We start from the raw sequence: 144,179 nt of genomic DNA, 5'->3' as shown, positions 1-144,179 counted from the left end.
ACTATTTATTATAGTGGTGCCCACCATAAATACTATTTTATTTAAATCCAAATTTTTCGACGGCAATAACTACGCTTTCACTGGATGGAATTGAACCAAATTTGGTGAACATCGTTTCTATAGACAACCTAACACTTTCATGGGGTGAACAGAAAATTTTTTCTTAGTTATGTTTATATAATAAATAGAAACTTTTTTCTCCTGTAGCAATGCGGCTACTGGTTGGAATTGAACAAAATTTGGTGTGTAGGCTTAAATTAGGTAACCTAACAATTTTATCAAGTAGCCAGTGCGATTTGAGAAAAAAAGTCATTTTTGAAGAGCCCTAGACTGCATGCACTAAGTATTCGAGTGGGTTATTAAAACTGCCTCTACTTTAACTTGAAAAGGGTTTTGAGCAAAACTAATTAGCCTACTACTTAAGTAGTATTTGGGTAAGTTTGCATCGTTTTTACCAGTGATATCGACATAAGAACGGTGTGAAATAGTATCTTGGCACCACAGCTGGTCAGTAATATGTAATTCTGTTTTTGGAGGCCCTTTTGCTGTAATAAGTAACGGGCGCTCTCCGACTTGTAAGGCCTAGGTTATGTATTTTGATTCGAGTGTTCAAACTGCGTTAAGATGTTTGGATGCGTGTTTTTATGAAATCTTCTATCGTTCTTTCCTCAAAACCACCTACATCAGAGATAGGCCCCTTTTATAGTCAGCAAACAGAACTTATGTGCGGGAGTTTGGACTTATTTTTCCGAATCTTGCTCGCTAAGCGAATAAATCGTGGGGTTGCCTAAAAAAATGATGCACACCAATTTTTAACCCATTCCACCTGGTAATCGCGAAGTTTTTGCGATTTTTAACTTGAATTTATTATAAAATATTGAATTTTTTCATGGTGTAGCAATAAAATTTGAAAACAAAAATTTTCAATATTTTACATTAAATTCAAAATTTTAAAACTATATGAACTTCGCAATTACTGTTCGGAATGGATATATGAATAATGTGGAAAGTTCGGATAAGTACCATTTTATGCCTGTTTTATCTATCGCATTCAACGTTATTTTGTATTTTTTCATCCATACCTATTCAATTGCACTTTGAGACAACTCTAGAGATATGTCATTTCCACTAATGTGCGTAGGCTATAATGTATATTGTATATAACTCGAATCATATATACATTCAGATCTACACGAGGTCAGTGATCGAACCGCTCGGGGTCGGCAATCTCCCGAATGCAACCACAGGCACAAGCAACGCAACAACCGCAAGGCAAGAGAAAAAACAGAAGAAAAAAGTTTCAGACGAGGAAATTTTGGCAAAACTACGTGAGTTGCTCGTTGTAGGATTTACATGTCAAAAGTAGGCTACTTAGAGTATGTTTAAAGTGAATATACTCCGTAGAGTTGTTCAAAAATGACCATTTTTTTGGTCTAAAAAACACTGCACTTTCTGCGCCCCAAAATTTGGCTCAATTCCTATCGGTAGAAGCCGACGCAGAGCCAATTGAAATTTAATATTTATTACAAAAAAATTTTAATTTTTTTAATAATTGTACTGTCAACCTCTTGAAATTGTTGTGTTTTCTATACGAAAATGAGGCAAACAAATTTGACGCAATTCCAACCAGTGGGAGCGAAGTTATTCGAGTTTTTCATTCATAATTCTGGGTTTTCCCACCATCAATGCTGTTTTTGCTAATTTAAAACTTTCAACTGCAATCACTTCGCTGTTACTGGTTTGAATTGAGCAAAACTTGCTTTTAGGCCACGTAACAATTTTGTGGGGTTGACTGTAAAATTTTGAAATTTTTATTTTTTTAATCAAAAAATTTTGGATTTTACCGTTCGGAATCGAGCTAAATTTGATGTGTAGCGTTATTTTAGGCCATCTAACAATTTAATCAGTGAATCCCGGAATTCGGACAAAAAAGGGAATTTTCAACAACCCTAATGCTCAGTTACCATCATACAAACACTTTGTTACTGACAAGTATTTGTGTTTGATCAAGCTCGAAATACATATCCGACAAATTGCTTGCGTGTGTGTGTGTTTGAAATAGACAGTCTTTACCACTGTCTGCACACTGCATGTTGAATAAGTCGTGCAGGAACTGTCCGTTCCTTATATGGCAGAATATCGATTACCGTAGTCTGTTCATGGGCTCAGCTATAGTTAAGTGTAGAATTACAGATTTGTCACGGCTGTCTTGAATCTGACAAATCGGGATTTGTAATTCTCTCATTCGAGTCGCTTCCTGTCTCTAAGAAGCACAGCGGACTTGCAATCGAGACTAGTGAAACGAAATAAATTCTGACATTGCGAGTTCGAACTGTGTTTGCAATGTCAATATTAGTTCAACCTGCTTTTAGACATATACTGATCAAACTTATCCTCTTCAAGTGTGTTCTGACATCTAATAATTTATGGCCATTTCAATTTAATGAATCTCTAGATCAGTGGTTCCCGGCATCTTTGGATGTAGAAGCCGCATTTCAAACTTCAGAGCACGCATGGAGCCATATGAAAACACTCGAATAAGCTACATATAACGAAAATTCAAAGGTAGCTAGCCTACCTGTCGATCTCGCCATCCAGCTATTTCAAAAGCATGCGCATAGACTTCTATAGATCCTATATCGGTTGATAGACGCAGATCGGCAAGAACTATACATTGAAATAAACTGAAAATGCATATCATTACTGCAACATACTGTTATGTCGTTATGTGATAGCTCGACATACATTCCAGCACTTAATGCACAAGTTAGCGGGGTATTATACGCTGAGTAATATTGGACTTATTGTAATTTATACCTAACTATGAGCCGTTGTTTTCATGTTAGTGAAATTGTGTGGAAATGTACTCTTGGCAGAGACACGATATATAAAGGTCTATGACCAGCCGAACCCAAGATATATCCATGCCGGACGGGTATTCACCCATGCTTTCGACGCTAGTCTGCGGCCTTGGACAGCTTCAGACATAACTAATATCCTTCATTTTTTGTATACAAAAATTGACTATAAATATTCTTAGAAACAAACAACAGCTGTCGTATATTTTATTTTTGTGGAATATTTAGAGGTCTATCAGAGCCGCAAGATGGCTAACTTGGAGTCTTATCTTTCGCGGATTACAGTTCCGATTCAATACCACCAAGCTGTGACGTCACAAAAATTGCGGATATCATTTTACGTGTAAAATGTCCAATGCCGATATTTTATTGAAAGTGGGATATCGAGATGATATTATTGGCGAAGGTACTGATCATAATCTTGTCATCACTGTGTCTATAATTAAAGTGAGGTGCTCTCAGACGGTCATTGATTGTAATCAATAACTATCAATTTTCGAGTAACTGTAATCGTAACCCATTACGACAGGCATAATTATGGAATAATCTGAAGAGCTTCTTGGAGGTGCAGAACTTCAATATACAATTGAATAGCATATTGATATTGATATGAACCTGAATAATCTCGGCTGACGATAACCCTGACGACTGCAGACTTTTAGACGACTTGAAAAATTTTCATCTTTTCCACATTAAATTACAATTAAAATTACGGCTGCAAACTTTTTTTTTCCAAGTCAAGAACAGGATTAAATTAGAGCTACAAGTTAGAATTACTGAATTAGAGCGAAGAAACATTTCAAAAATTGCATTAGAATTCATATGATAAATTAGATTAGAATTAGAGCAATGATACATTTCACAAATTAGATTAGAATTAGATTACCTTCATTTTGTTCAAATTAGTCTAATTAGACAACAATTATCTAGTTGTCCAAATCTGGGCGAGTATCGGCCGAAAATATCCGGTTCAATTTCAATATGAATATATCATTCTTTCCATTCAATTGTAAATGGAATAATCATCAATACTATTCAAATATGTTATCCAGTTTGATGACAACTATTTGTCTTTTTCATACGTAATGGCTATTTTGGCAGGAGTGTCCTTACATTATTGGGTGACGTGTTTAAGGTGTATTCTTTCGTTCAATTTTGTAAAATCCAGCTATACGGTTTTGTTATTTCAAGGGATATTCTTTCAAAGGATATTTAAATTAGTAAGGGCGCTTGAGCCGATGTTCCACTTCCACACTTTCTTAAATTCTATAGCGGAGGGGAATAATTGTGATGCGTTTCTCATTATTTGGGTGCCTTGGAGTAGACTTTTATCAAAATATGCCAACCAAGCCTGTGCCTACAGGAGTTTGTGTACCATCTAAAAATAGTACAGTTGGCTCTCTCCACCCAGATTATTCAAAATTTCATGCCAGTTACGTCATATTTTCTTTCCAATTTTCTACTAGTTGCTGACGTTTACCCTTGACGCGTTTCAGACGAACATATTTGGGTTTATTTCAATATGAATATATTATTCAATTGTATGTTGAAGCTCCGTACATTGAAGAGTCCCTTCATTTGTGACATTATTTCTACTTCTGATTGAGTAGCGTGAATCACGGCTTTGTACGTGTCTCACAACGAACTATGTCATCATTCGACGTTGTTTTCAGGGACTATCGTCAGCGTGGGCAATCCAGACACCAAGTACACTAAATTCGAAAAGATCGGACAGGGGTAAGTTCTTTCCGAAGATTCCGCGTTATGATGATAAACAATACTTTATGTGCATTGACATTGCGGTCGACTTTTATCAAAATTCAACCCATGCTGTGCCAACAGAGTATGTGTATAATCTAAACATACTACTACGTTGAGCTGGAGCTGTTATTTGAATTTTTTAGGCCTGAAATACAAACTTTCTACTCGGGAACTGCCAGGGTTGTAACCAAGCCACAAGACAATCTCCTTTTTATAGTTTTGACTCGAGTCAAGTCGAGTCGTTTTCAATTCAGTTAGCAAAGGGTCGTCTCCGGTTTAACCCATTTTTTTTACTTGCTAGACTGATATAGAATGGGGCGCATTCATGGTATTGTAATTTTCCTCAGTCCCAACGGTTTCTGGCCCTAATTTGCAAGTGTCAGGAGGCTAATTCCGTTATAACTCAACAAGGGCTATAATGCATACCCTCAGAATTGTCCAATATTAACAAATGTTGTTCTTTTTCGAATTCTCGGTGCATTAAAAAAAATTAAATTGAAAAATTTCCAGCAGTTCAAAAGATAATGCGATTCAAAATTCTCTTGTCACTAGGTGGCGCTGCATGCAAAAATCTTAAAACTCCATATTTATTTTGCTGTAGTGATGGTGGAGAATCAATTAAAATGTCTAATTATACAATTTTGAGGTCAAGGAATTGAAAAAAATCCACTTTTTCGCTCTAAACTCGAAGGAAAAAAAGTTACGTACGAAACAAAATCGGGTGGGAACGGACTTGAAAATCCATGTAGGATTCCGTTTACGCAAAAAAAATATTGCAAAGTGTACTTTGAAGTGGTATGATTGATAAAAAATTGGATTTTCAAATTAACCTCTATTCCAGAAGGATATCACAAAAAAATTTGTCTCTGCATTCTGTAATTGGTTATAATAGTAGTTATGGTGAGCAGCATTGCATTACAAATGTCAGAAAATTTGCTAAATTGTAATGGAATGAGTCGGGACTGATAGACGAAATACCAATCATGGTCTTGAGTCAAACGACTTGGTTCGAGTCGTGCACAATTGAGCGATTTTACGCGTTTGACGAACTCCGCAGATTTGAAAAACCGAAAACATTCACTCTTTTCAACGTGAAGAGATCATGCGAACGATCGCCGACGGTTTTTCGATTGAATTTTTAACGGGTCCCGAAATTTTCAGAGCTTCCGGCACGGTGTTTACGGCGCAAGAGGTGGCCACGGGACAGCAAGTGGCGATAAAGCAAATGAACATCACCCAGCAGCCTAAGAAAGAGCTGATTATCAACGAGATTATTGTGATGCGTGAAAACAAACATCCGAACATCGTCAACTATCTGGATTCCTATCTCAAGGTACGCGCTAGGGCTGCTCAAACATGCAAGTGAAACATAATAATGAAAACAAACGCATGCAATGTTAAAAAAAGCTTGCACATACAATCGTAGCATAATCACATCATAGTTACTATTTTCTAGTTTATAAGTGTCAAATTTTATTTTTTGAAATCTTGGCACACCTTGAGACTGTGTTACTGGTGTTGTTTATTCTAAGAATGCTGTAAATTGTGCCCTGGCTTGTTGCTGACGGGTGAAATGATTCCTTTCAGGGCGATAATCTGTGGGTCGTGATGGAGTATCTGGCCGGCGGGTCCCTGACGGACGTCGTCACGGAGACGTGCATGGACGAGGGTCAGATTGCGGCCGTGTGTAGAGAGGTGAGTGGTTTAGGGCCAGATTTTCGTTTAGCAGGGTTGGGCTGAATTGAGTGCCAGAGCGATTTGAGTCGAGTCTGGTATTAAAGTATCGCATATTGTGATAAGTCATTTCCACTGCAGGGTTGTATCCAAGTAACAAGGTTCCGAGTCGCAAGTCAATCTCACTTTTATAGTTTTGATTCGAGTCAAGTCGAGTCGTTTCCGATTCGGCTCCGAGGCAAGTCCAAGTCGGCGAGCAGAGGGTCGAATCCAAGTCATAGTATTTGACTCGAGTCCGAGACCAAATCATTGTGTTAATTGTTCAGTTTCGGGTTAATATCTTGTTAAACCCACTTTTGACAACTTTACTTGGCGATATCGAATGCTTCGCATTCATAATATACTAATTTTCCTCATTCTAACGGTTTCTGCGCATATTTTCAAGCACCAGTACCGATAGACGAAATACCAATAGTTTGGTAAATCAACTATTCTTCCAAATTACGAAGAAATGTCGGTCTTGGCCATCCGTATTTTGAGAAAACGACTCGAGTCTAGTCGATTCATTACAACCCTGGTATGCTGCGATGCGACTAATTGAAGTTTTAAGGCTTCGACAGCGGAAAATAGTATCAAATACACAATTCTCAGTCCAATTAAAATGGCTATTGTAATACTTGATTCTCTCAAGCCCTAGTATCAGGGCCATTATTAATCATTTTTCCCTAATTTCTTTCAGTGCCTCGGAGCTTTGGACTTCTTGCACAGCCGCAATGTCATTCACCGGGACATAAAGAGCGACAACATCCTTCTCGGAATGCAAGGAAGCGTCAAACTGAGTACGTTCCTTGTATTTGGCGTTTGTCGCCGAAATAAAGAAAAACAGTATTTGATATCGAACAGAAATGATCGATATGAACTTAGCTTTCGAGGCGGATCACTAGAAAATTTTAAACTTTTCCAAATTGGATTAGAATTACAATTACTTGACTCGCAAAAACTATGAAATTGAATTCGATTCCGAATTAGAAAGCAAAAATCAATCAAGCGGAGTTATTGCCGTCGAAAAATTTGGATTTGAATAAAATAGTATTTACGGTGAGCACAACTATAATAAATAAACAAAGAATCGGTCACCGTAAATACTATTTTATTCAAATCCAAATTTTTCAACGGCAATAACTCCGCTTCCACTGGTTGGAATTCAACCAAATTTGGTGAACATCGTTTCTATAGACAACCTAGCACTTTCATGGGGTGAACAGAAAATTTTCGAATTTTTTATTTATTTTACATAATAAATAGAAACTTTTTTCTCCTGTAGCAATGCGGCTACTGGTTGGAATTGAACCAAATTTGGTGTGTAGGCTTAAATTAGGCAACCTAACAAATTTATCAGTAGCCAGTGCGATTTGAGAAAAAAGTCATTTTTGAAGTGCCCTACTGTACAGCTCTCTTGTAGCATTTTCAGAAAAAACTAGAAATAGAGGAGAATTAAAATGAGAGTGTAAAAACATCACAAATTAAGTTCGATTACTGACCCACTCGGGTGGCTCGTGTGAGAAATGCGTTATCAATCTGATTGTGCTCACAGCCGACTTTGGTTTTTGCGCCCAAATCACTCCCGAACAAAGCAAGAGATCGACGATGGTCGGCACTCCGTACTGGATGGCTCCGGAAGTCGTGACGAGGAAGGCTTATGGGCCCAAGGTACCGTTGTTTGCGTTTCCGTCAATGCCGAGAGATCATGTTGTTGAAAATTTACAATGCATCCACAATTTGTTTGTGTGGCGAATTACTGGGAAAAGTTCATTGACGTTTCACAAACCTACTTTCTCAGGTCGATATCTGGAGTTTGGGAATCATGGCAATTGAAATGATCGAGGGTGAACCGCCTTACTTGAACGAGAATCCTTTGAGGGTAAGTCGGAGTTGAAGTTACAAACCTTTTGTTTTCTCGTCAGCATTTGAGTGGTCTTATGCACTTCTGTAATCTTGATACCGGCAAATACTACACTGGAAATTTTGATCATCAAGTTCTTTTGAAACCTCTATACCGTAAACCGGGGTAACTTTGGACACTAAGCAGTGAAAGATTTAAATGGTTATTGATGGAAAAGAGTTGCAGCCGGATGTCCAATTCTTTTTCATGAGGCAAAAGTACCGCGAGTAGTCTCAATAACAGGTGGATGCATTTCACTACCCAGCCGTAAAGCCATCAATTCTGCCATTGGCAAACTGTTGGATAATCCTGTGCAAAAAATTATCAAGAACGACAGATTTCGTGTCATTGGGAGGGCTCACACTTTCATCTGTTTGCCTTGGAGTCGACCTTCATCAAAACACATCAGCCCAAGCTTTGTCAACAAAAGGAGTTTGTGTAACATCTTAAAATAGTACATCGAACGCTCTGTTATTTGATATCTAATTTCATGCTGGCGACGTCATATTTCGAGACACGATTGTTGATGTACAATGTTCTCTCCAATTCTCTACTAGTTGCTAACGATTACTCCTGACGAGTGTCAGCCGAAAATATTCGGGCTCATTTCCATATGAATATACCATTCGATTGTATATTGAAGTTCTGTACCTCCAAGAAACTCTTTAAGTATAGTATTCAATTTTGTATTGAAGTTTTGTACTTCCGAAGAGACTCTTCTATGTGCGATTATTTTCAGGCTCTTTACCTGATCGCGACAAACGGGACGCCGACAATTCAGAACCCTGAAAATCTGAGCGGCGTGTTTCACGATTTCCTGAAGAACTGTCTGGAAATGGACGTGGAGAAGAGATACACAGCCAGACAACTGCTGGCCGTGAGTTATTTTTGGTGTCTCCGACGAACTGCTTGTAATCGTAGGCCGTCAAAGTCATCTGAAGGCCGGTGTTTTGATCACAGGTTAATAGTAGGGGTGGTGTGAACCTCATGACGTCACGTGGCATCATATTGCTTATTCCAACCCTACATTTCAGTGAAGTGATAGCCTGTGTTAATGTACACGATCTATGCGATGGCTCGGGCCACATAATGCCACTAGGCTGAAGTACATATTGACGTTTTAAAGGTCATTAAATGCATCAACTGGTGCGATCAAATGATATAATAATCTTCCGTCGCTTTGCCAACAATTTCGATGAGGACTTGCAAGGAAACATAAGATAACGCCTTAACGGTCTAGGTCAGACCGGACAATGTATTCGGCGTCTGAGTATTGCTACGTTGATATTCAGCAGCCAACACCCCAATCACACGGATTTTGTTTTTATGATACAATAAACATATGAAATCAAGATTGACCCCATGCGCCTGCTACATTTTTTACGTCAGACAACGATATCAATCTTAGTGATTGGCTGAATAAGCATCATTCGCTGACTACCTACATGTAGTGTATTTCGCTCTTGGTGTGGTGTGATTGTTGGTCAAGCCCACAGCAAAGAGTCACTTAATATTCGAGCAAACTTTTGTAACAAAGCAAGTAAATCATTTGAGATTGCCAAGGCGGACGTTCGTTTAATGTTGATTTTTTATGCCGCCAGCGCCATGCATAAAGTGGCCCGCAGTTGAAATGCAATAAATTTCAACCAATGATGGTATAATGAAGTGGAAATTGTAATATATGAAGAATGTTCACAGTGCAGAACCTACCAAGGTTCGTTTGTGCACGTGAACCTCTAAATTTCTGAGGTTCACACGCAGAACGCGAACCTCACGTTCACACCATCCCTAGTTAATAGTACATATATCAGTTTGGCACAAATGGTTTGCTGCGAAGGCAAGGTTTGGTATGCTGATCTGGTATGGAATCTTTTGAAATTGTGACAAGGCCTGATCATTAACAAACCCGGGTACAGCAAATTGCCCAAGCTGGACTCGTCTCAGCGGTGAATTGAAAATGACTGGACTTGACTCGAGTCGAAACTATAAAAATAAGATTGACTTGTGACTTGGTTACAACCCTGGGCAAAACCTACTTGAACACTCTTAAAAAGTAGAGGTATCAAGTTACTAATGCCGACTAGATCCGCTCGTAATTGACGCTTCTATTCCAGCACCCGTTCTTGAGACTGGCCAAGCCTCTCGCGAGCCTAAACCCGTTGATTCTAGCCGCAAAGGAAGTCGCTAAGCAGCATCAGTGAACCAACGACACGCGTATCATCGCCTCAAACGCGTGGCGACCTTATGACGTGGGGATAAAAACTATGATATTCTCCCGGCTTGGTTTGGGATGCAATCTGGACCGTGTGACTGCATTGGTTTTTACCGCATTTTCTCTTGTTGCTTTAAAAAGATTATTCTACAGTCAGATCATGTACACTTTGACTATTTAATATGAAATCGTGGTTTTAATCATGTCAACGTCGGTTGGTTTACACGGTGATTTCTTAGAAATAACGGAAGCTATTCTCCGACTGCCAAAGATGACATTATGTGATCAAAATGTACTATTGAATAATGCATTCATACATTGTAAAAAACCCGAATATTTGCGTCTGACACTCGTCAGGCGTGATTGTCAGCAACCAGTAGAGATTTGAATTGTATATCAACAATGGTGTGGTTCGAATTTTCATGGCGGTGATGTCACCCCTGACGAGTGTCAGCCTAAAATATTTTGGGTTCATTTCAATGTAAATACATTTTTCAATTGTATATTGAAATTCTGTACCTTCGAGAGTCTATTCTGATTGAAACGTGCGTGAATGATATTGATTGTCGGATTCAAAGCAATATTCGTGTACCTGGACAGGCTGATTAATATCGAACCTACAACTAGATGAGACATTAACGTGATAATTTCTTGATTTGAATATTGTGCATTATAATTTGAGGATTTTTTTTCGTCCAGTGGTCTGAATCAGGTGAACCAATGCTACGAAGTGGTGATTTTAGCGATTTTTCCTTACTTTTAATGTTTTCCTTATTGTCGGTAGTAGAGAATTTTTTATTTCAACGCCTGGTAGGTAAATACTAACCCAGTAATTACGTGTATCCTTCAGAAATCGTGTTACGGCAAGCTTTTATCGCATTAGCGTCGCAGTCATTTTGAAAGCAATTCATTTCTTGTGCATGCCATGGGCTTGTTTCGCTTTCCTTTATGGAACTGACCCTGGAAGATGTGCTTCTTTGCTGGGTATTGTATCTGCTTCTGTGTAGACTATTATGAGGAGAATTGACCTAAAAGGACTTTTCTTGCGCCTGGCAATGTGCAGAATATATGAGACATACAAGCAGTTGTGTTTTGCTGATGTCAGTGGGGTATGTTATTGGGACTAGGGCCATATATATCATATATGATATACTTATTGTACATCATATGTAACATGTATTGATGTTATAAACTTTGACCATACATATGTCGGCGCTTATATCTACATCACCAAACTATATAGTGACGTCTGGGCAGGCGCGCAAACAATCGAAAAAGGTTTATAAGACCGAAGCTATACCTGTGTGTCAAGACCGCGTCATAAGTAACAGATTTGCAAGACGTGTCAAAACCTACTTCGAATGGAAGGAAATGAAGTATTCAAGTCGGTAGTTTCAGACAGTAGATTTTGCTAAGGGCACGCATGCTCTTATACAGTTAATCGGAGGTATGACTTATTTCGAAATCGCAAAACTAATAAGTGACACTACAAATAGGCATCATCTTATAATATACTATTAGTAACCGTGAAGCGGGGGGCTGTTTCGCGTGGCTTTTATGGAAGCATTGCTTATAAAAGGGATACAGACTTATGCTAAAGCTACTCTCTACTTTTCAAAATCCGAATTGTACCTGATAAGTAGGATGACCTAAGAACTGTTGACGTTTAGTCTTAACCACTTGAGTGTGTCGGGGGAAACCTGCGTCAGTATTTCGATGAAGTAGCCTACTTCGTTACTGACAGAGGTGATCAGTAACGAAGTACTTCTACTTTTTCGAAGTACTCAAGTAGTTCTCTACTTCTGGTACTTACTCAAGTAGATCTTGCTTGCGCTACTTTTACTTCGTAATGTTTAGTTAGCTACTTACTGACTTTTCGCTATTTTCAGTTTGTCAAGTAGAAGTAGTTTAATCCCCCAATAACAAAGATAGCCGAAGGGATTTCTGGGCTGTTTTCACGTAGTACCAACATTTAATTTTCATAAAAGTCATGTAATACCCAGAACTTTCGTTGCGCTTCGCGCACAGTAGATTTGGAGTGACAAATATGTTTTAACGAAAGTATCGCTGAATATAATTTAGATACCGGGTTACGTGGTTCAGTTCGCACAGCATTGTCGCCTATATCAAATATTTCATCACAGTAAGTATGGCCCCCATGGCCCCATAACGTCTGAAACTACCGTTTCGCAATATAGCAATTACCTATTATACCTAGCAGCCCACGACGTGTCCTAATCTGGAAAACTGGACTTTGGCATTTCGTTAGACATGTTTTAGCAGACTGCCGATGAAACTTTCTGGGCAAAAGATATGAAATATACTTTCGGCTTTTTAGAAGTAGTATTTGATTTTTCTTTCAATTACGAGTATTGTACGTTGAGTTCTAATTATAGTTACAGTTCTTTTGTCTGGAGAATATACATGTTGAAGTATAAAAGCAAGTGTAGTAATGCCTTATAATTTCCGAAAATAAAGCTATATACACTATATGGCATTTTTACGATCTGCCTTATTTTTATTTAACGTATACTAATCGCGCAAAGTGTTAAAGTCGTAGCCGACCCAACTTATCCGTATTGCTCTTCGACTAAACTAGGGGCCTAATATGGGGGAGGGCGCCATGCCATGATATTCTCTAAATGGGGGATTTGACATCCCATGATGTGGACGACTGCGTGTCCTGTCAAAAATTGACACCTCCTGGGATGCATTTTATTAATATGAATCAAGCTCACTACACCTTCCGCATAGCTCCATTTGCAGCTTTTGACAGTCCATGCGAACGAATTACGAGCGTTTTCACAACTACTTACTTACTTGAGTAGATTTAAAGTCAGTCAATTCTATTTCTACTTCAAGTAGATTTAGGTTTCTTGTAAGAAGTAGGCCTACTTCTACTCGTACTTGAGTAATTTTTTTCGTCGCTACTTCTACTTCTACTTGAGTAGCTTTCTTGACTACTTTGATCACCTCTGGTTACTGACCACATCTGCATAGAACACAGATAACGCAATAACCAGTTATACACACACACACACAGGACTGTCAAAAGCACGTCATACACTGGCCAGTGTATTTCAAGGGGATGTTGCAGTTACAATCTAAACATCTCGCCGTCTATCCGACAGTCGTCGAGCATCAATCAATCGACAGATTATATTTTCATCTGCGACACACGCGATGTTACAATGCGATGTACAAGACACACAATGCGATGTAATGAACAGATAGGAGGATGCCGAATGATCAACCAGTTCGGGTCTCTTGAATTGGCATCCATCTCGCAGTGTTGGGATCAAGTCACTACCTTCGAGTCACGAGTCATTTCGAGTCATTGCACATTTTGACTCGAGTCAAGTCAAGTCAATCGATTTTCGAAGGTGACTCGAGTCAAGTCAAGTCACTCGTTTTTTGGTGGTGACTCGAGTCAAGTCGAGTCAAGTCAAGTCAAGTCACGAGTCAAGTCACATTTCAAGTCAAATTGAATTTTCAAAGTATGAATGATGATTCAAAGTCATTACATTTTGCTAGATGTGTAAAAGACAGATGTATTGGTCATATATCTTGAATCAAATAACGAGTATAAGGTCAAATATACATGCAAAAGGGCGCTGTATCGCTCACGCAGAGGTAGAGCAGCTAATCAAATACGTGAGCCAAAATAGAGGATCGAATACAAAGCGTCGAGAAGTTGAAACAAAATGATATGATATAATATACTATCCATCTACACATCCGTGAGAATATAAACGCATAAACTGTATTCGTTCGATTTAAATCATACAAGAGGGTTGGTTAAGGTGGGCACTGCGCGATATAAGCACTGAGCCATCTAAGAAACAGAGATACGTTGCTATTAGAATATGCTACTGCTAGTATACATAAACGTAACCTGTCATCAGTTCGTTTTCGGTCAATTTATTTGTGATATAACAATGGTGGATCAGTGAAATGTACAATCAGTGAATGACCGGTTGCTCTCACAAGTCACACCGGTGTATGGCGAATAATCCGAACATAAACAAGATACAGAAATATTTAATCTACACCGTTTACTTGATGACTTGAAATTGACTCGTAAATTTTGCTCCGAGTCACGAGTCAATCCACATTTCTGAACCGCCGAGTCAAGTCAAGTCAAGTCATTTTGGCAAAGTGACTCGAGTCAAGTCAAGTCATACGAAAAAGTTGACTCGAGTCTGACTCGAGTCAAGTCATGACTCGAGTCATCCCAACACTGCCATCTCGACCTAGTTCCCGATGTTACGGATTGTCCACATTCAAATCGAAATATATGCAATTTCTACTGTATCAATACTAGTCAGCCTTCAAGATTACCGGACCATTATCTACATATATCGACCCCGCCTACCGGCACATGCGGCATTCATTTTATCGCTTCCTTTTGTGTTATCCGTTCTTAAATCCGGTGTGCATGCCTCTTATTTACATGCTGTAGGCCAAGGTGGGTGTCTGATTAATAAAAGTCTGCACCAAGTTATTTCGACACCCTCCTATATTTTCATTATATCGCAATCGTGTGATGTATTGATTGTTTATTAATAAAATGATGATGATCTGGTCCGGCGAAGCCCTTCCATTGAGACCACCATCAGCGGTTGAAATATATTTGCAGAATCGACTGATATCTTGTGTAGGCAACTTACTGAAAACGATATACTTTCAAATGAATCAGCTGGAGCCTATGGGGTATTCCGAAGATAACATCGAAGTTGACATTTGTAGCGAGGTTTGGTTCTTCGCTTCAGAACCCCAGTGGGTTGAAAGTTGAAATAACTTTTGCAAATATAGTGCTTTCAATGTCCATCCACAATGATTCACCTAATCATCGTCTTGCTGCAATTGCGTCACAGACTCACAGACTCACAGTGGTTTACTATGGATTACTAATCTATCTCAGTGTTGCCAATTTAGCGATTTTCGCGCTAGATCTAGCGATTTTTCATCCGGTTTAGCGCCAAAAAATATGGATCTAGCGCCTAGCGATAAATCTAGCGATTTTTGAAGAAGTATTTAGCGATTATTTAGCGCTTTTTTACCGAAAATAACCACTACAGATCAGTTGTGGCTGACGACTGCATTGGCTATTCCGGTCACCAGAGTGCGGACTCCGATGATAGATTAATACCTGCCGATCGATAGTAGTAGATACGCAACTCCTGGCGGTTACGCATGGGCAAACAGTGTCTCTTCTTGCTGAGTAATCTAAAAGTAGCATAGTTGGCAGTGCTAAAACTGGCGACCTGAACGCTGAAGTTTAATATAATTGGCCAATGGCCATAAACGAAAGATAGTGTCGCAGTGATTTCGAAAATACAAAATAAAATCTCGTCCGGACAATGGAACCATGCACCCCGGCCGAAACAGCCCTCAAAGTCTGAAAACCGGCATTATTGCTCCAACAATGGCACCGCCGCAACACGATGAACATAACAATGACCAATTTCGTCCAGCGATTGTTCTTATCAATGCCGATTTCCAGACTTTGGGGACTGTTTTGAGGTCGCTCCAATGTCTGGTCATTCGTTTAAGGCCAGATTAATTACATTTCATACACCGGGTTGGTACTCGGATTATTTTCTTAAGGTCTCTACTTATAGTGGAAAACAAACCCGTTTCAACGTCGTGTTGTGACGGGTGAAGTCGTATGTCGTGTCCACGTGTGTCAAGTCGCATGTCGTGTTCAAGTAGGCCAACTGCAACACAGTTTAGAGAAGAAGTCAAGCGCATAACCACGGTACATCGCATCACGTATTCACGGACGCATCGAGTAAGGCACGCTGATATAGTGAGCGGTTATGCCTGCAAACCTGGTCAGTGTTCACGGTATAGCGATCGTTGCGCAAAGCGATCTGCTTTATCGAAATGCACTGCCGTTTTGTCCCGCTTAGATATGACTATTACGTATTATGAACTATAAATATGATAAGTGACTTTGGCCCAGACGAGTAAAATATAGCTGAGAAGAATATATCGATATAATGGTTCAATTTAACACCTTTAGCACCTTTTGCAGACTTAGCGCTATTTTTTAGCGCTTTTTTCTCAATATTTAGCGCTATCTAGCGATTTTTGACACCAGTTTTAGCGATTTTCTTCCATCCGGAGTTGGCAACACTGATCTATCTATATAGGTTAGTAGACGTACGTCAGTGAGCTATTATTTTCGTAATTCCGCCCAAATTTAGTCGCCAATGCGGTTGCAGAACTGAATACGAACCTGTCGGAACCCCGTAGCTTTTAATGGAGCCTCATCATTAGCATTTACATTGTCATGGTGCTGCAGCCATCGGCCATATGCGGGACGATAGGGTTATAGGTTGCATATGATTTGAGACCGCGCACAGAAGGTTGCCGGAGAACCCGGCCCTTGGAGAACCCGGCCCTACCAACCCGGCCCTTGGAGAACCCGGCCCTTGGAGATCCCGGCCCTCGGTGAATTCCTCGGGAAATTTTGAAATTAAGTGTATTCACAAGTATTAATATGAATTAATAAAGTAATAATGTTATTATCAACTGATTTGTCGGTCTTGTAAGGAGGTCAGGGCATGCGTAGGTTGGGGGAGGTGGGATATTAGGGTTGCCGGGGGTGGGATATTAGGGTTGCCGGGGGTGGGATATTAGGGTTGGTGGAGGTGGGATATTAGGGTTGCCGGGGGTGGGATATTAGGGTTGCCGGGGGTGGGATATTAGGGTTGAAGGAAGGGGATAAGGGTTGGGGTAGGATATTAGGGTTAGGGTTAGGATATTAGGGTTGCCGGGGGTGGGATATTAGGGTTGCCGGGGGTGGGATATTAGGGTTTCTGGGGGTGGGATATTAGGGTTGGTGGAGGTGGGATATTAGGGTTGCCGGGGGTGGGATATTAGGGTTGCCGGGGGTGGGATATTAGGGTTGGGGGATAAGGGTTGGGGTAGGATATTAGGGTTAGGGTTAGGATATTAGGGTTGCCGGGGGTGGGATATTAGGGTTGCCGGGGGTGGGATATTAGGGTTGGTGGAGGTGGGATATTAGGGTTGCCGGGGGTGGGATATTAGGGTTGCCGGGGGTGGGATATTAGGGTTGGGGGAGGGGGATAAGGGTTGGGGTAGGATATTAGGGTTAGGGTTAGGATATTAGGGTTGCCGGGGGTAGGATATTAGGGTTGCCGGGGGTGGGATATTAGGGTTGCCGGGGGTGGGATATTAGGGTTGGTGGAGGTGGGATATTAGGGTTGCCGGGGGTGGGATATTAGGGTTGCCGGAGGTGGGATATTAGGGTTGGGGGAGGGGGATATTAGGGTTGGGGTAGGATATTAGGGTTAGGGTTAGGATATTAGGGTTGCCGGGGGTGGGATATTAGGGTTGGTGGAGGTGGGATATTAGGGTTGCCGGAGGTGGGATATTAGGGTTACCGGAGGTGGGATATTAGGATTGCCGGTGAATACAAAATTTCCCGAGGGCCGGGTACACATTTATTGCATTTTTAATTCAAAATTGTTCGAGGGCCGCATTCACCGAGGTCCAGAGTAGTCGAAAAACACCGTGAATACCACAACAAGTAGACCACGCGTGCTTGATATGCAAAATTTCCCGAGGGCCGGGTTCTCCAAGGGCCGGGTTGGTAGGGCCGGGTTCTCCAAGGGCCGGGTTCTCTGGTAATCGCACAGAATACAGATCATGTCAGCCAAGTGGCCGGAAGCTCACACACCAGACTTGGTCAACTAAATAATTCTAGTTGTATTATTTGAGTAATTATAATAAAATGCCAGCAATCTCGTTCTAATAAATATTTTGAAATGTTCCTACCCTGATTTTAATTCTAATCTAATTAATGAAATGTTTCCGCGCTCTGATTTTAATTATAATCTGAAACTTTTCTGAAAATCTGCATTACACTGGGTGTAGAACTCTATATTGCAAAACGAACCACGCTTAGACATTTCCCATTCGAATGTCTATGAAAATTGAGTAGGATCCCTGATTTGATACCGGTATATGAACTGAAACTGATGTTTGCTGTATTTCTTTCTGAATCCCTTAGTTCTATTTCCAAGTTTTCACAAATTCAGTAATTCTAATTATAATATCAATTTAAAAAAAATGCAATTACCGTTCTAATGTAATTCGGAGAAAACTCGCTATAATTCTAATTTGGCAAAGCTGGGCACAATTTGAGTTCTCGAATGCTTATTGAATATCAATTGTGACGATTTGAGAAAAGTAATGAGAAAAATATTTTTAGACGGAAATTTTTTTCCAAAAGTGGAAGCCTTGAAACTTGGATTGATCGTTTCACAGCGTCACAATCAGTAGTTTTTTGTCCGTTTACTTGAATTTTGAGATCCGTTTTTCAAAAGTTTTTTTTTTAATTTTATTTTGATTTGAGTTCTCGAATGCTTATTGAATATCAATTGTGACGATTTGAGAAAAGTAATGAGAAAAATAGTTTTAGACGGAAATTTTTTTTCCAAAAGTGGAAGCCTTGAAACTTGGATTGATCGTTTCACAGCATCACAATCAGTAGTTTTTTGTCCATTCACTTGAGTTTTGAGATCCGTTTTTCAAAAGTTTTTTTTTAAATTTTATTTTCAGTTATAACTTTGCCATTTTTATGTTTATCACATTGTTTCAAAGTTAATCACGGCCCAAGATATGCGCGAATGAAAATGAAAACTTTGCATAAAGTTGGTTTTCTCCGAAATGTGTAAAATGAACGTAAGCTGCTTTGACTCCGCAGCGACGATAAGTAGGAGTAAGCCTAATGTCACGAATTTTCCCAAATTAGATTAGAATTACCGATAACTCGGAAATTCAGTTAGTATCCAATTAGAGTTCATACGGTACTCGCAAGCCTGAGAATAGCAAATGTCTGTACAGCTAACATGGGTACCGTAGAGCCATTGATCATTTGAAGGACCTCTCGAAATCAAGTGTCATCAATTATGGTTGACGTATATATGAATAATATATTGGTGTTTTTTACCTCTAATATAACATATATTGTATATTGAGTATCAATTTGTAGTGCTACTGGTGTGATCATATCATTGTTACAATATTTCATGTTCATTGCATCATTACTTGATGAAGTTGATTAACAATTTTTTATCAAAGGTGACAGATTCCTTTCCCTTGGCCGTAGGAATAGTAATTCCGTGTCACACATGCGAATAATGGGCATCCCTAAAAGACGGAGAAGCGGAGGCCGCGGAGACAGCGGAGGAAGCGGAGAACGGACCCTAAAACGCGGAAACAACGGAGGCGGCGGAGAGAGCCAAAAATGCCGATTCCTAAAAGACGGAGGAAGCAGAGAGCGGAGATTTCGGTCATTGACCTTTATAGACACGCGCATACGCAACTGTAAAACGTGTCGACGGCGGAATATATAAAATTTCGAGCTAAATGACAATTAAAACACAACATATGAAGCTGAGATCAGAATCTATGTAAGCGAATAGTCAGCCATTCGAGTTCGAGGGGTGACGAAGCGGACGGTTATAATATACTGAAAGCGGAGTTCGGGGCGTAGTGAAATATATTTCGAAACAGCAGAGAATAACGGAAAAGTCAGCCATACGAGTTTCAGGCCAATTTGGCGACTGATTGCCCAATGCCCATCGATGAGATTACATAGCGGACGGTTATAATATACTGAAAGCGGAGTTCGGGGCGTAACGAAATATATTTCGAAACAGCAGAGAATAACGGAGAAGTCAGCCATACGAGTTTCAGGCCAATTTGGCGACTGATTGCCCAATGCCCATCGATGAGATGACATAGCGGACGGTTACAATATACTGACAGCGGAGTTCGTGGCGTAGCGAAATATATTTCGAAACAGCAGAGAATAACGGAGAAGTCAGCCATACGAGTTTCAGGCCAATTTGGCGACTGATTGCCCAATGCCCATCGATGAGATGACATAGCGGACGGTTATAATATACTGAAAGCGGAGTTCGGGGCGTAACGAAATATATTTCGAAACAGCAGAGAATAACGGAGAAGTCAGCCATACGAGTTTCAGGCCAATTTGGCGACTGATTGCCCATAGCAGACGGTTATAATATACTGAAAGCGGAGTTCGGGGCGTAACGAAATATATTTCGAAACAGCAGAGAATAACGGAGAAGTCAGCCATACGATTTTCACGCCAGTTTGGTGACTGATTGCCCAATGCCCATCGATGAGATGACAGAGCGGACGGTTACAATATACTGAAAGCGGAGTTCGGGGCGTAGCGAAATATATTTCGAAACAGCAGAGAATAACGGAGAAGTCAGCCATACGATTTTCACGACAGTTTGGCGACTGATTGCCCATCGATGAGATGACATAGCGGACGGTTATAATATACTGAAAACGGAGTTCGGGGCGTAGCGAAATATATTTCGAAACAGCAGAGAATAACGGAGAAGTCAGCCATACGAGTTTCAGGCCAATTTGGCGACTGATTGCCCAATGCCCATCGATGTGATGACATAGCGGACGGTTACAATATACTGAAAGCGGAGTTCGAGGCGTAACGAAATATATTTCGAAACAGCAGAGAATAACGGAGAAGTCAGCCATACGAGTTTCAGGCCAATTTGGCGACTGATTGCCCAATGCCCATCGATGAGATGACATAGCGGACGGTTATAATATACTGAAAGCGCAGTTCGGGGCGTAACGAAATATATTTCGAAACAGCAGAGAATAACGGAGAAGTCAGCCATACGAGTTTCAGGCCAATTTGGCGACTGATTGCCCAATGCCCATCGATGAGATGACATAGCGGACGGTTATAATATACTGAAAGCGCAGTTCGGGGCGTAACGAAATATATTTCGAAACAGCAGAGAATAACGGAGAAGTCAGCCATACGAGTTTCAGGCCAATTTGGCGACTGATTGCCCAATGCCCATCGATGAGATGACATAGCGGATGGTTACAATATACTGAAAACGGAGTTCGGGGCGTAGCGAAATATATTTCGAAACAGCAGAGAATAACGGAGAAGTCAGCCATACGAGTTTCAGGCCAATTTGGCGACTGATTGCCCAATGCCCATCGATGTGATGACATAGCGGATGGTTACAATATACTGAAAGCGGAGTTCGAGGCGTAACGAAATATATTTCGAAACAGCAGAGAATAACGGAGAAGTCAGCCATACGATTTTTTGCTGTATTTCTTTACGCCCCGAACTCCGCTTTCAGTATATTTTAACCGTCCGCTATGTCATCTCATCGATGGGCATTGGGCAATCAGTCGCCAAATTGGCCTGAAACTCGTATGGCTGACTTCTCCGTTATTCTCTGCTGTTTCGAAATATATTTCGTTACGCCCCGAACTCCGCTTTCAGTATATTATAACCGTCCGCTATGTCATCTCATCGATGGGCATTGGGCAATCAGTCGCCAAATTGGCCTGAAACTCGTATGGCTGACTTCTCCGTTATTCTCTGCTGTTTCGAAATATATTTCGTTACGCCCCGAACTGCGCTTTCAGTATATTATAACCGTCCGCTATGTCATCTCATCGATGGGCATTGGGCAATCAGTCGCCAAATTGGCCTGAAACTCGTATGGCTGACTTCTCCGTTATTCTCTGCTGTTTCGAAATATATTTCGCTACGCCACGAACTCCGCTGTCAGTATATTGTAACCGTCCGCTATGTCATCTCATCGATGGGCATTGGGCAATCAGTCGCCAAATTGGCCTGAAACTCGTATGGCTGACTTCTCCGTTATTCTCTGCTGTTTCGAAATATATTTCGTTACGCCCCGAACTGCGCTTTCAGTATATTATAACCGTCCGCTATGTCATCTCATCGATGGGCATTGGGCAATCAGTCGCCAAATTGGCCTGAAACTCGTATGGCTGACTTTTCCGTTATTCTCTGCTGTTTCGAAATATATTTCACTACGCCCCGAACTCCGCTTTCAGTATATTATAACCGTCCGCTTCGTCACCCCTCGAACTCGAATGGCTGACTATTCGCTTACATAGATTCTGATCTCAGCTTCATATGTTGTGTTTTAATTGTCATTTAGCTCGAAATTTTATATATTCCGCCGTCGACACGTTTTAGAGTTGCGTATGCGCGTGTCTATAAAGGTCAATGACCGAAAGCTCCGCTCTGCGCTTCCTCCGTCTTTTAGGAATCGGCATTTTTGGCTCTCTCCGCCGCCTCCGTTGTTTCCGCGTTTTAGGGTCCGTTCTCCGCTTCCTCCGCTGTCTCCGCTGCCTCCGCTTCTCCGTCTTTTAGGGATGCCCCGAATAATTGTTAATCAGACTCAACACCATCTTAGTTTTGTCTCTAAACTCTTGTGCAACTGAGTTTACATAATAGCAGAATATAATTTACTGCCAGAGAATTTCGTTGATCATTACTCGAGTTATTGCGGTTCGAAAGATAATTTTGTAGACTATTTGCTCAATAGGGTTGTTTGAAAAAAATTATTCTTCCAATTTTGCTTGAACTTTCTAATAAAATGACAAGTTGGTTTTAAAAAATGTTGCACACCAAATTTGGCTCAATTCCGACCTGTGGAAGCGAAGCTTTTTGAGTAAGAAGATTTTGAATTTATTAAAAATGATTTTTTTTCTAATTTTTAATGGCTCATTTCGAACTGGCGGAAGTAGGCCCTAAAGTTATCGGAGTGGAGAATTATTGATTTGAAATAATAGAAGGTATTTACAGTGTGTATGGTTCTTGATAATTGAAGAATTCCCCGAAAATCTTGTACTCCAAACTCCAATATCTTCGCTTTTTTTGACCAACCTAACAATTTTACCAAATAGCCAGTAGAATTAAAAAAAAAATTTAACGACCTGAAATGCTCAACCATAGAATTTCATAGCTCAAAACCTGCGTAAGATTGTAACTGCTGTAATACTTGAGAAAATAACTGTGAATATCTTTATTTTACGCCAGCGACGTAAGAGTAATGTCTTCCTGGGTTACGCCAGAGTACATCCGTAAGCTCGAGGCCGCGGCCAAAGTCGTGCTCAGCAGCCATTGGAGCATAACTCAACAGCAGCGCCAAGAATCCGAGACCACACTTCTTTCTTTTCGACGGTCCGTTCCGAATTTTAACGAGTGCCGTGCGTTGCTGGAGAATACCACTAATGAGACAGTACTCCATCAAGCGATTATTGCGTTGAGAGAATGCGTTTTAAGACTATGGAATTACACTGCCGAATCAGAAAGATCTGCTGTGCAAGACTTCACTTTGTCCTACATCCTTAATCATTTGTCTGGACCATCGCATCTCATACAATTGTTGACGCACGCTCTCGCGATCATGATGAAACTGGGCGCTGTTAAAAAAGACGCCAAATCTCGAGAATATGTTCACCAATTCCTACAGAATCTCGTATTGCGCGGGAATCCAAAGCAACAAAGGTTTGCGTGCACTCTCATCAGCAATCTGATGACGGAATTCGCGATAAACTCCAAATCTAGCAGCATGGGTATTAGTATTGAAGACCACTGGCAATGCAAGAAGCAATTTGAAGCATTTGACTTGAAAATGATTTTTTCGCTCACGCTTGAAGTCGTGAAGATGATAGTGTCAATGGAAATGACATTATCGAAAGATATGTATCATCTAATCTGCAATTTTCTAGATATATTCCACCATTTGCTGAGATGGAGCTTCACGTCTGTTTCGTCGTACTCAAAGCGTTCGTTCTTTGTTATGGCAGACAGAGACAAGACTCCGTTCGAACCTCCGTCTGATTGGGAAAGTGTGGTTTTAAATTACGACAATATTCACTTGATATTCACGTTGAATGACAAATGCCGTGTTTATGAGGAATTATCTAGAGTGGCTGTGTCGTGTGTCGCGCAAATCGCTAGTTTACAAGGAAAAATCGTGGGTACTGACGAAAAAAAGACGCTGTTCTTAGGCCTTTTCGTTAAAGAATTCTTGCGCTGTTACGGAAGCCGAAAATTTTACTGTTTCGAAGCGCTCGGAATCGCGGATATTTGCGGGAGCCTGGTCGAGAATTTCAAAGTGGAAATCTGGGGTAAAACGGCTGAAATGCAGCGGCTGTGCGTAGATTTTGTGGAAGGCTTCAAAATGATTACGTGCACCGCGTTGGCGGGTGCTGTCGAGGAGGAGAAAGATTACGAAGACAACCAAATATATTTGGATTCTTTTGAAGTTTTGTTAAACGCTTGGACTACGTTGGCTGTATCTTCGCTGAAGCATGCAGAGTTTTTTATCCCTGCATCGAATACTGTTTTTGAACATTATGTAAAATGGCATATTTTACAACCGGAAGGTTGGAGACCGTTGGTTCAAATTGAAGGTGAAATTGATGAATTGGTTGAACACGATCGTGAGCGGTTTTCCTCGCACTTAACCTCAATAGCAGCTCTAGCCCGACTTTCTTTGTCTACGACATTGCCTGCGATAATTTCGTTACTCCAAAGCCGTATATCTGTCCTTGAAAACGATTTAGACAAAATCAAAAAATCTAGCAGTGCTCTCGATGAAAGCTACATGGAAAATCTTTTCGAAGACATACACTGGTTGATGCTGATCGCGAATGCGATCCTGTCTGACGATTGCGAAGGGCAGACGCCCGTGATACCGCCTGAAATCATGCAATTCAGTATAGCACAGCGTGCGAATGTCGATTTAAAGTTGACTCTACAAGTTCTAGGGTCACCTCAATCTTACCATCAACTTGTCGCTAATTCTCCCGCGAATAGTCTTGATTTATCGGTGCAGCTGGTGGCTTTGATGTTGAGATTATGTCACGTGTCGCAGGAGGCCGCGTCTGTCAACCTTCTTGAACATCTCAGCCCCGAGATACTGTCGGATTTGCTGTATTTCTTGCTTAACTGGGCTAGGACTTATTTATTTTTCGACGAATCGTGTCACGACGAAGTAAGCCCTGTGTTTTCTGCAGCGTACGGTCGAGATTCAGACGGGGCGAAATGGTGTGTGGATTACGCACTCAATTTTGTGTGTTCCGTACTGAGAAATTGGGCAGCTGAGAAAGAATTATTGAGTTCAGCCGCTGATGTATTGGCTGTGTTGGTGATGGACCACAAGCGGTGTAAATATGTGACCTCGTCGGAAGCATTTTGGCGGTTAGGACACGGTATTTGCGCGGGGGATAGCGTTTTTCGCGATCACCCGCCCAAGATTAAGCAACAGATCGTCACGTCTGTTGTGATAGTGGGTACATCCAACATGAATCTCTACAGGGAAAGATACTGGGAACAAACAATGGCTCTAATAGCGCAGAGATACCAAATCGGGAAAGTAGATATCATTTCTGGGAAAGCTGATAATTCAGAGACTTTGAATGAGTTTTTGTTGCTTTTGGACCTTTTCTGCGGCGTCGCGGAAGGCTCGAAACCTGAAAATACGGCAATAATATTCAATTTTCTGTCCCAACTTCTCTCGGACGCGGCAAAAATCATCGAGACATGTCACTGTAAAAACCGTAACGTAGTTATATCGATATTACTGCTCTTTTCGATAGTAGCGCACGAGCAATCCTGCTATTTACCTGAATTGAAATTTCAGTCGTTTTATGAATGGACGTTATCGGCGTTAAAGTCTTACACCAAAGTGTCGCAGACTTTGTTCTCGCGTGACGTCAACGAACAAAAGTATGAAGATTTATGCGTGATTTTTGAGTTGCTGTCTCACTTGTTAGACAGAGATATCATCAATTTTAGCGATCTTGACGAGCCAAAGAGTTTGGTCGTCGGAGAGAACGCGAACAAAGTGGAAGCTTGCGACGTGGCGCTGTATGGTCTTGGCTGTATTTTTCCGAACGTCGACCAGACTTTTCTCTCCTATCCATCGATGAGAGATCAGTATTTTAAGCTTATTTGCGATCTGTGTGATCTACACCCTGGTAAGGTTGCGACATTACCGGCTGATGTATTTCACGGTATCATCGAATCATTGAAACAAGGACTCGTTATTTTTGGAATTGATATTTGTAAATTATGCATAGACAGTGTGTCGTCGATGTTTAGCCACTGCCGCGAAAACCCGTCCCGTGACGGTATCTTGCACAATTGTCTGCCTCCTTTTGTGAAACTGACTTTTGACGCAATTCTCATGTACGCGAGCGATATGGAGTTGCTTCAAAACGCATGTAACGCGTTTTATTGCATGTATCACCAAAATCCGGATAACATCAATCAGCTTTTCGGCGGTTTTGTGAAACGCCAGCAAGACGATACGCAGAAGGAGAGATTGATCGCGCAGTTTCGTAAACTGACGGTCACAGAGCCGTACTCTAGGGCGGGAAGAGTGAAGTTTACTAAAATTCTGGAAGAAATCGTTTTTGACGTTCGCGGAGTACTATGGGTCAAATGAATTGATATTTATCCTCCATTACTGATGTGGTGTTAGGTAAAGACATCAAAGTATTCATCTCGCAATGCCGGTTCTTGATGACGGAACAAAATTGGACGCAAGCTGGATATTGTTCGCTCTTGACTGGAATGTTCGATTCTTTTTGAATATGAATAATATTTTGTGCGATGATTACATATGTGGTTGCCTACATTTGAGCATGTGATATAACCCCGACCCTACTGAAATTGAACTGTATGTGTATCCTAACCCTGAATTTAACCCACATGCTGAAGTGTCGCATCGTGATTTTATACCCCAAAAACTAACCCTAACCCTGGAATATCCTATCCCTGATTTAAACCCACGATCTCAAGTGTCGCATTGTGACTTTATAAGCCAAAATCGAACCCTAATCTTGAAATCAACCCTTATATGTTGTTGCTGTAGGATCATAGTAGCTTTTGTACATTTTAGGCATTTTCATTCGGCCATTTCTTTGTCGTGGTTAACTTTAAAACAATGTGGTGAACATAAACTTGGCCAAGATACGGTGGAAAAAAATATGAAAATGTTGCAAAAACTCGGTTTTTTATCAATTTAAAAGATGGATCTCAAATTTGAAAAATGGATAAACGACCCTGATTCCACCGTGACGATATATCCTACCCGAACCTAACCGTAAATCAACCGTTACCCAAAAATCAACCCAAATGCTTAGATTTAGCATTGTGACTTCATAACCCAAAAATTAACCCCAACCCTAACCCTGAAATCGGCCCTTTTATATAGCCTAACCCGAAATTTGACCCACATGCTCAATTGTCGCACACCCAATTTTCGCACCATATTGGACTGCAAAATTAACTGGTATGCAACACAATTTTACCTGTTCTCATTGCTGCGATGTAATTTTTTTAACCAAAGATCGACCCGATGTGTGTAGAAAGCCAATTTTTTCGGATAATGGATCATTGTTGCGCGTGTCCGTGTTTTCAAGTGTGTTGAGTTACAAACTGCCGTCATTCCGCGCCAATTGCACAATTTTTTTCTGCGTAGACTTTCCTTGCATAATGCACAGTGTAAGTTCCAGATGCGAATCGATTTCGTGATTCATATTGCGCGGCACACAATGCACCCGCCTAATACATCGTCACTATTACGTCTTGAAGTGCCAAGATTTTTGAAATACTGTATTTTGATGCGACTGTCCTGTTTGAGTTATTTATCTCGGGGTGTGTCTTGATATCTGTATCTTAATTACGGAGTAAGTATTATTATCGATATTACGAAAGTGAACAACTGTGTCGGTGACTAAGTAATGTGTTCATTGACTGATTTCTAGATGTTAGTCAGTTGATTAAGAGTATGGATAACTGTTGTCGAATGCGTTGCCTTACGAGGGATAGCGATTCCGAAGACCAACGTCATCTCATTGAAGAAGAGCGCAGATTTGTAAAAGATTATGAGGTTGGTCTGTCTTTGTAGAACTGTAGACTCCAATCGGCCACAGACAACTAGAATAGAACTAATCAGACCAAAATGCTGGCAATCTGATTTTAGTTGAATTTTTGAAATGTTTCAATGCTCTAATTTTTATTGCGATGTAACTTTCGGTTCCCTGAAAACGCCGTATAGTGCGAAACGATCGTAACTTGGTATCAGGCTTGGATAACTAGAAGATTTTAGGCATTTCTGAATTAGATTGGAATTAGAATTATAACTATGCAGTTTATTCCAAATTGGACTTGAATTAGAATTAAAGCTACATTACATTCCAAATTAGATGAGAATTAGAATTAAAGCTACAGTTTATTCCAAATTGAACTAGAGTTATAATTATAGGTATATAGCTACACAGCCATTTCCAAATTAAATGAGAATTAGAATCATAGCTATTTTAATTATAGCTACACAGTTGATTCCAAATTAGATTAAAATTGAAGCTACAGTTTATTCCAAATTAGACGAGAATTAGAATTATTATTAAAGCTATTATAGGCCTAATTACAGCTACACGGTTGTTTTCAAACTACAATTAAAGCTACAATTTATTCCAAAGAATATAATTATAGCTACACAGTTGTGTCCAAATTAGATTAGAATTAGAATTGAAGCTGCGTTTTATTTCAAATTGAACTAGAATTATAATTATAGGTATAGCTACACAGTTGTTTCCAAATTGGATTAGAATTATCATTGAAGCTACATTTTATTCCAAATTAGACGAGAATTAGAATTAAACTATTATAGGCCTAATTATAGCTACATTATATAGCCCCACTCTGACTCCAATGTCTTGTGGTTTCCAGAGTCTGGATTACGATCAATGCTTCAACGAGCCCTACAGGAGGCAGCACAAAAGAGAAATACAAACTCACGGCAAATGGCTTGGTAGCAAAAAGGAATTGCTTAGTTGGGTCGTGATATTTTTTATCGGAGTTTTCACTGCGCTGGTAAGTTAAGACGAATTGCACCTATTCTGTGTTTAACAAGCAAAGGTGGCCAATAACGAATTTTACTTATCCTGATACGATTGATGATATGAAATGTTCTTATCAATTCTGTACTAGTTGCTGAATATTACCCCTGACAAGTGTCAGTCGATAATATTCATGCCCTGGAAAGACGTCATTCGGGTAGAAATTTCGCAGCGCACATCTTTAGTACCATGACTAAAATCTGCTGACCATTAGTGATTTTATGGCCATTTTGGCAAACATCTGAAAATGCCAACCACTTGGAAGTTGTTGAATACTGAATGAGTTTTACTGGCTAGAACCTGAGTGACCTGATGCGAGTTTGCAGGACCTACATGAATATCATTCACGATCTGGTGTGATTGAGTAACATATTTATATCGAAATAGACCTGAATATTTTCAATTGTTTTTTTATTTTCAACTAGTACAGATTTCAAAAGAATTTCGTATATTGACGGTCGTCTCACCAAACCAGAATAAAAAATTTGAAGCATTGAGACAAACAGATAGCTTATGCTCAAGCTCAATATACTGTTTTATAAACAAACTGCTGTGTGTGTGTGTGTAAAAGCATTGATGCAACTAGCCAAATGTCAGCTTTTGAACAGTACATTCATATTGAAATAAACCCGAATATTTTCGGCTGACACTCGTCAGGGGTAATCGCCAGTAACTAGTAGAGAACTGGATGGAACATCAAGGAAGTTCAGGAGGTCGTGTACCATCTAAAAGTAGTATATTGAGCTTGAACGATCTCTTCATCCCAAATATCATGCCGGCGACGTCACATTTTGTGATACGATTGTTGATATACAATGTTCTTTCCAATTATCTGCTAGTTGCTGACGATTACCCCTGACGAGTGTCAGCCAAAAATATTCGGGTTCATTTCAATATCAATGTGTTATTCAGTTGTATATTGAAGTACTGTACCTCCAAGAAGCTCGTCAAATGTCAGCTTGTTATTTCGTCTAGGTCGCATTTTTTATCGATTACTTTGTCAAGAGATTGAGCATGCTGAAGCTTGAAACTGTCAACTCATGTGAGTACTGATTATCTCCATATTTGTTATTTCCAAGCTATTTTTGACAATTTCAGTTCTGCACGATTGCCACGACGTGAAATGCGGTGCCGTCTCACTTTTTGTGCTACTCGCGTTCAACGTGCTGTTTGTGTCGATTGCCGCTGCCTTTGTTGTGTTTGGGGAGGTGAGGATTGCAACTGGTCCTGTGGCCTGGCAATTGGCTTCAGAGCATCAGTTCTAAACAGTTTTTCAGCGCAGACTCCTGAATTTTTTTGGGTGGTTGCGTGGACCCCTAGATTTGGCTAGCTGAGGACAGGGCTGTGATGACTCGAGTCATGACTTGACTCGAGTCACTATTTTCTGATGACTCGACTTGACTCGAGTCATTTTCTCAAAATACGAAAATGACTCGACTCGAGTCAATTTGTGAAATGACTCGACTTGGACTCGAGTCATTGCGCATGACTCGAACCAAGTCATATGACTCGAAAACTCAGACGGCCAAGGCCGACATTTCATTATTTTTCGAAGAATAGTAAAGTAACCGTGCCATTGAGATTTCGTCTATTGGTACTGGCACTTGAAAATGCGACCAGAAACTGCTAAAAGTGAGGAAAATTAGTATATTATTAATGTGAACCATTAGATATCACCAAAGAGGGTTATAAAGGTGGGTTTAACAAGACTAACTGAGCAGTCAATACCATGACTTGGACTCGGACTCGAGTCATAATACCATGACTCGGACTCGACCCTCTACTAGCTGACTTGTCTCGGACTTGATTCGGTGGTGAATTGAAAATGACTCGACTTGACTCGAGCCAAAACTATAAAAGTCAGATTGACTTGTGACTCGGAGACTTGCGACTTGGTTACAACCCTGACTGAGGATAAGAGACATGTCAGCACTTTCACCGATCGATTTGAGTGTAAATATTGGGATTTGTATTGTCTTTGCGTCTAGTTTGACGTTTAGTAAACACTGAATATAAGACAAAATTAAGAAATATCAGTAAGTGCAAAGATATGGACAGATCTGATAAATAAAGACAATATAGTTACATGGTTGCAGTTTCATCATTGGCATTTCACGGACCCCTTCGAACTAGACCGCAGATCTCAAGTCACGAATCCCTGCATTAAAGGATTAGTTCATGCTGCTGGCTTTCAGACTATGATCATCTGAAATCTTTGCTGTCACAGCGACTCAATCTCAACGTTGTAAGTTAGTGTCCAAAAGTATACTACGACTCTCCGATTAAGAAAGAGAGTTGTTCTGAACATGGCAAACCCTTACGCTAATATGGAAGCATCCGGCGAACCCCAAATTTACGCCTAGTCACAAATACAAATCTACCCCGTCACACATCTAATACACTACCGCACTATAGAATGCAGGTGTACTAAATGAACTGTGCGTCAACAGCAGTGTTAAAAAAACTGAAACATTAAAACATGATTTTTTTTCCTTCTGATTTGGCTGGCTACTTGATAAAATTGTTAGGTTGGTTAAAAAAACGCGGCACACCAACTTTGGCTCCATTCCCACCAGTAGAAGCGAGATTCGTGCAGTAGAAAGTTTTGAATTATCATTATAAAACAAAAAAATAAAATTTCAAAATTTTTCTGCCGACCCCATAAAATTGTCAGGCTGTCTGTAGAGATGATGCACACCAAATTTGGCGCTATTCCAACCACTAGAAGCGAAGTTATGGCAGTAGAAAAAATTCTAATTTCATGATTTTATAAGAAATAAGCACCGTAAATACTATTTTATTCAAATCCAAACTAGCTCAGCATGGGGTTTATGTGAACCATTGTCAAGAATCACTGGATTAAGAAATGCTGGGAAATCTTTTCGTTCTCAGCCGTTAGCAGCCGGTTCTGGGATTCCCGAAATCAAGTGTTACTTGAACGGCGTCAAGGTGGGCCATGTCGTTCGGTTCAAGACTTTGGTTTCGAAGGCTGTCGGCGTTTTGTTCAGTGTTTCCGGAGGTTAGTCGGTACTCAACTGCCGCATTTCCATATTCGCAGGCCGCTAACTAAATAGAGAATGTTTAATGGAGCTTGCCAGGGTTGCAATGACTTGAGTCAGACAAAAGTTTTTTGTTGGCTCATGTTGACTCAAGTCATTGAAAGATGACTCGACTCTAGTGAATTTGTGTATTGACTCGACCGAGTCACGACAAGATTTTTCTCAGGGCTGTAATGACCCGAGTCGCGATTTTTCGTTGACTCAAATTGAGTCGAGTAATTTTCTTGAAATTGGAAAATGACTCGACGAGTCAATACAGTATAAGTCAAGTTGACTTGTGACTCGGTACCTTGTGACTTTTCTATTGTTGGAATTTCATCCGCAAATTTGTTCAGGGCTCCTCGTGGGGAAGGAGGGTCCGATGATCCACAGCGGGGGAGTGATCGGTGCCGGTATTCCGCAATTTCAAAGCATGACGTTAAAAAAGTTGAAATTCGATATTCCGTATTTTCGCTCCGACAAGTGAGCTGCTACCTGCTACTGACATTAAAATAAAAATACGTTTATAAGTCACAAATTTCATGTTTCTCGTAATGTTGCTTCTAATTTTACTGGAGCAGCTGTTCCCAAACTACTCAATTTTCAAAACTCGAAACTAGAACTAGAACTACTCAATTTCCAGAACTTGCAACTAGTTAACTATTCTATTTTGAAAACTCATAGCCAGAACTACAACTTCTCAATTTCCAAAACTTGCAGCTAGAACTAGCTAACTATTCAATTTTGAAAACTTACGGCTAGAACTAGAACTATACACTTTTCAAAACGCGCAACCAGAACTACTCAATTTCCAAAACTTGCAACTAGAATTAGTCAAGTATTCAATTTTCAAAACTCGCAACTAGAACTAGAAGTAATCGGTTTTCAAAACTGGAAATTAGCACTAGAACTAGAACTATTCACTTTTTAAAGCTTGCAACTAGAACTAGAACCACAAATTTCGCGTTTCTCTTTAAATATTTGTATGGTTTTCTTCCATAATCTCAAGAAGATACGAGGTACACCTCAAAATCTCAGAATCTTTGGAACTAGCTGGTACCCAAAACTAATTATTAAATGATATCTGTCACCTCACCGACTCTGATGGCTTACGTTGGCCCTCTTTTTCACAACAGAGACAAGCGGGACTTTGTATCGGCCGGGGCAGCTGCAGGGGTGGCCGCTGCGTTCGGGGCACCGATCGGGGGAGTTTTGTTCAGTTTGGAAGAAGGCAGCTCGTTCTGGAACCAATCGCTGACTTGGAAAACGGTTTGTCGTTAAGATTTTAAATCAACTGTATGCCACGATTGCAAGATATTTTGACAATATTTATGACCTGTCGACTTAAATTTTATATAAAAACAGGCCCTGTGGCTTTCCACCCAGAGCAGTATTTTCCAAAGTGAGCGAAAAAATTACTGTCGACCATTTTTGGGGCAAAAGTGATTAATCGATGAATCAATAAGTAGCCGTCTCCTATTGACTACTTGAAGTATACGAATACGACGTAGGGTTGTCCACGAATTCACTGATTGGCACACCAAATTTGGCTCGGTTCCAACTGGTAGATGTGAACGCACAGGAATTAGGAAACTTTGAAATTTCAAATTTTACCGTCAACCCCATGAAATTGTTACGTCTTGAGTGTATTCAATGGTTAGGGCGATTTTTTTTACCTAAAATACAGAATCAAAATTTTGACATTGTTGACATAAAAAAAAACTGATTCTGACAAAATCATCGCCATATCAACGAATTGAAGTTTTAATCGAATCTCCAGCTCTTCTGTACGATGGCGTCATCTTTCACTTTAAATTTCCTGCTTTCCGGAGTCGAGCACGGGGAGTGGGGCAGTTTCGACCAGTCGGGCTTGCTCACATTTGGGGATTTTCAGGTGAAATATTTTGCTTCATTTTCATATCAATATGCAATTGAATATTATATTCATATTGAAATAAACCGAAATATCTTCGGCTGACATCATATTCGGGTTTATTTCAACGTGAATATACTATTCAACTGTATACCTATTGAAGTTCTGTACCTTCAAGAATAAGCTCTTTGAATGATCTTTATTCTAAATTTTCTGTAATCTGCACTCTCGTTAGTGTTCTACTGATGACAACGACTGTCATTTGTGGACGATCGGAGATCTGTTCATCTTTATCATCATGGGTTTTGTCGGGGGGCTGCTGGGAGCTATTTTCAACTGCATCAACACGAAATTGACACTCTTCAGACTACGTTCTCTCTCACGGAAAGGGAAAACTGCCAAGTAAGAGAATGACATTTAAGGTTGATTCCATCACTGCATCCACTGCAATGATACATTTTTTATAACTGAATAGTATATTAATATTGAAAAATACCTGAATATTTTCGGCTGACACTCGTCAGGGGTAATCGTCATCAACTAGTAGAGAATTTCCTCTAATTAAGTGCTATCGACAATGTGTATGCCGTGAAATGTTGTGGTAACAAAATCTGTAGGCCTATCGTAAACCACCTATCAGTTGAAGTTATGTTATAATTTCAGAATGCTGGAAGTGGTGCTGATCGGAACCGTGACTGCGTTGTGTGCGTACTTTGGTCCCATGTTCGTAGGGACTTGCAAAACCGCGGTGAGTAATTCCGAGGGTTTTTCACGACGGTTTGAGAGCTATGTCGAATTTGACTTTGCCGAAGGACTTTGCCAATCAGACGAACCCAAGCTTGGACGAGGTTCAGCAGTTCGAATGTCCGAACGGCACCTACAACGACATGGCCACTCTCATGTTCAACACGCAGGAGACGGCAATCAAACAGCTTTTTCACAATTCAGGTATGTGAAATCGCATGTTCTTCCTATGTTCGCCAGCGGTACACTATTCTATCAATTCATTGCTACGTGCTGGTTAGTTTTAGTATCAGAAAGAGTGCTACTTAGTAGCCAGTTCGGCATACTTGTAGTACACAGGGTTGTAACCACGCCGCAAGATTCCGAGTCGCAATTCAATCTCCCTTTTATAATTTTGACTCAAGTCAAGTCAAGTCATTTTCAATTCACCACCGAGTCAAGTCCGAGTCCACGTCAGTGAGCAGAGGGTCGTGTCCAAGTCATTGTGTTGACTGTTCAGTTTTGAGTTCAATGCACTTTTTTCAACTCTGCTCGAGTGATATAGAATGGCTCGCATTCATAATATCGTAATTTTGCTCAGTCTTAACAGTTTCTGGCCCTATTTTCCAAGTATCAGGACTGATAGACGAAATACCAATCATGTGGAGACTTTACTATTCTTCAAAGTTACAATGGAATGTCTGTCTTGGCCGTCCCAATCTCGAGCCATATGTCTCGGTTCGAGTCCTGCACAATGACTCGACTACAAGTCGAGTCGATAGACAAATTGACTCAAGTCGAGTCATTTTCCAAATTTTGAGAAAATGGTTCGAGTCAAGTCGAGTCACCAAATAATCTTGAACGGCGTGAATATCCTAACTAATTATCCTAAATAATTAGAACGGACTCCCAGTAATGTAATTCTGATCTTATTTGTGAGAAGTTATCTGATGTGGTTTTCTTGAAACTACTACGGGAGAACTGTATAGTGCCAAAGACATGCTGTACAGATATTTGCCATCCCTGATTTGATATGAACTTCACTTCGTTTTTGTTGTATTCCTTTTCAATTCAGAATTTCGTTCAGTTATTAAAAATTCAGTTATTCCAATTTTAATGCAATTTAAAAAAAAATTCAAAAGCTGAGAACTTTCTAGCTGAGAAAATCTTTGTGCCTAACCAACCACATTATCGCTTAACACCAGCGGCAGTTAGTTATTGCTTTTCATTTTCAGAGGCTTTCAGTTACCAAGCGCTCGCGTTGTTTTTTGTTCTCTTCTTTTTCCTGTCTTGTTGGACGTACGGGGCGTCGGTACCTAGCGGGCTCTTCGTGCCGTGTATCCTGTGCGGTGCTTCTTACGGCAGATTTTGCGCCTCCCTACTGAACGGGTGAGTTGGTTCGCCGTTACTGTGGCTTTCTGAAGAAAATGGCTGTAAAAGGAATTCGATTTTGTATTTAATTTGCGACCACATCATGTTAAGAGCGCAGTGCCTCTGTGTTCCCGTAACACTAATAAATAATGTTCCTCATGAACACATTAAAGTTATTAAAACCATAACTGAAACAATGCATTTTGATGTGTTCACTGGGAACATTATTTATTGAACCTCCTAACGTGAAACAATTCATTTCAACGTTTTCACTGGGAACAATATTTATTGAACTTCTTAATCTGACACGCAATGCATTTTAACGTGTTTACTGGGAACATTGTTTATTGAACCTCCTAACGTGAAACAATGCATTTTAACGTGTTCACTAGGTACAATATTTATTGAACCTCTTAATCTGACACGCAATGCATTTTAACGTGTTTACTAGGAACATTGTTTATTGAACCTCCTAACGTGAAACAATGCATTTTAACGTGTTCACTGGGTACAATATTTATTGAACCTCTTAATCTGACACGCAATGCATTTTAACGTGTTTACTAGGAAAATTGTTTATTGAACCTCCTAACGTGAAACAATGCATTTTAACGTGTTCACTGGGAGCATTATATATTGAACCTCTTAATGTGAAACACAATGCATTTTGACACGTTCAATGGAATTTTATTTATTGATGCCATGATGAACACCATTCATTCCACATCGAACCTAACGTAAAACAATGCATTTTGACGTGCTTAAGGAAAGATTATTTATTGGTGTCATGGGTAACGCTGATTTCTCACGAATAGTATATCGAAGATTTTTGCAATGTGAATATTTCTTTGCTTTTCATTTGAATTTTTTAATTGATTTAAATTTAACTCGCACCTATAATCTTATATAATATTATTTTATTTCTTTGCATTTTTTGAATTTTCATATGAATTTTTGATTCTTTTTCACTTTATAAGAAATTCTCGAATTTTTTTTGTAAACAAATGTTTTTCTTCTTGACCGACCAACTGTGAACTCATCAATGCTGAAGTAAGAATTCACTTTATATTTCAGCGTGTTTCACATGAACACATTTCTCGGGACATATTCTCTCATCGGGGCTGCCGCGTTCCTCGGAGGCGTCGTCCGCATGACCATCAGCCTGACCGTAATTTTGATCGAGTGCACCAACGAGATTTCGTACGCTCTCCCGATCATGGTCACTCTCATGGTGAGCTCCTCTTCTTTCTATAATTCTTGTTGATGAATTTACTCCAATGGCAAATGGCGTATGTTGTATAGTTTCTGTATTTGAATGGCTTCTTGACCACTTCTGCTTACGTCTAGGTGGCCAAGTGGTCTGGGGACATCTTCAACCACGGCATCTACGACATTCACGTATTTTTAAAAGGTGTGCCGCTGCTAGAATGGGACCCGCCACACGGAGCCACCATGTTAGTTTCGCTTATATTGGTCCCTTTTTTCGTTATTTAAATATTGTTTGTTTTCTTTGTAATTTCATTTCCAAATTTTTTTCATTCTTTCAAATTTTATTCTGACTTTTCATTCTTTTCTGTATCTGAATTTTTTCTCTTTTCAATTTGAATTTTTTTACTTCGTTGCGATTTGATTCGTTCTTCAAATAGGCCAAGTGGTCTGGGGACATCTTCAACCACGGCATCTACGACATTCACGTATTTTTAAAAGGTGTGCCGCTGCTAGAATGGGACCCGCCACACGGAGCCACCATGTTAGTTTTGCTTATTTTTGTCCCTTTTTTCGATATTTAAATAATGTTTGTTTTCTTTGTAATTTCATTTTCCAAATTCGATATTTTCATTCTTTCAAATTTTATTCTTACCCTTCATTTTCTGTGTCACGATTTTTCCTCTTTTTCATTTGAATTTTTTTTTTCGTTGCAGTTTGATTCGTACTTTTAATAGTTCCTATGTATTTGAGTATTTTTTCATTTAATTTGATTTTCAATGTGAATTTTGGATTCTTTTTTTGTATCTGCATGTTTTCTTTTTAATATATGTATTTTTATTTGGTTCTTTTCTTGATTTGGATTTTTTCTTCAATTCTGACTTGAATTTTTATTCTTTTCAATTTGATTTGTACTTTTGATTGATTTTTAGTATTTTTGAATTTATTCTTTCTTTTGGGTTTTCATCTGCGTTATTTTATTGAATATTTTCAATTTGATTATTTTTAATCTGAAATTTTCTATCGGATTTTTTTCTTATCAACTGTAACTTTTTTTTTTTTGATTGTTTTAAATGTTTAATTTCATTTTTTAGTCCAATTTTTTGTTTTTTCAAACTGATTTTTATGTTTTATATTTTAATTTTAAATTATGAAATCTCTGGCAGCTTGGAAGCTAGCGATATCATGCAGACGCGGCTGAAATACGTGTACCCGCACACTCGGCTTCGGTCTCTGGTCAATTTACTGCGTACCACGGCGCACAACGCATTTCCAGTGGTTACCTTGAGACAGCCCGAGCAGACGGCCGCACCGGGGCTACCTTCGACGCCGTCTAGAAATCGGTCGGAAAGCGACGGCTTGCTCGCCGCCAACTTGAAATATCAGGTTTGAATTATATATGCATCAAGGTCGGGGATATGTAGAACTTGAAACAGAACTTGGGAATTGGCATAAAAATATAGTATTCTAACCGTCTTCTCTGTCCATGAAAACTTTTCGAGATACAATTTTCGTTTGCTCGCAGAAATCCAGTCAAGTGAGCCGAATGTCGATCGACCGCAGGAGAGCATTTACTCTGACCACTGCAACCACGGAGCTGCCCCGCGTTAACGTAACCTCAAAGTAAGCGAACTCTTGTCCGGTCCTAGCTATAAGTATGTAGGTTTGAGAAAAAATTGTTCAGGTCCAATGGAATTAGTCTAGCAAACAAGGGTTGTAATGACTCGAGTCATTTTTTGAAATGTGTAAAATGACACTCAACCCTCTACTCACTGACTTGGACTCGGACTTGACTCAGCGGTGAATTGAAAATGACTCGACTTGACTCGAGTCAAACGATAAAAGCGAGATTGACTCGTGACTCGGAACCTCGTGACTTGGTTACAACTCTGCTAGCTCAGTGTCGGAGAAAGCATAAATTTTCTGTATAGATTTGTGGAAGCGGACCAAATGAGCGCTATACAAGACAGTCTCAGCCCGCTTATATTCCACGGGATTATACTGCGTTCCACGTTGACTGCGTTGCTGAAACGTGGCGTCGGTTATGACGAAAATGCGACGGTGAGTGAATGTGTGCATCAGTCTAAATATGCCTTGATCGACGAGGTTTTTCTCAGGGTTGTAATGTCTCGAGTCACATTTTTTGACTCGGCTTGACTCGAGTCATTTTCCTAAAAATTGATAATGACTCGATTCGAGTCAAATTGTGTATTGACTCGACACATTCTGTATTTCTTACTCAAGTCTCGACACTATGACTTGACTCGGCGGTTGAACTGAAAATGGCTCGATTTGACTCGAGTCAAGACAATAAATGTAAAATTGACTCGTGACTTGGTTACAATCCTGGCGGAAATCCCGTTTATCTGTTTGAATAAACATGTTTAGAGTGAGAAAATGTGTTGTAGAGCTGTTCAAAAACAACTTTTTCTTCAGATTTCACTGGTTACTTGATAAAATTGTTAGGTTGGGTAAAAAACGCGGCACGCCAACTTTGGCTCCATTCCAACCAGTAGAAGCAAGATTCGTGCAGTGGAAAGTTTTGCATTTATCATTAAAAACAAATATACTTTTTCAAAATTTTTCCGTCAACCCCATAAAATTGTTAGGCTGTCAGCAGAGATGATGCACACCAAATTTGGCTCAATTCCAACCACTAGAAGCGAAGGTATCGCCGTGTAAAAATTTGAATTTGAATAAAATAGTATTTACGGTGACTAACTCTTTAATTATTCATTATAAATCATGGAATTGGAAATTTTTCTACTGCAATAACTTCGCTTCTAGAGGTTGGAATGGAGCCAAACTTGGTGTGCAGCGTTTTTTTACCCAACCTAACAATTTTATCAAGTAGCCAGTGAAATCTGAAGTAAAGGTTTTTTATGAACAGCCCTAATGAGTAGCCTATATTATAAATCCGAGGCCTTCGATATTTCCATAGAGTTTCACATAAATGAGTTGAACATGACTTGAACTCGATACTGAACAGCAAACACTGACTTGAACTTGACTGGGTGGTGAATTGAAAATGACTCGACGTGACTCGAGTCAAAATTGAAATTGACTTGTGACTTGGTTACGACCCTTGCTTTTTCTGCGTCAGATTCCCAATCAGCCGGTGGTCGAGTCCAAGACTTTGCAAGAAGACTATCCGCGATTTCCTGATATTCACGACATAGACGCGACCGAAGTCAATTTGCAGCACGTCATGGTTTGTATATAGATAGTTTACAATTAATTTACCAACTAGAATAGTAGCTTTAATACTATTTTTATATCCTTTTGTAGTAACATGAAAGGTACAAATTTTGACATTCCACTTTATTCATAAACTGTTGCTGTATCATAATAAGTGATATTCGACTAGGAATCTTTATACAAACTCTGTATGTGTATTAAGGTCGTTTAAAAATACCTTTTTTCTACAAATTTCTTTAAATAAAGTTGTTGGTTTGGTTGAAAAATCACTGCACACCAAATTTGGCTCAATTCCAACATATAGAAACAAAGCTATTAGCGTTAACATTTTTTAAATTTTATGAAAAAAGTAACTTTTCTCAATCGAATATTACTGTCAGCTCCACAAAATTGCCAAGTTGTCTGAAAAATGATGCATGGTAAATTTGGCGCAATTACAACCAGTGGAAGCGAAGTTATTGGAGTGCAGAATTCTGGATCTGAAAAGAAATAGTAATTAGGTTGGAAATTCTTAGTATATTAATTATTATAGAGCTACTGTTAATACTATTATTTCAAATCCATAATTTTGAACACCAATAACTTCTACCATTTGGAATTGAGCCAATATTTTTTTCGTAGCCAACCTAACGAATTTATGGAATAGCCAGCAATATTTGAACAAAAGAGGTATTTGTGAGCAACAATGTGTGCTGTTTGAGTTTCTCGTATTTCATATATGTTACTCTATACAGGATGTGACACCGTACATGAATAAAAGCCCATACGTTGTCTACCCGACCACTCAGCTGTCCCAGGTTTTCAATCTGTTCCGTACCATGGGCCTGCGGCATCTGCCTGTTATCAACAGCGGCGGAGAGGTTGGTACCTAGAGAAAACCTGGACTAAGTTGAACGAAATGCCTGAATGAAATCTAATTCTAGTCTAATTTGTAAATTGTTTCTTTGCTCTCATATTAATTCTTATCTAATTTCTTGTTTTCCTGAACACGCTACAGGGGAACTGTGCAGTAGGGCTCTTCAAAAATGACTTTTTTTCTCAAATCGTACTGGCTACTTGATGAAATTGTTACGTTACCTAATTTAAGCCTACACACAAAATTTGGTTCAATTCCAGCCGGTAACCGCTTTGCTACAGGAGAAGAAAGTTTCTATTTATTATATAAAAATAAATAATAAAAATTTGTAAATTTTCTGTTCACCCCATGAAAGTGTTAGGCTGTCTACAGAAACGATGTTCACCAAATTTGGTTCAATTCCAACCAGTGGAAGCGGAGTTATTGCCGTCGAAAAATTTTTGATTTGAATAAAATAGTATTTACAGTGACCGATTCTTTGTTAATTTATTATAGTTGCGCTCACCGTAAATACTATTTTATTCAAATCCAAATTTTTCGACGGCGATAACTCCGCTTCCACTGGTTGGAATTGCACGAAATTTGGGGTGTAAGCTTAAATTAAGTAACCTAACTATTTTATCAAGTAGCTGGTACAATTTGAGTTCAAAAAAGAAGCGCCTAGAACACTTGGTACCAGGTCATATTTTTATCTCTAAAATGTCTTGCCAGATTGTCGGGGTGATCACCCGGCACGACCTGACCCACGATTACATCGAGGAGATAGTGGAAGCCAAAAAAAATACTCCTTCTATGTTATCGTCCATTACTACGTCGTCTGGTGCATGAAAATGAAGGATACTGCGTACTGCATAGATTGCTCAATGCTCATGTACTGGGATACGACAGGTCTCAGCATATTGTTCATGTGAAGATTTGCCTCGAACGTGGAGCTCGTTCTCATCTATGACGGTTAACATATATTGTTTAATGACATTCATTCAATTAGTTTCAGTTTCTTCACATTTTCGGAGTATTTGTGTGCAATTTTTAATTTTCTATGTAGCAACATGCGTGCCAATTTCCGCTAGCTAATGCGGTAATCGCACGGTTTCGAAATTCACTCGCCACTTGGTTTCTTTCTTCGCTCCTTTGATAGCGCAGTTTGCGAATGAGGTCGCTCCTGATACGTTTCACTCTAGATAGTGTTGCATCACAGCCAAGAATAAATTTATTTTGAAATATGGATCTGTTGTTCGGGGACCTCATTGTACGGCCTAGTCGGTAATGTCTAGCATAGCATATACTATACTACACTATACATATACCTTTTTTTACCGCTTCCTAAATACTCGGAAGTTATGCAGAATGCTGTTTTAAGCTGTTCGAAGGGATCTTATAGTGCAACTTTTGTCCATTTTTTTTCATGAAACTTTTTCGATTTTTCATCAAAGTTTTTTCAATTTTTCATGCAACTAACTTCTTACTGGAAATATTTGGCAGTATATGTAAATAGATCGCTTGATCAAGTCACTGTTTTTTTGAGAATATTGGTGAAATACACGGCCAAATTCGACTGAAATACCGTAAATCAGCGCTGAAGTAACGCTCTTAACAGGTATTTCAGGAGCTGAGCCGGAAAGTTGCCCTTTTTTTTCTAGTCAACCGACCAAAACGTGGTCTTTTACTGCAACTTTCCACGGATTTAGCTTGCCCTAGTTCAGTGGTTCTTAAACTTTTTAGACCGCGACCCAAATCTGACTTTTAGTGGTATCTCGCGACCCAAGCAACACACACCAAAATGAATGGGGGTGAGTGAGATTGACGCGGTGGTGGTCATGAGTGAATATTGTACGTGTGGCCGCTGCTTAAGCAGAGATGCTCGCTATTTTGCCAAGTCTACCTGCCTTCTGTATAGCTTTTTCTGTATCAATCGAGTGTACACACAATGTAATTCTTGCAATACAGCAAAGTGCAATATACGAAATTTGATCTTGTCTGAATCTGATGTGGTCGAGCAGGTGTGTACATAACTGGAAATTGTCAACAGTCGCAACGTGGAGCCACATAATTTATTATCAGCTGCGTGAAAAATGTAAATGTAAGCAGTAGAAAAGACGCGAATTTCATACCTTGAAGCATCAATTTGTCATTGGCAGTCAATGTTAGATAATATTGGCTGCAGAGTTTTGAGGTAACGTTCACAATTAGCACCTTCACTGACATAGCTTGAAGACAACATTTCCGAAACAGCTTTACAGCCATCTATGCTTGGGTATGAAATGCACTAGAAAAAGGCCGTATCTGGACAATTGCGAGCATAGGCAGTCAGTAGCAAAGTACTTTTACAGTCCTTGAGTACATTTTGCTTCTTTGCACTACTTTCTCAGGTGGTTATGATTTTGGAGTACTTCTACTTGAGTTTTTTTATGCAAAACTAGGCCTAGGATACTTTGTTACTTGGAAATTGCTACTTCTACTGGTGTACAAACGATAGGGTTACCATATTTTTGGATCCGGAGAAGACAGGGTTGTAATGACCCTACACGAGTCGCAATTTTTTGGTGACTTGACATGAGTCATTTGTTCAAATGTGTAAAATGACACGAGTCAAATATTTGTATTGACACGACTTGTACTCAAGTCATATGACTCGAGACTAGGACGGCCAAGACAGATACTTCATTGTAACTTCGAAGCATAGTAAAGTTACCACGTCATTGGTATTTCGTCTATCAGTCCTGATACCTGGAAAATAGGACCAGAAACTGTCAGGACTGAGGAAAATTACGATATTATGAATGCCAGCCATCCTGTATCACTAGATCAGAGTTGAAAAGAGTGGGTGGAATCGGATTGAGCTCAAAACTTGGACTTGACTCGGTGGCGAATTGAAAATGAGTCAACTCAAAACCATCAAAGTGAGATTGACTTGTGACTTGGTTACAACCCTGCTTCTTACAAATCACAAAAGTCAGATCACCAGACTAGGGACTGGTGATTTGAAAATTTTTAGAAGAAATCCTCTTGTGTTGACTAAAAAAAAAAGATTATTTTTCCAGTCCGACTCCCAAAAGGCCCGCACGAATGTCCTAATCACAGGTTTCGCGTCATTTATTGCGTTTTTTTGGTTATGCCTGTCCAGTGGCCTAGCTGTGAAAGCTATAAAGAACATATAGTAGGTAACCCGAACTAGTTTGACCACCTCTGTAAGCTATAAGAAATAATTCAATATTTCCAATGTATAATTTGCAGATTATAGTTCTCAGACTCTATGCCTTGATGACCAACAATGATAAATTTTTCAAAGTATGATATCGACTCGATATTATCAGGCCATAATAACCATAGTTGGGAGCATATTATAATTTTTCAAGTTGGAACCGCAACTGCCCCCACGATGGAGCATCAACCATTTCGTCCCTGACACTGGGACGATTCCTGCATTTCCTACGATAGTTAGAATCTCGAGGATTTGTAAAATAGACGATTAAAAAAATTGTTAATCACAGTGTCGCACGGTGTTCAGCTATCTTCGCTGGTTTTTTGCCTTTTTTTCTCCCGAATCTCGTTCATGGTTTGCTCGATGGAACGAACATCTCGTTTATTTCTGCTCGGCACTGAAAGAAAGAGACTTTTTGTCATTCTTCAATTTTTTAAATATTTTTTACAGGGTTGGAATGACTCGACTCGAGTCACAATTTTTCATCGAGTCGAATCATTTTCTTGAACATAGAAAATCACTCGAGTCAACTTATGTATAGACTCGACTTGTACTCGAGTCATTCCGCATGACTCGACCAAGTCATATGACTTGACACCTTCTATATTACTTTTTCAAGTCTCATATATCAGGACCGAATAATTAAAAAATATGCCCAGACACTGTCTTTTATCTGTTTGAATAAACATGTTAAGAGTGAGAAAAATAAGTATATAATGAATCCAAGACCTTTGATATCACTCGGGGAGTTTTACAGAAGTGAGGTAAACCCGACTCTGACCCCAGTCTTAACACTATGACCTAGACCAGTGGTTCCCAACGTGGGCGATATCGCCCCCCAGGGGGCGATTTGGCGGTCTAGGGGGGCGAAAATAACGAAGGGGCGAAAACGGACGAAGGGGGCGATGGCGCGTTAAAACGGCTATATTGGAGTCGGGACCATGACTACCGCACCCCAAACCCCCCAATTGAGGTTTCGAAATCGAAGGAAGCCCAAAATTATTTCGTGAATTAACATGAATGATAGAGTAATTTTTAGAAATTCATGCAACTCTTTCAAAAATTTTTCGCGTCGCGTGCGATTTAATACTTTCATGTATCTTGATGTAGGAGTCCCCGTCATCCAACAAAAATACGCATGATTTAGGGAAATGGAAGACTTCGGCGTCGGCCATTACTGCGCCACGACGCACCAAGACATGAAGTTAGAGGCCATGTAACAGCCGACTCCGAGAAGTGTGCCAGAACGATCAGCAGCGAGAAGACCTTGGCCGAAAAGGAATGCCCTTGTGCTGACCGAAAACTCCGACATATATACATACATATATGTTTAATTGTCCTGGCGACCTTAACCCTACAGGACAAATGCCATCCCGCAAGGAAAAAATTATTTGCCAGTAAAGAAATACCAATATGAAATCATGTGCGTCTTTTAGTTTGGTACGTTTTGGCGATTTCCATATCTTCTGACATTGCAGATATAAGGAGGTCACGAAATAGCATCATGTAAAGAAGTCAATATAACAACGATCCCACCTGAAGATGTTCAATTATTATTTAGGGGTTCTACCTTTTCCAACATACCACATCGACCATATTGACCGATTCAAACATGAATTATATAAATTTATCGACGAAATACGGTGACTCACCAAACAGTACATGAAATAGGGTATAGCTGATATGTAGCGACAAAAAGTCCACTGGCTGAGGGGGTCTGGGGTTTGGTTTATCACCCCATGGGGCCAAAGACCAACATTTTTTGGGGGGCGATGATCGGTGTGGAGCTTCAAAAGGGGGCGATGAGTCGAAAAAGGCTGGGAACCACTGACTTAGACACAGACTTGACTTAGCGGTTAATTGATAGTGACTTGACTCAACTCGAGTCAAAACTATGACAGTAAGATTGACTTGTACGTTGCCTGTTTTAAATCACTTTCTTTAACTTACCCATCCCAAACGAAGCGTTAACTTCTGTTTTTCTGGCGGCGTCTTTTGCAGACGACGTGCCTATCAGGTGCTTGTACTTGTCTCTGTAGTTACTTGTTGGCTCCACGGCCGGCTTTGGTCTGTCTGCCTGAACGACTTGTTGAGGTGGAGGGTCCTGTGTTTGGGAAATATTCATGCGATAAGAAATAGTTCACTCGAGGATAAGATACTATATAGACATATAGAACTTCTATATACAATTGAATAATATATTGATATTGAAATGAACCCAAACATTTTTGGCTGACACTCGTCAGGGGTAATCATCAGCAGCTAGTAGAGAATTGAAAAAAACATTGCATATCAGCAATCGTATCACAAAATTTGACGTCACCATGAAATTTCGAATAAGAGTGCGTTCAATGCACTATTTTTAGATGGTACACGAACTCCTTCTGTCAGCACCGACTTGATTGGCTTATTTCGATAAAAGTCAACTCCAAGGCACCCAAACGAAAGAGTGAACGGCCTCTCCCGAGGATCATCCAATAAATGTTTACCAATGGCAGCATACGTTATATATTTCGAAATCAATTTAAAATTTGATGTGTCATTTCTATAATTAAAGAAAAAGCATCAACTTCGTGCATTTATTGCTATTGAGACATAAAAGTGTAATATATTCGTTTGAGAACCACTGTCCCAGATTACATAATGCATAACCGGTGTTCGAAAAAAAGGTACTACCGTATATAGAAAATCGTACCTCTATATAGCTCTTTTCCGGATCAAATTTTTCGCCTCTTTTATAAGCGGCTATCTCTTCGTCGGAGGGCGGAAATTCCTTTTTAAAAATCATAATGAACCTAAAAATAGTCGCCGGGTTAAGAAGACGTTCGCAAATCTCGAATTAACTGTGAATCATTTTCAACAATCCAATCCTTGAATAAATCAAATGATATAGAAATTCTTCGAGGTGCAGAATTTCAATATGCAATGAATCAGCAGTATTTGTCAGCAACACATAGAGAATCGGAAAGAGCACTCCATATCAACAATCATGCAGTGAGACGAAACCTGCCAGATTCTTCTTTCCCGAAAGCTTGAGTGATCAGGCCGGCAATGTCGGCAACATCATGTCTGAAATATCACAAATGAAACACATTGCGTCAATTTTGCATCGCAATGACGAAGTTACGCATAACACTATTTGGTGGTCTTTAGTTGTGGATTTTGAAATGTGAGTAGTTCTAGATAGGTATTAAACAAGAGGTGGTAGAACAACAACTAGAAATAGCTTGTATCGAAATCCTCCCATTTTATACTCAAAACCTCGTCCTTTTCAAAATGCCAATTCTATCTCCAACATTTCTTGGCTCCTTTGTAATTCTGTAATTTGTGTCATCAGTTATTAGTTGGTTGTGTTTTAGCTATAATTTCCGATTTTTAAAGGCCGTTAGCTTTAATTCTAGTTGCCCATTTTGAAAGCCCTGCAGTTTGTACAATTCTCATGAGTTCTTAACCCCTAAAAAATAGTAACGAAAAAGTCTCACACAATCGTTCTTTGCAGTTTGTCCATCGCTTCAAATTGGTATCGCGTCTGTTCGGAATCGTTGACGAATTTTGTGATTCGCTTTTCGATATCTTTCCGAAATTTTGCTTTTTGCTTCCTCTCTTCGTCCTGCAGTTTCTCTCTCTTTTCTCGCTCCTCTGAAAATAGGTTACAAGATTTTCTGATGTGGGAACATTGTATTTCTGTGTTACCATGCCAGTACCGTACTTGGCTCTTCCAAATTATCAAATTATTAACTATGGTATGGCGTGAGACGTGAGTGATGAACACCTTTAGAATCGGTGTCCTGTGCTCACAGCCTCACACATGTTTTATTTTTTAATTATTTTTTATTGAATTACTTTACTTGGAAAATCATAGCTGCTCACCTGATATATCAGGCAAAACAGGCCAGCTATTCCAATCAGGGTGATGAATCACTGGCTAGGTCACGAAATTGTTAGTTTGCCTAAAAAAACACTGTAGGCCTACGCCAAATTTGGCTCAATTCTGATCAGTGGAAATGATTACAATGAGAAATTTCGAAACAACAAAATAGCCAATGACAAAACGTCGTGTTCCAGGCATGCTTGAAGCGAAATTGATGCCTTTTTCACATGTTTTCATCTTGATTCTTGAGATGTGTATCAGTGTACGTGATAGCATTTGCGGATAAAGATATTGCTAATTAATGAAAAACATTTTTGAACAGCCCTAACGGACAGTTGACACTCACGTTTCTCCTTCTTCTTTTGCTCACTTGACACGGACGGAGGCTTCTCCATATTTCCGAGAATTGATCCAAGTAAATCCATTTCAGAATTTGGATAATTGTTTAGAAACTTAGAAAGAGTTGCCTGATATTATTGAAAAATTATTTGTCGTTAATTTTCTGATATCTCCCAGGTTTGGTGAGATTGAGTATTGGGGTATTTTTCGCTAAACATTCGGCAAAAAATCGCCGTAACCCTGATCCATCGCAATTAAAAAATCACAACCTCAGCGCACTCTGCACGATAAACTTCTGCAGTTTTTGTGAAGGGTATTTCCCTTTGGGAACCTTAATTTTGAGCGGGATCAACGAGTACGGTGGGATCGAGGTGGAAACGGCGAGACCAAATTGCTATAATTGTTCCGTTCAAGGTTGCCTACGTTTTCTTGTCTCTCTTGAGGATTATTATGTCTCAATTTATATCACTTTACTTTATATTCCACCCTTCCGGTCATTGGTCATAAGTCTTAAACTCACGAACACAACCATATTCCAAGTCATTTCGACACACTTCTATCTTTTCATTTTCATTGTATCGCAATCTTGTAGTGCTGGGATTTGATGAAATTTTATTAAAAGGATGATCATAATCAGCGCTTCTACCCCTGTCTATCTTTTCAATACATCGCTCTATCAAGTATGCCGAACCTGTAGTGTGGAACAGCATCTCGCCGGCTATCCGATAGTCAACGAGCACATCCTCATTCAATTTCTACTGAACCAATGCTAGGCATCCCACAAGAATACTGGACCTCAATGGCTCAATCTGACACATCGACCTCGCCTAGCAACACAGTCATGCATCATTCATTTTCGTCGCCCATTTTATGTTATTATTTTCTTCTATACGTAGGCGAAGGTGTGTGTATGATTAAAATACTACTCCAAGTCGTTTACGCCCCCTCCCATCTTTTCATTATATTGCAATATTGTGGTGTATTGAAATGATGAAATTATCATTAAACTGAAGCTGTTTCATCATAGCCTTTATAAATCCTATGCTTTTACTATTTTCGTCCACTCGGGAGGGGACACAATCAATGTTCCCTCTAAGCTGCGCACGTGCGCAGTGCTGACAGGGTCTGTGCGCACAGAAAATCTAAGTTGCGCACAAAAAATCCGAAGTGATGACCTTTATTTTAGTCGTTACGCACTGTTGTCCAATAAGGGTCTGCGCAGTGAGTTGGTGAGTGTGCGCAGACTCGTCAAAAATTAGGGGGAACCTTGGACACAATGTACAGTACGATACACAAGGAACGTTGTGATGAACAGATAGACAACTCCAAGTCGCTTCGACGCCTTCCCATCTTTCATTGTATCGCATTTTTGTGGTGTATTGTATGTTTACATTCTATAATTGAACTGATAAAATTGCTAATAAACCAATGATGATGAGATAGTATATTGTTTATATAGTTCAGTGGGATAATGTAGCAACGGTCAGGGCGACGTAGTGATTGAAACATTTGTCACAGACGTTCATCTCCGTTCCGTTTTGCTTTACAGAGATACATTTTTCATTTCGATTTTATATTTCCTGATTTTTTGTGGCAATGGCCAGATTACCGGACCACGACTTAACATCGACCTCGCCCTCCGCCACATGCCACCCCATTTTGTCGCTTGCGAGTTGCGTCTTATATTATCTGCATTACTTTTCATTCAGTGTGCATGCCTCTTATTTACTTCGCCTAGGCTAAGGTGGGTGTCTGATCTTAATGGCTACTCCAAGTTGTTTCGACACCTTCCTATCTTTTCATTGTATAGCAGTCTTGTGATGTTTTGAAACGATGAAAATATTAATAAACCTGATTGATTGATTGATTGCATACTAGGGTTGTCCAAAATTTGGAAAATCTCAAGAATGATGGGTATCAATGTCTTATTTTATAGATTATTGATAAAAAACCGCAATGAGCCTGGAATAAGCTCACAGGAACGTCGTTAAGATTTGTCGCAAAGCGTTTGAAAGTAGCTACCGACGAGTGGGCGTGCCAGCGACCATAGAACGGCAACAAGACTAGTAATCACGAAATCACGGCTCTCGATTGGCTAATCGGCTATGCTTCAGTGATCACGACGGTAGTGGCTTGCTGATCAGATGTTAAAGGAGTCTACTAACGGCGGTGATTCTGTAAGCGCATTGTAGGTTGGTTGGCAGATAGTGATTTAAGATTGATTCAGGACATGTTCAGTGACTAGATATATGATGATGAACAAACAACAGCTACTTCACACAAACTTAAAAGCATGACTGGCTTACTGTGAAGGAAACCGCCGTAGCCTACATGTCTGTTTTGACCGATGGATAGCACAGAACATGCGGAGAAATATTGCAAAGGCGCTTATGCAAGATGCGAACGAATTTCTTGTCTCAGAAGAGATGCATCATAATTGAATACAAATATAAAGATTAACAATGACACTACTTGGTCTGATCTTATTAGGCCCCAGTCGTGCTGTATAACTCAAGTCTTGAATGCTCTAAGGATTGGCTGAATCACTTTTATGCTGGGGACTTATTGAACTCTTACAGCAAAATGAATTCACTCGTAAGTGTTGTCAAAGTCGTCAATGATGCCGTAGAAAGAGGTGTAGAGGTAAGCACAGACTATGCTGGATTGCTGGTATGACCAGCAAAAATACAGTACATCTTAGCATGTCCTGAGGAAATCTTGAATCATTACCAGCTGTAACACTACAAATGCTGGAATGTAAAACGAGCTTAAAATGCAATGAAGCAGTGCGATAGTTACATTTCTTCGTGGTTCCACTATATAAGCTATATGGTCGGCCAATATAACATCTTCTGAGCAGATAAGATTTTGTGCGGCATCCATCTCACGTATGGTGTGCTGTACCAGTTTGCGATGACTAATATACTTTACTTACGCCCAGTCTGACGTATTTGCAACCATAACTAGGTATTTCTTGGATTTATATCTAGTTCTAAAATAGCACAATCATTCGCCGCTTTACCTCTGTCATGCCTGCAATTCTCTAAGGCTAAGTTAAGCTATACAATCAAACTGTCTTTTTAATGGGCATAATAGCATAGTCTGTGCTTATACCTTTTAACTCTTTGTGCGGCATCATTGACGACTTTGACAGTCCCCAGCATATACGGCTGATTCAGCCAATCCTTAGGGCATTCAAGATTTCAAATATACCACGACTGGAACCTAATAAGATCAGACAAAGTATAGTGTCATTGTTAAGTTTTATATTTGTATTCAATGATGATGCATCCCTTCTGAAACAAGAAATTCGTTCACCACTTGCATAAGCGCCTTTGCAATATTTCTCCACGGGTCATGTGCTATCCATCGGTCAAAACAGACATGTAGGCTACGGCGGTTTCCTTCACAGTAAGCCAGTCATGCTTTAAGTTTGTGGGAAGTAGCCGCTGTTTGTTCATCATCATGTATCTAGTCACTGAACATGTCCTGCATCAACCTTAAATCATTATCTGCCAACCAACCTACAATGCGCTTACAGAATCACCGCCGTTAGTAGACTCCTTTAACAACTGATCAGCAAGCCACTGCCGCCGTGATCATTGAAGCATAGCCGATTAGCCAATCGAGAGCCGTGATTTCGTGATTACTAGTCTTGTTGCCGTTCTATGGTCGCTGGCACGCCCACTCGTCGGTAGCTACTTTCAAACGCTTTGCGACAAATCTTAACGACGTTCCTGTGAGCTTATTCCAGGCTCATTGTTGTTTTTTATCAATAATCTATAGAATGAGACATTGATACCCATCATTCTTGAGATTTTCCAAATTTTGGACAACCCTATTGCATACATTGGTATAGCATCGTGGTTACCAACAAATCTGTGATGACACTTAGAGGTCGACCGATATTTATTTTTACAGGCAGATATCGATATATCGGCTCACTCACAAGGCCGATACCGATATCATAGGCCGATATTAATATGGGAGGAGCACAGAACAATTTCACCAAAAATATTATATATTAGGATGGCACTTGTGCATGCCACAGAAAGCTGAACAACAAACGACAAAACTGAAATTGAGAAGAATTATTGCTTAATTGTGCATGCGCACATTCGATGAAATTTGGGATAACCCAAAATGCAAAATACGATACAGAATGGCAGATCACTCCAGTAGAGGTAGATTGTAATGCTGGAAGCATATATAGTTTCTCTGCATGCTCACCCAGCTAAACTCGTCCTGCAAGGGTAAATCTGTCATATATCGCCCTTTGCGTCGTCGATTTCTTGAGATTGAGAACACGGAGCATTGAATTTCCGAAATTTTTGAATTTTTTTTAAATATAAAATTTCGGCCGCGTAGGCCGATATCGATATTCGGGAAAGCTCTAAATATCGGCCTCGATAATCGGCCACGTCGATAATCGGTCGACCTCTAATGACAATACTTGGGTCTGTTATGACCTTCCTGCCTTTTCGCAGCAACCTTGGCGTGCTCAAATCAATCTGACTATAGATGACTCCGTAGGTAGGGGAGACCGGGGTTAGTTGTTATGGGGGAACATTGTTACAACATCAATGATTTTTCTTTTGCCGGGAGATGGCGCACCATTTTTACACAGTTTACTCGGCTGGTTGGAGAGTACGTTCTAACGAAGCCTGGCTTGCGAACTGTGCTTGAATAAAGTTTTATGCAGGAAAAGGTATATTGAGGGCTATAAAGTAAAACTTTTACTAATCAAGTGTCGCTGGTGCATCAGTAGTTGCGTGCGACCTATATATGTTTAATTTATATCGATAGAAAGGGGACGACCTGAAGTTTAGTTTCACAGTTGACTTTGTGCTGTTTGTTGGTTATGTAAGGCGGCAAGTAAGCTTAAACAGGCCATATTCGGCGGGGGCACATTTTTACGGATGTAACAACTAGCCTCATTCTTTGCTTGAATATTTATGATGTGTGATTGGCATTATTTATTAATGAAATTTCATCCATCCTGATAGGGTTAGCAATATTTCAACCAAAATCTTTGTGCAGTGACATTGAAAGCCACACTAGACCTACACTACACTGAGTAAGTGATGAAAAAGTTGAAGACGGCTTGGATTCTTCTGCAATTACTTATGAAAATGTATTCATTAACCTGCTCCTATCTTGTAGATTGATTCTGTTGTTTAACTATATATTCTCTGCGATTATGGTGAGGCATTACAAAAAGAAGACCAAAAGAGGCACTACATCTATAATGGTTATGGAAGAAGCTGCAAGAAGAGTGATTAATGAAAAAAAATCTATTCGCACTGTCGCCACTGAATTTGATGTAAGTTTCTAGTGGGTATTTTGTTTATTCTTTTGCAGTCAACTTGACTTACAATGACTTTATATAATTGCAGATCAATTTTATGACACTGCAAAGATTTTGTACCAAAATACGATCTGGAGGACAACCATCTGTTGGCTATGCAAAACCAAGAGCTGTTTTTCGTAATGACCAAGAGCAGCTTCTGGTTAAGTACATCAAAAGAGCATCCGAGCTGTACTATGGTTTAACACCTGATGATGTAAGGAAGTTGGCATATGAGTATGCATCAATCAACAGTGTTCAAGTCCCACAAAATTGGCTCACGAACAAAAAGGCTGGACCAGATTGGTTTACCTCCTTTTTACAAAGACATTCCAGCCTATCTATTCGTACACCTGAAGCAACGAGCCTGGGCAGAGCTACAAGCTTTAACCGCAGCAATGTGGCACTATTTTTTCGAAATTTATCCCAGGTGTTGGATAAGTATCAATTTGAATGCCAGGACATTTATAATTGTGATGAGACTGGTGTCACTACAGTTCAGAGACCCAACAGAATTGTGGCAAAAAAGGGATCAAAACAGGTTGGCGCAATAACATCAGCAGAGCGAGGTGTTTTGATAACCATGTGCCTAGCTGTGAGTGCGAGTGGAAACGTTGTTCCGCCACAGTTTGTTTTTCCACGGGTGAATTTCAAACCGCATTTCATAAAACATGGTCCACCTGGATGCATTGGCACAGCCCATCGATCAGGGTGGATGACTGGAGAAAATTTTATGGTTTTCATCAAACATTTTATCAAAGTTGTTCGATGTACAAAAGAAAATCCTGTGTTACTTTTACTTGATAATCATGACTCGCATACGTCCATACATGTGATTGATTACTGCAGAGATAATGGAGTTGTGTTGCTGTCGTTTCCTCCTCATTGCTCCCATAAGTTGCAGCCTCTGGACAGGAGTGTCTACGGACCCTTCAAGAAGTACTACAATGCTGCTTGTGGGGCATTATTGAAGACCAATCGGGGTCGTCCAATGACAATGCTTGATATCCCAGAAATTGTGAAGCAGGCATTTCCATTGGCAACAACCCCAGCCAATATTCAAAAAGGGTTCCAAGTGGCTGGGATATTCCCATTCAATGATAATGTATTTGCAGATGATGAATTTCTTCCAAGCTACACGACCGACAGACCCATGCCAGAAGAGGAAAATATGCCAACAATAGCAAATATTGATGAGAATTCTGCTGATTCAAGCAGCGCTGTAAATGCACCAGGAGAATCGGAAGAGACTTCTACTTCAAACAGCAAGGCATGCGCACCGGAAAACTCTGGAGAGCCTGCCACATCAAGTAATGCTGTTGGTACACCAAGATCAATGGAGAATACAGTGCCGAGTTTTCCCACTGGTATCAAGACGACACCGGAGATGATTTGGCCTTTCAACAAAGCCGCACCCAGGCAGAAAAAAAATGGTGGGAGAAAGAGGCGCCGTTCCTCCATCTTAACAAGCACTCCTGAACGACATCGCCTCCAAGAGGAGCACTTGGCGAAGGAAGCAAAAAGTTCTAAGATTGACAAAAAAAAAAACAAAAAAAGAAACAAAAAGAAACCTAGCTTTCACTGACAAAACAAACACAGATGCTAGTAACAATCATTGCCTACTGTGCCATGACACATATGACAACTCTAGGTCTGAGGAAGTATGGGTCAAATGCAATGAATGTCAAAAGTGGGCGCATGAAGCATGCAGTGATCGCTCTACACCCTACGTGTGTGATTTTTGCAAGGACTGAATGACTTTTTTCTTATTTTGCTGTTTCGTTTGATTTTTCTTTCGTTTCGTTCTCAATACACATGGTTACAACAATGCTTTTATTGTGGATATAGAGTTTTCAGCTGACAATTTCAATGTAACAACTTGCCTCCTCTCCAGTCACAACTTGCCCCCATCTCGGGGTAAGTTATGACAGAAAACTCACCTGTTTAAAATGCAAATAGTTCCAAACGTATAAGAGCTTGAAGTTCCATTCTACTTTGTAAAAGTAAGTGGGTGTTAAGTGAAGACTGTGTAACAAAATCATTTGCGCAAGGCGAGTAGAAAAGCCGTGAGGCCAGAAATGGACAAAATCGTAACAACTAACCCCGGTCTCCCCTATATAGCAGAGATGAGCGGATTTGAAATTTCTATGTCCTAGTCCAATCCAAATCCGAAGCTTCAAATCCAAATCCATGTCCTAATTAGGGCTGGGCAAAATCGAGTACCTGAGTGATTCGATTCTGAATCACGTATTATGCTTCGAGTCGAGTATTCGAGTATCACTCATTATGACGTCACAACAACATGTACTATGTTAAAGTTCAAATATGTACCTTTTATGCCACTACAAAGAACATAACGCATGTTATCCATCACATTAAAGATACTAGGTATTTTTTCAACCATAACGATTTCATTGCTCTTCTGGACAATGTTGCGGGTTGATCATGACTTCGTAAATGTGTTATTTCCAGTAACGTTCGAAGCTTTGTGCTATGTCTCGTATACTGCGACACGGCCAATCAAGGTTCCAGGCTTCCTCAGTGGAAAATAGTGTCAAAACTATAATTCTCGTTCGTAAATTAACTTTCAGTTGCGAGGAGCGTATAATTTCAGTACTCGAAAAAATCGTGTTTTACTACTCGACTCGAATCATCCAAATTAATACTCGATTCAGATTCGAGTACTCGAATCATTATGCCCAGCCCTAGTCCTAATCCAGAAACTTTGTATATTCCAATCCTAATCCTGATCCTAATCCGATATAAACTTGGAATTCCTCGTAAAAAGCCCACATCTAATGGTCATCTAATGACTATATTTATGTAAAAAGAAATAAAACGCATAATGAGCGTCAAAGTACATGAAGTAACTTTGGTAAGACGAATAACCTCTTCGCTATTCGCCGTGATACTGTGTCTTATTTTTCCTATCGTTCGTTGGATTATTTTAATTTAATTTTATTTTATTTTATATTTTTTCATTAGTTATCGACTGTGAAAATTGCCAGAGGTGGTCAAAGTAGTCATCGTCGCTACTCAAGTAGAAGTAGAAGTAACGCCGAAATTTCTACTCAAGTAGAAGTAGGAGTGGTGGTTCACAAGTAAGTAAGTAAGTAGGTATTCTACGCTTATTTTTGCCCACAAAACTGAAAACTGTCAAGTAGAAGTAGAAGTAGTGTAAAATCATAACTACTTAAAAAGTAGTGTGAGAAGGCAAAATCTACTTCAAGTACTTCAAAAAGTAGAAGTACTTCGTTACTGACCACCTCTGAAAATAGCTCCTGTCCCGGGTGGCTCGGCTCTGAAGACTATGTCATATCGAGCCTCCCGTCTACCTTGCATGTCGCATTTCACTGTTACATTTTTTGTAGTGTTATGTTGATATGTAATGTATACGAATAAAGATTCTCTCTCTCTCTCTCTCTCTCTCACAGGACATCAATCTCCCAGAAAATCGGTAAATCCAATCCAAATCCTAATCCGTTCACAAAAAAATCTCCAATCCTAATCCAATCCAAATCCGACAAAATTTCACAAATCCTGTATTTTCAAATCCTAATCCTAATCCACGCTCATCTCTGGTATATAGCTCAGTGGTAAAAACCAGTGTTGGGATGACTCGAGTCATGACTTGACTCGAGTCCGACTCGAGTCACCTTTTTCGTATGACTTGACTTGACTCGAGTCACTTTGCTAAAATGACTCGACTTGACTTGACTCGGTGTATCAGAAATGTGGATTGACTCGTGACTCGGAGCAAAATTCACGAGTCAATTTCAAGTCATCAAGTAATCGGTGTCGCTACCAATCACTCTATCTTGCATATGTTCGCATTGTTCGCGAAACGCTGATGTAGCCCTGATGTAGCCCTCACAAATAAATTGACAGCAAACGCAGTGATCGAAGCTTACAGCTTAGTTGTCGTAAACTAGTATGAGTAATTTATAGCAAAATATCTATTTCTGTTCCATGTTCGTACCTTAACGAACCCTCTTGTTTTATTGAAATTGAATTCGAATATAGTTTATATAGTCGATCCTCAATCATTGGTGCAGGCTCAAATTGTATCATATCAATTTGTAAATGGGTAATGTGTGGCATCTTATCAATTCATTTCTCTATTCTCTATTTTGACTGGTAACTATAAACTGAGGCTATGCAAGTACTTACGTGGTTAGCAGTTCTACGTATATGTGAGCGATACAGCGCCTTCCTGCGTGTATATTCAACTCTATATTCGTTAATCGCTTGAAAATCAATGACCACTCAATGTGTAATTCAGACAGCTAGCAAAATGCCATGACGTAATCATGCCTCATACTTCGCAAAGGTAACTTGAGTTGAATTGTGACTTGACTCGTGACTTGACTTGACTTGACTTGACTCGACTTGACTCGAGTCACCTCCGAAAATCGAGTGACTTGACTTGACTCGAGTCACCTTCGAAAATCGATTGACTTGACTTGACTCGAGTCAAAATGTGCAATGACTCGAAATGACTCGTGACTCGAGGGTAGTGACTTGATCCCAACACTGCTAAAAACTGACTGCGTAAAATGATAAAATAAATAACCCAATCATCGAGCTCCAAAATTAAACGCTGCAATGAACAAGTGGGCGTGACGTGATCCGTAAACAAAAGAGGTGTTTCCCCAGTTTCCTAGGAATCGTCTGAAAAATATTGGAAGAAACGTGGGGGTGAATTTCTCCGTAACATTCGCAGGTTTGCAATCCGTGTAGTGAGAGTGGCTGGGGTGTGTTAAACTTGAACATAAACGTCTCTGGTATCGGCGATTTCATCGCATACATTGCGGGACCAGCCAATCATTGACAAATTTTCCACTCGAACTCGTCACTGTAATCCAGCAATCCTTTAGCTTCGCGTCTTATTACAATATGAATATAGTATTCAATTGTATGTCTTTCAATGATATTGGCCATCATTCTATTATAGAGATCTATTTGTAATCGAATTGCACTTTGTGTATGGCCATGGCAAATCCAGTCACAGACATTGTTTTGACGTCCGACAAGTTATCAACTGATACAGTAATTGAAAAAATAAGCGACGCAAAGTGTGGTGCCATATCACTGTTTGTGGGCACAACGAGAAATCATCACGACGGAAAGGAAGTCGTAAAACTTGAATACGAATGCTACATCCCGATGGCGGAAAAGACAATAAAAAATATATGCGATGAAATACGGACAAAGTGGCCTGAAGTATTTCACATCGCGGTCCATCATAGATTAGGTCATGTACCCGTGAAAAACGCGAGTATTATGATCGGAATCTCATCGCCGCACAGAGAAGATTCATTGTCAGCCACGGAGTTTGCAATTAGTGCGTTGAAAGCAAAGGTGCCGATATGGAAGAAAGAAATTTACTGTGACGGTTCTGGGGACTGGAAAGAGAATAAAGAGTGTCAATGGAAAAAAGATACAAAGTCAGATCGATCTGAGAGAACTGAAATCTAGGGCTTGGCAAAATCGAGTACCTGAGTGATTCAATTCGGAATGGAGTATTAGGCTTGCGTCTCAAATTCGAGTAATACTCATAATGAATTCATAATTGTGTGAATGATGTGGAAAATTGTCATTTCCTTCCTGCACTAGGGCACCAACTTGAAGCCTGTGCTGGCGCATTTGACGCGCAGGTAATATGATACAATTTGATTGCTGAAATCATGAATTCCAAACTTACCTTCTCATTGTTTTGCATTCATTTACGCATGAGTTTATGTGCTAAACATATCATTACATCATAGAGTTCCACTTGTGCAAATCTTACCAAATATTCAAGATGCATGCCGCTGTGAAAGTATCAAACTATTGTTTTTTGATCTGTGAAAATTTACCCGGCCCATATTATTTGTATAGCTGTTATTTTTGATTATTGCCAAATTGATGTTGATGTTAGAAATTGCTTTTTCGGTGCTAAAACTTTCATTTGATGTCAATCATTATGTGCCAGTGTATCAAAATCATTAAATTATTGTGTGAGGTTCTATGCAACAACTATCGACTTCACATGTGATTGTTCTTATATTCATGTTATTGGAATCTTTAGTTACTGTTACTTTATCCACCTGTAATGACTAGATCAGTGGCTCTCAACCTTTGCTAACCGATGAACCACGCATGCTAATCCGCCATCCTTTGTGGAACCCCACATTTTTGCTGAGCCATAAAATAAAAAAACCTACCAGTATACATATCAGGCTAGACATTTAATAACTTACTGTCGTAGATTACTAGTGCACAAAAACTGTGCCTGTTAAAATAATGAAACCATTAAAATTTGATTTTCACACAAAACGAAAACATTCCCATTCAGATAACAGTTCAAAAATGTGAGGCTTTACCTTGGAAAGTGTCATCGAATTGTTTGGTCGAAACTCAACAGCACGATACCATTTGCTTACTTACAAATAAGCATGGTTGTAACCAAGTCACAAGTCAATTTGACTTTTATAGCTTTGACTCAAGTCAAGTCGAGTCATTTTAATTCACCACCGAGTCAAGTCCGAGTCAGGAAGCAACCGTTCGAGTCAAAGTCATAGTGTTTACTGTTGAGTAGAGAGTTCAAGTCAGGTTCTACTCACTTCCGTGAAACTATGGGTGAAATTGAAGGCCTCAGAGCCGTAATATACTCATTTTTCTCCCTCTGAACAAATTTATTCAAACAGAAAGGCGTTTTCTGCGCTTTTTCTCAGTTATCAGTCCTGATATATGATACACCTACCCTTGAATAAGTCACATAGAATGTGTCGAGTCATTACAACCCTGCAAATGAGCTTGTAAAGATGAATGCCACGGAATCCCTGAAACTGATTCACAGAACTCCCAGCAACTCCATGGAACAAGGTTGAGAATCACTGTACTAGATTATTAGGAGCCAAGCCAAGATACTTTATGCCTGTGCGGCTGTGGTAACCCATCCAACCAAACTTATGCTTTTGATGTTCTTAACTTGCATCCAACTTGTTTTGTCAAATCAGCATGTAAAACCTTAGCTGTAATATGGCTTATGCATTTGCTTATTCGTCACCTGATCCGAATGATGGGCGTTTTGACAATCTTGATGAAATTGAGACATCTCAAGAAACATCAGGAGAAAAATCAGAGAAGAGTGTACAACAGCACCAAAATGACGATGAATTAACCGGGATTGTTCGAAAAACTACTGGAAAAGACAGATATGTAGCACAAAATGCGGACGTCACAGGATCAGACATTAAAGATATCAAACAATTATTCGGAGTACGTTTGAAGCCTATGAAAAAGGATGTTCAAACTGAAAAGACGGATTTTAAAAGTTTTTTGTTCGGTCCGCGAAAAAAGACTGCACATCCACACAGTCAGCCTAAAATCAAGTATCAACAACCAGATAAAGTAAGCACGGTCGATCCAGATCCGAACGCTTCTTATCCGAATAATTTCGTGCTGAAATTACGCAGCGGGAAAACCCGTCATCAACGTGGCTACCATGAAAGTGTCAAGCCATTACCTCACGACGCTCCAAAGAAAGAGAACCACACTAGATTCGTGTGCGTTTCTGATACTCATAATGAACATGACAACATAAATATACCAGACGGAGATGTGCTACTTCATTGCGGAGACTTTACTCTCGCTGGTAAAATGCATGAGATCACCGATTTCAACAGATGGTTAGGAGAAATACCGTTTGAACGTAAAATAGTCATCGCGGGCAACCACGAGCTTTCATTCGACCCTAAGATCATGGAAGGTGTGAAAATAGCCAAGGAGAAAAAAGGTTACTCGCGTTGGGGGAGTTATTTAGAACCGATTTTGGATAAAGACTACAAATCCGTTAGTTCACATCTGACGAATTGTACGTACCTTGAAGATAGCGGGGAGACGATTAACGGAATTCGGATATGGGGATCACCGTGGCAACCGGAATTCGGAGGTTGGGGTTTCAATGTACCGAGAGGTAGAGAGATTCTTAAAAAGTGGGACCTGATACCAGGTATGTTATTAGGGAAACTAATAGAATAGAATCACAGAATGCTAACTGAAATTCGAACACGCTATATGAATTTCAATCCTGGTATCGCATTGTTTTGCAAAATCAGATACCTATATTTTTTGAATTTAGTTACTGACTATATGTCAACCCACAATCAAATGCGCTCAAATTCGTCAGCGTTGCTACCAGAGTTGTAACCAAAGTCACAAGTCAATCTCACTTTATAGTTTTGACACGAGTTCAGTCGAGTCATTTTCAACCCACCACCTAGTCAAGTCCAAGTCATGTGAAACTGACTGTTAACAAGTCAGCTTGGTGATATCTAATGCTTCGCGTCCATAATATACAAAATTTCCTCACTTTTAACAATATCTGGTAGGATTTTCATGTACCAGTACTGATAGGCGAAATACCAATGGTGTGGTAACCTTACATGACTCGGCACATTCTATACAACTTATTAAAGTCCGAACCGAGAATTGAAAGATGGGCCCAGAAACTGTTTGAATAAACATGTTTGGAGTGAGAAAAACGAGCATATTATGAGTCCAAGGCCTTCGCTATCAGCAAAGAGTTTCACAGAAGTCAGTTGAACCTGACTTGAACTCGATACTGAACGGTGAACACAAAGACTTGCACTCGCACTCGGGAGCCATAACACCATGTCTCGGACTTGACTCTGTGGTGAATTGAAAATGACTCGAGTCAAAATTATTAAGTTCAAATTGACTTGTGACTTAGTTACAAACATGTATGAGAGTGCATATGTGGAATCAGTTTTATATTTTCTGCGGTTGTGGAGTAAAGTTTGTAACTAGCCTGATCCAAATCTTCATGGTCATCAATGACGAGAATGAGTGCCATATTTTTTTTAAATTAATTGTGTCAAAGTGCTGTAGTGACTTTGGACAGACTTGGACAACTAGATCCAGCGGTTCTCAAACTTTTTAAGACAAGCCCACCTCTACGATAGTGAAACATTTCGCCCCCCTTCCTTAACGTTATATCACAAAATATTAAAAAGAGCAAATAGAATGCCAGCAACGTCAACGGTTAGTTTGATGGCATGGAAGGTTACGGCTGTAGAAGAGAGAGTTTTCAGATATGAAATTAGGACTGGACTCGGAGCAATACCTAAGAAGCAGAGGTGAATCGCGCAGGGCGCGGGAAAAAAATCAGTTTACTGTGGCCTCGCTCCCCCCTTTGGATGCTTCCACGCCCCCCAGTTTGAGAACCACTGAACTAGATAATTCTAGTTGCCTAATTAGACTAATCAGAGTGAAATTCCGGTTTTCTAACTTAATTTGTGAAATGTTTCTTTGTTCTAATATTAATGTAGGCCTACTTTGTGAAATGTTTCTAATTTTAATTCTTATCTAATTTCTGGTTTTCCTGTAAATGCTACAGGAGAATTGTATTGTGCGAAACAAGCCAAGCTTCTTGTACAGACATTTTCTATTCTCATGCATGCTCATAAGAACTCTGAATCAAGTTCCGTTAATATCAAATCAATGTCCACGTTTTCGCAAATTCAGTACGCCTAATTCTAATCTAATTTGGAAAATAAAATGTATAGCTATAATTCTGATATTAATCTAATTTAGGAATAACTGTAGCTATAATTCTAATTCTACTCTAATTTGGGAAAAACTTTGTAGCTGTAATTCTAATTCTGATCTAGTTTGGAAATGTTAAATATTTTCTAGTTGACCAATCTGCGTGTTAATGTGTCATGTCACTGCATTGTTGGTGTCAATAATACCCGGCTATCTTTTCCAGGCAATGGAATTGATATTTTGATGACCCATGGGCCACCTGCTGGTCACGGGGACAAGGTTCAAAGCGGCATGAGCGTCGGCTGTGTCGATCTTCTAAATTCTGTGCAGCTGCGAGTCCAACCCAAGTACCATCTGTTCGGTCATATTCATGAAGATTATGGAATCACCACAGATAATTTCACGACGTACATCAACTGTTCGTCAGTGAATTATCAATATCAACCCGTTCACAAGGCGATTATTTTTGACTTACCTAACAAAGTTCTATGAAAAGAAGAGAGCTAATCATTCTGAAGATGAGAGCTAATATGGCAAATCAGCCATTGTCGTAGGCTGTCCTTGACATTTTATTATCTCTCTTGCTGTGACATCATTTTTTGCAATCAATTCAGTTCATTGTTTTTTTTGGATGATGACAACAAAAATTCAAAGGCTTCTATGATGTGAATAACATCAGCATGCAATTGAAGAATAATATATTCATGTTGGAATAAATCCGAATATTTCTGGCTGACACTCGTCAGGGGTAATTGTCAGCAACTAGTAGAGAATTGGAAAGAACATTCGATATCAACGATCCTATCACCAAAAGAATAAACATTGAGCTTAAGCGATCTCTTCACCTCGATTATTCAAAATTTCATGCCAGTGACGTCATTATTTGGTGATACAATTGTTTATATGCATGCAATGCACTTTCCAATTCTCTACTAGTCGCTGAGGATGATCCCTGACGAGTGTCAGCCAAAAATAGTCTGGTTTATTTCAATATGAATACATTTGTTTCTTTAACACTTTGCTTTTGCTACTTAATAACAGCCAAAACTCTGATAACTAACTACATAATGTAACGTTCAGAGTTGATCTATATCTGTTTTATATGGAAATGATATAATCACTGTGTGAAATTTTCGATATAGTGCAAAATGATATATGATTGCTTAATATCAGTTATATACGTAAATTTTCTCGAATGATATATGTTTTATATGGAATGGGTATAGTCACTGTTCAAGTGAAATTTATGCAGAATGATCAGTAGCTATTTTTTTTTAAACTTGATGTTATCAGTTTCATTCGTAATTTATTGGATATTAAATTACATCTGTGCCACTCTATTCATTGCATTTCATCAATTACAGCCAATATGAATAGATTGAAATGGCAGTTGTGGTAAGAGCTGGGCTTAGGACATGGATTGACCTAACAACAAGGCCTTTTGGTTATTAAAGTTGGCAAACACCGCTCATGTAAAGGTGTAAAAACACGTACTGCAGAGATTTAGGTATTCCTGGACAAGAAGTAGAGCTGTCCAAAGTATTAGGTTTAGATGACTGGCCATGAGAAGTCTGGAAGTCTCGTCTCGGGCGTATGAGATCTTCCTAATTCACAGATATTACTCCAGACATCACGAATGTATTTCAGACGTTGATGCACGTAGGTTTAGCAATGAATCTACTCGAATCGCGGCTTTTTATTCCTGAAGTAAATTACGACAGGATGCAGCCTAACAATCCATTGTGATGAAGATGTGCCAAACGCAATCTGTTGGTAGGTATTTGCTCGTAATAGAGAGAGTCTTTGTTTTCATCTAACCAAAATATATATAAAAAAAAAACAGACGGCAATGATGGTGCTATGCATGCACAGTATTCGGTATCAGATAGGAAAGATCGATACGACCGTGAAGGCCCTGGGCGAGACTTACCGGGGGGGCCCCCTATAAGTATCTATATCCGTAACTTCTGGGGGGCGGAGCCCAGTGTTGGGATGACTCGAGTCATGACTTGACTCGAGTCATCTTTTTCGTATGACTTGACTTGACTCGAGTCACTTTTCTAAAATGACTTGACTTGGCGTATCAGAAAAGTGGATTGACTCGTGACTCGGAGCAAAATTCACGAGTCAATTTCAAGTCATCAAGCAATCGATGTCGATAAAATCACTCTATCTTGCACATGGTCGGATCGTTCGCGAAACGCTGGTGTAACCTGTCAAAGCGACCATTCATTCAATGATCGTACGTTTTACTGAAACTTCATTGTTCTCTCACAAATAAATTGACCACAAACGAAGTGATCAAAGCATACAGCTTACGCTGTCGCAAACTAGTATAGTATAGTAGAGTAATTTAATAGCAAAACGTGTGTAATTCTGTTCTCTGTTCTTATACCTTAGCTAAACCTCTTGTTTCGTTGAAATTGAATTCGAATATAGTTAATATAGTCATCAACCATTGGCACAGACTCGAATGGTATCATATCAATTTGTAAATTGGTAATGCATTGCATCTTATTAATTCGTTTCTCTAGTCTCTATTTTGGCTGGTAACTAAATTGAGGCTATGTAATTACTTCCGTGGTTTAGCATTTCTATGTATATGTGAGCGATATGGCGCCTTCTTGCTGGTATATTTAACTCTATATTCGTTCATCGGTTCAGAATCAATGACCACGCAATCTGTATTTCAGACATCTAGCAAGATGCAATGACTTGATCATGCCTCAAACTTCGAAAGGGCAACTTGACTTGAATTGTGACTTGACTCGTGACTTGACTTGACTTGACTTGACTCGACTTGACTCGAGTCACATCCAAAAATCGAGTGACTTGACTTGACTCGAGTCACCTTCGAAAATCGATTGACTTGACTTGACTCAAGTCAAAATCTGCGATGACTCGAAATGACTCGTAACTCGAAGGTAGTGACTTGACCCCAACACTGGCGGAGCCCCCCAGACCCGTCTTCCGCATCGGTGATTATTATCTATCTTTCACCACCGCAAAGGTTTGCTCAGATGCTGGATTCTGCCATGTCTATTTTACATGTGTTGAAGGATAGACTACATCAAAACTAAGTAATTCTACCGCATGCAGAGACGTGATGATTATCGGGATACCGGACTTTTCTAACAAATGCAGTGATTTGATGATGATTGACACATCTGTACGGAATCATATTCTTGCTTGGTGCACGGATTTCCATGTTTATTCGTCATTCTCCGTGAAAAAAGCGCAAAATCCAAATAAGGGGGGTGCCTTCGACCAGGGGGGGCCCCGGGCGACCGCCCACCTCGCCCACCCCAAAAGCCACCACTGCGTGAAGGTCAACTAGTCTGATCACACCAGCATCAAACAGGTACACTTGACTCTATACGGTCTGCCAATAAAAATGTATTATTCTCAATCGGGTGATGTCATGAGACCTCGAACGTAATATCTTCGGGGGAGCCTAGTTCAACGCATGTAAATGAGTCGACAATAACGCGACTCCGCTGAAAGTTTGGCACCGGGCTGTGATACTCTGAAAAGATAGGAAGGAAGGTGTCGAAACGTCTTGGAGTAGTCTTTGAAATCAGAAGAGAGACAAGCACACTGGGTGAAAAGAAATAAAACAACTAGTGATGATAGTGAATGACGCATGTGTCGATAGGCTAAGGTTGATACCTAGATAGGTCTGATCGAGGTCCGACAATCTTGAGAGCTGACTAGTATTCATTCAGTAGAAATTGCTTGTAGGTGGGTGTCTGATCTGGCTACTCCAAGTTGTTTCGACACCTTCCTATCTTTTCACTGTATCGCAGTCTTGTGATGTTTTGAAACGATGAAAATATTAATAAACCTGATTGATTGTATTTTGACTTGAATGTGTAATGCCGGCGAGATGCATTCAATAAAATCATTTGTTCGTTGGCGCCTGGCTGAATAAACGGAAACCATTATTCTCTGTGTCGTTTTGTTATTCAAAATCCTACCTTTCCGATTATTTCCGACCAAAACCTGTCGGGATCTGCTTTTCCGGTACAGCGTCAACAGGCCGCCGGAAATACCATAATACAGAATATGACGTAATTCGTTTCTGCCAGAATCATGGTACTCATCAATCTAAATAGCACTTGGCTCCTGAAATTTTCTGACTTCCGATGAGAGAGGGAGTTTATTCGGTTGAATTTTCTGCATAACGTTCAGAAACATAAAGTACATCTTACGACATCAGAGTCATCAGCTAACAGCCATAGCGGCTTCGGGTTTGATGTCGGAAGTTACATGTTACAATTGGTTTTAAATGCTGACAGCGAGGCAGACAGTAATTTATTGTTTCGTCAAAAATAAACATAAATTTGACTGAGGATGCCGATACGACTTGTTGAAGGTCTTATTACTCGTTGTAGCAGTGAAGTAACACAGTTTACATAGCCTACATTGTAATTTTGTAACAGTCTACAATCTGAAAAACTGCTTCGACTTCGTGGTACAGAGTGACAGACCTTCAGCATACTGTTAATTAATATATTCATATTGAAATAAACCGTAATATTTTCGGCTGACATGGGGTAGGCTAATTGTCAGCAACTAGTAGTGAATTGAAAGGAACATTGTATATCTGCAGACATGCAATAACTGAAACTCCAGTCCTAATTAATAATTCATAACAAACTCCAACAATGATCTCAAACGTCTTGTCATGCTTTATGGGAAATGAAAACCTATCCATAGCTGTTGAGGGCAATGAATGCAATGCGATAAACTTATTGAAGGCTAAGGGTTAGAATTCACACCTTTAGAAGTAAACACTTCCGAAACTGCTTAAGCAGTACAAATTTGGAAATAAACTGTGTCATATGCCATATTATATTATATTGAATAAAATAATATATTTGTATTGCTGACGATTGCCCCTGATGAGTGTCAGCTGAAAATCTTCGGGTTTATTTCAATATGAATATAATATTTGATTGAATATTGAAGTTCTGTACCTCCAGTAAGCTCTTCATATATTATATTATGCATCATCGATGCGCTGTATATTTGCTGCTGCTGTTAGCCTGTTTTTGTGAACTTTTGAAATACTGCTCATTGACGCTAATGAATCGTATCAAATTTTTATAGGATAAGATGTAACTGCCTTTGCTAGTATGTCTCGCTTATGCCATGACAACGGGGAGCGTCGCGTGTAAAGTAGAACGCTACGATGTCTACCAGTCATGCTGTGATCGATATGGACGTTGCGGAAGAATCAGCCAGGTTTTCGCTGCATGAAGGTGAGGTCATTTTTTCTTTAATCACTTTAGGACTGTTCAAAATTTTTTTTTTCAATTTTTCTGGCTATTTGGAAAAATTGTTAGTTTGGCAAAAAATGCGCTGCACACCAAATTCGGCTCCATTCTGACCTGTAGAAGTTTATTGTCAAGTTGCCTGAAACAAAACGGTGTATTGTAGCAAATTCGACAGATGTGTTTAAAGTTGTCATCGTCGGTACTCAAGTAGCTAAATCTGAGTAACGTAAATTTCTTCTCAAGTAGAAGTAAAAACAGCGATTCCCAAGTCTGTAATAATGCAAATGTTCTTCTGGGCAGCTAGTTTTGCCTAGAAAGCTGAAAACTGTTAAATAGAAATGTTCCGGGTTGTAACCAAGTCACAAGGTTCTGCGTCACAAGTCAATCTCACTTTTATAGTTTTGACTCAAGTTGAGTCATTTTCAATTCACCACCGAGTCAAAGTTGTTGTATTCACAATTTTGAGTTCAATCCATTTCAACCCACTTTTTTCAACTCTGTTCCAGTGATATAGAATGGCTCGTATCGATAATATCGTAGATTTCCTCAGTCCTGACAGTTTCTGACCCGATTTTCCAAGTATCAGGACTGATAGACGAAATACCAATAATCTGGTGACTTTACTAAATACCGTAATTTTCCGAATATAGTGCGCCCCCATGTATAATACGCACCCTTGAAATTACGTGTATATTCTGGGAAAAAGCCTGTACCTATGTATAGTGCGCACCCTGCATTCGCAGTAGATGAGTACATGAATAGTTGCGGTTTAGTATTCGATGTTGTTCTGTTTTGCGATGTCACTGTCGAACAATTGTGACATAATAATCGTTAATCATAATACAATTCACGGCATTGTCTCTAAACAAGAGTAGATAGTAGCCAAAGCCTGCGAGGTCGGCGACGCGATAGCTCAGACTAGCGACACACGACATCTTGCGTACGTGGCCTATTACAATTACAGATGCGATTGCTTAGGCCAACGGTTATGTCGAGCACACCAGTCCTGTTGGAGATGCGACTGATTGCGCAAGCGATTATATCTTGCGCACATGGCCTCTTGTGTAATGTGTATGCGATTGTTAAGGCCAGTCGTTGACGCGATGAATCAACAAGGTTTGCCTCGCACGCTTGTAGCAATCAACGACCTAATTTCGCTCGCGTACAAACTGCAAACCAATTCAGCAAGAGATCGCGTGCTTTGCAGACGACTCTCGTTAATTAGAAACACGCTTTTCGTTAATTGGCAACACACTTCTCTATTTGGCAGCGCGTTACAACTTTTTAACACGAATTACGGGGCCCAATGGCTAATGGTGATGCGCGATTTAAACAAACATGAAGAAAGGTGTGATTTCAAGTTTTTGATCGATCGATTTTTTTTCAAGGCTTACTGTACCCATGTATAATACGCACACCCTATTTTAGGGCAAAAAAACGGTAAAATTTTGCGCATTATACATGGAAAATCACGGTACTTCGAAGTTACAATGAAATGTCTGTCATGTCCGTCCTAGTCTCGAGTCATGCACAAATTGACTCAAGTCGAGTCATTTTACGCATTTTAAAAAATGACACGAGTCCATAAAAAATCATGACTCGAGTCGAGGATGTAGTGCAAGCAGACAAAACGTAGAGTAGCCTACTTGAGTACTCCAAAAAGTAAAAGTAGCCTACTTCGTTACTGACCTGCCTGCAATGAAGATAATGCCAGCACACACACATCTGCAATAAGCAACTGATCGAATATTATAGGCCCATATAACCCATTGTGTTTCAATGAGGCCTACATTTATGAACTTAGGCCTATATCTCGTTGACTCCCTAATGAATTTCCTTTTCCAGATAGCGCAAGCAATCCCTGCAAGCTTTGCCTTGACGAAATCCAACCCGGCAAGAAATTTCATCTGCAGTCATGCGGATGCTTCTTCTGTGTGGATGTAAGTTTCAATTTAATTGTTTTGTATTGTTCACAGTCAAACTTGATGCCATAGTAAATAGCATTCAAATAGGTTTCTGAAGGTACAGAACTTCAATACCGGTATCGCAGTAAACATGATATTGATATTGACAAATGTAGTCGAATCTGCTTAACACTAGAACGATCAAGTGGCTTTTTTGACGCATTTTCATTTTTGAAGAGCTGGCATTCAGTCAAATCTTACGCTGTTCGGCTGAAACTTCTTGACTTTTATTTATTTTATGTAAGCCACCTTACCCATGATTTTCATCACTCATCTAGTACAAATAAAAAAGTTATACACAGAACTACCTAGAACTACCGAATGGCTTTTTTGACGCATTACACTTTTTCTACCTTCAGGCATCGCAGTTTCATATTCTTGAAAGTGGTTATGTATCTGATAAACGCAGAAAACCCGTTTGTAACAACAGAACTTTGTTAATATCGACTTGGTCTAACTGTTAGCAACAACATCCCTTGTAATAGAAGGCCCTGGATCTTCCTCGTTCCAAGTCACCAAAGCTCTGTAATATTATATTTCTGAAGCTCAGCGTGTTACAGGACATGAAATTTGAAATGTACCATTAGACCAAGCCGACATCTGTATTGTCCATACTAATATACTAGGGTTGTACAAGGGCAAAGGGCCTTTGCTCCGGTCTACGAGATGGATCTTCGGGGGGAGAGTGAGCTGAATCTAGTGAATTGAATGCATATGAGGACTGAGGGCATGGGTGCATTATGTTTAGTCAGGCCCTCTCGAAGAACAGATTTATGGAAGTCATGAGCTTTCCATTGACATAAGGAGTAAAAAAAGGTGTGGATTCGATAAAGATAATATGGTTTTCGTTCATTAGATGGTCGAAATGCCAGCAAATAATTGGGGTAAAATGTCAGATGGTGGACGCTGCTGCTACCAAGTATCTGTACAAGGGCGTCTCATATTTAGGCAAGGATAGGACAGGACAGCTCTTCCATAATCTATACCAGTGGTTCTCAACCGGGGGTCCGCGGACCCCTGGGGGTCCGCGAAGCATTTTCAGGGGGTCCGCGAAGCCTCAAAATATTTAATAACCTAATTTGTATTTTTTTAATCGGGAAATCACGTGGCACAGTTTCGCTTCATTACTAGTAAAACTCCAGAGCTCACATCAACAGTATGGCCGTCTGAGATGCAATATCGTACTGTGCGGGCTCATTTTAATTCCAAAATTGCCAATAGCCTACTGATACAAACATTTTGCTGTTTGAAGATGTTTTGTGGAGTTTTAGTCACTCGCGGATCGGACCAGTCAAATAATTTCAATATGCTATGTCGACATCCATATCTTTGCTTTTCACTGGAATGCTTTATTGATATCACGGAATATGTGGGCCCACTTTATTCCAGCAACAACGTTATTCGCAAACAATGGAATTATCAAAATTACGATAATTGGCCGATTGAATACATTTATTACCTACTATAAGAGTGGCTGTAACGAGGATATCGTTGAAATATTTCTGTGCCCGTTTTAGTGGACAATGTCACTGGACAACGGATATGCGTCGTTGGTCCGACCTATTCGTGGTGAAAAATATGCTGAATTATTTGCGTCGAATTATTTAGTAGTAAAATATCAACTTCTGTTAAAAATCTGTCGGATAATGAGATTAATTTTTTTTCAATCTACTCAGAATGGCCTCGCGGGCCGGATGAAGTGGTCTGACGAGCCGGATGCAGCCCGCAGGCCGTATGTTTGACACCCCTGTGCTAGATAGAAATGACCAGGCTTGACGTTGTATGTACATTGAAAAAATCGCTTTTCAATTTTGGTGCCATATTTGTTGCGATCATACCCAAATGTGTCGTCGGAAGCGTTACGCGTTATTATTACTTTCGCCATAACCTAAAATTGTGGGAATGAATTTTCGGCACTCGTACATATCAAACCGAAGGCGCGTATTTTCAAGACACCACCCCGTATTTAAGGATATGCAGTTGCAGAATTTACTTTGAAATATTAAAAGTCATCCCAATTTCAACACGAAGAGTATGATCTTATTTTCAAGAAAAGTCATTTCGTTGCTCTTTATAACTAAGCCTACAGCTATCACTTGCACAAGTCAAATGGCGATAGCATGATAATTGAGCTAAATTTGATCTAAAGCATGGTGGGGGTCCGCGGGGTCCGTGACGGTCCGGAAGGGGTCCGCGAAGACAAAAAGGTTGAGAACCACTGATCTATACATTTGCCAAGCATAGTAATGTGAAGAGTCTGATGTAATCCATCTCGAAACAATGTTACGTGAATGTGGCTGTATACGCTTGGAGACGCAAACGAAGTCCCAGTTGACACTATTGTCTAAAGTTGCTTGAAGCTACCATGGACCAGAAGGTACACAGGCAGCTTCATGTAGCCACACTTTTCAAAGCTATCATCTTGTTGATATGCGTAACGGCGAGATGCCAGTGTAGAGAACGAAGTTGTACACATATATATTGACTTCACTGCAACCTGAGGTAACTGTTTCCTTCAGAAACAACACAAACAAGAAACCACTGACGGTTAAATGTTATAACGAAACAAAACCAGGGGGATATTATTGGTCAGGTTGCAAGGCAGTATTCTATGAGGGTACCAACAAGTCGACGATGGTCCGTGCATGTTTTCTTAGAATGTGATTGATCGTCTACTTGCCAAAATGCCGATACTCTAAAAATATGCAAATCGAGGATTAGTTGCAAAATTGAATTATGCAAATCTTATCTGATAAGCTTTATGATATGTCAGCAATAACTAACAATGATGATGTGGCTAAAGCGGATCTGGAACCTACTCTAAATTTTAAAAGAACGTGCTCAAATACCAAATGCGCACCAGAGCAACACTTATATGTTACACCAAAAAACGGCAATTTGTTTTATAAGTGTTGACCTAAGGTGTATGTAAAATATTGCAAGTAGCTATGAGCGCAATAAACAATGGTTTCTGATGCCGTTTGTTGAGATTTGTGCAGATTTTTAGCTCCGGTAAATGCATTTGATCGAAGAAAATTCAACATGCGTCAAAAAAGCCACATGGTAGTTCTAGGTAGTTCGAAGTTCCGGTAGTTCTAGTGTTAATTAGGACACCGGGTAACCCGGAGCAGCCTAATTACACCAAAATGCCATTGATTTGTGAAATACTTGTATCTTGCAATTCTAATCTAATTTTTCGTTTCTTAAAATTGCAACAGGAGAACGATATAGTGCGAAATGGGCCAAGCTAGCTGCATAGACCTGTCACATTTTCTTGCGGTATGGGAATGAGCTTTGATTTGACACTAACTGAACTTCATGCAATTTCCAAGTTCCTGCGAATTCAGTAGTTATAATTATAATCCAATTTGGAAGAGCTGAAAGTTTTCTTAGTTGTCCATGGCCCGGGCAACGACTATAGACGTCCAAAATACGTGTAAAAATTGCATGTAAAAACCGCCGGTTTCATTTATTTATATAATTCTCCACTTAGGTAATTCAGACACAGAATCGCAAATCCTATCATTCTGTTATGACACAATAAACAGTACTTTGTTCCGCTTGACTCAGGATGATTGATTATGGTGGAACAATGACATTACATGCAGTTACAATCGGCAATGAACTCATGTAACGCCTGTCCAGCCTTCTAGTCACTTTTATTTCTGTACAATTACATCCTTCTTGTAGAACAGAATGGTACAGCCCTCGTTGAATGGCCTAGTCCTGTATTTAAGGAATTACTGTACTATTTTACTACACATGTGTCATGTGTGTGTTGCACAGTAACACAGTGTAGCTGTAGGGCAGGGGTATCAAACTCAACTTGCGTCGCGGGCCGGATTCAAACCTTCAGATCGCTCGCGGGCCAGACTAGTCAAATGATTCTAAAATGTTACCTCAAAATCCATGCCCTTATTTTGCATGAATACCATGTTATCAAGCCTGTACACATAATATTATATTATTAAATTACACTTTATATTGCTATGAAGGGGCTCCATTACAGCAACAACTTTGTTCGCAAACAATGGAATAGACAAAAGTAAGATGATTGGCCGGTCGAATAGAGTTAAAAAAAACCTAAAACAGTGGCTCTAGCGATTATATAAGTTGACGTTTTCTCTTTAGTCTTTACCCTTTGGTCCATTTTTTCCAAAACCTTTGACCTCAGTGTGTACATTTTGCCTTTCTGGAATTAAGTTTCAATGCCAGCGACTTGGTTCCTAATGGTGACTAGAGTAACACCATAACACCGCTGTCGTGTGGTTATAATGTGGCCAATGAACATACTCGGCATTTGCTGTGTTGAGGGATTACTTGATGGAAGTAAAATCTAAGTATTTGTTAGACATGTGTTGGATAAATACAAATATTTTTTCGTTTTCTCGAAATTGCTTTGCGGGCCGAATGAAATCGTCGGGGGCCGTATGTTTGGCACCCCTGCTGTAGAGTATTTGTTGAATCATTTGGTATCGAAATACTGTACAACACAACTAACCTGTTGGTATAACTCTTGTGCGTTTTTAGCGATCAGTGTCAATTACTGCAGTATAGCGCAGCTCCAATTTATTTATAACTTTACAGTACCACATTTAAATGCATTGATGGCCTTTACGCATGACCTTGAAGCGAACAATTGATTTTCCATTTAAGCCGCTTTTCTGCTTAATTTGGCCAGAAGTGAGCATAACCTAAGTGTATGAATTAACAGGAGTCACAAAATTTGAGATTTCGGAAGGAGTTCCTAGTGGTGTAAAAATAACAAATACTCGGGGCCAATATTTTCGGCTGACACTTGCCTGGGGTAATCGTCAGCAGCTAGTTGAGACTGGGCAAGAACATTGTATATCAACTATTTTATCACCAAATATGACGATAAAATGAGGCAATTGTTGATATACAATGTTCTTTCCAATTCTCTACTAGTTGCTGACGTTTACCCCTGACGAGTGTCAGCCGAAAATGATCAGTATTATTTTGATATGAATGTATTATTCAATTGTATATTGAAGTTCTGTACCTCCAAGAGACTCTTCAAATATTAAATACCATTCTTGCAGGTTCAGTCGCCATTTTCGTATGATTTTGTGATAAGTTTGTCTTTTTGAACTAGTGCATGAAATCCTATGTGGAAGTGTTGGTGACAGACGGGGTCGCGCTTACGATTTCCTGTCCAGACGCGGAATGCGTGGTGCAAGGTCGACTTCAACTCAGCGAGGTAAGAATATTGTGGGCAGATTTTGCCATGATGTGCCTTATAAGTTTAAAATAAATATCTTTGCAGGTCAGCAGTCTGATTAACGGGGACCTGCTGGAAACTTATTACAAACTACGCGAAGAACAGGGTAAGCTGTGTGCTGTGAATTATTTCAGTGTAGTGGTTGTCGTAGAGAGAGAGAGAACGATCAGATTTATTCTCATCAAGATGCTTTGACGATAGAGATGCGATACTACCTTTAGGCAAGGTTACTTAATCTGCGCGACCATGATTAACCTGCATAGGCCGATATATCAAAGATAAGGACATATCTGAATGTACTTTTTTAGATGTAGTTTTCTTAATTGAATGTTCATGGTTCACCTTACAGTAGGGGTGTCAAATAGATGTAAGGCCTGCGAAGCAATTCTGAGTAAACAGGACAATTATTTCATGTAAATAATCCATAAGACAGCAAACATGGAACATAGAACCAAGGTTGTAACCAAGTCGCAAGATTCCGAGTCACAAGTCAATCTCACGTATATAGATTAGTCGAGTCATTTTCAATTCACCACCGAGTCAAGTTCAAGTCACTGTGTAGAAGAGGGTCGAGTCCAAGTCATTGCGTTCACTGTTCGGTTATGTATTCGATACAGTTCAATCAACTTATTCAGCTCTGCTCAGTGATATAGAATGGCTCGCATTCATAATATCATAATTTTTCTCAGTCCTAACAGTTTCTGGCCCAATTTTCCAAGTATCAGTCAGATATGATAGACGAAATACCAATAATGTGGTGACTTTACTTTTCTTCGAAGCTACAATGAAATGTCTGTCTTGGCCGTCCTAGTCTCCAGTCGTACGACTTGTTCGAGTCATGCACAATGACTCGACTACAGGTGTTGAGTCATGTCACACATTTGAAAAAATGACTCAAGTCGAGTCACCAAAAGATCATGACTCGAGTCGAGTCATTACAACCGTGCATAGAACATGTGTTCGCACTCTCGTCACCATCAGGAACTGCCTTATAGCTGGTCCGTGGACTTGAGGTTAAGAACCTGTGTACTTGCAGTTTTCTGATGTAAAATCAAAATCGTATCATTTTATTTCCAACTACAGTAGTGCTCATCCTTTCATTACTATTGTGAACTCAATTCAATTCTATATTGAAGTTCTGTACCTCGAAGAAGCTCTTTAAATACTATGTACTCTTTCATAGCCTAGATATCTGTGTGCTTTTGTATTTTTACGAATCATCGAATACAGCGTCGCAGTGTAGGGATGATATATTACTGTACATTTTCGCGATCAACTCATTTTTTGGTTTTCAGAAGTGGCAGTCAACCCTTACCAGACGTTTTGTCCGACACCGGACTGCTCAACGATCTGCTCCATTCCTGTGACGCGATCTCACTCCACGTTGAAGAAAGTACGAAATCTGGGCAAGAAACTGCCGCCCGTGCCGTCGCAAGTGTTTTGCCCGAAAGTGAGTTTTCATGCATTTTTTGCAATGGTTCATAGCCATTTATTTACAAGTGCTAGTAATTGACTGATACAGCGGGGCCTATCCTGAGGATTCATGGAATGTCGTTATTGTTCTACATCCTAACATTTTAATAGTTATTCATCATTATAAGTAACGTTCCCCACTCTTTCTCGTTATAATAGGTTTTATAATGTATACATTAGGGCTGCTCAAAAAGAAACCTTTACTTCAGATTTCACTGGCTACTTGATAAAATTGTTAGGTTCGTGAAAACAACGCCGCTCACCAACTTCGACTCAATTCCAAGCAGTAGAAGCGATTTTCTTGCAGTAGAAAGTTTTGAATTTATCATTAGAAACAAAGAACAAAATTTTTCTGTCAACCCCATAAAATTGTTCGACTGCCAGTAGAGATGATGCACACCAAATTTGGCTCAATTCCGACCACTAGAAGCGAAGTTATTGCAGTAGAAAAATTTCCAATTCCATGATTTTATGATAAATAATTAAAGAGTTAGTCACCGTAAATACTATTTTATTAAAATCCAAATTTTTCTAGAAGATCCAGATTTTTCTGCAAGAAAATCGCTTCTCTTTTATAGTGTCCACAACGTAAACCTAATGCGAATAAGTACGCGCTATTCACTGCGACGAAGACATCTTCTGTCAAACAAGCCATGAGTGACCGTTTTTGCTCAACTAATTCGATCGATGCTATCAAAACATGGTAGAGCATTTCACCATAAACATGCAGTCTGGCAGCTCATGGCGGTCACTCATGGCGTGTTTGACAGAAGATATCCCTGCCGCACTGTGTATAAGTTGTGGACTCTATAAGGAACTGACCAAAAGTTGTCTATTTTTACCACAAGGTTATCTCTTCTTCTTGATTACATACTAACTCGGTTGCGCTTCTCTCGTCTGGCTTCGTGGCGCAGTTGGTTAGGCGTTGAAATTCTGAATCCAATGATATATTACTTGTTGGTTTCACATCCCATTGAGGTCGTGTTTTACAGTTTTGAAAAGTGAGGCGACATTTTTCGGAAAAACCAACCAGTGCCACCCGGTTAATATGATATATAACTGGCATTATATTCTGTGTGGTCACATGAAAGGTTCGAAATTCAAACTTTCGACATTATCCATTCGGTTAATACGTCGTAATGAGTGATACTAGAATGCTAAGCTCCTAATACTCGATTCAGAATCGAATCACTCAGGTACTCGATTTTGCACAGCCATATTCACGAGTGCTATACGAAAATCAGTGATGTGAATCTGTGGTATTTGATCGGCTATTTTGGTGCAGTTTGACTGTTTCATACTTTTCTTTCAGTGTGTTCAATCATTCTGCCATATCTGCAAAGCAAAGGTGAGTCGTCCCATCTTCATATAGCCTACCTAACTTCCTGTTTATTATCCTCATCTGTATCCTAATATAATGCGTTCAGCTTAAGCCATCTCTTTGCCTCAATTATTTGAAATTACATGCCGGTGACATCATATTTGGTGATACGATTCTTCTCGATATAGAAGATTTATTCAAATTCTCTACTAGTTGCTGACGATTGCCCCTGACGAGTGTCAGCCTAAAATATTCGGGTTCATTTCAATATGAATATACTATTCAATTGTGTATTGAAGTTCTGTACCTCTATTAGGTTGTTCTAATTTCTACAACTGGAAACGTTGTCAGTAATTGAGAATGATCGTAATCTTTTTAGTGGACGGATAAGCACAAGTGTAAGGAACAGGAATTCAACGCAGGCAACGTGGAGCTTGGGATCAAAACCAACGCAAAGTATGTGTTTTCTGTAAGAATGCAGTCTGAGTCAATTTTTTTCCGAGTAGGCCACTGTATTTTTTCAAAATCGTTTCTATGTGGCAAAGGACTCTGTGTGTTGATAAAATGTCAACAATATAATTCTAATCTAACTTGTGAGATGTTTCTGCGTTCTCATTTTCATGCTAATCTAATTTCTGGTTTAACTGAAAATGCTGCAGGAGAACTCTATCGTGCGAAACGAGCCGAGCTCGCTGTACAGACATTTGCCGTTGTCGTGATTGTGGGAATGAAGTTAAATTTGATATGATGTAAACTTGATTTTTGTCAGATTGTCAAAATCAAATTTTAAAGTTTTTGCAAATTCAGTAATTCCAATTCTGATATTAGCCTATTCTGACAAAATTGTGCAGCTATACTTGTAATTCTAATCTAGTTTGGAAAAAGCTGCGCAGCTATAATTGTAATTCTAATCTAATTTGACAAAAAAATTGTACCGTAGCTAAAATTCTACTTCTGATCTAATTTGGAAAATGCTGTGCAGCTAAAATTTTGATTCTAATCTAATGTAGAAAAAAGTGTACATCTATAATGATAATTGTAATCTAATATGGAAAAAAACTGTGCAGCCATAATTCTACTTCTAATTTAATTTGGAAATAGGGCCTACCGTAATTTTCCATGTATAATCCGCAAAATTTACACGATTTTTTGCCCTAAAATCGGGGGGTGCGTATCATACATGGGAACAACACGCTTGAAAAAAATGTCCCTCGATAAAAAACTTGAAATCACACCTTTCTTCGTGTTTGTTTCCAATCACGCATCACTTTCAGCCATCGCGGGTAGTAATTCGTATTAAAGAGTGTGACGCGCTGCCAATTAAGGGAAGCGCGTTTCTAATTAACGAGAGCCGTGCGCACAATCACGCGATCTCCTGCTGAGTTGGTTTGCCGTTTGTACGCGAGCGAAATTAGGTCAGTAATAGACACTCGCACGCGGCAATTCTCGCCAATTCATCGCGTCAACGGCAGGCCCGAACAATCGCATATACAAGAGGCCATGTGCGCAAGATATAATCGCTTGCGCAATCAGTCGCATCTCCAACAGAACTGTTGCGCATGACATAACCGTTAGCCTAGGCGCAATCGCATCTGTAATAGGCATCATGCTCAAGATGTCGGTTCGTTGGCCTAAACCAACTCGCCGTCGGCCTCGCAGGCTTTGGCTGCCATCTACTATCGTTGACAGACAATACCGTTAATTGTATAATGATTAGCAATCGCATATGTAAAAGGTCTCCTCGTGCTCAAGATGTCGTGTCGCTAGCCTGAACTATCGTGCCGCCCGCCTCGCAGGCTTTGGCTGCTATCTACTATCGTTTAAAGACAATCCCGCTAATTGTATAATGATTAGCGATCGTTGTGTAATGATTGTTCAACAGTGACATCGCAAAACAGAATGACATAGTATACGAAATCGGAACTATTCATGTACTGAAATGCAGGGTGCGTACTATACATGGGTACAGGCTTTTTCCCAGAATTTACATGCTATTTTAGGGGTGCGTATTATACATGGGGGCGTACTATACTTGGAAAATTACGGTAACTATTAAGCTATAATTAAATTTTAATGTAATTTAGAAAAAACTTTACAGTACAGGTTTACAGCTACAATCCTAATTATAATATAATTTAGAAAAAATAGTACACCTATCATTGTAATTCTAGTCTTCTTTTAAAAAAACTATAGGCTACAGCTAAAATTCTAATCTGCTTTGAAAAAGCCGATAATTTTCTAGCTGTCTTAACTTTGGTCCGCAGGTTGGCCAGCAGTCGGTCCGATGCGGTGATCAAGCGTTGCCCGGTATGCAGCATTCTCATCGAGAAGGACCGGGGCTGCGGGCAGATGATTTGCAAGAATTGTAGCCACGTATTCTGCTGGCATTGCCTGAAGCTGCTTGATGTGAGTTTTGTAGTACTATTCCCGTTTTTAGTAAATTTGACCTACTATACTTTATTATGTCGAGAAGTGCTCCCCAGTATCATTACCTGTCAGTGTTTCCCGTGACACTCAATCATCAACTTTATTCTCCATGATGTATGACTTATTTCATTTTACCTGAGGAAAGTGAGACTATTAGCATTAGAAAGTTTTGATCTGTGAAATAATTGATTTGTAATATAGTGGGTAGCTCTGTTATAAGAAATTAAACAAAAAATTGTGGGGTTGCCAATTCAGCATTTTCCAAACGGGCTGATTCGTGGGGCGTTGAAGTCCGATTTGAAAATCCAATTTTATATCGACCAATCACACACTTGGAAGTACATTTTGCAGTGATTTCTTTTTGGTGACGCAGAATGCAACCGGATTTTATTCATTTTCAAGTCCGTCCCTCCAAGTTCTTTTTTCATCCATACCTTATTTAACATTTAGTTTAGAGCGAAACCGGTCATTTTTTTGGATTAACTGGCCCGGCATATCGTGTGATATGATTGTTGATATACGATGTTCATTTCAATATGAATATACTATTCAATTATATATATGCACCAGACTGATATATTGACTACTGTGCTGTTTGTGTGTCCTAGAACGATTTTATGCTGCGTCATTACGACAAGGGACCGTGCAGAAAGTATCTCGGACACACGCGTTCTCAAGTATTCCGGCACAGACTCGGGGTGAGTAAAAGGTTAGGTGTGGGGATGAGTGATTCGATCCTGAAATACCTATTAGGAGTCCCAGGATTGTAACCAAGTCACAAGTCATTCTCTCTTTAATGGTTTTCACTATAGTCTGAGTCCAAATAATTGTCACTGCTCGGGTCATGTACGATCTACCAGTACTCATAGACACACCGCCAATAGTGCGTTAACTTATCTATTCTTTGCAGTTACAGTACAATGAAATGCATATCTTGCTCGTACAACCGTGACAACTCTCCTCTACAGGAAATAATGAAATATTGTTCTTGCATTGTCAGGTCATAGGCCTGTTTGCGGCGTTCTGCATTCTTGTGCTGGCCGTCTCGCCGATACTGCTTCTGGCCGCGCCGATCTTCTTGTGCTGTAAATGGAAGGAGTGTTGCGAGCGGGTGAGTCAAACTCTTGACCCACAAGTGTTGCTGTTGCTTCATATTGTGTCAATTTCAGGCTTGGCACAGGGCTCAGATTGAAAACAGCAATGCCCTGTTTGCAGAACTACAAGCCACTCCGGATAAGGTTGCTGTTGATGCGAGAAATCGCAATGGAAGGTTACTTTTTTCTCGCATTTTGGTCCGTCGTTTATAGCTGCACAGTTTTTCCAAATTAGATTAGAATTAGAATAACCGAATTCGTGGTAACTTTGGAAACCGAACCAAGTTCAGTTCGTATCAAATAATAGCTCATTCTCATAAGCAAGAAAATGCCAAATATCTGTACAAGCTTGGCTCGTTTCGCTTTATATAGTTCTGCTGTAGCATTTTCGGGAAATCATAAATAATAATAGACGATAGCTGTTGTTTGTTTCTATGAATAGTTACAGTCAATTTCTGTATATGAATGCTAAAATGAGGGATATTAGAGATCTAAAGTTGTCCAAGGCCGCTGGATTGTGAGAGCTACAGGTAGGCTTGCTTCATTTTCCTTAAACGTAACCTATACTCGAGTGTTGTCATGCAGCTCCATACGTACAGTTTGAAATGCGGCTCCAACATCCAAAAAGGTTGGGAACCACTAGTCTGAATAGTCTTATTATCGAGTCAAGCCTGCTGTAATGAATCCGATCGCCTGGTTTAGTCAGATAAAAATCAACTTATAAATGTACTCGTTTTTCAGCCAATCATCTGCCACGGTCATACTACCTAATCAAGTGGTCGACTCAATCGGCGACGGCCTCACATCTGTAGTCATCGAGCATCCTCCGCCATCAACGGGGAACGAAACTGCCTGATCACTGCCAACTATTTTAAAAGCAGAACTGGTTTCAATCATACCACGACTAGGTCTGGGCGATATTGAATACTCTGAATCGTATTCCGCCCAGCCTTACCTACGACAAGACGTTTTGTAATATCTTCTCCATTCCACAGCAAAAGTGTAAACAGGGTTACTACCATCTCTGAATTTCACGGTGGTGACACACAGCTCAATGCACTGCCATCTTTTGCGATGTATCTTATGAATATCATCTTCCGTGATATTTCCCTCGTTTTGTTATTGTACAAATATTGCACAACTCCGTTTACGTTGATATCCATATTTCAAGAGACTATTGTATAGTAAATTCATATTGAACAAACTCGGAGGTAATCGCCGGACTCTAGCAGAGAATCGGGAAGAACACTGTAGACTGTAGAGTGTAGAGTGTAGATCAACTACCGTATCACCAAATATTTCATGCCGGTGACATCATATTTGATGGTAAGATTGTTATCAGGCAATTTTCTTCTCAATTCTCTGCTAATTACAGACAGTTACCCCTGACGAGTGTCAATATCAATGTATTAATCAATATTTAGACCAGAACATCATTTTATTTTTCTACATATGTCCTGACTTTGCGTGACTGCCATTTAGTCTATTGAGGTCGTCATTGATCATAATGGAGTGAGGAGTTAACAATCTCATTCGAGTTAAGGACTGTGGAGACCTCCATAATAATAATTCCAGTGGAATGAAATGACTTGCTAGCATGAATTCCAGCAGAAACCCTTTTAATTAGAGCTCGACCAATATCTGATTGATATATTCATCTTACATGCGGAAGTTAGGGCATGTAGGTTAGGGCGCATTTCCAAATCTTCTGCACGCCTGTAAGCTGATCAATATTTCCAGTCTGAGTCACAGATTATAGTTCTCTGATGACTTCCTACTACCATTCTGTGACGTCATAAAAATTGATGATATACCTTTTACTCAAATGGCCGATACCGATCTTTCTTTCAAAGTTCGATATTATTGGTCGGGCCTGAATTTTAGAACCGAAACTAACCAACTTTGATCGCATTGCTATTGGTACAGAAAATTCCTTGAATATGTCAACCTTCCGATTTTGTAACCTTCAATTCTGTGTGTTCAATCTGTACATGGTACGTGTTTTTTTTGTGATAATTTATTGTATGTTTCTGTATATTCCAGCTAACATTTATTTACCATATACCTATTTACTTACGTTTACTTGTACCAGTGGAGGTTCAAGACTGCTATCTATTTTGTTGACGTTGGTTTGTTCTCAATGTAATTTTGCTGACACTTACAACCCTTCGTTAGAGTTGTTTAAAAGTGACTTTTTTTCTTCGAAATTTAATGGTTATTGGGCGAAATTGTTATGTTGGCAAAATTTTTTGATTTGAATTAATACTATTTATGGTCGGTAGTTATGTAATTAATATTCAAATCTCCCACCGTAAATCCTATTTTTGAAGAGACAACTTAGCATTTTAAAGGCTTTGACCGTAGAATTGGAAAAATAATATGTTTTCTCAAAGAATTAAAAATTTTCTATCTGTATTAGCTTCGCAGCGGCACATGGAATTGAGCCAAAATTTGCTGTGCATTGTTATTTTAGCCAACCTAACAATTTTATTGAATAGCCATTAAAATTTGAGGATAGGTATTTTGGAACATAGCCACAACAGTGTTCGCCGGCCCAAATTTTTTCACTACACTTCACTTTTCACTACATCACAATGAAACAGTGACGTCACCGTTACAGAGCATCCGAAAATAAATAGATAAAAATAAAATGAATTTTTATTATCCCGGTCATGGCTATGTCTCTTCCTACTCTATGTAATAAATTCAGCAGCCTTGACACTACAATTATGGCAATGCAACGTCCACGGGAATTCGGCTTGCAAAAAAGCTTCGACAGTTTTGACATAACGTTGAAGTTTTTACAAGAAATGATCGCTCTATTCACGACCATGAGATGGAATATGTTTGCTGATGGTCATCTGGGGCAAATGGGCATGGTATTGTATTTGATGTGGTAGCAGTGTACTTGTTTCAACAAACTAAATAATTACCCCAACATTGCTAACTACTCGCATGATATACGCTTGTGTAACTATCTTGATGTGAATGGATTTCATTTCTGTAATGCACTTTTTTCGGTTTCATGTTCAATATTTCCATTGTAGATATTGATTCATTTTTGTTTCACCACTGTTACTTGTTGGAAATAAACAGCATAGATATCGGTTTACAATATTTCACCTGGATTAGAAATAACTTTGGTGTATTGTCAATCCTGCAGGCGGGAAGAAAACCCAGATAGAGCGGCCTATTGATACATACGCATTTCTGTCATGACTCGAGTTGTCCCAACACTGGTTGACACTAACCCACAGCTAATATTAGCACGAGAAAGAGGACGACTACCGCATATTTGAAATACCGGTAAAACTGCTGGGGTCCCTGCAGAAAAAATGTTGAAATTGCCCACATCGACCACATAACATCTACACAAGTTATATCGAACAAGATTTTCGTGGAAACTGATTGCCTTATATATTTCACAAGAAGCCACAACGAAAAGTAAATAGGTCACAAAGAAAATCAGAAGTAGAAGTACTGACTAGTGACCACCTCTGAGCTTTCGTTTCCACCGAATTCATACAACTAAACGAAATCACCTTTCACACTAAATTATTGAAACAATTAAACGTGCTTAATTTGGTACTTAAAATTCGTTGCTTTACATCGATGCAAAATTGATAAATTATTACTCATTTCGTCAATTTCGCATGCACCCGTGAATTCATTTGTGACTCTTCCCACTAACATGGATAGCCATGTGTCTCTTGAGGTTGATCTTTTGCACAAATGCCTTTGCACATACAGCACATTTATGACTCTTGACGCCAGCATGAATAGCAATGTGAGTCTTGAGGTCACCCTTTTGCACGAATTACTTGGCACAAACATCACATCTATGGCTTTTGACGCCAGCATGAATATCCATGTGTTGCTTGAGGCTGCCACTTTCCGTGAAGTCTTATCCGCATACATCACATGTATGCCTTTTGATGCCAGCATGAATAGCCAGGTGTCTATTGAGATTTCCACTTTTCCTGAAGTCATTCCCACATACATCACATTTATGGCTTTTGGCGCCAGCATGAATAGCCATGTGTTCCATTAAGTGACTACTTTTCACGAATTCCATCGCACAAATATCACATTTATGGCTTTCAACTCCAGCATGAATTGCCATGTGAGCCTTGAGACTACACTTTCGCACGAATTCCTTCCCACAAACATAACATTTATGGATTCTGACGCCAACATGAATAGACAGGTGTTCCTTGAGGCTGCCACTTTCCGTGAAGTCTTTCCCACAAGCATCACATTTATGGCTTTTGACGCCAGCATGAATAGCCATGTGCTCCATTAGATAACCCTTTTTCAGGAATTCCCTTCCACAAATAACACATTTATGGCTTTCAACTCTAGCATGAATTGCCATGTGAGCCCTGAGACTACACTTTCGCACGAATTCCTTCCCACAAACATAACATTTATGGCTTTTGACGCCAGCATGAATAGGCAGGTGATTCTTGAGACCGCCACTTTCCGTGAAGTATTTCCCACATACATCACATTTATGACTTTTGACACCACCATGAATAGTCATGTGTCTCTTGAGACCACTCTTCCGCACAAATTCCCTCCCACAAACATAACATTTATGGCTTTTGACGCCAGCATGAATAGCTAGGTGTTTCTTGAGGTTGCCACTTTCCGTGAAGTCTTTTCCACATACATCACATTTGTGGCTTTTGACGCCAGCATGAATAGCCAAGTGTCTCTTGAGGCTGCCTTTTTGCACGAATTCCATGGCACATACATCACATTTATGTCTTTTATCACCAGCATGGCTTTTGACGCCAGCATGAAAATCCATGTGTTGCTTGAGGCTGCCACTTTCCGTGAAGTCTTTTCCGCATACATAACATGTATGGCCTTTGATGTCAGCATGAATAGCCAGGTGTCTATTGAGATTTCCACTTTTCGTGAAATCTTTCCCACATACATCACATTTATGGCTTTTGGCGCCAGCATGAATAGCCATATGTTCCATTAAGTGACTCCTTTTCACGAATTCCATCGCACAAATATCACATTTATGGCTTTCAACTCCAGCATGAATTGCCATGTGAGCCTTGAGACTACACTTCCGCACGAATTCCTTCCCACAAACAACACATCCATAGCTTTTGACTCCAGCATGAATTGCCATGTGAGCCTTGAGAACATCCTTTCGCACGAATTCCATCCCACAAACATCACATTCATGGCTTTCAACTCTAACATGAATATCCATGTGTTTTTTGAGGTTGTTCTCAAGCACGAATTCCTTCCCACAAACATTGCATTTTTGACTCCAGCATGAATAGTGATGTGACTCTTTAGGCTGCTTTGTGCGAAGTCTTTCCCCCATATATAACATTTATGGCTTTTGACACCACCATGCATCTTGTGATTACTCTTCCGAGCAAATGCTCAACACAAAATTAGCACTAATGATCCTACGGGTGAAGATGAAGACTCAGAATATGTGAGCCAGTAACAATCCTGTGTGAAAACGATTCCTGAAGCTCACTGCAAAAACAAGCAAAAAAATATGCAAGTTTATTCGAAGCTCAAAGCGTCGAAAATGCACCGTTAATGCCCTCAAGGCAAGATAAACCAATTCCGGGTATGCAGATATCTGATCTGATTCTCAAGTCCTCATTTCTCAAACTATCATACTAATACAATAGTGTCATGTCACTATGATTCGAGTTATATATTACTATAATTAAGCGCGGCTGTTTCAAATATGTAGAGACTCATACCTCAGATTACATGACAAAGATATAGGAGGAAATGCTGAGTCTGAAGCATCACTAGGCTGGCAGATAAGGAGCTACCTCAGTACCGGTCGATCCAGCTACTGCAAATTAAGTACATTAGTTAGTCACTGTCAATCAGTATCATTCGGACTCAATGTATCTGTAATTGAAGATGTATGCATTGAAAGGAAGCAATAAATAAAGCCAAATTGAACAGCAACACCCTGACAACCCCGCTGCACTCTCGCTTCTTCCCGCCGCCCACACAAGGGCAACTCTAAACGGCGGAACGAGCGGACTGCGAAACTAGCGGAACTTGTGATACTAAACGGCGGAACTGCGGACCGAGTGGACCCTAACAAAATAGCTCAATACTAAACGGCGGACCGCGGAATAGCGGAACATGTAATACTAACAGCGGACCGGGCGGACCATAACAAAATAGCTCAATCATAGTGTCCTATATGGTGTCGACACAGGCAAATCTCATGCCTCAGTGAAATTGTATCACGTCACAATTTCCATTTGGCTACAGGCAATTTGACGGTGATTTTTGACCGGCTTGCCGAGCATTAAATTTGGTAAAACAGGTATCAATCGAAAGCTGACTCTGCAGTGATTACTAAAATATAAATTTCATTCCGCTCGTGGCCCTGGAGCTCCCACAATCAGCCTCAAATTTTTCATTGTTTTGGAGATTGGCATTGGGGCGCAACAATGCTGTCTGGCGAAACGAGAGAGCAGCTCAAGAGAAAAAGTGCCAGACAGCATTGTTCAGCATTGTTGCGTCCCAATGCCAATCTCTATAACAATGAAAAATTCGAGGCTGATTGTGGGGGTTCCAGGGCCGCGAGCGGAATAAAATTTATATTTTCGTGATCAGTACAGAGACAGCTTTCGATTAATACCCATTTCACCAAATTTAATGCTCGGCAAGTCGGTCAAAAATGACCGTCAAATTGGCTGTAGCCAAATGGATATTGTGACGTGATACAATTTCACTGAGCCGTGAGATTTGCTTGTGTCGACACCATATAGGACACTATGCCTCAATACTAAACGGCGGACCGCGGAACATGTAATACTAACGGCGGACGGAGCGGACCGGCGGACTATCACAAAATTTGCAATGTAAACGGTGGACCGCGGATCAGGCGCATCTCGTAATTTTCTCAAGGTTTCTTTTCCTGGACTTTGTCGAAGCTTATATTTTGCTGAAAATTTTGTCAAGTAATTTCATTTTGTCAAGTAATGTAATACTTCAACGTGAAGTTCTGAGTTACGACACAATTTTACTTTAATCCATGTCGTTTTGTACTTTATATGTTTTGAAGAGCTTCTTGGATGTACAGAACTTCAATATACAATTGAATAGTATATTCAATATTCATATTGAAATGAACCCGAATATTTTCGGCTGACACTCGTCAGGGCTAACCGTCAGCAACTAGTAGAGAAATGGAAAGAACATTGTATATCAACAATCGTATCACAAAATATGACGTCACCAGCATGAAATTTCGTGAATGAGAGAGCGTTCAATGTACTATTTTTAGGTGGTACACGAACTCCTGTTGTTGAAAGTCGTCAGCCGAAAATATTCGGGTTCATTTCAATATGAATATACTATTCAATTTTATATGTTTTGTATTTCTAAAATGTAGTAAACTTTAACGATCATGACATTGTAATCTGTTGACACCGGGCCACAGTGTCGGTTCTATAATAGAACTGCTATTAACAATTTCATCATTTCAAAAGACTACAACACTGCCATACAATGAAAAGATAGGAAGTTGTCGAATGGACGGGGGAGATAGCGTAGTGGTAACGATAAGCGTTCACCAATCGGTCGGATCCGTTTCGATTCCCATCGGAGGTTTATCTGGGCTCCTCTCCCCCCGCCGTTGCCGTTCTTACGGCGACAAAAAAGCCCAATAAAAGACCAAAACGAAAGAAAGCACTTAAAAGGAATGGAAAGAACTAGTAGAAAGGGTCGCGGTCTCAACAAGATCAAGATCGAAAAGAATTGTGACATCGGGCACTCTAGGCCGAAGTGGATGTTAGATTAAAAGGATTGCAACTACATGCGTGTCGTTCGACATCCTCCTATCTGTCCATCACATCGCATTGTGTCTTTATCGCGTTGTACATTGTGTGTAACTTCAGATGAAAAATATAACCCAATTATTATCCTCTTATTATCCTGGACTGCGGGAGCAGTGGTAATCAGTTTACACCAGAATACACATATTAAATGTACTTCATCTGATGTCCCCGTTGGAAAACTAAGTCATTTTCAACTAAGACTGTGAGAACCATAACAGAAGGTTGACTAGCCTAGTAGCTAGGTGACATCCATAATCTGACATACCTTCAAGCTGATATAATGAGCCGTTCGCAGTTTCACTTTACGTTCAGTTCGTACTTACACCTGCATGGCTTAATCTTTAAGACAAGCATATTCATCTTAAGTCTGCTATTATATTTGTTCAGTCAGTCCACGATTTGCGTTTGTGTAATCTGTCGTCTGACCCGTCGTTTTCATTGAGAGATCCTTCTGGGATTTATATACGAAGTTGTTATAAGTTTTCCCTTGCCAAATTATCGTGTTCGAGCAAAAAAACTATTTTCTACATGTTAGAAAGTAAACAGTTCGTATTTCAACTTTAAATTATCTGTTAATTTGGATATAGTCCAGAAACGTAACCACTAGAAGAGTGAGCAGATGAAAACCTACTGGCATGTTCCAATATAAAAAGTGCTTTCCTTATTTAGCTCGATAGACTAAGAGCACCATCACCGACGTGATGGAAACATCCATCGAAAAGAAAGCATCAGAGTTAGCTAGTTACATTTCATTATAATTACTACTCAAGTAGAAACATACATAGAAATTACCCCTCGATCAGAGATAGTCGATATATACCATGTATGTTGTGTGTTAGTAGAGTACTGCATTGCAACCAGGACATTATGTTTGGGGTGTGTTCGTACTGCGTTACAACCCGGACATCATGTCTGAGGTGTGTTCGTACTGCATTGAAGCCTATGGACATCAAGTCTGGGGTATGTTTGGGGTGTGTTGGTACTACGTTGCCACACTTGAAGACACTCCATAGTTACCCTAGACCAGTGGTTCTCAACCGCCGGTCCGCGACGACTTTCCTGCCGGTCCGCCAAGCATTTTACCATAGTGTCCTATATGGTGTCGACACAAGCAAATCGCACGGTTCAATGAAATTGTATCACGTCACAGTTTCCATTTGGCTACAGGCAATTTGACGGTGATTTTTGACCGGCTTGCCGAGCATTAAATTTGATGAATCGGGTATCAATCGAAAGCTGACTCTGCACTGATTACGAAAATATAAATTTTATTCCGCTCGCGGCCCTGGAACCCCCACAATCAGCCCCCAATTATTCATTGTCGAGTAGATTGGCAGTGTGACGCAACAAGTATGTCTGGCGAAACGAGAGACTCGCTCAAGAGCAAGGATGCGGCCGAGCGGCGAGAGTGGGATCAGCTGACGTCGCGGCAATAGCGATGTGCAAACGCGCGACAGAGAAACGCTGCGCTGTTGATACTTTTTCTATGCGTTTCATCGGTACAAGCGAGCACACACCAGCCTTTCCTTGACTTGTAAGGGTAGAACTGGGTCCACAGAATGTATTAGGGCCCTACCAATTTTCGCGCAATATCCTTCAGCTGATAAAGATATGTAGGCTACGTCTAAGTAGTCTACATTGGATATGTCAGATTATTATGATATCGATTGTCTTAGCCCGCTTGTTGCGAAGGCTCCAGAGACGCGTCGCGCTGTTGATGGCGGGTATCGATACTTTCTATATAGTCGCTTTTATGGTTAAGTGTGAACAGGGAGCATTGAGCATGCGCATACATTACAAGCTTTTATTTGATCCGTATGGGTAGGACTTGGTCCGCGAATGCAGCAGGTAAAATGTTGATTGTTGAATAAAGTTTAACAGCAGGAGTGTCGAATTAAACTGGTATCGCTGTCCGGATTCAATCCGTTACTAGAAAGCTTGCGGGCAGCACCGTAACTGCCGCACCCCAAACCCCCAATTGGGGGGGCCCGAGCTCGAAGGGGGCCCCAAATTATTTCGTGAATTAGCATAAATTATAGAGTATTTTTTTTAAATTCATGCCATTTTTTCCAAATTTTTCGCGCTGCGCGCGATTTAAAGTATCCAAATATCTTGATTATTTGATACTCTTCCTCCAAGAAAAAACACGCAAGATTTATAGAAATGGACATATCGGAGTTGACCATTAACACGCCACTACGCACCAAGATATATAACGATTTAGGACATATTACATGCGACTCCAAGAAGTGTGCCAGAACGATTGCGGCAGCGCGAAAAGCTTGGCCGAAACGGACTGCCCTTACACAGACCGAAAACTTCGTTATATATACAAAATAATAGGTTTAATTGTCCATAGGCGCCTAAATGACTGGCGCCATATGTTCCTGTCTTGGCAATCTGAACCTCAGAAGACAAATACCATCCGGCAGGAAAAAAAATATATGGCAGTGAAGAAATACCAATTTGAAATCGTGTGCGTCTTTTAGTTTAATACGTTTGAACGATTCTATATTTTTGATATAGCAGACAGGAGGTCACGAAATAAAATCATGTAACGAAGTCATACCAACGGGTCCGCCCGCCCGAAGATGCTTAATTTTATTATTTCCGGGCCCTACAGTTTCCGGTAAATCTGATAACGTGAGCAGAGAGGACAAGATATTGATAGCAATATATATGCAATTCCCGATCTTATTGACCGATTGTATCATGAATTATCGAAAATTTAGCGCGCTTCGAGCTGGCTCACTAAACAGTGCAGCTGATATCGTGGCAAAAGCGAACACTGTGATGAGGGGGGGGCGGTTTATCACCCTATGAGAACCTCCAACCCAAGGTTTTGTGGGGGGCTGACAAAGTGCTGTTTTCGTTCCTGCCAACGGGTATACGCCCGAAGATGTCTAATTATTATTGGGCGGTCCTACGTTTTCAAACAGACCTCGCTCAGCTCTACCGGTAAATCTGATTACGTGAGCAGAGAGAGGATCAAAATTGATAGCACTATATATGTAATTTCCGATCATATTGCCTGATTCAATCATGATTTACTGAAATTTTTCGCGCTTCGAGGCGGGAAAAGCTGACTCAATAAACGGACACCCAATGCAGATGTCAAATAGCGGGAAAAAGCGGATAGTGAAAGGGGGGTCTGGGGGGCGAAGCCCCCCAGAAGTTCGGTTTATCACCCTGTAGGGGGCCCGAGGCCAACGTTTTGGGGGGGGCCTGACGAAGTGCTGTTACGGCCCTGCTTGCGGGCCATACCTGCCAAATGATTCCAAAATGTTACCACCAAATTCATACCTTTGTTTTTCACTGAAATATATCTGATATCACTATAAACGTTGACGTTGGAAGTTGGTTTAGCATTTTTCAATCACCAAATAGTTTTTTTGAATGCCGGGGACCTTTTGCGTCAAAAGTAATACAGTGGTATCACAGATATTTGAATTATATTCATTCTGTAGCCTGTATATATATTCCTAATGTAACTTACGTAATACGGATTTGCAGTATTTTTTTCGCATCTGTGAATAACTGAATGTCCATTGTCCATTCGGCCCAACAGAGTTTGCACTTTTTTGACTTCTCGGAATTTGGCAAGGTCACCGACGTGGTGCTTATGGGGACTAGAGTGAAAACTCAACACTGTAATTGTATTACTACAATATGATATATTTACATTATCTAAATTTGCTGTCTTGAGTGAATCTTATTACTTGAAAGTATATATTTCTTACTAGAAATATCTCTAACAGCTGAAGGATTGCGCGAAAATTGGTAGGGACCAAATACATTCTGTGGACCCAGTTCTACCATTACAAGTCAAGGAAAGGCTGGTGTGTGCTCGCTTTTAGCGAAGCACATAGAAAAAGTATCAACAGCGCCACGCATCTCTGGAGCCCTACGCAACAAGCGGGCTAAGGCAATCGATATCATAATAATCTGACATATCCAATGTAGACTACTTAGACGTAGCCTACATATCTCTATCAGCTAAAGGATATTGCGCGAAAATTGGTAGGGCCCTAATACATTCCGTGGACCCAGTTCTACCCTTACAAGTCAAGGAGAGAGAGAGAGAGTCTTTATTTTTCATCGAACCAAAATACATAACAAACGGCAGTGATGGTGGTACAGAAAATATGCGTGCACAGTATTCGGTATTAGATAGGAATGATCGATAAGACCGTGAAGGTCATCTAGTCTAATCACACCAGCATCAAACAGGTACACTTGACTCAGAACAGTCTGGCTGTAAAAAAGTGTTTAGTTAGGAAAGGAAAGGCTGGTGTGTGCTCGCTTGTACCGAAACGCATAGAAAAAGTATCAACAGCGCAGCGTTTCTCTGTGGCGCGTTTGCAAATCGCTATTGCCGCGACGTCAGCTGATCCCACTCTCGCCGCTCGGCCGCATCCTTGCTCTTGAGCGAGTCTCTCGTTTCGCCAGACATACTTGTTGCGTCACACTGCCAATCTACTCGACAATGAATAATTGGGGGCTGATTGTGGGGGTTCCAGGGCCGCGAGCGGAATAAAATTTATATTTTCGTAATCAGTGCAGAGTCAGCTTCCGATTGATACCCGATTCATCAAATTTAATGCTCGGCAAGCCGGTCAAAAATCACCGTCAAATTGCCTGTAGCCAAATGGAAACTGTAACGTGATACAATTTCATTGAACCGTGCGATTTGCTTGTGTCGACACCATATAGGACACTATGATTTTACAGTTTTATACCTTAATTTCAAGATGCGATATGGTGAAGGCTTGTCCATCGATAAAATAAATAAAACATCAAAATTTAAACTGATTGAGAACTTCGTGAGGTAATATTAGGTCTGGAAACATTTGACTTGAAGTTCAAGCCGTGTCATTTGACGACATGCGAACGAGCGACAAGTACGAGCTGACTCGCAAAAATGCGCAATTTGCACGATTATTCGTTTTCCATTCATTCATTTTGTGCAGTAGCCTACGCCCTATCGTAACTGCCGCACCACTAACCCCCAATTGAAGGGGGACCGAAGGTATTTCGTGAATGAACATAAATTATAGAGTATTTTAGTTGAAACTTCATCCAACTTCCTTCAAATTTTTCTCACGCTTTACCCGATTTTGTGTCACTAAATACTTTGAATTTTGGTCGTCCTTTCGCCAAGAAATACGCATAATTTATTAGATTAGGCATTTTCGGCGTCACCCATTGCCGCGCCACGACGCACCAACACATGATAAAGTTTAGGCAAACATAGGACTGGGAAAAGAGTGCCAAAAATTTAGAAGCAAGAAAACCTTGGTCAAAAAGGACTGCCCTTTGTAGACCGAAAACCTTGGTATAGATATGGCAAATTGTCCATAGGCACTTAAATGGCTGGAGCCGAATTTCACTGTCCTGGCAATCTCTACCCCACAGGAAAAACGCCATCCCACAGAGCAAGATTATTTTTCAGTTAAGAAATAGCAATTTGGAACTGTGTGCATCTTTTAGTTTAGTGCGCTTTGGTGATTTCAATATCTATTCACCAGGGAAGGTCTGAACGTGAGGTTCACGTTCAAGATCTGTGTGTGAACCTCAGAAATTTAAAGGTTTACGTTCACAAACGAACCTTCGTAGGTTCTGCACTGTGAATCTTTTTCCTATATTACAATTTTCCACGTCATTATAATGTCTTTGGCTGCAATTCTTTGTATTTCAACTGCGGGCCACTTTATGCATATGCTGGCAGCAGAACAATGCAACACTATATGAGCAATTGAGGATGCACCTTGACAATCTAAAAAATTCTGCTAGCTTTGTTACCAAAGTTTGCTCGAAATATATAGTTTCCCGCTTGTGAATGTTTAGCGACTCTGGTGTGAGCTTGACCCGCAATAACACACCGAAATACGCTATACATGTAGGACGTGTATAGGTAGTCTGCGAATGATGTTTACGGGATAATATCGGTAGCAAGTGTAGAAACCCGTTTTACACTCTGCTCAATATCAATGTAGCAATTCTCAGACGCCGAATATATTGTCCGGTCTGACCTAAGCGTAAGCTTTTATTCTCTTGCAAGTCATCGTCAAAAATTATCAAAACGACGTCACCTGAAGTCATGAATTTCACGTTCGCGTTCACACATAACCTTTTAAAAAGGTTCGCGTTCACACGAACCTGAACATTTCAGAGGTTCACACCATCCCTACTATTCACCATATAACAGACAGTAGGTCATTAATTAATGACATGTAACGAAGTAAGTATTGCAAGAGTCCCATCAGAATATGTTTAATTTGATTACATGCCCTAAATTTTCCAAGACGAAACCTCACTCAGCTCTACCGGAAAATCTGATAATTCTGATAAGATAAAAAATAGCAATATTATGTAGGCAATTACCAATATTATTGACCGTGTTTCGGTCATGAATTATATAAAATTTCCACGCTTCCCACGATTAAGCTGCGTAAAGTCTCTACCTGCACTGGTTAGAATGGATGTGCTCACAAGCATTGGTGAAAGCATCCATCAAACTGTAGGGGGCCCAAGACCAACGTTTTTCGGGAGGTTAACTGACGACGAGCCTTTTCGGCACTGGTTTTGTGTATGGTCATTAGCCAGGTATAGCTGTTGCCAGGTGTTTTTGTGCTGCGCATTGTATCCGTAGTATACAGAGTAGCCTACGTCTGGTGGTAGTGGGCAATGATCATTCAGCAAGGTAGCACGACAAGGTGCTTGATTCGACTCCGAAACACTTCTTCTCTCGATATTGTCGAAGAGAAGAATATTATTCGAGTTGGCGTGGTCGTTTAAATCCACGGCATACGGCGCGAAAGACTGTAAGGGACTCTCGGCGGTAGCACGTTCATCTGGGAAAGGCGATTTTACCCCGACTTAGTAGACTCACTACCTTAAAGTCACATGAACATAATTAATTACGATCAAAGCCCTAAAAATGTCACTCTCTTGCCATATACGGTACTTGTAAAAACCGGCTGCATACTTTACATTTTGGGTTGATTTCAATTTCTAAAATTCACCGGTCCGCCGAACATTTTTCAAAATTTTACAGGTCCGCGAGATGAAAAAGGTTGAGAACCACTGCCCTAGACAAGATGTCCTTATGTTCGGTATGCTCCTTATTGCCAAAATAAAAGGTACCCTTTCAGAAATTAGGAGTATTGCGACATTTGCGAGTTGCGCCAGATCCGCGGTCCGCTGTTTACATTGTGGTCTTTGTAGTTGTCCGCTCGGTCCGCAGTTCCGCTCCGTCCGCCGTCTAGTATTGCAAGTTGAGCGATCCGCCGTTTAGTATTGAGCTATTTTGTTATGTTCCGCTCGGTCCGCAGTTCCGCCCGGTCCGCCGTTTAGTATTGAGCTATTTTGTTATGGTCCGCAGTTCCGCGCGATCCGCCGTTTAGTATTACATGTTCCGCGGTCCGCCGTCTGACGGGTGAACAAACAGGCATAAACAACAGACTTAACGCATTTTCGATTCACGGAAAGACTATGGTTTTAGTTCACACATTAGTATTAAAAAGTAGATTTCATGTTCAAAATTCCAAGCTACTCTTTTTTGAGGCACTCGAAATCGCACCGCGGGCCTCACTTTGTCCACGACTACCTTAAATGTATTGCGGCTTGTGGATGATCTGAGTTAGTAGTAAGGGGTAGGTTGTAGTCAGCGTTAGGTTCAAGATAGAGGTAGGTTAGGGTCAGGATTAGGGGATGCCAAGTGCTGAAGTACCTTTGTCAGCAGCCTTGATACACCCAAACGAAACAACAGAAAGAAATCATCTTTCGCAATCCAACATGGAAACCGTTGATCGTGCATATTTTGGTGCTTCGAAATTGTTGCTTTAAAAATAATATTGTTTCATTTTGCCAATTTCGCATGCACCAATGGATTCATATATGGCTTTTTTCACTAACATGAATAGCCATGCGAGTCGTGAGATTGCCTTTTTGCACGAATTCCTCTACACAAACATCTCATTTATGGCTTTTGATGCAACCATGAATAGCCATGTAAGTCTTTCGGCTGCCACTTTGCGTGAAATCTTTCCCAAATACATAACAGTTATGAGTCCAACATGAATAGCTATGTGACTATTGAGGTTGCTCTTGTGCACGAATTCCTTCCCTCAAACATGACATTTATAGCTTTTGATTCCAACACGAATGGCCATGTGTTCCTTGAGGCGACCCTTTCTCATGAATTTCTTCCCGCAAACATCATATTTCCGACTTTTGATATCAGCATGCAAATTCAGGTGAGACTTTTGCACAAATAGCATCCCGCACACATCACATTCATGACTTTGGACTCCAGCATGAATTGCCACGTGAGACTCGAAATGAGCCTTCCACATGAATTCCTTTCCGCAAACATAACATTTATAGCGTTTTATTCCAACATGAATAGCCATGTGTTCCTTGTGGTGACCTTTTAACACGAATACCTTCCCACAAATATCACATTTGTGACTTTGACTCCAGCATGAATTGCCATGTGAACCTTGAGATTACTTTTCCGCCCAAATTCCTTCCCACAAATATCACATTTATGACTTTTGACTCCAGCATGAATTGCCACGTGAGCCTTGAGATTTCTTTTTTGCACGAATTCCTTCCCACAAATATCACATTCATGACTTTTGACTCCAGCACGACATGCCCTGTGAGTCGTGAGATTTCTTTTTTGCACAAATTCCTTTCCACAAATATCACATTTATGACTTTTAACGCCATCATGAATAGCGATGTGATTTTTGAGGCTGCCAATTGCCGTGAAGTCTTTCCCACATATATCACATTTATGACTTTTGACTCCAGCATGAATTGCCATGTGAACCTTGAGACTACTTTTCAACCCGAATTCCTTCCCACAAATATCACATTTATGACTTTTGACTCCAGCATGAATGGCCATGTGAACTTTGAGACTACTTTTCAGCCCGAATTCCTTCCCACAAATATCACATTTATGACTTTTGACTCCAGCATGAATATCCATGTGAGCATTGAGATTACCTTTCAGCCCAAATTGCTTCCCACATATATCACACTCATGACTTTTGACTCCAGCATGAGTTGCCATGTGAGCATTGAGATTACCTTTCAGGCCGAATTGCTTCCCACATATATCACATTCATGACTTTTAACGCCATCATGAATAATCATGTGATTCTTGAGGCTGCCCATTGCCGTGAAGTCTTTCCCACATACATCACATTTATGACTTTTGAGACCAGCATGAATAGCCATGTGAGTCTTGAGGTTGCCACTTTGCGTGAAGTCTTTCCCACATACATCACATTTATGACTTTTGACGCCATCATGAATAGCCATGTGAGTCTTGAGGCAGCCACTTGCCATGAAGTCTTTCCCACATACATCATATTCATGACTTTTGACAGCATCATGAATAGACATGTGTCTCTTCAGGTTGCCATTTTGTGTGAAATCTGTCCCATATACATATGATTTTCGGCTATTGAAACAACCATGCATATCGAGTTGCCCGTTTGAGCCAGATTCCCCAGTGAAGTCCTCGATACCAGTATGCATATCCATATGAATCTTGAGATGACTCTTCCGAGCAAATGCTTTACCACAGATTTAGCGCTAATTATCCTTGGGTTGGGATGAAGACTCGGAATATGTGAGCCAGTAACAATCCCGTCAGAAAACGATTCATGAAGCTCACTGCAAAACCAAGCAATGAAATATTCAAGGTTATTTCATGCTCAAATCGTCGAAAATGTACAGTTATCGCCTCGCCGGCAAGATAAACCCATCACCAAGTGTTAATACCTGTATCTCATTCTCAATTCATCATTTATCAAACAATCATACTTTTAAAATAGTGTCAAGTCGGTATGATTCAAGTTCTAAATACGAATATTAACACTCTCCGTTGGTGACAATGCCAAAGAGAACGCGTTCCGTGTAAAAAACACAACACGTGAAAGGTTGTCGGTGTTGTCAAATGCTGTGCTGCGATGTCTCATATATGCTATTCTACGATATCGCACATGCACTAAAATGATTCCTAAATAATCTGGCCTACGTGACAGCTGTCCGCAGCTCTTGAACTTGATTACTAAATATTCTGGCGTACATGACTGCTTCCTGTTGTTCGCGAAATGAATTACTAAATGATCTGCTGATGTACTCGGCACACACACCGACGCTTCTAACGTAGCATAAAAATCATTTTAGTTTACAATGAAACAATCATATTCAAAATCAATGACAATATCAAATCATCATGTTAAAATCAATATAAATGTAAGTATATAATTATGGCACAGCATGAAATAATTATAGTTGACATTGAAACCATTGTTTATGATAAATGCAAGTCAACAGTAAAACAGGGCAGTTGCAATAGTATGAACAAAGAATTGTGACACACACCAATGTCACTTTTAATCAGACTTGGACGGCAACAATAATTCACCTTGTCTAAATTAGATTGGAATTTAGTTTTTTCCAAATCAAATTAGAAATAAAGCTCCTAGTTTTTTTTCAAATTCAACCAGAATTGAAACTAAAACGTTTTCCAAAAAGATCACAATCACAGAATTTGTGGAAACTTGGAAATGGAATGAAGTTCGGTTAGAGATTATGAAGCAGGTAAACGTCTGAACACCAAGCTTGGCCATTTCCACACATTGCAGTTCTCTTGTAGCATTTTCAGGAAAATATGATATTGGAAGAATAAATATTAGAGGATAGAAACATTTCACAGAATAGATTCGAACTGAGTTACCGGCATTTCGCTCTAATCATACAACTAGAATTATCTTTTTGTCTAGTTGTCCAAGTCTACTTTCAACAGGACAAAATGGTTATAGTTTACAATGAAACATTGTAAATCAACGAGCGAAAGCACAATAAAACACGATCACATCAACAGTATGGATGCTTGAAAAACCCCAGCCTCATTTACCGCAGGTCCACAGCATAAAAAAGTATGAGAGTTTAGAATAGAACCATCTTATTAAATTATTGGAATGATGCAAATCAACGAGATAACGAACCATAAAACAGGGTGCCAAGATAAAAGTAAGGAAGTATGAAATTTATACAGAACTTGCAGGGTATCAAATGGACTTTACAGGACAACAAATATGTCATGCCCTACATTTGAATTACCGAAAAAAATGTTCAGTTTTTCTGACACATATTGTATAATGTGTTTTGTTGTCACCGACTACGTCACGTTGAATGAATGCCAGGATTCCTTTGGATAATATTCGTCCCCGGTAAAACAATAAGCCTCCATGTCAATTATTATGGCAAAAACTGTTGCGTCCTCGTTACAAAAAGACATCGTTTCCCCAACTGTAAAAATCCAGCCTTGGATCGATCAATCTCGCTGTATGGAGCTCACCAAATGCAGTGGATTGTCCTTTTCACTTTTGCCATCTTTTGAGCCGGAAATTTAGACATATTTTATAAGTGATCAGTAGTGCAAGCTTGAGCAACTTTCTTTTTACAGTTCCCGGCAGCTTCCTAAATACTCAGAATGCCTGTAGTATGATTCTATTCTTTGATTTGCATGGCTAAGAGCTATGTGACGGATAGGGTGCATCTCAATTATATCCATGATGAAACAGTTGGCTTGCAAGATTGAAGTTCAACAGCCCCAACAAAGCATAAGAGTGTCCGAACTAAATTAGAAGTGGAAGTATGACTTGGCTTTTGGTCGAACCCGCACAAACGGAAATAAGTTTTGTTGACTTAGTTTAGTTCAGTGGTTCTCAACCGGGGTCCGCGAAGCATTTTCAGGGGATCCGCAAGACCTCCAAACTTGCAAAATTATTGATAGCCTAATTTGTATTTGTTTCAATTAGGTAAATTACGAGACAGATTAGCCTCATAGCTGCTAAGACTTCACGATTCAGATTGCAGAAATGGCCGCCAGAGATGAAATCGTACTGCGCAAACTCATATTAATTGCTGAATTGACAGTAGCCTAATGATACATCGCAATTTGAAGATGTTTTGTCGGGGTTTGTGAAAAAATAAAAGTTGGAGTAGCAAGGTCAATCAGGAAGACTTGCGAAATGTTTACAAGCTGTCAGTTTCAGCATATTAGTGGGCAGTCGCTAGAAGTAGACACTTTTGATCCATTTTCTACTGTAATATACATAACCACTATTTACGTGTAACTTCAAGATGAGCTGCTGGATAGAAATGGCTAGGCTTGACGTTCATCGAAGAATCTGTTTCTCAATTTTGGGAGCTTATGATGTCGTCGGAGCCGTTAAGAGATTTGCCTACATTTGCCACCACCTATCTTTGTGGAAATGGATTTTCAGCACTCCTTCATATCAAATCGAAAGAGCGGATTTTCAAAGACACAACCACTTATTTCAATTAATGTAGCTGCAAAATTCGATTTGAAATAATAGAGGCTATCCATTTTCTACACAATACGTGATGTTATTTTCAAGATAAGTCGATTTGTTGCTGTTCATCACTATCCTACAGTAAAATTTCACACAAGTCATATAACGGTTGCACGATAATTGAGCTAAATTTGTATGGACATTTGGGGGGGTCCGCGGCGGTCCAAAAGGTCCGTGAGGACAAAAAGGTCGAGAACCACTGGTTTAGTTAAACTTTGGTTCAACGAAATTACATTCGCTACTTTTCAAGACCGAAGCGATAACATTGACATCAGTTAAAATGACAGAGATGTCCAAACTGCAGCCAGCCTGCGGTTTTTGTGCGGCCAGCTAGTTATTTTCACAATAAATAGTATTTTGAACTATGAATTTTAGCCTAATTAAGGTGAAGCGGCCAGCTTTTAGGGCAGTGGTTCCCAACCTTTTTGTCTTCATTCCCCACTTCGGATTTATTCCGAGTCTTCATTCATTACGGAGCAGCAATTTGCTTGTTTGAGTCTACAAGACACACAACCCCACCAGTACGCAAGACAATCGGCTATAACTGCAACATAAAACGTATTGTGAACCGATACCGGTAACCCTAATAATTCAGAGAAAGTGTCATTTCATGTCACACTGGCCTTGCTGGATGCGTTTGTGACACCATGATTGGTTATCTATAGTTAAAAATTAGTTTTTGTGAACAATACGCATTATAAGTTTCGATACACTCGATTCACTACGACTGATTTATGATGTACCTTAGGGCTTAGGCTACACAAGCGTCGCGACGGAATAATTCCAAGGATCCCCGGAAAAGTTTTATGTTAATCCACACTTTTTACACAACATGTCCACTGTCCATGCGGAACACTGATAGGCGGTGTTCATGTAAGAACTTCTCAATGTTGGTAGACCAGACCCCGATAATGAAATCAATAACCTTGAGCAAACCCTATGCCGATTACGAAATTTTCGGTAACGGTACGACATCAGCCAAAGCCTTGATTATAGCAAGCGAATCTAGTACAAAGCGAGAACTAACAAAACCAAGGTGGCAAATACTTTATCTTTCACCTTCCATTTAGTCGATATGGTGCGACGTGATTTCATTATTCACCAAGAAACTCCTCAAATCTGAACGTTTCTTGCCTGCCATTATGTCGTATCGCAAAAGAACGAGCAGCGTCCTTTGACATTCACTATATAGTGATATTGTGAAAAATTGAACGTGGAGAGAAGAAGACACCAGATTTTTTTGATCTTGCTGTTGTTTACGCGATAAGGCCTTGCCACCAACAGGAAGTGGGCCTATCGCGATAGTGCTGTTTCAAATTTAGAGCCTACCTCATCATTAGGGCAATTTTTTTTTTACATAAAAGACTGAAAATTTTTACCAGAAAAATAAAAATTTTGACATTTTTTTACCTTAAAAAACTTAATTTTGACCAAATTTTAACCTAACATATGCAGTTCGGTGTTTTCCCACATTTCTGGTTCAAACTGTCTGTCCTCACGAAGTAGTTTGGCCAACATGCGTCTTCGGCCAACATGCGTCAATCATTTTATGCCTATGTTTCATCATCAACGATCTTTCTGCGAGCGCAAACGCAGTGTCACAAGTTACACGGCACCTTCTCTCGTAATTGCGATTATAATCAGACTTAATCTATGACGTCACCGCCTCACCGGCATGAAACTTCGGATAATCGGGGCGACGAACGTCAATGTACTATAGTTCCTACTTCCCATTACACGAGATCCTCGTCAAAGGGAAATATCTACTTACCCCCACCCAATAGCAACCAAACTAAGAGATCTATCGACTACTCGGGACCTATCATCTGGAATGCATTACCACCACATATCCGTGAATAGCCGTATAATAGATTACAAAAAGACTTACTTGATCACTTCCTGTCGTTATACTACTAACACTTTTGCCCTACCTCGCCTAGACATTGCTTCATTAATCATTTGCTACCATCGTTTATTTTTCTTCTATTTTCCTTTTTTAACTGAACATTTTTTATAGCCAGACTGTTCAGAGTCAAGTGTACCTGTTTGATGCTGGTGTCATCACTCATCAGACTAGATGACGTTCACGGTCTTATCGATCATTCCTATCTAAAACCGAATAGGCCTACTGTGAATGCATATTTTCTGTACCACCATCACTGCCGTTTGTTATGTATTTTGGTTGGATGAAAATAAAGACTCTTTCTCTCTCTCTCTTGGGTACCTGCTAACGATTACCTGCGAGGCTCTGACAAGTGGACGACTGTCAGCAGAAAATAATCGGGTTCATGTCAATATAAATATACCGTTGTGTAGGAACTCGTATCATACTGAGTAGTTGACTAACTACGTAACTCTCACTTCAATACTGAAAACGTCAGACGAATACGGCAACATTCACTCTTTATCATAACAACAATAATATAATCGGCAATCGACATGCTTTCTGACTGGCTCCTTTTGAGCGTGCAAGTCAGACCGGTACGGATATAGATTACTAACCTACGGATAGATACCAGAGATGAGCATGGATTAGGCGACCCGCGTTTGATTCCCGTCGGAGGTTTATCTGGGCTCCTCTTCCCCTGCCGTTGCCGTTCTTACGGCGACAAAAAAGCCCAGAAAAAGACCCGACGAAAGAAAAGCACTCACAATGAATGGAAAAGAACTAGTAGAAAGGGCCGCGGCTTCAAAGAGATCAACATCGAAAAAGAACTGTGACATCGGGCACTCAAGGCCGAGGTGGATGTTAGAGTAAAGGATCGCTACTGATGCGTGTCGTTCTACATCCTCCTATCTGTTCATGACATCGCATTGTGTCTTATCGCATTGTACATTGTGTGTGACTTGTTCAGATAAAAATATAACCCAACCATGTTATGTTATGTTATGTTATGTTATGTTAGGACAGTGGTTCCCAACCTTTTTCGACCCATCGCCCCCTTTTCAAGGTCAACACCAATCATCGCCCCCCAAAATTTTGTGCACCGATAATTGGGCATACAGACTGTAATCACCGGCGGGTTGACTAAAAAAAGAAAAAAAAAAAGTCATCTTTCTCCGCTCAGAGCTGCAAATAACGTTTTTTCTCTCCGAATTGCTAGGTGGATGACTAAAAAAAAAAAAAAAAAAAAAAAAAATAAGGTCAGCCGTTTTGACGCGTCATCGCCCCCCTATCGCCCCCTTCGCTATTTTCGCCCCCCGTCGCCCCCTTTGTCCATTTTCGCCCCCCTATCGCCCCCTTCGTCATTTTCGCCCCCCTAGATCGCCAAATCGCCCCCTGGGGGGCGATATCGCCCACGTTGGGAACCACTGTGTTAGGATTAGGTTTTGAAAAAACAGGATTTGTAAAATTTTGTCGGATTTGGATTGGATTTGGATTAGACATTTTTTTCAGAACGGATTAGGATTTGGATTGGATTTACCTATTTTCTGGGAGATTGAAATGTCGTGTGGCGAATGGCGACAAACTGTATTCAGATCAGTTATTAATGTACTTATGGCTACTAAGTTATCTTGAATCAAGTGAATCGTTGGTTGTGAAAGAAAATTTTCCAATCCCTCCATTGCATAAATTAGTATTTTTTCTGAATTTCCAGTTGGAATCGGATTAGGATTGGACATGGACTTGAATATGAAAAAGTTATGGATTAGGATTTGGATTAGGATTTCAATGTTCGGATTTGGATTGGATTAGGACATAGAAATTTCAAATCCGCTCATCTCTGATAGATTATAGATAACTAACCTACGGATAGATGGGCAGCACGAGAGTCACGGTCGAGTGATGCGACAACGGCAGATTTGTTGTCGCTTCATAGCATGAAACGGGAGCGTAATTGCTAATCCCATAGATGACGACCCGAGCGCTCAAATTAAATAAAGTTGATCTTATTTGAAAGCTACAGTCACGCTGATTCTGATAATATACATTTAATTTTCATCAAGGCAATGGAACCACCCCGAAATAGCCTTCAAAATATGATAATCGGCATTGTTCTAAACAATCGCAACCACGCACGGACCGTTGTTATGGCCATTGTGCTGCGCCGTTGCAATTGTTTTAGAACAATGCCGATTTTCATATTTTGAAGGCTATTTCGGGGTGGTTCCATTGCCTTGATGAAAATTTAATGTATATTATCAGAATCAGCGCGACTGTAGCTTTCAAATAAAGATCAACTTTATTTAATTTGAGCGCTCGGGCCGCCATCTATGGGATTAGCAATTACGCTCCCTTTTCATGCTATGAAGCGACAACAAATCTGCCGTTGTCGCATCACTCGACCGTGACTCTCGTGCTGCCAATCTATCCGTAGGTTAGTTATCTATAGATAGATACGCAAGTCCCGTCGTTACGCTCCGGCAAGCAGTTACACTTGTTGCTGAGCGATCTAAAAGCAGCATATCTGGTCGAGTTATAGCTTGAGGCCCGAAGGCTTAAATGTAATGAAACTGGTCTTAATCGAGAGCTACTGCCTCATTAATTCCGAAAATACAAATTAAAATCGTGTCGGGGATATGGAACCACCTCAAAACAGCCCTCTAAATCTGAAAATCGGCATCGTTCCAACAATGGCACCGCCGCAACACGATGAACGTAACAATGCCAATTTCGTCAAGCGATTGTTCAGAACAATGCCGATTTTCAGACTTTGAGGGATGTTTTGACGTGGTTCCATTTCCCTGACAAGATTTAGTTTGTATTCTCAGAATCAGTGCGACAGTAGCTCTCGATTAAGACCAGTTTCATTAAATTTCACCCCTCGGGTCGCAAGTTATAACACCGCCAATTATGCTGCTTTTAGATTGAGACTTCAATGCTTTAATCGGTTGGTTGTCATCAGCACACTCGAATATACCCTAAAAGTCATGATTGGCAGTTTATCATTCGACTAAACATATTATCCCCGAAAATCGACCTCGGAGAAGAAGAATGGTATTGTTTGGAGTATTAATTGGCGCGTACCTATTGTTTCATAGCAATGCGTCGCTACGAAAGCGACTTATTTTTGTGGGATTTGCAGTGTTTACCGAGCAAAGTATATTGTATGAGCTGTGGGAATTTAAATATCAAGGGCTAAAACATACTTCAAAGTTCCATGAATGAACTGTAATTAATGACTGTCCCTTTCCATTTTCACAGCTATCGCATAGACCAGTGGTTCCCAACCTTTTTCGACTCATCGCCCCCTTTTGAAGGTCCACACCGATCATCGCCCCCCAAATATTGGGAACCTAAAAACAGCACTTCGTCAGGCCCCCCAAAACGTTGGTCTTTGGCCCCGTAGGGTGATAAACCAAATCCCCTCAGCCAGTGGGCTTTTTGTCGCTACATATCGGCTATACCCTACTTCATGTACTGTTTGGTGGTAATCACCGTATTTCGCCTAAACGCGCGAAGCGCGACAAATTTATATAATTCATATTTGAATCGGTCAATATGATCGGGAATTGCATATATATTGCTATCAATTTTATATCCTCTTTCTGCTCACGTAATCAGATTTTCCGGTAGAGCTGAGCGTGGTGTGTGTTGGAAAAGGTAGGACCCCTAAATAATAATTAAACATCTTCGGGCGAAATCTTTGCTATATTGACTTCGTTACATGATGCTCTTTCGTGACCTCCTATATCTGCTATGTCAGAGATATGGAAATCGTCATAACGTACCAAACTAAAAGACGGCCGACGCACATGATTTCAAATTGGTATTTCTTTGCTGGCAAATAATTGTTTCCTTGCGGGATGGCATTTGTCCTGTAGGGTTAAGGTCGCAAGGACATAAACATTCGACGCCAGCCATTGAGGTCCCTGGACAATTAAACATATATATATGTATCGAAGTTTTCGGTCAGTACAAGGGCATTCTTTTTCGGCCAAGGTCTTATCGCTGCTGATCATTCTGGCACACTTCTCGGAGTCGCATGTTACATGGCCTCTAACCTCATATGTCTTGGTGCGTCGTGGCCCAGTAACGGCCGACGCCGAAGTCTCCCATTTCCATAAATCATTCGTATTTTTGTTGGGTGACGGGTACCCCAAAATCAAGATATATGAAATTATTAAATCGCGCCCATAGCGCGAAAAATTTTTGAAAAGTTGCATGAATTTCTAAAAAATTACACCATAATTTATGTTAATTCACGAAATAATTTTGGATCCCCTTCGAGTTCGGGCCCCCCACCCCCAATTGGGAGGTTTGGGGTGCGGCAGTTACGGTCCCGACTCCAAAATAGCCGTTTTAAGGCGCCTATCGCCCCCTTCGTTATTTTCGCCCCCCTCGTCCGTTTTCGCCCCCCTATCGCCCCCTTCGTTATTTTCGCCCCCCTAGACCGCCAAATCGCCCCCTGGGGGGCGATATCGCCCACGTTGGGAACCACTGGCATAGACGATCTATTAGACGATTTTCACTCGATGCGCATGGGCGGCGCCATTGTTACGAAAGGCTGGCCAGTGGCCAGTTGTCGGAGCCTGCGTTTCGTAACTCATCACTTTTGAAGGGGCGTAACGTAGGTCATTGTAGTTGTAGAGCTGTGCTTTTCTATATAGCATGAGAAATCGAGGCCGAAGGGGGAAAGGTGTGTCACACTCTCACTTGTCGCATTCTTTTTCTATACTATCTTCTTTACTTTCATTCAGTGTGCATGCCTCCTCTTTACATCGCCTAGGCCAAGGTGGGTGTCAGATTCCATAGACTACTCCTTGTCGCTTCGACATCTTCCTGTCTTTTCATTGTATCGCATTTTTGTGGTGTATTGAACTGATAAAATTGCTAATAAACCAATGATGATGATGATGATGTTGCGTCCCTAATCCCTATGTACACTGCGCAATAATGACTTCGGGAGAATATTTGCTTTCATCGCATTCCCTCGATCAAGAAGCTAAAGAAAGATTGGATTCACAACATGATGAGTACTGGAAAAGATTTTCTTCGACGTTTGGGTAACACCGGCATATTTGTGTGAAACTTGTTATTTCCATTCACTTCCAAGTTCCAGCATCAGACTGGCTCGACTGCTATCATCGAATGTAAACATTTACATTCGATAGCTACATACTTGTGTTTCTTCTTATATTATCTCCTACGGTTGCAGCCTTGCGGACTATCTATCCCATGGTAAAATGAATATGAATACCCTGTATTATATCTATGCTGTGTTGGCGACGAGTAATAAGACCTTTACATGTGATATCATGATTTCCAGTCAAATTTGTTTATTTTCTACGAAGCAATAAATTCTCTCTGTCCGTACTGTTTGTGGTTTACATTTCTAGATCCCTCAGAGAATACAGGAGTACGTGGAAGACACTTTTTTTCTTATAGGTATATCAACTGTAATAATAATTGTTCCTCTCCAGTGTGACTCGGCTCTAAAGACTCTGTCATATCGAGCCTCTGTCTACCTTTCCCATGTCGCATTTCACTGTGTTTTATTTTTGTTGTGTGATGTTGATATGTAATGTAGACGAATAAAGATTCTCGCTCTGTCGCTAACGCATTGCTGCAGGCAGAATATGAGATTCAGCTCTGTCCCATCTACATTTCCGTGGCAAAAGATTTCTGTTGAGCAACATCGAGTGAAGAGAATCTACGACAGGTTGTGTAGTATTATCACTGAGCTTCTAGCTGTCTACTTAGACAGATACCTTTACAAGTCGGACTCGAAGTGTATTTTCCCCAGACCACATGCTTGTCTGTCATCTAAACAATCCCGAAACCCATCGCATGATCAATCAAGCATATCATAACACCACATCTCCCTTTTTTAGGGGAAGAGACATCGACACTACTTACATTATATACAAGTCACAATACAGCAGCGATAACAATATATACAAGGTGACGCTACCCCTTCAAGGTTAGCAAGAGCAGGGCATTTGCACTTAACAGACAGAGTCACCAGGGAGGTAGACTACTCCCAAGGTGTACAACAGGTTAGGGGATTATTCTGCCCCTGATCTTGAAACCTGTGTGTGATCAATATTGCTCAATAAATCGTTGTGGCGGATTTCTAATTCTCGAGGATCGTCTCGCGGGATTCTCTCCGGTAGGTTCAGTTGAACCGTTGGCTTCTTGATGGTGTCCTGGTTTCTTCGACGCTACAAGACAATATTCAACCGGTTTATTCTGATGCGGAACAGATGGTTTGGGTTCCTCCGGAGGGTTGTACTTCCGTAAGTGTTTTCGGTTACGCCTCATTAATCCATTGTTCGTCTCAACGATGATCGCTCTAGGATTTTCATGCATCTCCTTGATGATACCCATCCTTTGGCAATCAGGAATGTATACATGGTCTCCAATTCCGAATCTATCATTCTCAACCACACGATGTCTTTTATTGTAACTCGCAGCCATTTTCTGTCTATACTCCGTCTCCCTTTTTCGAAGATCTTCGACATCAACAGTCTGTGGCCGTAGCTGGTCAGGATGACAAATCACCTTTGTCTTCAATCTGCGTCCCATGCTCAATTGGGCGGGCGATAACCCGGTGTGCAAGGGCGTGTTCCTATAGTTCAGTAGCGTCAGATAGACATCATCTGTTTTCTTGAGCAGGGCCTTTATAGTTTGCACTCCTCTCTCGATGAAGCCATTGCCCTGGCTATATTTTGGAGAAGAGGTGAGGTGCTGAAAATTCCAGGCTCTGGAGAACTGAGAAAATTCAGAGGAAACGAAGACCGAAGCATTGTCCGTAAGCAAGACATCACAGATGCCATGATGAGAGAACACATTCTTGAAGTTAGAAATTGTGTCCCGTGACGAGATCGTTTTCTTTACCGAGAACAGTTCTATGTCTCTGGAGTAGTAATCCATGATCAAAAGGTAGTACTTGTCCTCCAGTTGGAAAAAATCAGCAGCAATTCTAGCCCATGGGCGTGTCGGAAATTCGGTCCCCATCATCGGTTCAGTTCGATCTCGTCGATGCTTTTCACAGCGGTTGCAGTTGAGTACTGCATGTTCAATGTCTTTTGAATAACCTGGCCACCAGCAAGCTTGTGCTGCAAGTTGTCTGGTCTTGGTTATTCCAAGGTGCGATTGGTGAAGGTGCTTCAGAACATCTTCGCGCAACGGCGGTGGTATGACGAGTCTGTTGCTTTTTAGCAAGAGATTGTCATGTACTGTTAACACGTCTCTGAGATTCCAGAAGATACGCAACGGTCCATTTAAAGTTTCTTTGTTCTTTGGCCATCCTCCAACAACATATGTTATAACAGTCGACAGTGTCTTGTCTTCTTTAAGAGCATTCTTTATTTCTTCCAGGCGTCGGTCAGTAGCAGACAGCCCGCTGACCAGAGCACGCACACATGCTTCCGCTTCCTTGTGAAGATCGGTGTCTTCGATGCCATCCGTTGTCGGCAAAGGGCATCGTGATAGCGCGTCTGCTGTGTACATCGACTTTCCTGGCGTGTGGAAAATTGCAAAGTTATAGGACATCAGCCTAATTTTGAATCTTTGAATTCTGACAGGTAATTCGTCAAGCGATTTCGTTGAGAGCAGAGGCACTAGTGGCTTGTGGTCGGTTTCAACTTTCAGATCTTCAATACCCAGTAAGAGTTCTCTCCAGTGCTCCATTGCCCAAGTGATTGCCAAAGCCTCTTTTTCTATCTGGGCGTACCGTTGTTCAGTGTCGCTCATTGATCTGCTGGCATATGCGACTGGGCGAAGGTTATTGTCATCTTGTCTTTGCATTAGAACGGCACCAAGGCCGTAACTGCTGGAGTCAGCTGAGAGCATAGTTTCCCTGTCTGGGCAATACATGGCTAATGTAACATCGGAAGACAGATCGTGTTTCACTCTTGCGAACGATTCCTCTTGTGATGGGCCCCAGTACCACTCAACCTTCTTCGCCAGCAATTCTCGTAACGGCTTGGTCAGTTCCGCTAGGTTGGAGCTAAACTTCATGAGCTGGTTTGCCATCCCCAAGAACCTGCGAAGTTCGGTCTTATCAGTAGGAGCAGCATAATTCACAATAGCCTGCACCTTCTTTGGATCTTTGCTGATACCATCTTGGCCGATGACCTGACCGAGATATTCAAGTTCAGTTGCAGCAACGGTGCATTTCTTCTCATTTAGAGTCATGCCAGAGCATTTTAGACGGTCCAATACAGCCTTCAGCGTCTCATCGTGCGTAGTTTGAGTGCCAACTACTAGGATGTCATCCATATGGCAAATCACGTTTGGGATTCCTTGCAGGATTTCACTGATACGTTTTTGGAACGCTTCCGGTGCGCTCGAGATGCCAAATGGTAAGCGACGAAATTGGTATCTCCCAAACGGTGTGATAAACGTTGTCAACTTTCGGCTTTCAGGGGCGAGCTCAATTTGATAAAATCCAGAGTTTGCGTCCAGCTTAGTGAAGACCGTCCCCTTTGACAGTTGCCCCAAAGTGCTTTCGACTGTAGGCATAGGGTACAGCTCCCTTTTTACCCCATTATTGAGCTTGGTTAGGTCTACACACAGTCGCACCTTTCCGTCTGGTTTGGCTACGACTACGATTGGAGCACACCAATCTGTAGGTCCCGTCACTTCTTCTATGGTTTTAGGCACCAGTCATTTCGATGGCGTGGGTTCGAATCCCACCGCTGCCACCATGTAGTATTATCACTGAGCTTCTGGTTCTCATATACCTAGTACCCTCTGTTACACGAAGAACACTGTTTGAAATTCGAGAGAATGGTTGTAAAAGAAGTACATTATGACGAAGCATATAATTTATTGAAGTTTATTTGAACTTATATGGAACAGATGAACTTAACCCCACCAAGAATTGACGTGTAAGCGTAAAGAAAAAGGTAGAATTGTAGTGTAGAGTAATCTGAACTTGAAGTTATTAATGTAGTGTACGTATAACAAGGATAATTGCTAGAAACAACCATAAATTGCCAGAAGAATAAGTCGTCGGCCATTTTGATTAAAGCAAAGTTTGAACACGCCTGTTAGTAATTCACGGCAACCACATATTTCAAAATAACGCCTAAACGCTTAACGTGCGGGGCAAATTCAGGAAGTTATAGGGATTCAAATTTCATAGTTGATGCCATATGCTACCAAAGGGATGCAGTAAAGCTAACCTAAAGACTTACAGCCGAGTTTAGAACGTAACAAAGTAATCTGACCCGTCACCAATATGTTACCTCAAATTTTTCACGAACCTGCGCGAATACGCCAACTCACTGCGCAGACCCTAGGACAGCGGCGCGCAACCGGTTTCCCATAGGGTAATAAACCGAACTTCTGGGGGCCTTCGCCCGTCTGACTCTCCTCAGGTTATACGCTTTTCACCGCTACTAATTATCTATGTCTGATCTTCGTTTACCGGGCGTTCCGAATAAAGGCGCCAAGCGCCTAAGATTTTCTATAATTCATGATCAAAGCGGCCAATATCATCGGGAATTGCGTATATTGCTATCGATTTTTAATCCTGTCTATGCTCACGTGATCACATTATAGGTTTGATCATGTCAATGCTCACGTAATCACATTTATAGGTATAATGACTTTCTTACATTATGCTATTTTTGACCTCCTATCTGATATGCCAAAAGAAATTGGAATATGGACACAAGTAACTTTGATTCCGCTGCGACGGTATGGTGACATATTATGGATTACTATACAAGACAGACATACATGCATGAGAACGCACTTGAAACCGAAACATGCGATCGATATGGGCCTATCGCGGTAAAACACTGATGTGACGTCTTAATACCGGCAATGCACTCATCACTATCAAGACATACAGTCAGATATAATGATACGAATATTCTAGTCTGATGGAAGCAAAAACAAGACCAGCGTATGACCTTATCGATAGAGGATACCCGTTCAAACGGATCGAATAAATTCACAAATTTGTGCTGCTTAGAAGCTGATCTAATGCAGCGACGTATAGTGGCGCATTTTTCGATCAACGTTGGCAAAGGAATGGACATCTTCAACAAAATTGGTGCTTGTACTTGCATGTTCGGCATATCGTCTGACATCACCGTACGTGGTCAGATTCACCCGATGGAAGTGATGACTTCGAAAATTCGCGGCATTTAACTGTGCAGTAAATCTTACAATATATTCACGCTATACGCGGAGAGGATTATTTATTAGTTCTCCGCAGTTAATTTCGGGCTGGCCCATTGTTAGTTATGACTTTGAGCCATGTTATTTCGCCAATTCCACTAAGGATTGCGCTATTGATATGATGTCGGACAGTATCGCTGAACTGAATGTTAGGAATCTTGCGTTGTACACAACAAAATGGGCGGTCTATATCTACGTTAAAGGGAATGAGTGCGAGTGTTAGATCGAGCCCGTAATACCTGTACGGCCCGGGCCGGATCGAATTGGCACTGCACCGGGTTCAGGCTGGCTTAAAAGTGGATCACCGATCAGACAACGGTCAATCTCACCGACCCCAAATTTAAATGAGAAAAATCGTCGTCATTATTAAGGAAGTGCGAGTCGTGGTTTGATTATCACGCCTTGATTGGGTGCGCGATCTTCGGGTCCTCTGTCGTATCGGAGGCGGGCTCCATTGCATGAATATCAGCTGATCTTCAGAAGTGCTGACGTACAAATTAGTATGATCAAAGCCGCATACTGCGAATTATCAAGAATTGGTTGTGTGCGAATTGGGCTTTGAGATCTGATGTGCGGCATCTTAGCTGGGTTGTTGGTTGAGGACGCGGCATGAGATAACGATGTTGCCTGCCATATGGTTGCTACATAACGAAACTCGCGCGAAACGACTACTTCCTGACCAGGGAACTCGAAGCCTATCGATCTAAGGTAGCTGAGATAAAATAAACACACGCTCAACTCATGCACCCAGCATAATTTTATAGAGAATAATTTTGCATTTATTTAATCCTTCAAGGTAATCCGAAAGAAATACACTCCTTACCCCAATAACCAGAAAATGTGGACTGTTAGGCGACACTCTTCGACCATGAAGACAGGGATATTTTATAAATTTCGGCCGCATGCAAGTATTATGATCTTAGCATTGCGACATAGTGTTTGACGTGGACCTTGTGCGCCGTTGGTGGCGAGGGCGAAAAATCTTAAATGAGATGATTTACGAATAAGCGCTCGTTTCAGTTATACCCTGAGGATAGTGTAAGAAAGAGCCCAGTCGTGGTTAAAGATCCATGAGCTTGCTATGCCTCAAAATAACATAAAAAGAACAATTGTTAAGACATGTGTTATCAGTGCCACAACCCAGGCTGCGAAAAGCTCGGTTGAACTTTGTGTGCGCAAAATGAAACAACAGCGCCCGCCTGCGGCCTAACGGGTTAGGTTAGCGGTAGTGGCCCTTTTTTTTTAAAAAAAAGATAGGCTATATGTGATCTTCGAAGTCGGCGATTCGGCCAAAAATGGGCCAGCGAGGCGTAAGCCGTACAAGGTATGAAATACAAGCTTGAATTAGCGCATGCGGGATACTGTAATGTTGAACTACAACGCGATTGTTGCCGGATCAAAATGGCGCCTGAAATTTTCATTCAAAATGGCGCTGCTAGGACCGAAGCTGCGGACCTCGAGTTGCGCGCGAGTCATGGCTCGTGGTCATTGATAAAGCCGAAGGCGGACGAAAATGGGCACGCCGACAGGATGTTAAAAAGCTTTGTGGCCAGAGAACAATTGGCCAATCGCCGCCAACTGGAACACGAATAATTACTCATAAAAAGAATAGAAAGAAATGACTCGCCACGAGTTGGGGCCGAAATTAGTTTCCAGCTATTAGGGAGAGGAAGCTTTAGTTTATCTTTTGAATCAGACACCCATATAATCGGCCGCACAACACAGCCTAATTCAGTCCAACCCTGGACTCGAACAGAAGCAGAAGGAATGAAGATTAGGAAGAGACGACAGTTACTCGCGCACGGGGCCGGCATCCTTGCACCGGGGTTATGAAAAAAGATCAGACGATTGGGTTGAGTACTCTAGAAATATTTCATGTCGAATGTGGTTGTGCTAACGCAATTGCGGTCATAGAAAGGTGGAGCCTTGATCGGCTGTGTACGCGCTTGAAAGTGCGCATTAAATCGTCTTGTCAGTGCACCACGCCAAATATGTCCCGATTGTAAAATCTCGGCATGTACCTTCTTAGGTTACCATGTCGATTGCCCTAAATCGTGTTGGTCCTTTCAATGTGAATCTGAGCCCCTGTGCTCACAGATGTGAGCGGCTTATGGTAAAAGTTCGGGGACAGCCCGCGGGCCGCTTGTACCAATGCCTATGCTTCGGACAGGCCGCGGCGAAATTTGGACGTTTCAAGTGTTGAACAAAATATTTAAAGGCCACGTACCTTTCAAATAAAAAGGGTTGAAGTTCGCTCTGAAAGTTGCTGTGGAAATCCTGGCGAATTTCGCCATAATATAACTCTCAATATTACAAATTACGGTTGGCATAAGGCGATCCTCATGGAATGTCTATTTTTTTCATGTCCAACGTAAAATACTATCATAAGTAATTTGGATTTTTTGGCGGTTGTGGGGTCCTCGTTTATGAAAACCCGTCGAAGGGGCCACTTGGAATTACTATATTAAATATCCCTATTATTAATGCCGCGGCCCGCGGCAACCCCAAGGCTTGGGGAAGGGGCCCGCGAGCGTGTCTCTGGATAGAATAGGGAGGCGTGAAAATATAAAATAATTGACTTGGTAAAGTAGGCCTTGGAGCCTTGACGGCTGCCGTAAGTGTAGGGAGGTGTTTGATTTAGGTGCATGCTAGTTGTAAATTTTCAATGGCTCTTTCAAATATTTACCTCTGACAGGTACCCTGAAACGAGGGTCGTCTACCGTCGAATATTATTACCTATTTTAGAGACGTATTAGGTATGAGGAGAGGCGAAATCGGGCCTAGAATTGTTGCGATAAATCCGACACACAGGAACGCCGCCGGTGAAGAAAAAATCACACTACGTGATAATTACGATGATAGATCGTACAGCTTTAAATCGGAAAATAAGCGAAGGTTGAATAAAATATTTTTGTCACACTTTTGTCTAGGCTGGCATCCCTCCAGCTGGGATTTAGTCCCTAAATCAGAGCATCCGTCGTGGACTTATGGACGGCGCGGAGGACGGTGTCTTTATTGCCGTCCATGAGTCCAAGATGGCCTCTGTTTCAGTAGTGATTAGATAGATTGTAGTTAGGGTGGGATAGGTCCATTTTTAGATGATTACTCTTTAGTAATCTTGGGCCCAAGATCCAGCACTCGTACCGATGGCAACTAAACCTTATGTAGAGTTGCTTCATGTGCCGTAGATCTCTCCGAGGCATTGCATGGCCCATTGCACGAGTCATGGCACACATCGGTCCGGGTCTAAGCTAAGGCATGAATTTTTTTATAGGAACGGAGTTAGAATAAGGTAGGGCGAAAACTAGGTTCGTAACGTCCTTGGTTCAAAAGGAACCCAAAACCCACGAGGGTGTATAGGCATAAGACCGGCCAATTCGTGGCTAGTAAGGAAGTTATGAGTGACGGTGAGGTAGTTTGTAAGGTTAGTAATAGTTGCACAGATTGCGAGGTTACAAGACCGGCCAGAAATGGACTAGTCTGGCCGCCTCCGTTGAGATGTGGTAACTAAAAAATCAATCCCGACGTAGTATACTGGATCCAATAGCCGATCACATTTTGGTAGATCTTTGTACAATGCTAAAAGGCGAAATGATTTGCGACGAAATTACCAAAAGTAAAAATTTTCTACACGCTTTGCGCAACATGCCGCTCGATTGCTTACTATTAATAAGGTTACCTATTCGTGAAAATAGAAGAGCACCAAAGAAAGGAATCACATTGAGCCGAACTGCATTTGCCATTACGAGATGGAATGTCCCGCACCGTTGGCGCTCCCAGAAAGACCGTCCGCTGTGAAACCTAGGCCTGGTCAAAGCTTTCGATGAGAAAGGTGCCCAGGCGCCGAATAGTTCGTCCCTTTCAAACCGGCCCGCGACAAAATAAATAGTTGTCGCAAAAATGCGGCCTTGCTGCGGTATAATGATAACCTATATCCTCCGATCATAATAACTACTTATGTGAGTGTATGAACTGAGTTATGAAATGACAACTTTCCTCGGAACCACAAATATCGCCGACGCATAATCTTGTAATTGGGAATGAGTGTCTCATCTTGCTTTCCTGGGAATTGGGACTGCTCAGTGCTCGGTTTAACACAGGCGCCAATACCATTGACTGAAAATTTCGAATAGGTCTTCCTGAGATGTAACGCAGTTGAACAATGAAACCCACGAGGGGCAAGCCAAAAAAAACGTATTGCTGACGTCCATTTTGAATAGGGTCTGATTATAGTTTCATCGGACCTTCTTACCAGAGGTTGAAATCCATTCTCAGAGCGAACTGCATCAACTGTCACAATAATTCTGTGTTGTGAAAAGGTGAATACGAGAGTTTTCCGAGTGGTATTATTGAGATTGCGACAATATAGGATGACGTACTGAAGTGAGCGTAAAATATAGTACGACTTGCAATTTGGGCCTAGTGTTATCTCGCAACGTAACTCCTAGAATTAAGTATTGTTGTCAAAAATGGATCCCGCGGGATGTGAACTTGCTAAGCTAGGCGAATGATTGAATTGGTCAAATCGCAGCGCATAAATCGTGATGGCTAAAATATCAGTTTGGACCATGTCAACTAAAGCTTTCGATATCAGAGGGTTTAGACGCCGAATAGACCAATCCTTGTAAGCCGAGCGCGGCGGTATGCGACAACAGATTCACATATGAATTCCGGAACGAAACTTCGGAAAGAATCTGGAATTATTCGAGTTATGACTTTGTCCAGCCTCCTTGTGATTTCTCTTCTTCCGGTCAAATTGGTAGCACGCCTGGCAAAATTAGAGTAGAGTTACTGGAATGGTGTGGCTGGGTTTAGCTTAAAACTGTGGAACGAGGAATGTGCCTTAGAACTAAATTCACAGGGTCGATTTGGGGCCATTTAGTAAGCGTTGAGTTGGTACGTCAGTTAAATCAACCTACCTCATGTGCGTGCGGGGTGGTTGCAGTCTGTCGTAATTGTTGGGGTTGGTCCAGTGAGGACTGCGGCGGGTTGTTTTCTGAGCGGCATGGTGGTCGTCGATGCCGACGCTTTGAGTGGCCTGGATTGAACAAATATGGTTTATTTGAATTCAGAGGTGGTCAAGGTAGTCAAGAAATCTACTCAAGTAGAGGTAGCGACGAAGAAAACTACTCAAGTACGAGTAGAAGTACTTCTTCTTTAAGCAACCTAGAACTACTTGAAGTGGAAGTAGAATTGACTGACTTTAAAGGTACTCAAGTAAGTAGGTAGTGGTGAAAACGATCCTAAAATTCGTTCACATGGATGGTAAAAAGCTGCAGATTGAACTATGCGATAGGTGACGAGGTTGATTCATATTGATGCATATCTGCGGGTATCCAATTTTCAATAGCATAAACATTCGTCCGCATCATAGGATGAAAATGTTAGTATTGATATGGAAATGCGATGCTGGCCCTTTGTTTTCTCGAACAGCACGTTTTAGAGAACAGCATGGTGTGGCGCCATTCCCCATATTATAAAGCCAGTATAGTTTAGTCAAAGAGCAATACGGAGAGGTTATATGAGATACGGTGTAAACACTTTGCGCGATTAGTAAACTTCATAGAAGTTATGGTGGACCGTAAAAATACCATATTGTGTAGCTTTATTTCCAGAAATTAAAGGTATTGCCACACTTGCTTTTGTACTTCAAGATGTATATTATCCAGACAAAAGAACTGATATTAATTATAACTCAAAGTATATGATACTGGGAATTGAAAGTGCTGAAGTATAAATACTAGTTCTAAAAATCGAACATGTATCTCATGTTTTTAGTCCAGAAAGTTTCAAAGGTGGTATGCTAAAACGGCTGTAAAACTAAACAAGGTCAGAGTCTACTTTTCCAGATTTGGACACGATTACGATATGATGATTAAAGTAAATGCTAGATTGCGAGACGTCGATTTCGGGCGTTGTGATGACCCATATATACTGTGGCAAGGATTCTGGGCTTTACTAAAATTTTGTGAAAATTGAATGTTGTTTCCGTGGGGGCAGCCCCGGGGTTCCTCAGGCTATCTTCCTGATTGGAAGATTGAACTACTTCTACTTGACAAACTGAAAATAGCGAAGAATAAATAAGTAAATCACAAAATATTACGAAGTAAAAGTAGGAAAATTCAGATCCACTTGAGTAAGTACCATAAGTAGAGGATAACTACTTGGGTACTTCGAAAAAGTAGAAGTACTTCGCCACTGACCACCTCTGTTTAAATTCGAGCGGAGGCCTAAAGTATAATACGACATCAATTAGTTACGATCCTATGTATTAATAGATAAATACGGTATGTGTTATTAGATCTGAAATAAATGACCAATTGACCATTTTTTTAGTGGAAGAGGGTAGTAGCCCTATATCATAGTGCGAAATTCGACAAAAAGGGGGGACCGAGCAGGTTTCTGGTTGAAATTTGGAATGTTTTGCATGAGATATGCGGGTTCAAGTAGTCTGAAAACTACTTTTCAAAAAAACTACTCAACAGCAGCCCGCGCCGATTACTTAGTTTTGATTTCAAAAGGTCTACTACAGGTCTGAAAAACCTATATCTAGTGCCTAAAAACTACCTTTCAAGTACTACTTTTCAATGGTATAGCCAAATAAACTAGAATAGTAAACCAGACCTCAGTTAAGATGTATAGTGACTCATAGATTTTGACCCCAGCGCTGGCAGATAAAATGGATTGTCTTTTACCATTTGAACCGATGATTGTGCAGTAATTTTCCGGGTGCTCGAAGTCACTGAATTGTGCAAATCTTAGCGATAGAAGGTTGGGATCGTGATTATTCCAAACTGTTGTCACTAAAGTAGGTCCACCCAGTCTCACATCTACTTGAATGGGAGCACAGCCAGACAAGTAATACTCAAATGTAGGGGTCCCTAATCTGTTGGTATCAAAACAACCACGAACAACATCTTTCTTACAAACATTGTTGGCGAGCAGTACATCTTTACATCTGAGCGGTATTAACATATCATGTGCGGTTATGACGTTGAACGCTTTAAAATTGCTCCTTGGTACTTGAAAAGGCCTTGCCCCAGTCTTGAATGCCTCATTGAAACACCGGAGGGGTGGCTGGGAATCTGTACTATGGTATTGTTCCTGCAAAAATTGAGAGAAAATTTGCTTTAAGAACTGGCAATTAAAGATTACTTTTAAATTAGTATCTGTAAGAACTAGTTTGGTATGGAATGACAACAGGTTTCGGAACTAGACTAGCAAGGTATAGGGAGTGGATCCTGGAATCTATGCGACCCTGTATTATGGTCCTTGGCGTTCAGTTAAAACTGAGCGATAGAGCGATTAGAAAATGGATTAACGATATATTACCTATGGCAGTTGGCTGAATAAATAGTACTGTTATTTTCCAAGTGAAAATAATTTCACAAGTGACTAATAATTGAAGCCGCGAATACTTGAATATCTTTCCCCGCCATTTCTGCGTCATGGATGTGGTATTTGCTTGCTCGGATTGATTGTTATGGGACCCCAGAACAACTTTGTGCAACCCCAGAACAGCAACGGCCAACTAAGACCTAATACATGGCTTCACCACTTCTTGTTAATTATTAGACTGAATGAACCTGCCAAGGTGACTTATGGCTATTGCTTTAAATGAGAAAAATGTTTTTTTGAAACGTAGGGACTGAACTTTGTTTTTGTGAGGACTTATTAAATTAGTGTACTCAAGGACATTAAACACTATCCAAATCACTTCATGTTATGGCTAATATACTTTCCAAGTGGGTACGTACATTCGAGTTGAATCTGTAGATAGGAGAGCACGCGACGTGACGCGCACTGATGGGGGTTTCGCGAGATCTGGGTACACAATGATACGGTCAAAACAATACATACCATGAGTTGGAGGTTTGAGGCAGTGGTGTCGGACTCAAATTGCGTCCCGGGCCGGATTCAGGCTTTCCAATCGCTCGCGGGCTGGTCAGCTGATAAAATAGCAAGTAACAGCATGTGTTCACGTACAATGGAATTGGCAAATTGCTACGATATAGGTTGACATATTCTACTCGCTAGTCCAGCACATGTGTTGTGAGGGGCACAGGATACTCAATTGATAATAAGTTGGGTCAAATCCTTGTAAACTACACAGGATAGTTTCAATTTGGCGTTTCCACTTTTGCAAGAATGAGCACTCATCATTCGGGGTTGTGACCGGGTCAAGTCAGCAATCAAGTTCGGATTCGACTGCTCAGTTCCCTATTGAAGTCTTGCTAATAATAATTTAATTTACTCTTGGCAGTTTATAGCCGCGTAAATTGAATCCTAGTAGTTTGATAACTTTGCTGTTATTCAAAATTACAATGAAATGTTGATCTTGATTGTCTGAAATTTGAGACATGCGCCTTGATCTATGATGGATGTCGAGTTCGCCGCGAAATCGCAGCGCCATGGTCATAATAAATAATTTTTGAATAATTGTTACATAACGGGTTACGGATATGAGTTTACCTTGCCGAATGAGCGGTATTCCTGCCGCTCAGCCTGAGTGATAGCTGGTCCTTGTGGGAATGCTATGATGTTCAGTGCGGTTTCTGTAAAAGGAAGACTGATTATTGCCCAACGATCTCTACAGTCCAAAGGTGGTCATAATGGCAGCATTGTTACTTGGATAGGCTGAGAGCTGTTGAAGTACTACCTGCGAATTTCTGCTTGATTGTGGGTAGGATTACCTCGGAACTGCATCACCAATGTGTTGCGAGTTCGAGTCATACCAGAGTAACTACAGAAGGGGTGGTCTTCAGGCTACCGGTCGGCGGTTGCGAAACAGAAGTTGACCCGGTGTGGGTAACCACAGTGGTCCTGGACATCACAAAATTCTACCCGGGCATGTTGATAGTTAAAAAGTAGTTCGAATACTCGCCTGTTTGATCAGGCAGTAGAAGTAGATGGGACTGACTTGAGTACTCCGAACTAGTGGAAGTACCTATTACCACTGTCTCCAGCGTGAATGTTGACAGCAAACTCACTCACCTAACATCGGTCGTTTGTTCGCCATTCTGCGCTCAACATTGACCGTTTGGATATAACATTAGTTGCGGAGAACTTTACGACGAACCATGCTTATACCGTAATCTTTGACCGAATTCAAATTCGCGCGGTTTCTGAATTCTTTCTTGTGTCAGCCGGTGCATCGTAGCAGGGGGTAGATTCGTGTTGGCTGCTGAGTAGCTGGAAGTGCCGATAGGACTCTTTTGCTATGATTTGATCTGTAAAATCAATATACAAATGACTTGAATTCATGCCGATATTGGGTGTAATTAGATAAGGTAATTTTTACCCGTATAGTAAAATGGAGCTCTATATCACCTGGCTAGAATCCTTGTATAGATTGTGTAATTAAATAATTGTGGTGCTAAAATGAGGGAACTCGGAACAGTGGATTTAATTCCTAGACATGAATCCACGAACTGGGACAATCTACGGAGCATTTATTACTCCTTGGACAGTTGGGATTTAGGAACCTATGAAACACGCGAAGAAAGGATGAATTTTAAAAGAGCTGTGTGGGATATAATTTCAGACAGAAATGATTGGTGTAAGAGACGGGACGATGGCCTCTTGACGAGAGTGTCATTGTACGATGAAATATCCCAGAGAACATTGAATATAATGTGCAATATATTGGACGATATTTTGGAACTAAGAAGTAGTGATCCATATGATGCAGGGAGGCGCATAATGATTTACGAACTAATTCGAGGCGTGGTTATTAAGGCGACGGATATAAGAGTTTCGAAGAATTGCTACAAAACACTCAATAGCTGCAACATGCATGAGGGGGTCGAGGATTGGGCATGTCAACACGATCTTGGTTTAATAGGTCATTCAATTGTAGATCACAGACGGACTGTCAAGATACGAGAATTGACTTTACGCCCTGCACCTGTAGAAGGAGCAAGTGTTGATATTGATGCGGTGGTACCTCAAAACATTTTGCACGTTGGCCCACACGATTGTATATGTGATGGTGAATGCGACTGTATACAAATAAGAACACCGTATGAATTGAGATGATATCTGCAATCGGTATAAAAGTTTGGCTCGCTTGAAACAGGAATGCTTGATGTTTAAAAATAGGGTCAGAACTCACCTGAGGTTTGGAATTTGAAAGTTAAAATAATGGGTGATCTTTGAGTCTGGAAATCATAGTGCAATCAGTGTTGGTCCAGATTAGTTGCACTGGGCAATGTCTGAATAATGTCCCGAATGAATTAACCTTGTGTACAGATTGAATACTGTGGGATAAATAGCCAGATAATAGGACTTGAGTCAGGGTTTGACTCGGTTTATTTAAGTCACCTTTTCTCTGGTTTAGTTTGTCTTGACTTGATTTTGGAGATGTGAGTCGATGAGTGGCTGGATCGCGGCGCCTTGTATACGTTCTGAATTGTATAACCTGTGAGGAACAATCCATTATTGAATGATCGGGCGCTTATTGTATCACAAATGAGTTGAATTACCTTGTCTAGACAGTGATAAAGTGATATAGTCTGCTAGTAAGGTGCCTTGATTCTATAAGAGGCTAACAGTACTCATTGCACGCTTCGTGAACCTCTGATATGTATGTACCAGCGGTTATTAGTCTTTTTGGAAATAGTACTTATAGGTTGCACTATGTTGCATCCAAGTCTGTACTAAGCAGAGCAGTCCACCATCTTTTAATAACAACTACTCAACGCACTTAGTTTTAGGTCGCCGCCTATGATGTGTGTAATTGGCCAAATCCTTCTGGAAAGCCAGGCCAGAGAAGCTGAGCCACTGAATTATTGACCCAAGGGCACAGTGTGTTTTTTGAGAGGTGTTTGTAGGTCCCTAGTTTTGAGACCTAATAGTATTGACAATCAATGTGAACTTGAGGGATTGAATTGGTCCCGATTTTGAGGCATCACTTCATCAGTGGGACTGTAGTGGCTGGAAGTGAGGCCAGATCTTTTCTCCCCAATTCCCACTCTCCTACTTGAAATAGTTTACTCTGCCTTACCAAATTGTGGGAGAATATAAGCGTGAGTGTATATAATGAATTGGATGCCTTGTAAACGGGAAAGGCCAGATTGCACCAATTAGAGAAAGTCATTTTTCCTGTATAGCACAGCGGAACTTTGTTTGTGGGCTGACTGCTATTTTTCTTGTATTAAGATTGTGTAATTGTACAATTGTAAAACCAAAATGGATTACATAGAGATCACTGACCAAATGGTTGGAGAATATGCGCATGAGTTAACTAGAATATATAATGAATTAGATGCCTTGCAAATGGAAAAAGACAACGGTCGCGAACAGATTTTCAAAAATACGACTACGATAATAAAGAGAGCGCTGAAAAACAGAGAACGTTTAAGTCGTCTGGCAATTGCTAAAGATGATAAAAAAGACTTGATGGATGACATCAGATTTATTCTGTTGGAAATTGAAGGTATGAAGGGGCAGGAACGAGTGATGATATACGAACTCCTGCGTGGATACATATCGTACCATACTGGGTTCGTCGTGCCTAAAAGTTCGTATAGAGCGCGATCAAAAATTATGGAGATTTGGAAAACTAACGAACAAATAAACTGGACTTATGACCCTGAATTTGTGTGGTTAGGAGAGGAAAGAAGGAAACCGATTTTCTTGGTGGTCCCGCCAGAGGAAGACAAAGAAAATCAGGGATGTTAATCGTGTTATACGGAAGGGAACATTTATGCGGAATACTGAACAATCATGTATCGTGTATGGGTAGGTTGCTTACCTCGCGATTTAATTGTAGTTAGAGAAATTGAAACTTGTGTCCCTTTTCTGTGTGGCCAGATTTGACTTGGCATAATGGGGCGCGACGATCAAGTTGACCCAACCGGTGTCTTGTGCCATGTATCAATCTGGTAGGCGTTCGAAATCTTGACAAATACGCTAAGGTGATCTGTGAGAGCAGTCGGCCATTCACTGAATGTGCGGCTTGCATGGTGGTAAACTAGCAGTAAATGATATAGCCTACTTGCAATGTATCTGTGTCCTATGGACTATGGCTCTCAGTGCCATCTTGACTGGCCCGCTAGTGTGATCTAGGCCAAACAGTATCGCTTATACAGTTATAATCAACTTTTCCGTGTGATTTGACTTACTCAGTCACTTGCTTGTTTGTCTTGGGGAATTCATGGTGTTTTTTAGACGCTATGGTCATTGAGTCCGGACCGATATTCTTCTTTTTTCCGTGGCTGACGATTTGTGGCGCAGCTCACCTCTAGGCTTTTGTGAGACACCGCTGACTCTCAAAGGTGACTTGACTTAACTTGTGGCTCTAGCGGAATTTACGAGATAATTTCGAGTCAGCAATAAGTAAATGGTGTTTATTGGCATTGCGCAGTGTTCGCCATAATCGAGCCACTTGTATTATTGAGTCATGAATATATTCATGCGGTTATATCTTCACACATGTGAATGGGTAGTGCACAATACTGTATGAGGTTGACTTCGTATTCAATTGTCTGACTGGGCTCATAACACAGAGAGCAGCACATGACTACATTTAGAAAGATTGGACATATATTCTATTCAAGATAAATGGTTAATTGATCTGTCTGTCACACAGCTGACAAAATGTTATGACTTTGAAATTTGAATCTCACTCGTACTTCGAAAATTCGATTTGACTTGAATTGTGACTTGACTTGACTCGAGTCACCTTCTAAAATCGATAGACTTGATTTGACTTAACTTAGAATTATGGCCCACCTTGAAAATTCGACTTGACTCACTGGTGGTTTGACTCCGGCTTGACTTGGCCTGGCTCGGTCAGAATGTCCCATGACTCGGAGTAGTGAATAAATCTGCGCGCTGTGTAGGTTAAGGTTGTTGCTCTGAAATTCAAGAAAATTGTGTTGGTAATTATTGGCGAATTATTAAAACAAGCCTTTTAGGAAATAGCACTCGGTTTTTACTCGGCGGGGCTAGCTGAGCTTCTTGCTCACAAACCATTGTGTCATAGATAACACTAACCCTAGCTGAAATGTAACATAGCCCTAGGTTACGCAGATTCCACAAAATAGAGCCCAACTAAAAATGGTTTGCAGCGGGTTGTCGTACAATATTCAATTAAAATCACAGAAAAAATTAACCTTTGGATTACGATAATTGGACTTGTTTCTTTTCTAAGGATGCACCTTGTATCTTGGACCCAATATGCCTATGTTCATGTATTGGCAACCTTTGGAAGTCTCTAGGCCAGTGGTTATCAGCCTTTTGGGCTTCGCGGACCCTTTTTGACCGTCACGGACCATCGCGGACCCCCTCAAGTTTTAGTTCAATTCTAGCTCTATTATGGTGCAACCTTCATCTTTCTCGTGCAAATATGAACCGTAGGCTTGTGATAAACAGCAAAAATAGCCTAATCATTTTTCTTGAAATAACATCATACTACTTATGTAGAAATTGGTAGATTTTTATTATTTTAAAGCTAATCTTGCTGCTGACTTTCTTGAAGCACGTGGTTGTGTCTTGAAGATCCGCGTCTTCGTTTTGATATGAACAAGTGCCGAAAACCATTCCCGCAAAGATAGATGTAGACTAATGCAAAATTAACGCGCAACGCTTCCGACGATACTTTTGGCGTGATCGCAAACATTTATGGCACCAAAATGAAGAAATAAATATTTTATGTCCAGCATCTAGCGCAGGGACGGGCAACATACGGACCGCGGTCCGGATTTTGCCCGCGACGGCATTTTGGTCGGCCCGCAGAGACCGTCAGAGTGAAATCCTAATCAAAAAGTATAGACAGGTTTTATGCGCCAAATAATGGATCCAAGTTTTCCAACCCGAGAAACGACTTATTCTGTTTGGGTTTACATATAGATATATATTTACGAGCAAACATTTTCGATCATGAACAATTCAACGTTAACAAGACAAGGCTGCATACCGATATAACTGGTGGTATGAATTTCAGGGTTGGGGCGTAATGCTTTGATAGCAACGAAACACTCCTTGTTCATCAACAAATCAGCCTTGTCAATATGGCATCCGCAATAAGAATGCGCCAAATCTGAATAGCCGAGTTTTAAGAGCAGGTATATCATTGTCTGATTCATGACGAGTGTCATCCAAACATATTTGGGTTCATTTCACTATGAATATACTATTCAATTGTATATTGAAGTTCTGTACCTCCAAGAAGCTGCTCAAATAGTGGTTACGTATATCATAGGATAGAATGGGTTTCGTGGCGAGGTTTCAATCCCGGCATTGGGACAAATTCGGGAAATAATTCGGAAATTTTTGTTTCAAACGACTGTTCTCTAATTTGACGAGACTGACAACTTCAAATCGAGAATATTTTGCAGACGTTATAAAGTCACCCTGATTGACGTTACTATATCTCCATATTTTTTCCACAAAACATCAACAAAACGTCTCTAAACAGCAAAATATGTTTGTATAATCAGGTTAGTGGAAAATTGGCAATGAAAATCCACACTACGATAGTTCATGTCAGACGATTATTATGATGATATGAATCGAGAGGTTTCAGCAGTTGTGAGGCGTTTTGTTTTTCAATGAAAAGTTCAATGGAAGCTGGCTAGTGCATAAAGTGTAAAAGGTCAGTAGGGCCATAGCTAAAAGCTGTCTCGCCCTGCCCATCTCACCACTTAGAAGTCAAATCCTTGGGTATAATATATCATTTGTTGGTGCTTATGTTGGGCAGGTTTCCAGTCTAGGGACCATGATGTGCATAGATTGGCAAACTTTCTTGCGGAAATAGGATTGAATAACCGATACATTAAAACTTGTCTCAACAAGCTGGGTATAGGTCATGTGCTCTTGACCTATAGCTCATATAAATTTTCCAAAATCATTTTTCAAGACCACCAACTGTGTCGTTTCTTTGGTTGGCAACGTTGCCTGCAAAATAAGACCAAGGATACTGACACAGCAAAAACTGTCACAATAAAAACAATACGCCTTATAAGATGCGTTTTGTTGGTCTAGTTTCTGGGACCAAGTAAGTGAGACAATCAATTTTGGTCTTAAGATACTGAATCGGTCTCAATTTCAAGACCTCAATTCATCAGAGAGATCAAAATTACTGAAAATAAGACAAAATCATCCTCATTTCTTGAATTAGAGACCAAATTTGTCTAAATTTCTTTGTAATGTATTGTCGAGTTGTGGACACCTACTATGAACCATGCGAATTGACTTGGTGAGATTAACATATTTGTAAAAGTTAAGAATGAGTGAAAGAATTGCACTCCAGGTGGACCTACCATTAGGAACACAGGCTGAAATTCTTGACAACTTAGCACTGGATCAGTTTTTGAGCCCATTCTATTATGACAATTTATATTGATATTGAATAAAGAGAGGTTAAATCATTAAAGTTATGTCCAAATGAAATCGAGGTTAAAATTGTCTGATGTTCCCTACATTTTCTGTGTTATAGAGGAGAGAGGTCTGGTCATGCACATGCTTAATTGTCCAGTTCTAAAATGATTCTGTTTTATATGTCGGGTGACCTATTGCCATGACTGTTAAGAAGCCTGCCGAATCTGAATTCAATCCTGTATGGAATCGGTGTGCTGTGCTCACACTATATTCTATTTTTTAGGAAAATCATCACTGCTCACCTGATATATCAGGCAATTCCAATCAGGAATTCAATTAGGTAAAAGGAGTACTTACCAGGAAGACCCTTGAATTTCAGATTAGATCCCAACATAGTGAATATAGGCTGTTGGGTATCCAAGAGAAGTGACTAACTAACATTATGGAACCACTTAGTTATGATGATGATCTGAAATCCTGAACTATAAAGGTTATGGAAAAATAAGATAAATTTATATTATCAGGAATAATCCGGGGTAGTGCCTTTGTTGTAATTTCACTGATATTGAATGGATCTTGGTGACCTAATCGACTAAGGAAAGGTGCTGAAGCGTCCTTGGTCTTCTGTATGAAACAATATGTGATATAGCAGTAGAGTTTTAGCAGGGCAGTATTGATCGACTGACCTGATAAATCGCAGCTTGCCAGGGAAGGTAATGCGCGTCTAGTATCATAGATTCAGGCTGTGCCATTGTGTTGAGATTGTTTACCGTAAGAAGAATTAAATCAAAATTCTATTTTTACTATGGCTGGCTCGTGATGCGATAAGTTGCACTACGAACTGGCTAAAACCCTATGAAATCTCGGTTCATTGTTTGAAATGGGTCCTGCGCGGCTACATTCTGAGTCTGTGGCCCAATGTCAGACAGGGATGACACCGATATACGACCGAATAACCAGAGTTTGAATCCCAAGTTCGCCGTTAACCGAGTTCGCCGTCAACCGCTGGCCATCGGCCGAATTTCCTATGCGGAAAAAAGATGCGCGTTATTTTAAATATGGCGATATGCCGTTATTGTAACAATTATCGATTGGCCTCGGTACGAAGATATCACTAGTGAACCAAAATGGCGCCAGCTAATATTAAATGCTAGACTGCTTAGATAGCTCCCTTCATGGGTAAAAGGAAGCAAAGTGGTGGTAGCCGGCCTACTAAACCTTGAGTTGTGACATCTTGGAAAAGGGCGCCTGTTCGTCGTATATTTTGGCTTGGCTCGGCTAATTCGCAAAAGAATGAGTTGAACTGGTTCTATTGGCCAGGCGGAGACATAAATTAACTATCACGTGACGCAAAATAGAATTGGTGGGTCAATTTCGAAAATCATCCAGCGTCCAGGGTCGGTCAAGTCGCTCTATCTGCGGTCGTATGTGCTGTACACACTAAGATAAGTGGTACCCATGCTGATGTTACCGATCCAGTGAACTTCACGTGCGGTTTAGAGTTAGTTGTGATGGCGAGTCCTCGTTTTGCAGAATATAGTTGATTGATATAATAAGTGCTTGTTTTGCAAAGCATAATTGATGAGGACTTGCATTGATTCGATTAAGAGGTTGGTTAATTGTGTATTTCATCGAATAGATTGAGTTCATTTCTCTCTATCGCCTGGCCGACGTATTACTTGAATTTATCCGCCCTAAGTATATGGGGAACCACGCAATTCTCACTTAACCCTAAATGACTAAGGGTTTACTATTACGTGATTGCTCAGGTGGGGTCAAAATGACCCCATCAGTTTATATGCTTCTTGTGTTACCAACTTCGCTGACCCGCTGTATAATAACCTCCTACAAGACGTTATAATGAGGAATCTTCTTCTTTTGAACCCAACTGTCTGCCTATTTCAAAGATTCCTCCTCAAGGCATGGCACCATAACACAAATGGCGAGCTGGGGTCAGACTGACCCCATCAGATCTGAAGGCTTGTGGTCATGCCTCATTGACTCCATGTGACATAAACAATGCGAAAGAGCCATGAGCAGTCGTAATCGTTCCGATTACAATGAGGAGAAAAGTACTTAGTCTGCCCGCTATACTTTCGAAGAATAGTCTGACATATGCTCAGAGGTGGTCAAAGTAGTCGCCGTCTCTGCTCAAGTAGAAGTAGAAGTGACGCCGGAATTTCTACTCAAGTAGAAGTAGGAGTTTATAGTTCACAAGTAAGTAAGTAGGTATTCTACGCATATTTTTGCCTACAAAACAGAAAACGGTCAAGTAGAAGTAGAATTAGTCCAAAAGCATAACTACCTAAAAGGTAGCGTGAGTCGGGAAAATCTACTTCGAGTAATTCAAAAGGTAGAAGTACTCCGTTGGTGACCACCTCTGCATGCTCAATCAATAGCTCATAGCGGCGAGGTATTAGCGATAATCAGCAAATGTATTATTCTGATTAATAGTGTATAGCACCATTTAGGATTACATGGATGGCAAGAACAATCCGACCGCACATAAAAATATGGATCGCATATTTGTTCGCCTGGGATCAATTTTGATCCAACCTTAGTGATGGCGGGTTGGGGTCATAATGCATTCACTATTTGTTACTTACTTCAGAGATAGGGGCGGCTAGGTCTGTATTGAACGGTATGTGCTGCGAACCTTTGTGTGGAATCATCGCTGACCATAGCTTTGTTGAAAAACAGCCTATCGTATCATAAGCCCACGTATAGATATCATCATTCCATGACGTTCTAAATGCCGCAATCTCTGCCTAAGGAAACGTGCGATCACGCCTCGAAAGCTGCTGAATAGGGCAAACGGACTGGTGGTGATTAGACTACCAGACAAGCCGAGACAACTAAATTAATAAGGCTATAGCTGATAGGGAATTAGGACAAGCGTAATAATTCGGCATCCCTGTCTAGCTCAACTTAACGGAAGAAGAATTTGAGTCAGAATACAGTGTAACTGGAGAATAGCTCTAAAGTAGAAGCTGTATTCTTGTATTTCATTTATTATATACACGGATTTATTATACCGATACACAAAATTTATGTTAAGTTCCAGAAAGTAAAAGACATTGTATTGTGATTGAATCGCTAAGTGTGCCCCTGAAAAAACATCTCGGGGACTACGGATAGTTCATTTACTCGAATACAAGGCTGCGCAATTCCCACCTTATATACAAAAATGATTTTTCGAATAAGCATAGAAACTGTATTGTCTACGTCTGTTGTCTGTTGTGTTGAGTTTATATTAAATCACAGGGTATAAATGCAATTGAGGACGCACGTTGTAGTGAATGATTTGTTTTAACGCCACAATCATTTATGAGGGTAATGTGGTCCAATTGCAATAGCCCTTCCACCCGAAAAGTCGTCACAAGAAGGAGAAGATAGTAGCAAAAGGCGGGTAACGTTCTCAGACCCCCCCTGCCCCGTGAAAAATCACCCTATTTTCATTATGAAATGTTTTTGCTAATCTATTAATTATATTTGAGTTTTAAATTTACTTACATTTCTTCCCTTTTTATTTGGTCCTCGCTACGGTCGGCTCCGCGAGTTTAGAGATATAACTACGAGACTCTTTGAAGTATTTTAAATTGCTGCTTATATATTACATGTATATATATTATTATTTTTTGTGAAATTTCGATCGTGACGAACGCAGGACACCTTGAGAATCTCAGATGAATATGGAATTTATTATTGTTGATTATATCTAAACCGCAAATTGATCTGTAAATAGTAATGTATATTTATGCGAAAGACGTACTCCCATCCCTGTCTCTCGGCACCCCCCTTACTCTATGGATATAATTGACGCCGCTTGGCACTTGCCAAATGGTAAGAGGTGTCTTCCTTTTGAGGGTCCGTCGGTTTATATTAATGGGGAAAAATTCAGCCTATCAGGTGCTCACGTGATGGAGCTAGGTAGATAAATAATGAGCACGACTCTCGGCACTTCCTATCCAGTATGACACTTTGGTTAACTATGGGAAAACCTCGCCTCCCATTTGACACGTTGTTAGTATGATGGAAGGAATGTGACCGCTGACAATTCCTGTAAAAGAAAGGGGGGAAGGCTGGGGTGGAGAGATATATTAAATTGTGTATATACGCGTGTTGTATAGTATAATACCCACTACGAAAAAAATCCTAAAAATAGAAACCTATTGTGAAAAAAATTACAAAAATGAATAAATTCTGAATGATGTAAAGATAATATAAAAAATTACGAAAGCGAAAACCAAAGATAAAAGTTATACGGAGTACAAAATCATTTAAAAAAAAAAATTTATAAAACAATAAAAAAAGCCTTGGTGGGGGGCAATAGATTTCCGGTGCTTTCACTGGGTTGCTTCATTTTGAACGCTATCAGTGGCTGTTTATTTATTCAGTCAGTGTTGCGCTCAACTGTAAGCTGCCGGAAACTGTCACCGCGCGTGATACATGCAGCCGGTCGACCGCAACAGCGCTGCTATATGAGTTCTATAATGCGAGAACCCAACTTGCAGTACGTGAAAAATATCATAGTAGTTGGACTGGTCCTAGGCTTCGAACACTCGGAAAAATGTCCAATGAAGCGATAGTGGTCGATTTAAACATTTCTATATGCGCATATTTAAGGTTTATTGCGTCGATAACAAACGCTAAAATATTAATATGTGCCTGGGTTTACGTTGCAAAGAACCCGAAACGGAGCACCTAACATGGAAACCCCAGAAGGAGGACTTTATTGATCAAGGACTAAAGTCGTTGAAATTTCTCATGACCACGCACTCGTTAACAGATCATCTTTACGATATATTTGTTAATGATTCCAGTCTACGATTTCGCTACTGGGAAAGAAAGAGCGGCTTCCAAACGTGCGACAGTGATTGGACTGGTAAACAGCTCGATGAAAACGAGTGGGAAGGTACTTACGCAGGGAGCCTTCATCCTGAAGGACCTCTTCAAATGGCGTTCGCAGATATCTGTGTAAACTGGGTAAAAGCCATGAAAATGGCGAACCCCGAGTGGGTAGAGATACTAAGTGATGAAAAGACTGAACGTAATCTCGTAAAATGGGTGATCTTCCCCGAAGTCCAGATTTACGCGTACGCGGAAACGCGTTCACTGTCGCTAGAGGAAGCTGATTGTCACTATATGGCACTGAAAGTATCGGAATAAAGCTTTTCGATTCGTAAAAATTTATCAAGTGCAAGAATTACGATAGTTAACAGACCCCAGTATTTATCATGATAACGGAGATTGTTTGAATTCATAAGAATTGCGAATTTTAAAATATGAAAATAGATTTAAAAGGCTGGATAAGATCGGTACCTCGGTGGTAGACCCTGGAGAAGACCGACTAACTTTCCAAAACGATTAGGGCTACGTGCAATAGAGATAGGTACCTCGGTGGTAGACCCTGGAGAAGACCTACACAATTTCCAAAACGATTAGGACTATACTAAATAAAATAGATCCGCACCTCGATGTTAGATCCTGGATAAGACGGACAGTTTTTCCAAAATGTTAAGGACAATATCCACAATGGATATAGATCCGTACCTCGATGTTAGATCCTGGATAAGACGGACAGATTTTCCAAAACGATTAGGGCTAATATAATTAATGTACATCCGTTCCTTGATGTTAGATCCTGGATAAGACGGACAGATTTTCCAAAATGTTAAGGACGATATCCACAATGGATACAGCTCCGTACCTTGATTTTAGATCCTGGGTAAGACGGACAGATTTTCCAAAACGTTTAGGGCACTACCATAGCGATTTACAACGTAGCTACGTCGTGAATTGCTATGGAACTACATAAGTTGAATAAAAATGAATAGTATAATCGGAATTACTAGGCCTATAACATAAGGAATACCTCAGGCCAGTACTGCTAATATAAAGACCTTCGAAAAGTAACCCGTGGTTGAAATTGTCCACACATTCGTTTTTCGAAACTGATGTGTCGATGATCGAGTATGACATTAGAATAAGACCCGCCTTGTTTGCACATTCGTTTCACGAAATGGATGTGTCTGACAAGTGCACTTATGGCACCATGATCAGTACGTGCATGCAAATTATTGTATTTTGGCAACGTTACGATAGCAAATAACGCAATATTCCGACATGTATGTATTTAATGTCCTCCCTGTGCGCATCGAATGTATCTACAACTAGTATGACAAGAAGAGCGTCTCGAAAACATGCCCAAGATTCGTTGCCCTGCTCGCATTGAGGCCATAATAAGACTGACTGAAGTGATGAGATGGCCTGAGAGTATCGATATGAACTGGACATTCTGTTGGCATTAATGAACGGCTGGGTGGTACCAACTCTAAAATTACTATTCGACAGTCCCGAAAAACTGCTCCCCTCGATAGAATCTAGGGCTTAATGAAGTCAAATGAACGAGATGAGAGGAAATCCGGCACTATCAATCACTGCTCAGCAAGGACCAGTGAACCAAAGGTTGGAACGTGCCAAACAATGCCCGCAAGAAGTCGCGTTGAAGACAGCGGAGAAAAGAGGCGATCAAGACGGCTGCAAAATCAAGAAGAGATACGCAGAAGAATCGTTTCATCAGCAAGGGAGTTGAAGAAATCGGGTTCGAAATAGATGCACAAGACAAAGTACCCAAGCGTACAGTTGCCAAATACGTCCTTTACATACGATGATGGAGGTCGGAGAGGGTGCGTTTGACGAACAACGACATGAATCTATCTGCGGCATGATGACGAGACGTGTGAGTCATAACAGGACATTGATATTCTCACGTGATGGTTACTTTGATGTATTATTGTATAGTGACGCCATTTTGTTCAAGCGCTGCCTTTACTGTATCTTTGATCAATACCATCAGGTTGCTTTAAAATGGCGCTAACATTTTATGTCCTAGATATGTGTATGGGTTAGTGAACATTTACTATGTGAATAATTGGTTGTTACTACAGTAATATGATAGCAAGTACTATGCCTGTAGGCTTTACAAAGGCGTTATACACCGACCACGCCCTACATTAGTGTCGGGACCCTTCACCCTAACGGGATAGAAGCTTAGGATTAGAAATGGTTAGGGATTTCTTCAGAAAACCCGTAAAAGGGACCCCGGGTATCTAACAGTGTTCGAATAAGCAACACCTTGTTAAGGGTAGTATCATCAAGTGCACTTTAATTGGCATATGGCCATGTTAATCGGGTCAACGATACAAAGTCCTTAATGTTGGAACCTCCCGGAGTTACGCGTTATAAATAGCTACGCACCCTTAGACTAAGCTAGGAACCTCTACCTTATTGGAGCATGTGTAGAGTTAAAGATTCGTGGTAAATCAGATCTATTGTTTGTGAGACACGGTACATACGAATGAATAAAAAGCTTATATACACCGATACAAAGGAACCCAGAGATATAACAGAAGTGATTAAAACATTGGATCGTGCATGACTATTGTGATTGAATGGTGTATCATGTAGCGATATGTCATGAATGAACTTTACGGCAGGAAAGGCCGTCACATTCATTAGATGTGTAAACTAACCTCGGAGCTGCTTTACGGCAGGACAGGCCGTCACATGCATTATATGTGTAAACAAACCTATGAACTATTTTACGGCAGGAAAGGCCGTCACATTAGATATATGTGTTAACAAACCCTGAAAGATACGACTTCGGCAGGAAAGGCCGTCGCATAGTTTATATGCGAAAACAAACCTTGGAGTATTTAAAATACATTTAATCGTGCATGAATATGAATAGGTTCAAGCTTTATCTTGTGTTATAATTCATGGATATTCTATGTGCCAATTTAACCGAGTTTTGCTTAGATACCTCATTCTGTCTGCATGATATTTATTGGAGTATTTGGTTGTATTAAGCTTATTTACACGTTATATAAGGCTAGTTTAGAGCTCTGGACCTAAGGGTCGTTGATTGACGCTGAAAGATACGACTACAGCGACTACTGCTACCTCAATCAACACCTACGGGCGTCGTCTGGACAATACAGTACAGTAAAGGGTCGATTTTTCACTGCGAAGTAATCCGAACCAAGTGTAGACGACTCGCATAACAATCGTTATCGGAGCTGCACTATAAAGACATTACTGGAGCCATCGGCGAGATTATTCCGGTGAAAAAAACATTGACCTATTAATGTGCGCGAAGACGACCCTCGTGAGAATCGTGCTCGGAGTGACGGTAATCACTTCTGTTATATCTTTGCTAATAACGTTGGCGTCGGTCTACGTACACCTCGTGCCAGTATTCTTTCCTACGACAAATCCTGAAGGTCTCTCTAACGACGTCACTTCAACGGCCGAAGCACTTACTGTCCCACGTAACGGATTTGCTGTGGCAATCGCCAACGAAACCGACCCAGTTATCTTCGGAAGATATTCCGTACCTACAACGCAAGGACGAGTGATATGGGGCTACACAACCACGTCCGTGAGTAATCTACTTCAGAACGGTACTTCCCCTGGCCAATAAAAGGTACTGGACTAATATACAGACAATCAAAAGTTACATAAATCATGCGACAAATGCTAAAATTATTTAAGAAGAAGAAAAAGAAGCCGTCAGAGGTGGCTGGCGAGCTCGAGCAAGGTATCAAGCTGCTGAAAGCAACGCAAAAACGCCATGAAGACGTCAGACAACAAGAAAGACAGCTGGCGAAAGACGTGGCTGATCAAACGAAGGTACTAAAAGAAGTCAAATCAACTCTGCCCGAGACAATGAAGGGGCTGGAAAAGGCCAAGAAAGAAGTCAGGCGAGCTCAAGCCGACCTCAAAGCAGTATGCGATGCCACTTCGAAGGTCAGCGGGAAAGTCTCCACTGAAGTCCTCAGTGAGATCCTGAAATCGGAATTTGAACTGGGCAAAGCCCATGCCCAAGTGATTGGAGATAAACCGCCGCCACCTTCTTCTCTGTCCGTAATGACTACAGCACCTCCATCGGCGTATGATCCGCCCGTTGGGCAATCGTCCAGGGCAACGGCGCCCCTGTCCACGCTTACAGTTCAGAAGGGCTTGGATTGCCATACCGTGACGGCAGTCTACCCTACCTTGCCAGGTTCCAAGCCGAATTCGCTATCTGATTCTCGTCCAGGAACGACTCCATGTTTCCCGGTTCGGAATGCGGCACGCCCCGAACGACGAAGGGGGAACCTAGTCAATACACCCAGTCTATTCCGGCTGAGCGAAACCGGTATCGGTACCGATTCAGACGATGGCGATGCACACGCTCGAGGACGGCTCGGGGCATGGCTCGACGATCAACGGACAGCCGAGGCAACCCGAACCAGGATACAAGGTGCGGCCGGCAGTGCGACGAGGCGATTTAACTTTCAAGAAGGGAGAACGAACTGCCGACAAGTCGAAGGCGAAGATCCTGAGGATTCGGGGGAAGATACTGATGCCCAATTGGACAGATTGGGTAGGCAAATAGCGGCGGCACGAGAGGCCATTAGGGAGACCACACGGACGCTTCAGCGCGAATCTGGTCGGCCCAACCCAGCCGAACCCGCATCTGCCCCAAGAGAAAGCGAAGGGAGGTCGAGACTTCCGCGAGATCAACCACGGGATGATGCCGTGAACCCGGTGTTAACTACGCCCGAAAGGTTTCAGTCGGAAAAGGAGATGCTACAGCTAATGATGGACCCTGGAGATATGCCCCTTTTAAAGTGGATGGCTAATACGATGAGGCGTATACGACATGGCGAGGGCGACAGCGATACAGATATAATCCTGGCCAATGCCATGCAAAAGAAGTTGCGAAGTGCGGGTCGCCTCAAACAAGCTAATCAGCTGGGAAATTTCTTCAACACCAACTCGGGAAATGCAAGATGGGTCTCGGTCATGAAATCATTATCGCTATCCAACCCGCAAGGCTTGGTTAACAATGAAAAGGTCATCAACGATTTCCGGAGGAATTATCAGTGGGAAGACGAACCTCTTCCGCTGTTGAATAGCGCCCTAAAACAACTAGAGGTAGATATGGAGGCGGAAATCAAAGAGAATCCGGATGGGCTGCGACTCTTCCGCAACCTAAGACAACGATTACCAGAAGCACTTAGGCTGCTTATGCGGGGATGGGATAGCAGGTCTTGGCAAGACGTGGCGGAGGAATTGCAGCTGTACTGGAATTCTGAGTTTTTGGATGAACAAGAGGTACGTCCCACCGCTCAGGAAGCCAAAAGGACGCGTGGAACAATGTCCTCCCTACCACCTGTACACATATATAATGTTCAGCCTGCAGGATCCATGATGCACAGCTATCCTACTCACGGGAGTGAAGATGAACGACTGAACACCCCTCTTCCACCGACTATAGCGCCACCTCCGATGGTGCAACCATCCTCACTTCAACCACCTCTACACATGATCGGAGGGACACCACCCGGACCGTCTGGGGAAATGTGGCCACGGCAGCTCGTCGGTGTCAGGCAAGCTTCACAGCCACGACGTAACCCTCCTCGCAACGCCAAGACCAACCGTTTTCTTACAAAATTCATGAGTGGCAATGAGCTCGGCAGACATGGACCGACTCCCAGGGCTAAATATGCCCGACCACAAAATGGGCGCAACGCATCGAATGGGCTCAACTTTCCACCGTCACGGAACTGCAGATCTCCTCAAACTAGTCAGGGACCAAGAACTTGGAACCAGACACCTCAGATATTGAATACGCAAGACTCTGGGATCAGCGGGGACAGCCGGGAAATCACACCTTCAAGCAGTCAGGAAGCCCTCCGCATCGCGGAGAGCCAAGGTGAGAGATATAATTTTCTTGGGAACCCAAACATATTCGCCCCTCTAGGCTTGTATCTCAACCCTCCTAAGGAGCAGTCCTCATCCGTATGTTTTTGTTGTAAGGCCCCGGGACACCAATCCCGTAATTGCGTAGCAAAATTCATACTTTGGCTGAATGAGGAGGTGCTTACCAAGGATGATACCTTGGGGTGGGTAGTTCGCAAGCGAATAAGGCCAGTACATACTTGCGTTAAGAAGTCCGCCGAACGTAATTGGGGGCCTTTCCTTACGAGGAATAACATACTGACGGTTCCAGACCTCGACCGATACCTTGCCACCCAAGGATCCCCCTCTCTGACACAGAGAACTGCCTTGTGCGAAGCCTATTATGACACCAGGCCAAAAAATAGAGATAAAACCCACTGGCATGACAGGGATCAATGGGGTCCTCAGGGACCACCTGCACAGCCAAATCAAAGCAATAGCCAAGTGGCCTGGACGGAACCGCTAAATCGTCACCCTCCACGTCACTATGACGCCTCGCACTGGACGGATGAGGAACTTGAACAAGGGTTGAGACTCTCAAAAAACGACTGGGGGTGCTGATTGATCCGGTAAATCAGCCCCCAGACAATTTATTACCCCTACCCGCAAAGATTGTTCATAATGCTTCTCTACCCCTATTTACTTTTCTTGATACACCGGATAACCCTCTACAGCCAGACTTCACGGAGTTATTCGGCGGACGGCTCTTGTACTTGACTGATTTAACAACCGGTACGAAATTTTTGGCCGACACGGGAAGCATACCTAATCTAATTATGAAAAATATCGTAAAAACCATGTATCCAAAGAGCTGGGAGGAACGGCAACCCTTAGATATTAAGTTACGTGGTATAGGGGGCTCCTCCCACGTGGACTCTTTGGTTGTAATTGATTTTGACGGACTACCGGTTCCATTTGCGACCGGGAAAGGAGTCCCTCTCAATATTATTGGCTTAAAATGGATTGATCAAGTCCAACAATTACCAAGCATAGCTACGGAATTGAAAACCCCGTCTAACGCAAATGAAGAGTTGTCTTTAGTAACACTACATGATGAGAACCCGTGCGATCAACGGAACGGAACCGAAGTCGGAAACAGTATTAGCTACACTGCAACCGACGATGGGTTGATGGATGCTGCAAACCAAGATAGCGTGAAGCGGAAAATTGCCGCTGGCGCGAGTACCAAGATGGAAATCGCCACTGGTGCGAACGACGAGTTGAAAACTAACGTCACACAGAACCTATGGGAAACTGTTGGTGTCGAGACAGGAATGCCTGCTGACGCCATTAATGAAGACGTCGAGCGCGGAATGCCCGCTGGCGTAAATAAGGACCTGCACGAGAAATCTGGTCCCAAAAACTCTCGCGGATGCACTTGTCCGGATAATTGTAAAAATCCGGCCCATAGATGCATGGCGACCATTACAGCTGACGTCGAGCGTGGAATGCCCGCTGGCGTAAATAAGGACCTGCACGAGAAAACTGGTCCCAAAAGCTCTCGCGGATGCACTTGTCCGAAGAACTGCAGAACTTCGGCCCATAGATGCATGGCGACAGCTACAGCTGACGTCGAGCGTGGAATGCCCGCTGGCGTAAATAAGGACCTGCACGAGAAAACTGGTCCTAAATGCTCTCGTGGATGCACTTGTCCGAATAACTGTAATGATTCGGCCCATAGATGCATGACGACAGCCACAGTTATGAGTATTTTCCCAGAAGGTTCAAACAAAGCAGCTATTGCCGGTCAACCGGATACACGCCCGGTCATGTCCGACAAGGAGTCTGGGGATTTTAAGATGCACGTCTCCCCAGAAATAGGGTCCCCGGCGGAAAAGGAGTCCGTCGGCGTGACGGTAGGTGCGGGCACGCACCGAGATCAGAGGCCTACATCGAAGGACCTCGCCCTCTCTCCACCAACACCAAAACCCCGATCATCACGAGGCTCACACCAGCCCATGGCTGGACCAGTTACTGCGTATGTTTCGCAGAAAGACACTCACCCAAGCGCCAAGACGGAACTTGAAAATATTTGTGCACAATCTGTAGCGCTTGCCAAACTCCCGTACAAACCTCCTGGCCTGACGAATCAAGAAAATACCATTATTTCTGATGAAGTGTGGAAAGCCGTCTACGCGCCGTTTGCGTCCGAGCTCGAGGACTTGCGGAGCCACCTCGGCGCCCCACAAACCATGAAATACAAAGGCGACATCGAACCTAAGGATCCTTCGACCAAACCATTTGTATCTGGACTTGATAATTTGAAGGGGGAGGGCCAGGCGAAGGCATGGAAAGAAGCCCAAGGTAGAGAGGTACTCTCCCTCTTAGATTTGAAAAAAAGACAGATGGAAAAGGGGTCAGGAGGACGACGTCGCACCCTTGGTGACCGTTGAACGGCTGACAACAAAAGTACCAAAGACTACAGCGCTGAGACATCTACCATCCCCAACTCTAGGATGGCGGATGCAAACGACGCTGGTGCAAGTTAGACGATCGCAATCGATAACTGAATTGCCAACTAGTGCACGTAACAGACCCGAGGGAACGACGAAAATAAGTGGTGAGGTATCCACAGCAACGCGAGTGCATCCGGTGACCACTGCACACGCTCTGCAGGACTCCAGAGATGATGACGGAACCGATATCGGAACGGACTACCAAAACCCAGAGCACAACCGTAAGGTAAGTACCGAAACAACTGCTCTGTATTCAACAGGAGACGACAAAGATGACTCGTCCTCGAAGAGTGTCGAACTAATGAATACTACCTTGGAGTCAAAGGTGGATGACGCATCACCACTGCCAGGGCAGAAATACCAAGGGTTGGGAACATCCGCCCCTGAATATTCCCGAATATCAAGAACCACCGTGGGGAAGACAGCCACAGATTTCATTGACTACAACTATACACGATGGCTGCACGAACTGGTGATGATGGAAGGTGGGTATAAGGTAAGATGATTATCCTTGATCGATAGAATGATTGTGGAAGGTGCAAAACTGATACCTATTATGGAACAAGTGATGGTAATAATGGTGGTAGCAGGGTTGATAGTGTTGTGTTGTGTTGTGGGTTGGTTGTATAAGATGTCGT

General features: G+C 40.8%; 10 protein-coding genes and 1 long non-coding RNA gene across 30 annotated transcripts in view; 7 read left to right on the top strand and 4 right to left on the bottom strand.

Moving 5' to 3' along the window:
• The window catches only part of LOC145447888 (serine/threonine-protein kinase PAK 2-like), an 18,896-nt gene extending 7,368 nt beyond the window's left edge, over positions 1-11,528 (top strand). The window contains exons 6-14 of the mRNA XM_080326155.1: positions 1,187-1,328; positions 4,532-4,595; positions 5,781-5,952; positions 6,207-6,314; positions 7,033-7,132; positions 7,888-8,003; positions 8,134-8,214; positions 8,975-9,112; positions 10,350-11,528. Coding sequence (XP_080182281.1) covers positions 1,187-1,328; positions 4,532-4,595; positions 5,781-5,952; positions 6,207-6,314; positions 7,033-7,132; positions 7,888-8,003; positions 8,134-8,214; positions 8,975-9,112; positions 10,350-10,436 — 1,008 coding nt within the window. The 3' untranslated portion in view covers positions 10,437-11,528. The remainder of the gene's footprint in view (positions 1-1,186; positions 1,329-4,531; positions 4,596-5,780; positions 5,953-6,206; positions 6,315-7,032; positions 7,133-7,887; positions 8,004-8,133; positions 8,215-8,974; positions 9,113-10,349) is intronic.
• Positions 11,529-23,262: 11,734 nt separating this feature from the next.
• On the top strand, positions 23,263-28,115 carry LOC145447752 (exportin-4-like). The gene has a single exon (XM_080326014.1). The coding sequence runs from the start codon at positions 23,383-23,385 to the stop codon at positions 26,788-26,790; it is 3,408 nt and encodes a 1,135-aa protein (XP_080182140.1). The 5' UTR covers positions 23,263-23,382; the 3' UTR covers positions 26,791-28,115.
• Positions 28,100-43,303, top strand: LOC145447774 (H(+)/Cl(-) exchange transporter 6-like). The gene is made up of 20 exons (XM_080326039.1): positions 28,100-28,239; positions 29,082-29,225; positions 30,227-30,293; positions 30,350-30,459; positions 32,144-32,270; positions 32,646-32,772; positions 33,426-33,558; positions 34,070-34,183; positions 34,398-34,564; positions 34,826-34,910; positions 34,975-35,110; positions 36,121-36,274; positions 37,331-37,487; positions 37,604-37,710; positions 38,629-38,848; positions 38,988-39,085; positions 39,394-39,523; positions 40,566-40,673; positions 41,395-41,520; positions 42,228-43,303. The coding sequence occupies exons 1-20, from the start codon at positions 28,138-28,140 to the stop codon at positions 42,342-42,344; spliced, it is 2,529 nt and encodes an 842-aa protein (XP_080182165.1). The 5' UTR covers positions 28,100-28,137; the 3' UTR covers positions 42,345-43,303.
• Positions 43,304-43,553: 250 nt separating this feature from the next.
• LOC145447773 (sperm-associated antigen 7 homolog) lies at positions 43,554-49,420 on the bottom strand. The gene is made up of 6 exons (XM_080326038.1): positions 48,936-49,420; positions 48,201-48,357; positions 47,725-47,787; positions 47,414-47,513; positions 46,669-46,822; positions 43,554-45,115 (listed from the first exon to the last, which is right to left on the bottom strand). Exons 1-6 carry the CDS (start codon positions 49,012-49,014, stop codon positions 45,021-45,023), a joined length of 648 nt encoding a protein of 215 aa, XP_080182164.1. The 5' UTR covers positions 49,015-49,420; the 3' UTR covers positions 43,554-45,020.
• A 9,847-nt stretch (positions 49,421-59,267) lies between these two features.
• On the top strand, positions 59,268-59,753 carry LOC145448846 (molybdopterin synthase catalytic subunit 1-like). The gene has a single exon (XM_080327297.1). The coding sequence runs from the start codon at positions 59,268-59,270 to the stop codon at positions 59,751-59,753; it is 486 nt and encodes a 161-aa protein (XP_080183423.1).
• Positions 59,749-65,205, top strand: LOC145448481 (metallophosphoesterase MPPED2-like). 2 transcript variants are annotated; one of them, XM_080326866.1, is made up of 3 exons: positions 59,749-60,819; positions 60,870-62,271; positions 64,051-65,205. In XM_080326866.1, the coding sequence occupies exons 2-3, from the start codon at positions 61,299-61,301 to the stop codon at positions 64,317-64,319; spliced, it is 1,242 nt and encodes a 413-aa protein (XP_080182992.1). In that variant the 5' UTR covers positions 59,749-60,819; positions 60,870-61,298; the 3' UTR covers positions 64,320-65,205. The 2 variants fall into 2 exon arrangements, with proteins under 2 accessions (XP_080182992.1, XP_080182991.1); XM_080326865.1 differs by having other exon boundaries at positions 59,749-62,271.
• A 2,785-nt stretch (positions 65,206-67,990) lies between these two features.
• On the top strand, positions 67,991-85,744 carry LOC145447801 (putative E3 ubiquitin-protein ligase RNF144A). Of its 2 annotated transcripts, XM_080326075.1 has the most exons (12): positions 67,997-69,091; positions 70,952-71,046; positions 76,187-76,291; positions 76,358-76,418; positions 77,608-77,762; positions 79,098-79,133; positions 79,486-79,562; positions 81,371-81,512; positions 82,142-82,231; positions 82,534-82,644; positions 82,703-82,803; positions 83,369-85,744. In XM_080326075.1, the coding sequence occupies exons 1-12, from the start codon at positions 69,022-69,024 to the stop codon at positions 83,481-83,483; spliced, it is 1,158 nt and encodes a 385-aa protein (XP_080182201.1). In that variant the 5' UTR covers positions 67,997-69,021; the 3' UTR covers positions 83,484-85,744. The 2 variants fall into 2 exon arrangements, with proteins under 2 accessions (XP_080182202.1, XP_080182201.1); XM_080326076.1 differs by lacking the exon at positions 82,142-82,231 and having other exon boundaries at positions 67,991-69,091; positions 81,371-81,521.
• A 421-nt stretch (positions 85,745-86,165) lies between these two features.
• On the bottom strand, positions 86,166-88,733 carry LOC145447800 (uncharacterized). Its single transcript, XM_080326074.1, has one exon. The coding sequence runs from the start codon at positions 87,984-87,986 to the stop codon at positions 86,532-86,534; it is 1,455 nt and encodes a 484-aa protein (XP_080182200.1). The 5' UTR covers positions 87,987-88,733; the 3' UTR covers positions 86,166-86,531.
• A 9,530-nt stretch (positions 88,734-98,263) lies between these two features.
• Positions 98,264-105,333, bottom strand: LOC145448767 (uncharacterized). The gene has a single exon (XM_080327223.1). The coding sequence runs from the start codon at positions 100,040-100,042 to the stop codon at positions 98,915-98,917; it is 1,128 nt and encodes a 375-aa protein (XP_080183349.1). The 5' UTR covers positions 100,043-105,333; the 3' UTR covers positions 98,264-98,914.
• Positions 105,334-119,301: 13,968 nt separating this feature from the next.
• On the bottom strand, positions 119,302-131,310 carry LOC145447955 (uncharacterized). Of its 18 annotated transcripts, none has more exons than XM_080326246.1 (9): positions 127,706-129,305; positions 125,294-125,390; positions 125,085-125,229; positions 123,965-124,200; positions 123,443-123,525; positions 122,831-122,919; positions 121,897-122,074; positions 119,890-120,008; positions 119,302-119,738 (listed from the first exon to the last, which is right to left on the bottom strand). In XM_080326246.1, exons 4-7 carry the CDS (start codon positions 123,987-123,989, stop codon positions 121,957-121,959), a joined length of 315 nt encoding a protein of 104 aa, XP_080182372.1. In that variant the 5' UTR covers positions 123,990-124,200; positions 125,085-125,229; positions 125,294-125,390; positions 127,706-129,305; the 3' UTR covers positions 119,302-119,738; positions 119,890-120,008; positions 121,897-121,956. The 18 variants fall into 18 exon arrangements, with proteins under 18 accessions (XP_080182372.1, XP_080182368.1, XP_080182367.1 ...); XM_080326242.1 differs by lacking the exon at positions 127,706-129,305 and adding exons at positions 125,455-125,484; positions 126,965-127,035 and having other exon boundaries at positions 125,085-125,390; XM_080326241.1 differs by lacking the exon at positions 127,706-129,305 and adding an exon at positions 126,726-126,864.
• LOC145447956 (uncharacterized) lies at positions 126,573-127,005 on the top strand. The gene is made up of 2 exons (XR_013917760.1): positions 126,573-126,712; positions 126,785-127,005. It is a non-coding gene; the product is annotated as an uncharacterized LOC145447956 (long non-coding RNA).
• Positions 131,311-144,179: the final 12,869 nt, after the last annotated feature.

The sequence above is a fragment of the Botryllus schlosseri genome, chromosome 10 (genome assembly GCF_051294905.1).
Source record: "Botryllus schlosseri isolate E-star chromosome 10, Bs_hap1, whole genome shotgun sequence".
Lineage (NCBI taxonomy): Eukaryota > Metazoa > Chordata > Ascidiacea > Stolidobranchia > Styelidae > Botryllus > Botryllus schlosseri.
This window is presented reverse-complemented; position numbering and strand designations above follow the sequence as displayed.

Bases quoted from the DNA above. Each gene is read 5' to 3' on its own strand.
- LOC145447752 (XM_080326014.1), top strand. From the start codon at position 23,383: ATGTCTTCCTGGGTTACGCCAGAGTACATCCGTAAGCTCGAGGCCGCG.
- LOC145447774 (XM_080326039.1), top strand. From the start codon at position 28,138: ATGGATAACTGTTGTCGAATGCGTTGCCTTACGAGGGATAGCGATTCC. The intron at 29,226-30,226 runs GTAAGTTAAGAC...TATTTCGTCTAG, and splicing joins TCGGAGTTTTCACTGCGCTG to GTCGCATTTTTTATCGATTA. The intron at 36,275-37,330 runs GTGAGTTGGTTC...TTTATATTTCAG, and splicing joins TGCGCCTCCCTACTGAACGG to CGTGTTTCACATGAACACAT.
- LOC145447773 (XM_080326038.1), bottom strand. From the start codon at position 49,014: ATGGATTTACTTGGATCAATTCTCGGAAATATGGAGAAGCCTCCGTCC. The intron at 48,358-48,935 runs GTGAGTGTCAAC...ACCTATTTTCAG, and splicing joins GCAAAAGAAGAAGGAGAAAC to AGGAGCGAGAAAAGAGAGAG. The intron at 47,514-47,724 runs GTTTCGTCTCAC...GACTATTTTTAG, and splicing joins GGGAAAGAAGAATCTGGCAG to GTTCATTATGATTTTTAAAA.
- LOC145448846 (XM_080327297.1), top strand. From the start codon at position 59,268: ATGGCAAATCCAGTCACAGACATTGTTTTGACGTCCGACAAGTTATCA.
- LOC145448481 (XM_080326866.1), top strand. From the start codon at position 61,299: ATGGCTTATGCATTTGCTTATTCGTCACCTGATCCGAATGATGGGCGT. The intron at 62,272-64,050 runs GTATGTTATTAG...TATCTTTTCCAG, and splicing joins AAAGTGGGACCTGATACCAG to GCAATGGAATTGATATTTTG.
- LOC145447801 (XM_080326075.1), top strand. From the start codon at position 69,022: ATGTCTACCAGTCATGCTGTGATCGATATGGACGTTGCGGAAGAATCA. The intron at 76,292-76,357 runs GTAAGAATATTG...ATATCTTTGCAG, and splicing joins GTCGACTTCAACTCAGCGAG to GTCAGCAGTCTGATTAACGG. The intron at 76,419-77,607 runs GTAAGCTGTGTG...TTTGGTTTTCAG, and splicing joins CAAACTACGCGAAGAACAGG to AAGTGGCAGTCAACCCTTAC.
- LOC145447800 (XM_080326074.1), bottom strand. From the start codon at position 87,986: ATGTTATATATGGGGGAAAGACTTCGCACAAAGCAGCCTAAAGAGTCA.
- LOC145448767 (XM_080327223.1), bottom strand. From the start codon at position 100,042: ATGGATATGCATACTGGTATCGAGGACTTCACTGGGGAATCTGGCTCA.
- LOC145447955 (XM_080326234.1), bottom strand. From the start codon at position 126,798: ATGCCAAGTCAAATCTGGCCACACAGAAAAGGGACACAAGTTTCAATT. The intron at 122,920-123,442 runs GTAAACTCATAT...CTATTTTATCAG, and splicing joins AATACCGCTCATTCGGCAAG to CTGACCAGCCCGCGAGCGAT. The intron at 122,075-122,830 runs GTATGTATTGTT...CAATTTTTGCAG, and splicing joins CCTCAAACCTCCAACTCATG to GAACAATACCATAGTACAGA.